A 113,373-nucleotide genomic window follows, 5' to 3' on the forward strand; every position below is an offset into this window, starting at 1 on the left:
TGGTGGCAGTCGAGGTGGTGGTGGATATGGTGGCAGTGGGGATGGCTATAACGGATTTGGTAATGATGGAAGCAACTTTGGAGGTGGTGGAAGCTATAATGATTTTGGCAACTACAACAATCAATCTTCAAATTTTGGACCCATGAAAGGAGGAAATTTTGGAGGCAGAAGCTCTGGCCCCTATGGTGGTGGAGGCCAATACTTTGCCAAACCACGAAACCAAGGTGGCGATGGTGGTTCCAGCAGCAGCAGTAGCTATGGCAGTGGCAGAAGGTTTTAATTACTGCCAGGAAACAAAGCTCAGCAGGAGAGGAGAGCCAGAGAAGTGACAGGGAAGCTACAGGTTACAACAGATTTGTGAACTCAGCCAAGCACAGTGGTGGCAGGGCGTCGCTGCTACAAAGAAGACATATTTTAGACAATACTCATGTGTATGGGCAAAAAACTTGAGGACTGTATTTGTGACTAATTGTGTAACAGGTTATTTTAGTTTCTGTTCTGTGGAAAGTGTAAGGCATTCCAACAAAGGGTTTTAATGTAGATTTTTTTTTGCACCCATGCTGTTGATTGCTAAATGTAATAGTCTGATCATGACGCTGAATAAATGTGTCTTTAAAAAAAAAAAAACTGACGGTTGATAGAGGGAGGTGGATGGGGGATGGGCTGGATGGGTGATGGGTACTAAGGAGGGCTCTTGTAATGCAGGCTGAGTGTTGTATGTAAATGGTGAATCACTGAATTCTATTCCTGAAACCAATATTGCTCTGTAGGTTGGCTAACTAAAATTTTTAAAAATAAAATAAAGAAAAAGGGAGCAGTGGGTTTACAAGACAAAAAAACAGTGTGAGCTAATAGGATTAGTCCATGTTTTTTTTCTTGCCATGCTCTGAGCACCTTAAGTAACCTTGCATCTCTGACCCTTGCCAAACCTGACCAAAGCAGACCTTCTGGGGCCTAAAGTAGTCTTGTCTGATTAGCCTCAGGCCAATGCTTGATGTCAGGGAGTACAGCTCTTCCCTGAACAACCCGGCTGGCCTTGTACACTCTAGGAACATGGCATAGCCTAGACATTACAGCTGTCGTACCATATCAAATCTTCTGGAAATTGAGTCTTGATCCAGAGCAAGCCAATATCCACCGTCTCTCTTTAAACTGCCATTTTGACTGCTGAAGAAGCCATTGTCACGGAGAAGTGAGTTCCTCTAGCCGTTGGACTCCACTCCTCCAGCTCTTCACCATTAGTTTCCACCACTACCGTCTTTGCTGAGCCAAAGATGAGCATATCCAAGATGTGAAAAGGGTTTCATTGCTGACCCCAATTTTTACCCCTACTAACAAGCAGACACTTGTCATCTCCTCACCGTGGGTGGAGTGGATTTCTCTGCCACTTGACTTTGGGCTTGGCCATGTAAATTGTTTTGGTGAATGATATCTGGTCACTGGGACAATTTTGAGCCTAGGCCTTAACAGACCGTGCATGTTTCCATTTGTTCTCTTGCACTTATAACACCGCCATAAGGTGACATGCCTAAGAATGAGCCGAGCCATCTTGACCAAAGAAGAGAAGAACACACATGGAGCTGAAGCACCCTATCCAATACAAACCCTGAAGTGAGAAAAAAGGGCCACCCTAAGTGCCCCAGACTGCAGCAGTGACATCCAGCTGAGCCCAGCCACAACTGGTAGGACTTGAGCCAAACGGCGACTGCACAAAAAGTCTTTTTGCCCACCCTGTCGCTTGTCACCACTGCTCATTAGATCTGGGTGACCACCTGATTAAAGGGAAGCAATAGGTAAATGACATGAACCAATCAAGTCATCTTCTTGAGGGTTTGGATATGGAAACAACGTGTAATCGGTAAGGGATGAAGTCAGGAAGACTTGGAAACGGAGGTGTCATTTGGAGCCCCGTATAACTTGGTGAATTAACAGAGAAGGCCAGTCTTCAGAGTGAAATAGGAAAACAGAGCACACGTTCAAAGAGTTTCGGAGACAGAGCGCCTGAGTGGCTCAGTCAATTGAGCGTCTGACTTGGGCTTAGATCATGATCTCATGGTTCGTGGGTTCGAGCGCCACATCAGGCTCTATGCTGACAGTTAGAGCCTGGAGCCTGTCTTCAGATTCTGTGTCTCCCTCTCTCTCTGACCCTCCCCTGCTCACGCCGTATCTCTCTCTCTCTCTCTCTCGCTCTCGCTCTCACTCTTGCTCCCTCTCTCTCTCAAAAATAAATAAACATTAAAAAAATGTTTTAAGACTTTCAAAGAAGAGTCCCAGAAAGACAAAGTAACAAAAAGATGATTAGAGTAAACTCCATTCCCACAGGCTCTTGGCACCAGAAGACTTGAAGCCTTGTTGGCCTGGAAGTCTTGTGTCTAAGAAGCTGTCAGTTGTGTCATCAAATCCATCTCTTACTTCCCACTCACTGTGTACACATGTCCACATGCCCACACATGTATGCACACAAAGTTTTATTTTTAGATATCTTAAATGGATTTTGTTCCTTGGAAGTAAAGAACTGGACTAAGCTAGTTTCCATAATGGAAAAAGAGGAAAGAAGAGCAACCAGCTCCATAGATGATATGCCCTCACGTGGTAGAAAGCCACCGTGACTGCCTGGGGGACTGTGTATCATGTAGCTTTCACTGTATAAGAAGGTATCTTGGGGTTTAAGAGTATAGAACAACAGGGGCACCTGCGTGGCTCAGTCAGCTGAGCATCTGATTCTTGATTTCAGCTTAGGTCATGATCCCAGGCCATGGGATCAAGCCTCATGTTGGGCTCCATGCTAAGCATGGACCCTGCTTAAGATTCTCTCTCCCTCTCCCTCTGCCCCTCTCCTCTGCTCATGCCTGTACTCTCTCTCTCTCTCTCAAAAAAAAAAGAGTGTAGAACAATAAAATATGTTGCTCACAATTTTGTGGATTGTGATGGCTGGGACATTTGGGACATTTGTGATGACACTTCTGGTCTTTTCTGGCTGCATGTTCAAGGATAGTGATTGTTAAGCTGTTTTTCTAGAAGGGCCTTACTGGCAATGACTCATCTCTCTTCCGTGGGGTCTCTCATCCTCCAACAGGCAGCCCAGGCATCTCCACATGGTGTCTGGAGGACTACCAAAGCAGAAGCAAAGAAGCAGTCACTCAAATGAGGAAGTTCATTTTAAGTCTCTGCTCATGTCATCATTACTAGTGCCCCGTAGCCAAGACAAATCTCCTGGTAGAGCGTAGACCCAGGGTGATGGAGACTGAGCAAGGGCTCAGGTACAGGAAGGAGTGAACAGTTCGGAAGTCTTTATTGCAACGACATAGCAAAACTACAATGGACAGAGATGGAGAAAGGAACACTGCCAAGAAGGGCCTGTGTGCAAGGCCCAAAGGCCAGTAGGGTGATATTTTTAAGGGAATGAGTCTAGGAAAACCTCCAGTTTGCTATAATGTGACCTGTGTACCTTTGGAAGAATACAAGATTTTATTATTATTTTTTAATGTTTGTTTATTTTTGAGGGAGAACACGTGAGCATGAGCGAGGGAGGGGCAGTGAGGGAAGGGGACAGAAGATCTGAAGCAGGCTCAGAGCTGACTGCAGCAAGCCTGACGCAGGGCTAGAACTCATGAGCATGAGATCATGATGTGGACTGCGGTCAGATGCCCAACTGACTGAGCCACCCACATGCTGCAACAGTACAAGATTGTAACTCAGTGACTTGTTACTCTTCCATCATGGACACACCTGTCTAAATAGTTATAAAATATACAATAAGCATCTGTAGTTATTTCACTCTTGCTGGAATGCCTAACCTCCCTCCCCTCCTTTAGAAAAGAAGAATTTCAGTAGAATTATCAGAGGGGAAATATCAAAAGCTTGAAAATAAAGTGTTCTTCTGGAATACAACTTACATAACAAGCTCTCTTAGACTTGATAGCAGAGAAGTCTTCCAAATAATGAACCTATTCATGCGGGGGGAACTGTTCTGTTGCAAACGCTTCCCTGGGCGTACCTCCGAAGGCACCAAGCCATTACTTGAAATGGAGCTTGTCCCTTTAAGTATTATAACCTCATAACTGTGAATCATAACTTAAAAGCGATCGCTCTATACCCTATTTCTGAACCCCTATGCCACTCTGGACATCCATATCTGTGAGGTTGGCAGAGACCGGGGACTTCCAAAGGTCGAAGCATTATGTGGTGTCATCTGTGGAATATGCAAGCATCCCAAAGTGCCTAGACATAGGCACCCGATCACAGCAAGTTCTCTTGAAGAGGCAGCACTGTCCCATCACCCCGTTAGGAAGAGGGAGTCCTCAAAGTAGAGCCACACAAATTTACACTTTCCTCTTGGTACAAATGCTAATTTACAAACACAAGCTATTTCTCCTTTGAGCATGTTCCTCTTGCTGTGTTGCCTAACTGCAAACCAACAATTGTGACATCACCATCATTTCCAGGCAGCCAGACGCAAACCACAAAGAGAAAATTTCCATTCGTAGACTGCAGTGTTATTAACCAGTGATCAGGGAAAAGGGTATGAAGGGAGGTGGAGAAGTTAAGGCATACTGTCTTTGAAAATATAAGTATAGAGTGTGGAAATTTCCAGTGGAGCCGGGATGTGGGGACCAACCTGGTTTTTTTTAAGATTTTATTTCTAAGTCATCTCCACACCCAGTATGGGGCTCAAACGTACAGCCCCAAGATTAACAGTCATGTCCTCTACTGACTGAGCCAGCCAGGCACCCCAAAGCACCAGTTGTTTTTTTTAAAGAAGGAAAAAAAAAACCTTCTGTTCTACATAAATTAGTTATTTCATGTGTGCCAATATTTTACAAAATTTTAAAATAGCCTTCTAAAAATTTGTAGGCTTATTTAAATACAACTAAAAAGAATTGTGATAAAGTCTATTTTATCAGAAGCAAGGAAATAGTCCAATGCAAGCAATGTAGTCAAAAGTAAAGAAGGTCAAGATCGAAATGGCAATGGGAGGGAAACAGGTGATTTCTCAACCAAGGTAATGAATGCCCAGTAATGTGACGTCACCCAAGGGAGAGGAATAGAGGACAGAACCTCTCAAATACGTCGAAACTATTTCTACAGGCTTTAACGGTAGACTTAATTCTTTGGAGCAGTTTTAGGGTCACAGGAAAACTGAGCAGAAAGAACAGAGATTTCCTGTATAGCCCAGCCCCCTATCCACAGCCTCCCCCATTATTAACATCCCCCACCAGAGCAGTACATTTGTTACAACCGATGAGCCTGCATTGACACATCATCACTCCGAGGCCAGAGTTTACATTAGGGTTCACTCTCAGTGTTTACATTCTCTGGGTTTAGACGAATGTATAATGACACGTACCCACCATTACAGTATCACACAGAATAATTTCATTGCGCTAAAAATCCTCTATTCACCTATTCATCCCTAACACTCCCCCCCAACACACCCAGCGACCCCTGACAAGCGCCGATCTTCTCGCTGTCTCCAAAGTTGTGCCTTTGCCAAAATGTCCTTTAGTTAGAATCATACTGGATGTAGCCTTTAGAAATTAGCTTTCTTTCACTTAGTACTATCCATTTAACTTTCCTCCATGTCTTTCCATGGTTTGATAGCTCGTTTCCTTTTAGCACTGAATAATAGTCCGTTGTCCAGATGTACGACAGTTTCTTTGTCCGTTCACCTACTGAAAGACCTCTTGCTTGCTTTCAAGAAGTTTGGCAACTATGAATAAAGTTGCTATAAGCATCTGGTGCAGGTTTTATAAGGATACAAGTTTTCAACTCCTCTGGATAAATACCAAGGAGCACAATTGCTGGATCATATAATAAGAGTGTGTTTAGTTTTGTAAGAAACTTCCAAGCTGTCATCCAGAGTGCCTGCCGCATTTTGCATTCCCACCAGCAATGGATGAGAGTTCTTTTTGCTCCACATCTTTGCCAGCGCTTGCTGTTTCTCTATAGTTTTTAATTCCCCATTCTCTAACAGAGAGAGTTCGATGATAGAGATAAAGACGTAGGTTTCAACAATGAGATACCACCTCACATCTGTCAAAATGGCTAAAATTTACATAGGAAACAACACATGTTGGCGAGGATGCAGAGAAAGGGGAAGCCTCTTTCACTGTTGGTGGGAATACAAACTGGTGCAGCTTCTGTGGAAAACAGTATGGAGGTTCCTCAAAGAGTTAAAAATAGAATGATCCAGGGGCACCCGGGTGGCTTAGTCAGTTAAACATCTGACTTTGGCTCGAATCATGATCTCACAGCTTCTGTGTTCAAGCCCCGTGTCGGACTCTGTGCTGACAGTTCAGAGCCTGGAACCTGCTTCAGATACTGTGTCTCCTTCTCTCGCTGCCCCTCCCCCTGCTTGCTAGCTCTCGCTCTCTCTCTCTCTCTCTCTCTCTCTCTCAAAAATAAATAAACACTAAAAAAAATTTTTTTTAATAGAACGATCCAGCAATTGCACTACTAGGTACTTACTCAAAGGATATAAAAATACAGATTGGAAGGGATAGATGTCCCCCAATGTTTATAGCAGCATTATCAACAATAGGTAAACTATGAGTAGAGCCCAAATGTATATCAACTGATGAATGGATAAAGAAGATGTATATACACAATGGAATATTACTCAGCCATCAAAAAGAATGAAATCTTGCCATTTGCAATGACGTGAATGAAGCTGAAGTGTATTATGCTAGGCGAAATAAGTCAGTGAGAGAAAGACAAATACCATGTGATTTCACTCAGATGTGGAATTTAAGAAACAAAACAGATGAATGTATGGGAAGGGGGAAAAAAGGAAAAAGAAGGAAGCAAACCATAAGAGACTCTTAACAATAGAGAACAAACTGAGGGTTGATGGAGCGAGGCAGGTGGGGAAATGAGCTAAATGGATGATGGATATTTAGAAGGACGCTTGTGATGATGACCCTGGAGGTAGAATGTAAGTGATGAACCACTAAATTCTACTCCTGAAACCAATATTACACTATATGTTATCTAACTACAATTTAAATAAAAATTGGGGGGAAAACTGAAATAAAAAAGAAAGAGCTAGGTTTCGTGTCCAGTGGTGAGAAATAGAGCCTTGGGAGAATAGAGTACAAAAGTATAGTAGAAAACTCTGAAAAAAGAGCACAGAGGCGCTTGGCTTGCTCAGTCGGTAGAGCATGCAACTCTTGATCTCTGGGTCATGAGTTTAAGCCCCACGTTGGGTGTAGAGCTCACTTTAAAAAATAAAATGGAAAAGACCACAGGTTTTTTTTTATGGATGGCTTGCTTAATTATTTATATATATAATGTGTATATATTTACTGTATCTTTGGGAAAAGAGCACCATTCACTCATTGTTGGTTGGCTTTTATTCCGAGTTCTTTTCTTCATGAGTAGTGATAAAATGATAAGACACACATGTGCACTTCACCCCTTGCTGACCAATGTCAAACATTTAAGTGACATCGGACAAGTAACACAGATGCTTGCCTTTATTTTCTTCCGCTCTAATAAATGGAGATGAGCTAGATGACCTGAAAAATTCTTTCGAGTCCCTTAAGAAATTACATTCATATGTTTTTTTCACAAATAAGAAATGCCCCCAAAGATGTGTGATATCAATGAAATGCTTCCAAAGGAAGGAGAGTTTTCCATTAAAACGGTAATGAATGGTGGCACCTGGATGGCTCAGTCTTGATTTCAGCTTAGGTCATGATCTCACGGTTTGTGAGATGGAGATGTCAGTTGCACTGACAGCACAGAGCCTGCTTGGGAGTTTTCTCTCCCCGTCTCTCTCTGGCCCTCCCCTGCTCACACATGCTCTCTCTCTCTTGCTCTCTCTCTGTAAGTAAATAAAGTAAAAAAAAAAAAAAACACAACACAGTGAATGTACATGAATTAAGATCATTGTTCCTCTTATGTGCCATTTACTGAATGATAAATGATATTGTTTCTTCCAAAAATTTTCCTTAATCAAGTTTAAATATGAAGCCTAAACAGGAAAACTGTAAAGTTACCTTTTCTTTTCAAAAGTGTGTTTTTTTTTAAAAAGAATCAGCAAATGTATAATTATAATCCATTGAGATTAGATAATTCCCTTCATTCAACATATATTTTGTGCCTTCTTTGTGACTTGTCAGAGAAGGCCCTAAACAAATCTTTCTTTTATGATGTGACTGTGAATGCCGCTCTTGAAAAGTCAGCATCCCATGATGATGAGTGTGACACATAATTTATAATCATGAACATAATTAAACATAATTGTGAACATAATTGTGGGGACTTTGGCTTCATTTTTGTAGGTATCCATTTTTTTTACATCTCTATATACGGTGGCAAAAAGCGAAAAATAAAAAGGAATGTTTGTCTTTGTCTCTCTTCTGTTAGCCATTGGAGACTTGAATGAAGGTGGGCACATAAAAAGGGAAAGACAGGCACACAAAAGAGAAAGCATGAAGAAAATAGGAATGTGAGACTGGAAAGCAAAATGGATGCTGAGGGAAGGCAATAAAAACAGTCAAGTTGACAGTGGTCCTATGGAAGCACAAACTTGCCCCTAATAGCTACACCCAAGACCTCAGGGCATTGGGGGTGCCAGCCCTGCCTCAGAAGCTTATCAGGAACAGGGGGACAAACTGAAAACCTGTCAACTTGCGTCTATGCCAAGTTTTCCAAACATGTTTGGAAAGTGAGAAGACTTCTGAATATTGCTTTTGGGATCTTTCCAAAAGATCCGGTGTCTGTGTTGTAACCAAATATGACCAGAAATTAGATTCTGTGAGGAATGGTGACCTCACGAACGTGTAATCATCATGTCATTCATCTGTTGCTGCATGACAAACGACTCCAAAACCAAGCGTCTGAAAACAATAACCGTTTGCTATTTGCCATGATTCCATGTACTTCCTGCGCTCAGCCAGCTTGTTTCCCTCCTCCAGGTGACATCGACTCAGGTCATCCATTCGCCTAGGTCATTCATTCAGCAGCTGCAAACAGATGGGAGCTCTCCTGGGGCCCAGATGTTCCAGATGGTTTCATTCCCATTTCTGGAAGGTGGCGTTGGTCAACTAGAGTGCATAGTTTCTCCTCTGTTAGCAGCTTAGATGGGCCTCCTTAAAGCAGGGCAACTGGGTTCCAAGAAGGAAGGGCTCACTTTTGTCCATCACCTCGCATGTCTCTGCACCACGTTTGCTGGTGTCCCATGGGCCACGCAAGTCACATGGCCCAAGCCAAATCTTCTCTGCCCTTGTGAAGGAAGAGAAGTGACCTGCACCTGTATGGGTGGATGAGACTAGAGCGGGTAGAGATGGGAATTGTTACAAAGAGATGGAAACGTGTGTAAGATAATGAGAGGGTTTTGTCTGCTTATCAGAGGACATGTTGCTGTTTTATAACAGCAGTATTAATATGGGCAGATTTGACAGAACCTATTCCAAAGGATGAGTTTATATTTTGAGATGGTGTTTACAGCTGAGACTTGTGTGCAGTGCCCTACTTGTGACAGTTGGGTGCTTTTCTTTTGTATCTGGCAGCAAAGCCTACAATAAAACTTTAAAACAATAAAAGAAATGTGGAAGGGGACCGCATAGTGACATTATTACCAGAAGGTACGATTCCACTGTTTGATTCACTCTTTCATTCACTCATTCAACAGTTGCTTATAGAACACCCAGACCCTAGTGCTAAAATAATGATCAGGACAAAATCCCTGGCATCAAGGAGCCTAGCTTGTTGCCTTCTGAGAGGTTGGGGAGGGAGAAAGTAGCAGGAATCTGCCTCTCAAACAAGTGCTCCAGGTCATTCTAACAGACTAATAATTGAGAATGTCTGCCTGAAGCCTTTCTCTACCAGTGTTCTTTTTTTTAATGTTTATTTATTTATTTTGAGAGAGAGAGTGAGCAGAGGAGGGTCAGAGACAGAGGGAGAGAGAGAATCTCAAGCAGATTCCGCGTTGGCCAGCAAGAGCCTGACACAGGGCTTGATCTGACTAACAGTGAGATCATGACCTGAGCCGAAATCAAGAGTCAGATGCTCAACGAACTGAGTTACCCAGGCGCCCCTACCAACATTCTAAGTAGATTATTTATTAGCAAAGAACTAAGATTTGGGAGAAAAGGTCATAAACACAAGTTAGAAGATTCTCTTACCACAATTTTGCCAGATTCCGGAAAAATACACATTCCAGCATCTTCATGGTCCAGTGGTTTTCTTTTTCTCTCTCTCTTTTTTTAAACATTTATTTATTTTTGGGGCGCCTGGGTGGCTCAGTTGGTTAAGCCTCCGACTTCGGCTCTGGTCAGATCTCATGTTCGTGAGTTCGAGCCCCGCGTCGGGCTCTGTGCTGACAGCTAGCTCAGAGCCTGGAGCCTGCTTCTGGTTCTGTGACTCCTTCTCTCTCTGCCCCTCCCCCTCTCATGCTCTGTCTCTCTCTGTATCAAAACTAAATAAAACACTAAAAAAAATTTAAAAAAACATTTATTTATTTTTGAGAGGCAGATCATGAGCATGGGAGGGGCAGAGAGAGAGGGACACACAGAATCGAAAGCAGGCTCCAGGCTCTGAGCTGCTAGCAGAGCCCAACGCAAGGCCTGAACCCAATAACTGTGAAATCATGACCTGAGCCAAAGTCAGACACTCAACCAGAATAGCCACCCAGGCGCCCCGGTCCAGTGGTTTTCAAAGTATGCTCCTTGTACCAGCAGTACCAGCATTGCCTGGGAACTTGTTAGAAATGCAAATTATCAGACCTCACCTACGAAACCAGAAACTCTGGGATTGGGATCCAGTGACATAGGTTTTAAAAAGTCCTGTAGGTGGTTCTGATATAAGTAGAGTTTAAGAATCATTGCCGTATCCTAATTCTATTACACTTGTGACATTGCATAGAGTGGTACATAGTTTTTAGGTAACTACACCTGGATTATTAACATGTGTGTGAGTGGATTCTCCAGTTTGTGTGGGGGGAGAGGAAGTCTCCTAATTTGGCTTTTTAAAATCAAGTATATTTAAATTCTTTTTTTTTCTTAATTTTATTAAGTCAGGCAGTAAGATATAATTTTTAAAAAACACAAATGGGGGAAATGTTATAGGCTTCTTCAGCAGACCTACAACTTGAATTAAAATGAGAAATCTTTATAAGATTACAGAATATGTGCAGTTTACAACAGATGCTAGTTTATTCCTAGATATCAGATTCTGGTGTACCAGTTTGTTGAAAAGAAGACCTTAATTCTGGGTGCCATGGCTAAGGCTTTTAAATAATCACTTGGTTGAAATAATAGCTTAAAAAGGACTATACAAAGCAAGAGAGTTCTATAAATAAGCTCGGATAATGAAGTAATGCCAGAGAATATCAGCTTATTACATGTCCTGGTGATTCACAAGGCCAGTGCCCCATCTGCTAGGGGACCCATCTCCTGGACACTGTAGTCTCCACCGTTGCCAAGGCTCGACCTTCCTTAGACCTCCTGTCTAAGGTATTCCTTTTCTCTACTTCAGACATGAGTGTTTTCTCATTTTTTGTATTTTGCTTGCTGCATTCTGATGCTTCCAGTTTTTGATATCAAATCTTTATAAATTCCCATCATAGTTGCTTTGAGTTTATTTTTCCCCCCTAGGGAGGAATTTTCTTTCTTTATTTTTAAAAAAAATTTTTTTTGTTTTTTTTTAATGTAGTTTATTGTCAAATTGGTTTCCATATAACACCCAGTGCTCTTCCCCACAAGTGCCTCCTTCATCACCACCACCTCTTTTCCCTCTCCCCCTTCAACCCTTGGTTCGTTTTCAATATTCAATAGTCTGTCAGGTTTTGCGTCCCTCTCTCTCCCCAACTCTCTTTCCCTCTTCCCCTCCCCCTCCCCCTGGTCCTTCATTAGGTTTCTCATGTTCTCCTGTTAGACCTATGAGTGCAAACATACGGTATCTGTCCTTCTCCGCCTGACTTATTTCGCTTAGCATGACACCCTCAAGGTCCATCCACTTTGCTACAAATGGCCAGATTTCATTCTTCCTCATTGCCATGTAATACTCCATTGTATATATACACCATATCTTCTTGATCCACTCATCAGGTGATGGACATTTAGGCTCTTTCCATGTTTTGGCTATTGTTGACAAATATTTAAATTCTTAATCTGTCTTTAACTCCCTCTGCTCTTGGGCAAATCACTTCTTATAGCTTCCTAAGTCATCCCAGTCCCATAAAATAAATGAATGCCTGACCTATTTATTGTAATTCTTTCCTTCAATAACTTGCCATATTATCCTTTCCATATCCATGTCCTGCCCTATCCCAGTAATCACTAGAATAGCAAGAAGAGATTAAGGAGCTAGCTTTCTAAGTAGACTAGAAAACATAAGGCAAATATGAGAAGACCAAGAAATATGATTGGACCCTCCCCACTGCCCCCCCAAAGAAGAATCTCTACCGCAAGGTAGTCTTTCTGCTTATATAACTTCTGTGTGAATTAACAACAGGAAACACCAGAGGAGGAATAATTGAAACACCAAGAGTCTCTTCAATCGGAGTTGACGTTGATTTCTTACTCTGCCAGTTGGAAATCATCACAGTGAACTTCAGATAACTCAAGCTACTTAAATCATTTGCCTGAAGGAGTTTCCCCAAGTCCTTTTTGGATTTGTTAAATTAAATTACGTGATGGATAGTCTTGAAATATCTAAATCATTTCCAAGTAAGATAAAATACTGAAACATTAATTACTAAGCATAAGCTTATTTACTTTTGACTTCCTATTACAGAGAAACTGAAGAAATTTAGGTCTATCAGTAAACATGTTTTGTGCCATAATGATAAATTTACTATAAGAAGGCTTATGTTTCTAAAAATTATGAAATGTACTCATAAATTTTCCAGTCTAAAGAATGCTGATACAGGGGCGTCTGGCTGCCTCACTTGATGGAGTATGTGACTCGTGATCTCAGGGTCATGAGTTTGAGTCCCATGTTGGGTGTAGAGATTACTTTAAAAAAAAAAGGTCTCTAAAAGTTAAGAATTTTACTAAATATAATTTAAGCTACTAGAAGTAATAAGGAAACATCTCCATATGCCAGGAAAGTAGGATGTCCTGTGTTTGGTAGGAAAGAATATTCAAAATGGAGATGTGGGGGGGTTTTGAGGGAAAAGAAAGAAGTTTTGTCCTAAAGCAAGGCCAATTATTTAAAGAGGGAAAACAGACAAAATCTGAATTTAAGAATGAACATTGTAGAAAGTTTGTGAAAAAGGAATCTGAAAAAAATTTTATGCAGGGTCAGGACTATGATTGGAATGGGTGAGTTTTAATTTCCAAGGTATAATGGTACAAGATTAGAACTGGTTTTCTCTTGCTGTTAAAACACCAAAGTTTTCTTAAATTATTGGCCTACTCATAATATAAATTATCAACAAAGGTTTTTGTCTTCAATGTAATCCAGGTAAGAAAATCAAAGTTTCTATGTTTTGTCTTTATCAGGTCTTTAATTACTTAAGGAAACTGAATCTTCTCAATATTACAAGAGCTAAGTTTTCTGACGACTTTGTAATCCTCTATATTTACCTTTAGAATCTTATTGTCACCTTGGATAATAGATAAGTATTAAGTTTTGTAATGATCTGTGATTCTATTTAGACACATGCTTTAAAAGTTTCTGATTTTTTAAAAATTTTTAATACTTATTTATTTTTAGAGAGACAGAGACAGAGTGTGAGCAGGGGAGGGGCAGAAAGAGAGGGAGACACACAGAATCTGAAACAGGCTCCAGGCTCTAAGCTGTCAGCACAGAGCCCAATGCGGGCCTCAAACCCACAAACTGTGAGATCATGACCTAAGCTGAAGTCGGCCCCTTAACCGACTGAGCCACCCAAGCACCCCAAAACTTTCTGATATTATTAACAAACTTCCCCAAATTCAAATTCTAAATGAAGCCTTTTTGACTAATTAGGATTATTTATCTGGTATATTATATTACCAAAGGAATTGTCAAATTACCAAAGCATTGTCAGGTAAGTGATGATAAACTTTCTTAGGTTATATTGTATGGGTGAATTGCTATTAATGTAATTGTTCTAGAAATAATATGACGTTCCTAAAGTTTTAATATATCCTGGTACAGTGGCATCGCTTGTAATTCTAAAGTGTTACACTTTAGAATTTCCTTTTCAACTGTATTATCATGAACCCTCATCAGATCTTTAACCATGGCCATCTTGAGTCTTTTGTCATTTGCAGTTACTATTTTAGTCTTGATGCTCTTACAAATGTGTTTCAGCTTCAAGGAGATTCATGGAAAGGACTTTTGACAAATAAATACAGGTTTCTAATAACCTTAAGATCATAAAACTGAACTGGATAAGAATTTCTGCAACTGGTAGGAAAACTAGATTCAAACAACAGGAATTAATAACTTGGACCTGAATAAACTTAGGAAGATGATTATAGTTTTTATCACTCTTGTTTGAAACACTGCTGGCTTTCTAATGTTTTCTCTACCAGATTTACAGAAACTTTCTCTTAAGCGATCTCTGGCTTACAGAAATTTGGTAATCTATTCCTTTGTAAACAGATATGAAGCACTTATCTTTTTCTCCCTATCTGATGCTCCCAGGATTTAGAAACTCTCAGTGAGTATTCCTATTTTCATGGCCATTATAGTTATTTGTATAAATATACTAAGAATCTGTTTTCCTTGTAACAGAACAGCATTGGAAACATTGATTACATTACCCAAGATTTGCCTGGAATGTCGTATTTCAGAGAGACGTGCATAGACTCAGATATGACCAGACAGCCTTAAGGAACTGAAGTTGACTTTATGGAGCCAGTGGTGCCCCTCGGAAAAACCATCCTGACACTTTGCTTACAGGGTTCCCAGCAGCCTTACCAGATAAGTAAGGGAAGTCACTTCCTGGCAGTCACAGGAACCTCAGGATATTTGGGGGACCTCAAAAAGGGAAATCCACAGCTATTAATAGCTATGGACACAGAAGTCTGATGGCAAGTATTTGGCTTGGTTCCTTAGCTTGGAGAGGCTGTAGAAAGTTCGATCTCAAATTCCGTATGAAAGAAAGGTAACAGCAAAGCAGATTTAAAAGAACCTATATAATCAATCACTATTCTTGCTACGCTTTTGAAAATAATCAGGCCAAGATGTTGAAATTGGACTTACTTTACAAATTAGTATTCATTTGGCTATCTTTGGTGGAAATGATGGTGATTTTAGAGAGTGTTAAAAAAAACCAAAATCCAACTTAGATAATCTGAAGATTTAATCAGCTTTATTAAATGATTCCTGAATCAGGCAGCATCCCATCTAGCAAGTAGAGGAAAGCTTTGAGGAACTGTACAAAATGGACCGTGTTTATAGGTCCAGGGCATGGCCAGCAGGTTATTAGTAAATGAAAAAGATTTTTGCAGGCAAGGCGACTTTCCCTTAAGAGGGAGAAGAAGGGGGTCTTATCATGTAGATTACCTCATCTTCCTTTGGGGGATAAAGAGGCCCCACATGACAGACACAGTGGGCTGATCTGGAAAATCCCTGACTGACCAGTTAAGATTACATTTCTGGGAGAGGTTGAAACTGCAATTGAATTAGGAATGAGGCTCGTTTGGGAAGTCAGCCTAAGTAACACCATTTTGGGCTTGTGGTTTTCTTTTAAAAAGAGAAAAAAAATTATTTTCGTAACACACATGTGTGGATGTTAGATTCGAGTTTTGATTAATCGTCTGACAGTTGTTGTTTCCCTACAAAACTGGGCCGTATCCTGAATTCTGGTTCCCTCAAATATCTGGCAGTGACTCCAAAAGAAGGTTTCCAACTGTCTTTCATTCTTTTGACTTGGAAAGACTGAGAACTAAAGTTGCCATTTTCCTGAAGCTTTGCAAACTGAAGCGAGACAACTTGAGATAAACTTCAGAGGAACTGCCACGGCAGCTCCTGGCTAGACAGTCCTGGTGCCTGTCGCTAGATGGGCCACTCAGAAAGATCACCAGAGATACTCAGACTGCAAACCAGGGAAATCTATCAGATGGCCTCTGCCTGCTCTCACTCCCTCTGAAGAGGCTTTGAGCCTCACATCTACAAATCTTCTCACTGACAGCACTCAGGACGCACACACTGGGTTTATAATAGGCTCCAACCATTACCATCCTTTGTTTCCGTAGAGACGCCTCTTATTAGTTACCTGATTGCTCCGCACAATATGGCCCTAATTTTTGGAACCCCCTTGCAAGACCACCTCCTGAAATGAGACACAACTGTTTAACTGAAACGACTTATTTTCTTTTTGTTTGTTTGTTTATTGAGATAGCGAGCATGAGTGGGGAGGGGCAGAGAGAGGGAGAGAAAGAATTCCAAGAAGGCTCCTCACTGGCAGCGCAGAGTCACAGGTGGGGCTCAAACTCACAAACTGTGAGATCACAACCTGAGCTAAAGTTGAGAGTCCATGCTTAACCGACTGAATCATCCACAGACCCCTGAACTGACTTATTTCAAGTGTAACACTGGTTCATGAGATATGGAGCAGACCTCTTATTTTTAAGGTCCAGAACAGAGCATTTAAACTCTGGCTACCAAGGAACAATATTGATCTGTGATCTTTTTCTTAAAAAATGTTTTGATCAAAAGGGAATTGTGGAATTGTATAAAATTTCTGGACATAAGGTTTTTCCTTTTTTTTTTAAAAGAATTTTTTAAAATTTTTTTATTTATTTTTGATACAGAGAGAGACAGAGCATGAGAGGGGGAGGGGCAGAGAAAGGAGGAGACACAGAACCGGAAGCAGGCTCCAGGCTCTGAGCTGGCTGTCAGCACAGAGCCTGACGCGGGGCTCGAACCCACGGATGTAAGATCCGACCTGAGCCGAAGCCGGAGGCTTAACCGACTGAGCCACCCAGGCGCCCCAGGTTCTTCCTTTTGAAGCTCCATTTTTCTTCTCAACTAATGAACTCTTGAATCAGACAAGAAGCCTTAATTGTTTTACAAGCAGTTGATCATAAAGTTTAAACAGAGCAACTGACATTCAGATTATATGAGGACCGCAAAGTAATTAATACTTACCAGGGACAGTTTGGATCGCACCAATAAAATAATCGATAGTAATGAGAAGTGATTCCACCGGTCAGTACCAAAGCAGTTTTTTTTCTTGTATTTAAATCATGTAATCATCCCTTCCTTCTTTCCCATAAAACCCCCTTGCTTTCCCCCATATAAGCAAGACCTTTTCTAAATCCTTCAGAATCTGGGCACCAGAACTGCAATTCTGAGCCTCCCCATAAAAGCCTTTGTTCTTTGTTTTGCCTCCTTTACTCAGTTGATAAAATGAGATGCAACAGAATAAAGCAATACAGAATGCATAGCATGGAAGGATAAATTGTTTTGGAAACATTTTTCAACAATGTAAATATATAGGAAATATATTTGTGCATATATGTATTACACATAAAATAAATTTATGCACATGTGCGCGCGGACGCACACGCACACCTGGAGTTGTAAACAATTTCTCACAGTGGGTCTTCATTCAAAGTTTGAAAAGCTCCTGAAACACAGGACTCAAAAGGATCCTGGCAAGGTAAATTCAAGGTCAAATGAAAGAGCCCCTTTCCTCTCTGCCTTTGCAATGTAGAGCAGTTAATGGAGGGAGAGGAAATGGCGTGAGAGGGAGGGGACACCAGAGTGAGGTCAAGCGAGGAGCAAGGGCGGTTCAAGATAGGGAGTTGCCGGATGCCAGATTGCCAGTTGAGGGACCAGAGGTTGATTTTGCGCCTTCCCTTAAATGCTAAACCGAAAGAACTTCCGCGTTCCTTGCCCCTGAAAAGCGTACAAAGATGAGGGATTAGCAGTGCCCCCGGAGGTCACACTACGTGGGGCCGGCTCGCTACACGGAATTCTTATCCAGGGCAAGGAGACGGGGAAGTGGGCGGGGCGTGGGAAGCGCGGGAAGGCCTGGCCGGGTCAGCCTGAGGAGCGACTCACGCCGTGTTCCGCACAGCCCACCAGGGGAACAAGCAGTCCTGCACTCTGGGACCTTTTCGCGAGAGGGAGCCGCAAAGCGCGGGCTGGGAGTTGTGCCCTTTCCAGGGGCCAAGGGCGCTCCCCGCCGAAGGGCAGCACCCGCCGCGGCCCCCGGCCCTGCGACAGGCCAGCTCAGCCTCCCGGTCGCAGGAGCCCACGTGACCTGCTGCGCGGGCCACCGCCTCCGCCGCGCCCAGGCCCCGCCCCCGTGACGTCTCAACACCCTCTGATTGTCAGAACGTTCCGCCTGTTTCCACGTTCTGTAATTGGCTGGCCCGGCAGGCAGCGCCCCCCCCCGCCACGCCCCCGGAGTCCTGGGGAACGCGGTTGGAGGCGGGGCCTGGGCCGAAGGGGCGGGGTGAGAAGGTTCCGCGCGGGTAAAGGGGCTGCCTGGAGCGCGATCCGAGCGTTCTGCCGTCGCACGCCGCTTCGCCTTCCTGGCTAGCGACCTGCCCCTCCCCCGCCCGCCGCCGTCTCCCGGGAAACGGGCCGCGATAGCCCGCTGACCCTAAGCTGGTTTCATGGCAGCCGCGAAGAAAGCAGTTTTGGGGCCACTGGTGGGGGCAGTGGACCAGGGCACCAGCTCAACGCGCTTTTTGGTGAGCCCAGGGTGACATTTGAGGAGGCGCTGAGCCGGGGCGGGAGCCCGTGGACCTAGGGGCTGGCTGTCGTGTTCCCATCTCGCGCCTTCTCCGACCCCGGGCCCCAGTCGCTAGTCAGGGGGTGGAGGCCAAGGTCCCCGGAGCGGGACCTGCCACGCTGGAGCTGCCCTGCGTGGGCCTGGGGGACCTCGGCCTCTCGCGACCCCCGCGGCCGAGTTGAGCAGCCCCGGCCTCGGTGGTGGAGCCGGATCACCTACTAATAGGGGGACTCCTCCCCCAAAGGGAGCTAGGACTCGCCGAGCATCCGTGCAGAGCCGTCCGCCTGTAGCCAGGGACAGGTGGCCACAGTGACTGCTACTGCGGTCTTCCCCAGGAGCATTTGGCCTGCGGGGCGCAGGACGTCCTTGGATGGGGCAAAAGCTGTGTCACGGCTTTGGTAGCCTAACACAGCGTCCTTTGGAGCAGTAGAACGAATAGAGTATTAGCGTGATGATGCGTTGTCATCCTCTCCCACAGAAATTGCAGGAGGTGGAATGCCGGCATGGTGGGGTGGGGGGCGGTGGTGAACACATTAGGAAAAAGTCACACTACACTGTTTTTGCCGGCATCTTTATTTAATGTCGAAGACTCGCAGATTTCGGTTCTGATACTTTGCCGGTTACAAACAGATGATTGTTTTCTCCATGCTTCACAACATACAGTGACAGGAAAATTCTGTTTCTCTTTTTATTTACTATGTATGACAGCAGTTTTATCACAACGGGGTGCTATTTAAGGGACTCTGCTGATTAATGTTTTGTGCAATTAAGAAACTTGCTCTTAAAGTGATCTAGCACTGAGTTTAGTAAGATAATTTAAAAGTAATTTAAATAAACAGTTGTTGGTTAAGAACTTATGCTGTCAGTGGACACTTGGCTAATGTGGCAGGTTGATGTAAATACTGAATGAATCTTTTTTTAATTTTTTAATGTTTATTTATTATTGAGACAGAGAGAAACAGCATGAGTAGGGGAGGGGCAGAGAAGGAGACGCAGAATCTGAAGCAGGCTCAGGCTCCGAGCTATCAGCACAGAGCCTGATGTGGGGCTCAAACCTACGAACTGTGAGATCATGACCTGAGCTGAAGTCAGATGCTCAACCGACTGAGCCACCCAGGTGCCCTGATACTGAATGATTCTTTAGCTGTCTTCACTTATTTACTTCAAATCATTTTTTCCTGCATTATTTTGTATGTATATATGTGTGTACATATACTATATGTATTTATTGTATGTATAGTATACACATTTTTTCCAAGTTCTGTTTAACTGACCACTTGGCTGAAACCTGCATTTGTGCCTTCATTTTGATACTTGTCTCTCTTGTCTAAAGTAGAAGCTTCCTGTCCAATTTTAGTTTGAATCTTATTTAATGGCTTAGCCTGGCTTGAGCTGCCAAGACGGAGTTCTACTGTCTCTTACATTGCTTATCTTTTGATCACCCCTGGCAGGTTTCACTTTGTCCTATTTTCATATAAATGTTTCTAAAGTAATCCTGAATCATAAAGGATAGTCTGCCTCACTGGATTTGATTAATATATAAAGTACACAATTACATTGCCATCTTCCCAAATTAAGAAAGACCATGAAGATATGTGTGCTGACTGACTGTGGGTTGATTTTTGAAATCACATTCAAGAATTGCTCACACAAGTCCCTGAGGGAGCCTGCCAGGTAGAAGGTGGAGAGCCGGCCCAGGCCACGGGGACAGCCTAGAGCTGCCAAGCAGCAACACAAGCCCAGCGTTGCCAGATCTTGGAATTCTTTAAGAAATGCTGATAGTCTGGAGTTTACAGTGAAATCTTGCTAATCTTGAGTGTTGGCCAATTACTTCATAAAGCATGGTGGGGGCCAAACTAAACATGGCCGCCGTTGTCAACTTTATACAGCTTCTACTTCTATGAATAAGGGTCAAGTATTTGATTTTCTTTTCATTATTATTATTTATGTCATTATATTATTCATTTCATTATTCCTTCCCTTTTAGGAGCCAGCCTTACTGTGCTTCTCTTTCTTTTGACTCTTCGCCGCTGCTGTCCATGTAGCCTGGCTGTCTTCTTTATCTACTGCAGGTTGTTCCTGATCCCTCAGATTCTGTTGCCCGAGGGGGTGCTTTCTGCATTGGTGGGGGAAGAATGAATCAACTTCATATTATCGCAGCCATTTGTTCAGTGTGTGACATGAACAACACAAGCCTGCTGACATTGGGTTCTGTTTACTGGGCTCTTGTATGGCATGATCTCATTGAGTAAGTGGAGGTGCAAATTCACAAGATTCCCATCCTGCTTATAGAGTGATGTATAAAAGTTGATCAATCAAGTTTTCCGCTTCTTGAGAAACAACTATGAGAGAATGCTTCGCGGGTCGATTAAAGACTTAGAGATGATGTGTGAAGTAGAACAAAACTCAGGAATGGTTTAACAGCCAACTTCTCCTTCAGTTACAAGGAAAGAGGTTGCTAAACCACTCCTTGCAAAATGCAGATAATAGACTTGCTGAATAAGGGCTTCAATCACAAGGTGATTCCCAAGAGTTCTAGTCCTTTTGTTCCACATTGTAATTATGACTCAAAAATAATTGCTTCCCTTCTCAGGGAAGAATACAATGAATAAGAACTGTCATAAGGAACCTTATAAAATTAAAGGTATTTGAATAATTTCCTGACCATTGTTCATTAGATTTGCATATCTCATTCAACTTTCACAAGACCAACAGGCTCTCCAAGCTTTCTTCTTCCTTTTTCTAAACTAGCAGTGTTATTAACTTTCTCCCATAATGGACACAAGATATCAATATTCATGCTCTTTCCTCCAAAGGAATCTTCTCCTCCCCTGTTCCCCAGATCTGCTTCTTGAAATTCAACTCTACCTCCAAATAGTGCCTCAGATGCCATCTCTTAGCAGGCCTTCCTCATTCACCTTTCTGTACTACTTTTCTTATACCTCTATTAATAGCTCTTATCACCTGATTTATATTATAATTATATACCTGCTATGCTTCAGAGAAGGGACCTCCTTTTAGGTCTTGTTGGTCTCCGTGTTCCTTGAAGCATCTTGGTCCCGGGACACCAGGGTGGCTCAGTCGGTTAAAAGACTGCCTCTTGACTTCGACTCAGGTCTCACGGTTCATAAGTTTGAGGCCCACATCGGGCTCCGCACTCCCAGCCTGGAGCCTACTTGGGATTCTGTCTCCCCCTCTCTCGGCCCCTCCCCCGCTTCCTCGCTGTCTCTCTCACAAAATAAATAAAAATTAAGCTTTAAAAAAAACCTTGGGGGCACCTGGGTGGCTCAGTCGGTTAAGCCTCCGGCTTCGGCTCAGGTCAGATCTCACGTTCGTGGGTTCAAGCCCCACGTCAGGCTCTGTGCTGACAGCTAGCTCAGAGCCTGGAGCCTGCTTCCAGTTCTGTGTCTCCTTCTCTCTCTGCCCGCCCCCCTCTCATGCTCTGTCTCTCTCTGTGTCAAAAATAAACATTAAAAAAAAATAAAAAGAATTCTTGGTCCACACAACAAATGAACATGTGTTTTGTCTACAGGGAGCACTTTATACATATGGATTGAATAGATTTTTATTTCTCTTTAGTAGGTCAACTGAATTTTGATTCTGGTTAGCTTTTTTACCTTGTCAAAAAAAAACCTTAAAACTTTTGGACTTGGGTGTGTTTGATTACCTAATTTCTTCTATTTTAGTAGACAGTTTGAGAACATGTTCATTTCTTCATCTAGCTGCCAAAGCATTCACCCTGGGATCCTATGTGTATGCTTTGTACTAAAGGAACTTGTCTGATAGGAAAGTGAACTGGGATTGGCACATGAATACTCAGATTACAGAATAGGAACTTCTTGGAAGGAGAATCAATGTAACAGGTTTTAAGGAGGGGCCATTTCTTTAGAAGACCAAAGTTTCAGCTGCACCACTCAACTTCCCTCTTTATTTGGTAATTTTGTTTTTCCCCATCAAGTTGCATAAAGCAAAGGCTTGGAATGTGTTAGGACTTGAAATGTGTCGGATGCTGCAGTAGAGTGTTTTTCCAGCTTTATCTCATTTAATCCACACAGCAGCCTGATGTAAGTGGTGCTGCTAAGCTCCTTTCCACAGGATTGGACTGTGCTGAGGACTGTGCCCAAGGTCACAGAGTAACCGGTGGAACTAGGATTCAAAGCCAGGTCTGTAACGCTCAGAAGCCTGCCCTAACCAGTGCCCTCAGCTCCCCGGCTGCCTGGAGCCCTGTGAAGGGAAGAGCAGAGGCTGGGGCAGGCCGCTTACCCGCTTCTCACGTGTCGGTTCTGATTATAATCACAGATGAATCTTCACCAAGGAAAACATATACACACACTGGTTTCGCAATATGCAAAAACAAAACAAAACAAAAAAACCATTGCCTTTGAATAAGTCCTGCTGGGTTTGATCACCCTGTGACTCAGATGCAGCGGGTCCTGGGCTGGGCTCAGGTGTAGTCACTGTGGATAATGGTTTCACAACCACTGTACTTGAGTAGCCAGCATCTCCAAAGAATGACTAGAATTGTAGTTTGGTGCTTGTTTTGGCAGGAACCGTTGCCTTGGCCCCAGCAGCCGCCTCATAGGGCTTAGAGACGGATTTCCACTTTCTTCCTTTCATTTGTTTATTCGACCCCTATTCATTAAGCACCTGTTAGGGGCCAGGGACTAACGAACAGTAAGTTTGGCAAAACTGATTTGGCTCTTATGTAGAACGAGGCCGCCATTGTGATAACTGCGGTTGTGTTTCTTTTGTGTTTTCTTCTTTTCCACCAAGTTGGCTTCTTTTCTTGTCCATCACCTTACACGGATGGCAAGAAGACAGTCCCCTCATGGGGCTGCCACCCTCTCAGTTTCTCACAAGCATGAAGTGTGAAGAGCTCTGCCTCCCAAAGCCTGACAGCATCTGGCCGGTGGGAGGCGCTCATTACATGACTAGGTACCTGACCCCTCCGGATGCCTTGACTAGTACTTTGGGATTGGAGGCCTAGGAAGGTTGATTCGCGGAGTCTTGGAACAGGTCTTAAGTTGGCAAATATTGGCATATTCGATATTATGTATATGCTATTTAATACGGTTTCATTTTTTAAGAAAAACAGAGTGCCCTTCGCCATGTTTTCCTCTATGGATTGTCAGAAGGTGCCGTGCCTTTCGTGGTCAGGTTTGCAGTACAGTTGTAGTTGGTACTTTTATTTTAGGTCATTTAAATTTATATCGTATTATAGAGTTCCAACGAGGGAGTTCTCATTCCTGAAAAATGTTTTATCACATAGTAAAGCTGAGTGTGGTGGGAACACGTAGGTTTGCGCGGAAGGCACGTGAGGAGGGAAATGAATGTGCACGTCTGTGATGGGCTGGCTGAGTTATAGGATGAGTGAGCAAGTGAATTCATCTTGGGACCTGGAGGGACCGTTCCTTAGGACAGCGTGTCGTCTCTCTCCCGCTCTCCTTCTTCTAAGACAGAGAAGGCATGCCTTGTTTCAGAAAGTCCTTACATATTTAAAAATAATAATTATTTCTTGTTTCTTCCGTTTTTAAACTATCCCTTTCCTCCAGAGCTGGAATTGAGTTATGAATTAGGCTTCGTGGTGAGTATAGAGCTGGTGACTTCTGATTCTACCGCTAGCAGGTAGTAGTAGTAGTAACAGTCCAGTAATAGGAAGGAGGAGGAGGAGATGCAGGAGGAGATGCAGTAGCAGCAGCAGTCATAATGGTAACATTTTGGAGACATATGCTGTGTGCCTCACTGTGCTAAATTCCTTTAGTTGTCTTTCTTTTTATTTATTTATTTATTTATTTTGAGAGAGACAGCAAGCAGAGAGGAGGGGCAGAGGGTTAGAGACAGAGAGTCTTATAAGCAGGCTCCACGCTCAGCCTAAAGCCCAACGTGGGGCTCCATCCCACAACCCTGGGATCATGACCTGAGCTGACATCAAGAGTCCGACACTCAACTGACTGAGCCCCGCAGGCGCCCCGCTAATTTCCTACATTCACTTCTTTTTTCAGCTTGTAACTGCCCTCCTCGCAAAACAGAATGTAGAACGGATGCATGATTTGGGCTTAGAGATGAATATGGCACTGGTAGCTTTGAATCCTAATTCTTGCTGGTCACTTGTGCCGGGGTCTGGTGGTGGTAGTGACAGTCATAAAAATAGCAGTCATAGCCGCGACAGCAGTCGTCACATCTTTGGGACGCACACTTGTATGCCTGCCCTGTGCGAAATACTTCCCATCAATTCTTTATTTATTTAAAACAATTTTTTTACATTTATTTATTTTTGAGAGACATAGAGTGAACAGGGGAGGGGCAGAGAGAGAGGGAGGTACAGACTCTGAAGTAGGCTCCAGGCTGTGAGCTAGCTGTCAGCACAGAGCCTGACGCAGGGCTCGAACCCATGAACCGTGAGATCATGACCTGAGCTGAAGTCGGATGCTCAACCGACTGAGCCTACCAGGTGCCCCTCAATTCTTTTATTTAATCCTTTTACAGATGGAAAAGTTGAGGCTCAGAAAAGTTAAAGTCAGGTGGTGTCTGTATTCTGTGTGGTTTCAGAGCTCTGAAGGAGGAGGGAAGGCCAGGCTCTGTCCCGTTATGTCCAAATGCTGTGTGATCACCAGCCTCATGGTCTAATAAGCCAAATGGAATTTACTGAAATTCTGCCCTTTTCTGGGCCTCTTCCAAGGGTCTACAAATCCATTATTAGTGTGGGGGCCCTGAAGTTAGCCTCGTTAAAACTACTAGGTGTTGAAGCCAGGATCTCACTCCGTTCAGAGCCCCATAGGTCTGCTATTGAGCTCTTTATGAATCCAGCCAACCAAAAGGGGACCCCTTGTCTCTTAACCCCAAATCTTTTGGGATTTGCGAGTACACCCTGGGAGCAGTGGTCATAGGAATAAAAATAATACAACTGTGGTTTCCTATTCTGCTGCATAACCATTTCTCATTTGATTTTGGTAATTTTCTCCTAATTACCTGACGGACCATAACTTTTCAGACATTTAACAAATATTTATTGAGTGTCAGCCCTCTGGCAGACACTATTCTAAGCCCTAGAGATATTCCAGCAAATAAAACGGGACAAATGAAGTGAACGTCGTAGAGGTGTGCCCTAATGCTTAGTTGTAAATCAGGGGGGTAACACTTAGGGTTCTGTGAAGTGCCTTCTATTTATGACATGTCAAGGTAACCTTTGACTTATAAGATATTTTATCTCCTCACAGGCCTTGAGAATGTATACCTTTTTGCTTCCATTCTATCTATCATTTCCTCCCCAAAGGAAGGGAGCGTGCCGGGAGAGAGAGGGCAGCAGCGGCTCCCGGTGTGTTTTCTCTTCTTACTTTCCCTTTCTTAGACTGCACTGAGCGGGTAATTTTCTCCCGCAGGAAACCCAAGCATGGAAACGCTTACCGCATTTGATGTAACTTTACCGCTGTAATTACAATGATTTCGGAAGTTGAGTTTAATTAAAATAGGAATCCTTACTCTGAAAGACTAAGTACTTTGGTACTCAAGCAGAGGTACACACGGGTGAAAATATATATGACAAGATTGCCAACGTTTTTAATGTATTGTTTTAGTGGTATGAAAATTGTGGAGGTTGTATAGCACTTCTCTGGTAGTTTTGATCCATTGGTTTTCATAGTTTGTCAACAATTCACGGCAAGTCTCTTACAGAGAGCACTCAGCCAGATGGATGCTGGGGTACACTTCTCCCCCTGTTGATACCACTCTGTTTACCTTTATAAGAGCTAGATTCTTTGGGCCACTTCCCTTCAAAGGACTTGACGCAGTGCCCTTCTGTGCCTGGCTATCTATGACTCTGTGTGTCTCCACATCCAAGATGGAAGCGGAATGGAACCTTATAGCATCACCATCAGCGTTTTGCCAGCTCTCTTTTATTGTTGGTTTTCCCATTCTCTTTTGAGATCCATACTGTTAATTGGTTGATGTGTAAAATTTCCTATATCTGGAGCCAGTTTTGTTTTTTTTTAAAGACTAAGGAATTGCCTCTTTGGCTTCGCCTTCACTAGATTTCTATTTATCATGATTCTATCTGAAGAGAAGGTAGAACATCTTCTGTGGCATTCCGTCTGATTAGACTTCCCCTGTCAGTGACTGGGGACTTTGGTTGCTGCTCAGCTTGAAGCATCTTTGCCCCCTAACATTGCAATATGTCTTTCAGGTCTTCAATTCAAAAACAGCCGAACTACTTAGTCACCATCAAGTGGAAATAAAACAAGAGTTTCCAAGAGAAGGGTATGTTTCCTGATTTAATATGTAAAGATACCTCAGTGTGTATTACTCTCTCTCACCTTACCTGCCCTGTGGCTTTGTAAAGTTAACTTGACCAAACCCCTCCTGAGGAGATCGGAGGGATAGGTTTCATTCAGTCAAGGCAGGAAACAATGTCTTGGTGGCTCAGCAAAAACAAGTGGGCGATTGATTGATGGCCTAGGGACCCAGTGACGGGAAAAGAAGGGAGAATAAGGTAGTCAGGCAGAGGAGTATTAAATATCAGAGAGTCCACATTGACCTTAAGTCCTTTAGTTCTGTGTCTCCATCACTGCCAAACCCCTGCTATGCAGATTTGCGTGGGATGGCTTTTTCCTTAAGTAAAGATACCTGTTTTTTCTCATATCTTATCTCCTGGCCAGAGTCACACATCTTGGGAATAACATACATATGTGGTAGTTCTAATTAAATAAAATGTTAAGTATATTAGTGAGCATATAATGATGTTTATGATACAACCACTTGGGAAAAACTGCGTGGCAGCTTCTTATAAAATCAGCCATATATCTGTAGCATTGCACTCATAGGAATCTATCCAAGAGAATTGAAAGCATATTGCTATAGAAAGACATACATGAGTGTTTATAGCAGCTTAATTTATAATAGCCTAAACTGGAAACAACCCAAATGTCTGTCATCAGTAGAATGAGTAACACTGAAATACCATTTAGCAATTTTTAAAAAGTGAACTGATGCATGCAACAACTTGGTTGAGTCTTACCAATACCATGAAAACTGTAAGAAGCGGGACCCCAAGGAGCACATGTACATGGCTATTTCTGAAATTTAAGAAGAGGCTAAAGTAATCTAAGATGATAGGAATCAAAAATTGGTTGCCTATGGAGTATAGATTGACTTGAAAGAGGCATGAAAGAACTCTGAAGAGTGATAGAAATATTTTATATCTTGACTGGGATATTGGTTAGATGGGTACATGTATTTGTTAAAACTCAACAAAACGCACATTTTTGATCTGTTGATTTTCCTTTAAAGTTTAATTCAATTTAAGAAAGAGAAAAACTGGTGTCTTACCAAATCTTGGTGTTTTCTTTCCATGAATCCATGAAAAACATTCTCCTCCATTTTAGAGAATTTCTTTACCAATAAAAGATATTGATATGGGACCAGCATTAGAATGACTGTCCACAGGCCTAATCCCAGTCCAGTGTGGACAGAGAGCGCCTGGGTCTTGAAGGAACAGAAGTTAGAAATATGTGGAAGGAGTTTAGGTTTTTAGAAAAAGAATTTAGAAACAAAACTCAAAGCTCAGGAAAGCCAGGCAGGCAAAGAAGAAAGGCTTTTGGAATTCCCTTGTGCTTCCAGATTGTAGGGTAGGGTTTTTAAAACTTGGGCCCTTTCTACATGTGGTTTCCTCAGTTGCCACTTATTTTTTCCACATTGCTCTTCCTTGTCATTTATTATGTGCCTTTCACCTTTCTAAGGTCCTTATTCCTTACCAAAATGGCACCAGGATTGGGTCTGAAAACTGCAATCAATCACTTGTCTACATGAAAGAATTACTGGGAGAAATTTAAATTTCTTCCCTAAATGTTAACAAAATATTTTGGAAGAAAATGGCAAAAGACATTAGTATACGTATTTGACTTTTCAGAATTTCTTTTGCTTCATAAATAAATGAGTACATACACACATAAATAAGTAAATAAGTAGATAAAATCCATCCATCCATCCATCTCAAGAATAATACGTATAAATGTGTGTGAATGTATATGTATATATCTCAGTCTACTTAGAAATAGCTAGTGAGTAGTGAAACATGAAGATAGCTTATCAAAACGTGTCAAAGCCACAGGATGTAATAAATTGGGAAACTAATTTCTTACTGGATTTGAAAAAATTATGTAAAAGTAGGTAGAATATGTGTTCTTTGTGGACTTTCATTACTTGCCTTCTTCCAAATGATTAACTGCTATATAAAGAATAATAAAAATGCAAGGGAAGTATGCTTTTGTTGACATCATTGCTTTAGAAATTGGCTGTGCTTTGCTTTGCTAATGTAATTTTCTGTGACTTATGCACCAGCCACACCCTTATAAGTGCACATTTCTAGACAAATAAATGATACTCGTATTGCTTTCTTGTGGACTAACCAAATACATTCTTTTGTTCAAAGATGGGTGGAACAAGACCCAAAGGAAATTCTGCAGTCTGTCTATGAGTGTATAGAGAAAACATGTGAGAAACTTGGAGAGCTCAATATTGATATTTCCAACATAAAAGGTATTTTTAATAGAATATTTTTCTCAATGCATGCTTATCTCCATCAAGTTCATTCATTCATTCAGTGCATGATCGAATGCCTGTGCAGTAGCAAGTATTTCTCTAAGAACTGAGGATGCAGCAATAAATGGGAAGATTAGGTCACTGTTTGCAGAAAGCTTTTATTTCGGCGGGTGTGAGACCAACAGTAAGAGCAGAGTGGTACAAGCTGATTTCAGATACATAGAAGTCTGATGCAGAAACTAAAACGGCGTGATACGGTGGGATGTGCCTAGACAGGCTTACCTTAGATTCGGTGGCTAGAGAAGGCCTCTCTGAGGAACTGACAGTTTGGCTGAGGTCTCGAAATCCAAAAGGGGGCAATCCTGCAAATACCTGGGAGAAGAAAGTTTCAGGAAAAGGAAGCCGCATGTGCAAAGGTCCTGAGGCGGGAATAAATTTGGCATATTTCTGGATATAGGAAGACACCAGCATGTCACAAGTGGAGTAAAAGAAGGGGGAGGGTGGGGGTGGCTAAGGGGCTTCAGTAGGAGCCGAAAGCAAGGAAGTAGACAGGGCACTGTCAGCCACAGGAGTGCGTGTTACTCTTCGTATCACAGGGAGGCAGCTGCGGGAAGGTTTTAAGCAAGGCAACAGGATTGTGACAGGATCTGACTTGCTGTTTAAAGACACTGTCCTGACTGCGGTGTGGCACTGTGTGTGGGGTGGATGGTAAGGGCACGCGTGTGGACACGGCCACCAGTGCTGCTGTGGAAGCACTGAGACACAGGATGGTGAGCCGCCAGTGGCAGCAGGGCAGGCGAAGGGAAGGCACCGAACTTGCTGATAGATTGGCCGTCAGGGGAGTCGGGAGGCTAGTGCTGTTGGGGGAAGTGATGGGCCAAAAACATGCTTGGGGGTTTTGCTGGAGCTCTTGGATCGTTTGGGGAACAGCTTGGGGGAGCAGTGTTTGAAATCACATTTCACTTAGAGAATCTCTCTGAAATCAGCGACCGTGGTAGATTAGTGCAGATCTCTATTAATTCCCAGTAGTGTTAACAGACCGTCTGTTGACTTTGCATCATTCGTTCTGGGAGAGAAAAATCACCCGCTTATCCACAGTTGATACGCTAGCATAAAGGGTAGAAGCATAACGTGGTAGTGGTCATCTCTCTGTAGTCTCCGTTTTTCAGGTTTATCATTCAAGAGCTGTGTTTTTCTTTTTTAGGTAATTTGACTCTAGGTAAGGGCTGCCATCAATTGGTAGTGGTGGTTTCTTGATTCACATCATCTTGGCTCTGAGATTTACCAACACTCAATTAATTAATTTACTTATTTATTCAGGTGGAGATGCTGGGGAGAAACTGATTTTTTTTTCAGACTTTCCTATATGTTTAGAAATAATACTTACTATACAAAGTCTAAACATAGGGGCACCTGGGCGGACCAGTCGGTTAAACATCTGACTCTTGATTTCTGCTCGAGTCATGATGTCACAGTCGGTTGTCAGATCGAGCCCCAGGTTCGGACTGCACTGGGCATGGAGCCTGCCTCAGATTCTCTCTCTCCCTCCGTCCCTCAGTCATTCGTGCCTGCGTGTGTGTTCTTTCTCTCTTAAAAAAAAAAAAAGGACAAAGGACTAATCATTCTCAAAACCATTGGCTCAGCAGACTCCCCTGCTAGGTGTGCCCAGGGGCAGTGCAGCAAAGATAGGGTCATGCAGCTAACAAATATCCTACCCCTCATTTTGTCCCTACATCTATGTGGAAGTGCTTCAGACTTCTTTTTTTTAATGTTTATTTTTATTTTTGAGAGAGGGAATGAACGAGAGCATGAGCAGAGAGGGAGACAGTATACAAAGTATTTTAAACATTTTATCCATCTAGAATGTATGGCCTCTTTTTTTAATGTTTATTTTTGAGAGAGAGAGAGAGAGAGAGAGAGAGAGAGATAGAGTGCAAGCAGGGGAGGTTCAGAGAGAGGGAGAGAGAATCAGAAGCAGGCTCTAGGCTCTGAGCTGTCAGCACCGAACCCGATGCGGGGCTCGAACTCATGAGCTATGAGATCACGACCTGAGCTGAAGCCAGACGCTTAACCAACTGAGCCACCTAGGCGCCCCTCACACTTCTGTTAGAGTTGGATTCACCAGGTTTTAGGTGATTTGTGTATACAAATGGTGGTTGGTTGTCTCCTTGAGTTTTTCTCACAGCTCTTACAGTGTAAACCTATGCGTGTAAGAGGCATTCAGTAGCACACCCATTATTAAAGCGCCCATTACCAAAGATGTGAAAAATCTAGGGGGCTGATGAAGCCGTGTTCAGGATGTGGATTCCAGCGTGATCAGCCTTGGTTTTGACATCATTCTACCTCCCTGATAGGTCAGGTAGGCTGCGATGTGTTGGCCTTCTGGTCCCTGAGACTCGGGTGCCATTCCTTTCCCTCTCGGTTTTGTGCTATCTGTGAAAGTGACGCACAACTCCAGTCTGAGCGACTTGTCTTCCGCTGGCCCTGATCCCTCTGTAAGAGGGCGCACGACTCTCTGTGCTGCACTCCTCTGTGGCTCACCGCTGCCCAACCCACACCTGAGCCAAAGTGACCCAGCACTTCCCTGTCAACAAGCACCGTGGGTGACCTAGGTAGATTAAGTTCCATGACCCCCACCATACCAGGCCACTTGTGCATTTTCCCCAGATAGTTCATTGAACTGCCACTACCAAGGGCCAAACTTTTGCTTGCCTATGTGGAACTCGAGGTGACAGAACGCGTGTGCTCTGAATGATCCTCTGTCACCTAAACCTAGCTACAAACAGAGGAAAGGACTTACGGGAAGTCCTATAGCTCTGTGTTAGCTGACAACATTAACACACAGCTCCCCCGTCTGCAGGGCCAATGCTCTTTCTCCTGAGCCATATTGATGATAACCTCACACACCGCTTCGCTTTTGATTTCCAGTGTGGCAAATAAATCAGCTTTTCCAGCTGCAGAGCGATTTATTTGTGGTTTTAACCTGGTTGTGGTTAAGAGTTTATCATGGCCGGTTGTATTTCTTCTGCAAACTCCGGTTTCATTGGTGTTAGCTGCCATCTGCCAGAAAGTTCGTTGATTTCAGGTCCATATGAACAATGTCTCCAAAATTAACCTTCACTTGCTAGCTGGACAGCACACCTGGTCCAGGACAAGTAAATAGGCTGCTTCTTTCCTTCTTAGGGAGTCTTAGCTCTGTTTGCCTATTCCTGGACTGAAGGAGCTCAAAGTATAAAGATTGGAAGTACCAGTTACTCATCTCCTCTTGTGAGAGAAACAAACATAGCACACGCGCCATTTCAAAGCTGAGAGCATAGGGGTGCCGGGCTAGCTCAGAGATCAGGAGTTTGATCCTCATATTGAGTATAGAGATTATTTAATATTTAAAAAAGTCTGAGAGCATAAAATTTTCAGCGATTAAATTCTCCTATATCAAAAGCAGTTGCCATACTGTTAGGGAAAGGGACCCCCGCTCCATACCTACTGCCTCACTCTGCCAGGCATAACCACACACATTTCTGTCTTCTGTCAGACTCCTAGTTTCAGGGGTCTTTTGCGGGGCTCAGAAAGGCCCCTCGGTCTCCCAGAGAGATACCCAGCTGTGGCTACATCTCATTTCCAATTGTTATGACATCCTGGATGCACACATCTTCCAGAGACTATTTTTCTTGTAAAGCTTTGTACCTCTTCCCACATGGCACTTTTAGTAGCCTTCCAACGGGGCTCTCATTTTTTGCTATGTGTCGTCTCAGGGTTTCAGGGGTTTTCCCTAAACACGTTCCAATTATAAATTATGATTTTATTTTTATTAATTTTTGTAACTGGGCTCTAGGCCAGTGGGGTTTGAACTCACGACCCCAAGACTAAGTCGCATACTCCACCGACTGAGCCAGTCACGCACCCCTGATTTTATTTTCAAATAAGGATGCTTACCAGCCATATTTCTACCTACAACAATTACTTTAACACCCGGAAGTATTTCCAAAGGCCTTTTCTAAGCATATTTTCTTAACAGTGCTTATAACTTTTCACAGGCAATGTTAAGGAGAATTAACCAGAGATTTTGAAGTTAGCAGTTAACTAGTTAATTTTACTAGCAACACTCAGAGTTGAGAAAAATCCCTCGTGAGAAAGAGCATAGAGGTGAGGCAGGAACCGCTAGGTCCAGTGCACCACAGTGACTTACGTGTGTGCCAGTGATGGTAGTATCCGTAACTAAGTGACGGCGGGGCCGGGACATCCCGTATCCTTCACGCCTGTAACTTTTATACACCCCTAAATGGGAGATAAACCAGGGTGGAGAATTCCAGGACCCGAATGTGTTATTCTGAGGAAAAGGGAATTAAGATTCAGAGAGGCACATGTGCTGGGATTAGCAGTCAGAAAAGGTTAAAAAAAAAAAAAAAGCACAGGGGTGCCCGGCTGGCTCAGTCAGTAGATCATGTGACTCTTTTAAAAAACTGTTTATTTATTATTTTTAAGAGAGAGAGAGAACAAGGAGCGGGCTGACAGCACAGAGCCCCATGCAGGGCTCAAATTCATGAACCATGAGAGGATGACCTGAGCCAAAGTCCGACACTTAACCAAACTGAGCGACTCAGGTGCCCCAGTTCATGTGACTCTTGATCTCAGGGTTGTGAGTTCAAGCCCGACATTGGGGGTGGAGATTACATTTAAAAAAAAAAAAACTTTCCTAAAGTTCCTAGAAACTTCAGGGGCGCCTGGGTGGCTCAGTCAGTTAACCGTCCAACTTTGGTTCAGGTTGTGATCTTAAAGTCTCTGAGTTTGAGCCCCACGTTGGGCTCTGTGCTGACAGCTCAGAGCCTGGAGTCTGCTTCAGATTCTGTGTCTCCCTCTCTCTCTGCCCCTCCTCCACTCATACTCTGTCTCTCAAAAATAAATAAATGTTTAAAAAAATTTAAAAACAAAACAAATCTAAAAAAAGCAGGAATTTACAGTAAAAATGACAAGAAGTTGGAACACTGAGAAAGTTCAGAGGTGCTGCCTCAGGCCTCTGTGCCCTGGGGAGAGACCGGTCACAGAGATGTGTCTATGGCTGCAAGAGAATCCTGAGAACCTATTTCAGCGGACTTGGGTTGTCTGCAAGAAAAGCAGTTTTACTTGGCACAAAGGAATCAAACTAAGATAGAAGGGAAAGAAGGAGTGGTCAGGGAGAAACCTGTAACCAATGAATCAGATAGAGGTAGCTCTAGATTTCGTTTTGAACACAAGTTAGAGTGAGCCAATGAAGAAAGAGAGCCCAAAGGGCGTACGATAGTGACCCAGAGACTGCAGCTAAACGAGCAGCCAGTCTGTTGATGGAAAACTAATGTAGTGGGGGGAGAATAGGGGATTTCACTCCAGCATGAATTCATTGTGATCCCACAGTATAAAGTTGTCACTCAAAGTGTCCTGTTGACAGTGTTGCACTTTAGCAATCCATTGCTGAGGCCCCACTGAGTCCTCTGGCCTCTCTTGTGTCCACAGTGCTGCTGGGCAATTCCTTTATGTGTCTTAATCAGCTCAGTCCCACTCTACAACCTTTCGTCTGCTCTCTCCGTAATACTGATGACAATGAACGGAGGCAGTAAGTGGCATGTGTTGAGCGGTTACTGTGTGGCAGGCACCGCTGTAATATGCATCAGTTCTGGAATTCCTCACTGTAGCCCTGTCAGGGTGGTGAAACTATTATTATCTCTGTTTTACAGAAGATAAAACTGAGATTGAGATCTAGGGTCATGCTGCTAGGAAACAGAGGGATTCAAATTTGAACCCCAACAGCCTGGCCTCAGAGCCTGAGCTGTATTAAAAAGCACCTTGAGTACTTGCTTCTACTTGTGCTTGGCCCCATTGGAGCAGATAACTTTGTGTGCTACCTCATGGGGAAAGTTGAGGCTCTGGGGCCTCAATTCCTCGTTTCCTGTTCCTGTACTTAATATCTAGAACTCATATCCATTTCCCTCCATCCCCCGGAAAACAATACCCTTCCTCCTTACTTGAGGCTCCTCCCTCCACCCGTGCATTAATCTTCTCCCCTCCTGTCACTGAATCAGAACCATGTCTCATTGTTTCGTAGCACCCCTGTGTCCCACATTCTCCTATGTCTTCCATCTTTATTCCTGCAAACATTAGTGTCTTCTACTTTAAAAAAAAAAAATCTCTTCCTTTTACCCTGTGCTTCCAAGTTTCTTAGAAGTAGACTGTTAGTCATCGTTTTGTACCTTTAGAAAAGGTGTTCCAGTAAGTAAATTTGCAATGGACAAAGGTTATTTTGATAAACTTCTAGCAGGCTCTCCAAGGTAAAAAGAAAGGGCTCAAATAAATACAATAAGAAATGAAAGAGAGGAAGTTACAGCTGATAGCAGAGAAATACAAAGCAGCATAAGAGAATGCTACTAACAATTATAGGTCAACAAATCGGACAACAGTAGAAGAAATTGATACATCCCTGGAAACATAATCCTCCTAGACTGAATCTTGGAGAAAAGGAATATCTGAATAGACCAACCATTAGCAAGGAATTTAAATCAGTAATAAAAAAAAGTAAAAATAAATGACTACATCAAACTAAAAAGCTTCTGCACAGCAAAGAAAAGCATCAACAAGATAAGCAACCTACTAAGTAGGAAAACAGATTTGCAAATCATGTATCTGATAAGGGGTTCATATCCAAAATTTTAAAGAACTCCTATAACTCAATGGCAAACAAACAGTCTAAGTAAAAAATGAGCAGACCTGGATCTTATTTTTCAAAATAAGACTTACAGATGGCCAACAGACACATGAAAAGATGCTCAACATCATTCATCAGGAAAATGTACATCAAAACCAAAATGAAATATTACCTCACAGCTGTCAGAATGGCTTCTTTCAAAAAAGAGAGTAACAACTGTTGGTGAGGATGTAGAGGAAACGAACCCTTGTGCACTGTTGGTGGGAATGCAACTGACCGGGACCACTGTGGAAAACTGTACAAAGGCTGCTCGGAACGCTAAGAGTAGAACTAACATATGACCTGGCAATTCCACTCTGGTATTTATCCAAAGAAAATGAAAACACGAATTCAAAAAGATTTGTGCACCCCTATGTACACTGCAGTTCTTAACGATAGCCAGGACATGGAAATAACCTAAGTGTTCATTCATGGAGAAAGGTATGGTGTATATACATACAGTGGAACATGATTCAGCCATAAAAAATGCAGTCTTGCCATTTGTGACAACGTGGATATGGATACACCTTGAGGGTATGCCAAAGTCAGACAGAGGAAGACAGACACTGTATGCTTTTATTTGTATGTGGAATTCAAAAAGCAACACAAATGAAACAAAACTGGTCGGAGGAGGGAAAATGGGAGAAGGGAGTTGAGGTACAAACTCCAGTCATAAAATAGATAAGTCCTAGGGATATAATGTACAGCCTGGTGACTACAGTCAACAATGTCACATTGCATATTATATAACTTCTCAGGGCACCAGGATGATACTAGATTTACTGTGGTGATCACTGTGTAGCCTGTACACATATCCAGTCGTTAGGCGGTGTGCCTGAAACTAGAACATTAGTACAACGGTATGTGTCAATTACACCTCGCTAAAAAAGTACATGTTCATTTTCTGTAGGCCAGCTTTCATTGTTCTCTATCACACATAAAATCTCCTTACCGTAAAATCAAAGTAATTACTTTTTAAAATTTAGATTTTAGTGTATTGTTTTAAAAATAAACTGTTGTTTTGAGCTTTAAAGAAAAGATTATTTAGAACAAGGGAACTGTTGGTCCCTCTCATGTGCTGGTCAGAGCATTCTTCTTGTGTTTTATTCTGGTTATACGGCCTGAACGATATGGACAGGAAGTTGTGTGTTCCTTGGAGAGTTGGTGAAGGCATTTTAAATCATGCCATGTGGAAAGGTGCTTGGATGGCTCAGTTGGTAGACCCTCTGGCTCTTGTGAGTTCGAGCCCCATGCTGGGCATAGGGATTATTTAAAATAAAGCCACAAGGAAAAGGATTTTTTTAAATACCAATGTTGTGAATATCTATCTGTCTTGAGAGAGGGAGGGAGTATTTTGTCACTAGAAGTTCTATCTGAAAGGTCACATAACAAGTGGTTCTAGGGAGGATTTAAGCAAAAGATGTGTTGTTGATTATATAGCCTTTAAAGTAGATCCTCATCTTACATTCTGGAAGAGCTCCATCCTTTCGGTCAGTCATTCAACCTGGGCTGCATAGTAGAATCACTTGGTGGGGGTGGGGGGAGTTGAAGGTAAAATACTAATATTCACCTTCTGTCCTTGTCTGTTAAATTGGAATGTGTGGGTCATGGAGTAGACACTGGTGTTTTTTCAGAAGCTCTCCAGTTGATTCTAATGTACAGCCAAGTCTGAGAACCTCTGATTTAGCCGAATCAAGCCAAATTGAATAAAATGGTATACATTAGTATTTTACTTACAATAACTTAACTATGGCTATAGCATTTGAGTTCTATGTAGGTCAGTATAATGTCAGTGCCATCCCATATTGTATTTATGCCTGATTCAAATTTGTATGTCTTCAACATATTAAAATACAGGAACAAAACAATTTCTAAAGAACCATAATATGAAGTTGCCTAGCATGAAGGATTTTATCTGTAGCTACTTTCTTAAAATGCAGGCATGTGTGTGTGCACAAACACAGAAAAACTGCTTATAGCAATTAGTAAATAAATGAATGAGGTGATTGTTGGTCTCTATAGAATAACAAATTAGGTATTGTAAATTTGGAATTGATTGCTTTCCCTTTTTATAAGGTGTTGGTCTGCGTCCATGTTGTCATGTGCTGGTCATAAAGTGGGAAGCAGCCTGCAGAAATAAAAAGAAGCACTTGACATTGGTTATTCACTTTTCCTGGAGCCACTCAAAGACAGTACATTCAATACCACTACAAAAGTGCCAAACGTTTTCTCAACCTGTTAAGTTTAGTTATGTACGTAAAAAAAAAAACAAAAAACTGGTTTTTTTAAGTGAACTATTCTCCTGAAGTAGTTTTCTACTGGTTTAACTTTCTACTCCATTCTGTTTAACTTTCCCTTTACAGCTATTGGTGTCAGTAACCAGAGGGAAACCACCGTAGTCTGGGACAAGTTAACCGGAGAGCCCCTCTACAATGCTGTGGGTAAGCTGTTGTTCGTGGATGTCAAACGCGTGGCCTTTCTCCACTTGCAGACATTGTCACACTAAAATGTCTGGCCGGAAAAGCTTGCAGTCCTGTTTCCTATACTCTGATGGGATGGGCAGAAGAGTCCTCTAGGGAATGAGTTGTTATATATTTGCAGATATTTATTCACATCTGGAATTATCTCTTTACCTTGCTTTCCCCTTTTCCTGATTACTTGTGTTATGACGAATGGAGCAGTGTTGCCAGAACGGTTTCATACACCCAAGGGAAATCTCCCCTCCTCTCATCAAAACTCCCAAATTCTACACACTCGCCGTCCTCTCTCTATAAAATACTCGTGTACTTGTTCTTCCCATTTCTAATTTTAATGGACGCATCTGAGGTTATGAAAATGAAGTCTCAAAACGTGAGCTCCTTCGGATTCACCTGGCTCTTTTGGCAGGGGTTCAAAACCTCAGAATCTCCAATGCACCAACACTGGGTATCACGTCTTATTGCAGTGTAAATGACCATACTCCTAGCACATGACACTTGCACTAAATGACACTGTCACCTGCTGTTTTGTTGTAAATATAGCCACTAAACGGTGTCATTCTGTTTCCAAATGGCAAAACACAATTTTTTGTCCATAAAATACCAGGTTTGTGGGGTGGGGACGGAGGCAGAAATTGTAAGAGATGGGATGATTTATAGGGTGAGCTATTTTTACTTTACTTTAGTGGTATAGTTCCTTTAGTACTGATTGGAAGAAAGTGATACTCAAGCAGAAAATACACTAAAAAGGTGCCTTATAAGAGTAGCATGAATCTTTTGGAAATAATCTTTATAAAACATGAAGGTATTTAATGTTACTGTGTTATTAGAAAGCATTTAGGATGTCATCTGTACTTGCGATAAAAAATTAAAGACTCAAAAAATGTCACAGAATTGTAACCACAGGTCCTGTTTCACAAACGTACACTTTTCTCATTCTCCTGAGCAAGTAATTTTGAATACCGGTAAAGCAGGATATAACAGTGTTCATTACTTATACCTAGGGGTGTTCTTTTCCAGATCACTGTTAGCCAGCTTCTTGAACTAGTTGGGGTTTTACTTCCCCCCCCCGCCTAGGGAAGAGAAGGACCTTCTCAAAGGAACCAGAAAGTTCCTGTTTCACTCTAAACTTTGAATTGTAAAAATGCAACTTTGGACTTTGAGTTGTCATTTTAAAATAATGCAACTAGGTTAGTTGAAGTTATATTTAACCAGAAATACTTTCTTTTTCTGATGTGCTTATCTACTCATTTCCTTTTCTTGTACCTGTGTCCTTCTGTGCCCCATTCTTTGGGCCTTTCAGTATTAATTTATACAACGCCTAAGGGATATGAAGAATGTTTTTCAATCCTGAGCCATGCACATGTCTTGAGAACCTCCTACGTGTTTGATGCTATCCTGGATGTGTTATAGAGGATATGAGTTACTGGCCGGTGTTGTAAGCACTTTGTCATCTAGTTTTAGGAAGAGATTAACACAGAACTAGGGAATAGTGGATGAACTATGCCGCTAAATTCAATGGGAATTAGAGCAAGTACATGTTAGTATGGATTCTGAATTCAAGGGATACCTTTGGGGGAGGTTAAACTCCATTTTAGGCCTTGAAGAACGTGTTCGTTGGATTACATTAGGAAAAGGGAACATTGGAGGCCAGTGTGAACAAGCTATGAATGTGAAAATGTGTACACATACTTCACCAAAGAGTAAAGAAACCGATGAGTTTTGAGGATAGGAGGATTTATTTATGAGTTATTATTAATAGAACTAATAGTGATAATAATGCACAATAAGTGCTAACCTTACTATGTACTAGAACTCTTTACCCATATTATTGAATCTCAATGACCCTGATGCAGGTTTTACTTGCCTTATTTACAAGTAAATTCTGGAAAAGCTCTATATAATGCTACATCACTATAAGTAGAGGTAAAACCACAGTTTGGACATAAACCCCTCCAACTCCAAAGCCTGTGTTCTCATTTGGATGAAGAGGGCTTAGTGAGGATGTAGAGGGCTCTGAAAGCCATTCACTGGATGACATGGGAGGACAAAATGAATAATAAAGGAGAACTTACCTTCCCATATGGTGGAATGGGTTGTTTCAAATGTCTGCTGAGAACAGCTCAAGAAGTTGTACAAAACAAAGCAAAACTCTGTCTGAGGGACTGGAAGGCTACCAAGGCAGTGAGGAATTGTGGGGCCACGATACAGGAGAGAAGGAAAGCCCAGAGAGATGAGCCTGGCATTCAGTGTTGCTTATTCGGTAGAGATACGTGTAGCCTCTAAAAGGAGTAGCTGGAGTTAAGCAGCATTTTCATACGTCGATGGATGTAGGGAGGTCAAAGGTAGTCAGGCGGCCTGGGCTGGAGATGAATATTGGTCATACCCAGACTTTTGATTGCAAGTGCAAAGGGCCAGCCCTAGAAGGGAGGAAAACTGGGAGCACAATAACCCTCACAGGGACTGAAGCCCGGACTGACGTAATTGAAAGCCCTGGGCGGATTATGGCGATCTAAAATTGCTAATGCTTCTAGGCTAACTTCCTTTCAGAAACAAAAATGAACCATTTCTGGGGATAAATTCTCTCTAGAGTTTTTAGTATATGACTTATAGTTTTCTATAAAATCAAGCATATGAAGCAAGACATAACTAGAAACCAACAGAAACAATCTTAGAGATAAACTCATAGGAAATCCTGATGTTAGAGTCTTCAAACTTCATTTTTTTTAGGTTTATTTATTTATTTTGAGAGGAGGGAGGGGGAGAGAATCTGAAACAAGCTGCACAATGTCAGTGCAGAGCCCTATGCAGGGCTTGATCCCACAACCCTGAGATCATGACCTGAGCCGAAATCCAGAGTCAGAGGCTTAACCAGCTAGGCCACCCCAGACAGTCCAAGAATCATCAGACTTTGAAGTAATCATGATTAACATGTTCAAGGAACTCCTTGACAAGACTAATACAACAAGAGTTGGAAATATAAAAAGAGGAATTCTAGAACTGCATTAAAAACTCAGTTGATGGGTTTTATGTCAGATTAGACACAGCTGAAGATGAATTAGTGAACTGAATGAAAGATCAGAAGTAAATATCCAGACTGAAGCACAGAGAGACAAAAGCTTCGAAAATACAGAAAATACAGGAGAAAGATGGAGTAAGGTAAGGAGGTCTGACATATTTGTAACTGGAGTGGCAGGAGAAAAGGAAAAAGAAAAAAGGTTTTTCAGATTCAGGAAGCATTGTGAGTCTCAGGCATGATAAATACACAGATAGCCATATGTAAACATATGCGGAGGCCTGAAGATAAAAAGTAAAATTTTTAAGTAACCAAAGGATATGACCTTCAAGAAAGCCACACTGAGTTGCCAGCTCCTGGATGGCTCGGTCATTGGAGCATGTGACTCTTGATCTCAGGGTGGTGAGTTTGAACCCCACATTGGGCACAGAGATTACAAATAAATCTTTAAAAAAGGGAGAGGTGGGGGAGCACCACACTGACTTTCAGTTAATTTCTCAATGGAAACAAAGTAAGTCAGAAGACCATACAATGAAATCAAGTAAACCCCCACTGGAGGAAAAACTGAGCACTGTTTTTCACGTAGAAGGAAAATGTTCTCAAGCGGAAATTTGGCAATGCAAAGTCCTAGAAAGGGTAAATGTGTAGGTCAGTGTAAAGGAATTTTGACTGCATAAAACAATAACATTATGATGTTCAAAATGTATTAAGAATTAAAATACATGGCAACATGAAAGGAATTTGGGGTAGATGAGTTTCAAGTGTTTTAAAGTCCTTATATTGTCAAGGATACATGTTTTAATAATCTCTAAGATAAACAATGAGAGTAAAATAAAGTATAATTAACCAGCTAAAAGGGGGGGAAATGGGATGATTTTTATTTAAAAAGGCAAGAAAGGGAAGAAAAAGGAATGTGAGACAGGAAGGATGGACAAATAGAAAGCATTTGCATTCAAATATGTAAGTAACTATATTCAAAAGAACAAGATTTGAGGCACCTGGGTGGCTCAGTCAGTTGAGTGTCTGACTTGTGACTTCGGCTCAGGTCATGATCGTGAGTTCAAGCCCCTCAATGGGCCGTGTTGACAGTGTGGAGCCTGCTTAGGGATTCTCTCCCTCTCTCTCTGCCCCTCCCCTACTTGTGTGGTCTCTGTCTCTCTGAAAATAAGTAAATAAACTTAAAAAAAATATTAGAAAGGACAAGATTTTGTCTCTCCATGGTAAAATCTAGCAAAGGAGTTGGAACTGCCCTTTGGTTAATGGGATTAGTGGAGAGGACAACCAGGGAGACGTTTCAGAGGAAAGACACCACCTGAGGGTCTGTAAATAGATAGAGCATAAAGGATGGGGGGGTGGGGTATGGGTGCGAACGGACAGCAAGATTTTTAGCCTGACAGAACAGAAGGAAACTAGTATTTAAAGGGTGCCAGCCTAGAAGAAAAGTAGCTTGCTTCTTTGAACAAGGCAAGTCCTGGACTTGGAATCAAAGCTCATTTCTGGGCACTTAGGTCTGTGGCTCTTTTATAAAGAGACTGTTCCAGTGTTAGATGGAGATTAAAAGTTGGTACCAGAGAGGTGATAGTGTCAGTTTTAGATGACTTCACTCTAGGAATCAGTGTACATCATTCAACAAAAGCTTCAGTGCCTTTCTGTGTCCAGGTTCTGTGATGGACCCTGGGTGTACAGTGACCAGCCGGGCAGGAGTCAGGTACCATGCTTGCCCTTGTGACTCAGAAGCATAGGGATAGGAAGTGAGAAGGAGGAAGGGGAATAGAAAAAGAGGAGAGAGAAGGAGTAATGAGCTGGGAAGAGAAGCTACTCACTCATGACAAGGGTAAAGAATCTGTTTCCAGTTGTATGTCGCCCAGAAAAACGCCAAGGCGCCCTGTCTCCATGCAAATCTCAGCTGAGACTATTAACATGATGTTAAGGCTTCAGTAGCTTTCTCTGAAAACAACATCCGGTGGGATTGATGGAAACAGTATCAGATTTTCACATATCTTTGTCCTTGAGCTTTGTCTTTGTTTATATCACAGTCTGTGGGTTTTACTCTCTCTCTCTCTCTCTCTCGCCCTCTCTTTGTCTCTTCCTCTTGTAAATCTGTCGCTCCAGGCCTGTCCTTCTCTTCATCTCTCGCTTTACTTATGTAACTCAGCAATGTAACTGATGAGCAGAATTGGTTATAGACTAGCAAATGGGAGAAGCAGTCTACACTTCTCTTTTTTAAAAATCGCTTTTTATGTGGCCTTCTTTTTTATGGGTCAGGGTCTCTTGACAAGCAGACAGCTCACTCACCCCCAGAACAGGAACAGGGGGATCTCAGGGTCGATTGGGGGACCTGAACAACGTTTAATGAAGCTGAACTCTGAGCAAGGCTATTTTCTTCTTGCTCGAGGTAAACATGTCTGTTTACTGACGTCTTTGATAACAGATACAGTTAAAAGCACAGAAAAGAAGTCTAACCTGGTCCATGGAGGCACAGCTGGCCTATTTCAGAAGTTCCAAATAGTGTTAAGAGTTCATGCGTTAATTGTGTGATGAGCGAGGCAAACATCGGTGTGGTGCCTAAAATAGAGCGGTGTCACTTAGCATTACTGCTCCACAGTCACTGTTCCGTGATGGGCCATCTGCCCTCATGGCCCCACAGGTGGATTGCAGGAGCTTTGTGGCCCTGGCTCTGGCCTCTCTAGGCTGTCTTCACTTACCCTGGCCCCTGGGCGGTGCTTTGCTCTCTCCCTATCAGCGTCCTCTTCATCAATATACTTCTCCAAAGACTTCGCTCCACCCCAGGCCTCGCCCTTTTTCTAAACCTTTTCCTTCCCAAACCACCTTTTCTTAGTGGTCCACACACCTTGGCGTTCCCCGAGTATCATTGACCAAGAAGGTTGGGCTTTACAAATACACCACAGATGAAACCGAGCATGGCTACAACTACGCCACCAAACCCCACACCACTGAAGCGCTGTGCGTGGCAAGTGGGGACAGGCTTGAATTGGGGATGTTTAGTATGTTCGTGTGCACAGTCCACAGACACTACCAGCGAGGTGTTCAGGCCTAACGAGCATGACCCACCTGCATCCCTCCTTGGGCTGGTTCTGTCCCCCTCCGGGACAGCTGCTGGATGCACTCCGGCAGCTTTCTGTGGAGGACAGTTCATGATTTAATATCAAAATATTGTTCATATTAAAGACTAATATCCAGGGAGGTGAGAGTCATTGAGTTAAGGTCTTTCTATGTTAGAGAAAACCACCGACAAAACTCATTGGTCTCCGATCCATTTTTTTCTTATTTAGGTGTTATTGCAACCATTTTGTTTTTTAAGTTGTTGGATCTAGAGTTTCCTGTGTGGTGCCTGGCTGGCTCAGACAGTGGAATGTTTGACTCTTGATCTCAGGGTTGTGAGTTCGAAGGGTGCTTGAGCCCCATGTTGGCTGTAGAGATCAGTTCAAATAAAATCTTAAAAAAACAAAAGAAGTTCCTTATGGCATGTAACTCTTTTTGCAGAGTTGCACTTTTTTTAAACACTGGTCATCCTTTGCCCTTTTTAATTTTTATGTACTGGTTAACCCTGGGTCAATGATTAAACTTGTGTAATTATCTGTTGAGATCTGAAGGAATCTTGAGCTCATTTTTTTTCCCTTAACCTTGTCTGGACCTGGATTATGTTTCAGAGTATCAGCATGAAAGAAAACCATAAATGGCCAACCACCTAAAACTTGGAAGCACAGTTGTCCTTAAACAACAGAAGTATGGTTTTGTTTTTATTGTTTTGCTTTGGAAAGGAGCAGGTTTTTTTTTACTTTTGTCAAACCTGAAATATTCAGCTTTATCAAAATCTACTTCATTTCTCCTTCAGTCCAGTTCTTTCTTACAAGGTTTTTTTGAATGCCTTCTATTTTCTTCATTTGGGGTAAAAGAAAGTAGTGCTGTTGTCATTATTAAACTCTTCAACCCTGGGCCAGTTTCAAAGGAAACTGAATTTGATTTCAACTTTGAGGTTTCTGATCTTTACTGTTTCTTTATATTCCTTTGAAGACTTTAAATTCATCCTGGCTTACGTTTGTTGTAGGGGTTTCATGCTGCATTCAGACTCTGGGTTCTAATCCTGGCTTTTCCACTTCTACCGTTCTGTGCCTTCCCTCGACAGACTAGAGAAGTGAAAAGTGTGGACTTCTGAGGGTGAGGTAAAGATCAATGAGCCAATCCATGTAGGGTACTTACAGTAGTGCCTGGCAGAAAAGAAGGCTTCAGTAAGTGTTAGCCATGGCCACTGTTTGGAATTGGCTGTAGTCTTTTTCACCCAGGAATGCCAGAGGTAATGATTGATTTATACATGACAGGTGTTCTTAGGGGACATCCAGAGCCTACCTGGATCACACATGCTTGTCGCAATCATTGGCATCCTGGCGTTTATACACCTAAGAGCCGAAATAGGTTCAGCCCCCCACATTGTGGCATATATATGTCTTAAGCCCCTCCCCCCACATTTTTCTTTTGGCCCCAGGGACTTCTGAAACTGGTCAGGGGAAGGACAGTCATCGATTACATTCTCTTCTCCTTTGCAAGTAACCTCTTTCCCAGCTTAATTAATAGCTTAACTTTTGGCCAGTGGTAACACATAGCAATTCAATCTGTTTATTCAATTTACTGATATTTATCTCTGGAGGAGACAGCCCAGTAACACTTTGTGGAACTGCCAGAAGTCCTTGCTCAGGGTGCGCTCCATAACCCAGAGCCTGCTGTCATCTCCCTCCCCGGTGGGGGTTGGGGGGCCTGTAGCTTCTTGCACCCTCGTAGTAACCACCTCAGAGATGTACTGTTTGCCTTTGCTTCTAGTCAACTGAATATAATTCACATTGTTTCTAGTTAATTTCGAAATTTTTTCTTAGGCACTTTTCCCTTCTATTACAATGACAAACTCAAACTGATGCACGCTTCTAAACATTCGGAAAGTCATCTCTTCCTCTGTGCTGTTACTGCATCCCCTGACTAACCCCGGTCCGTGGGCAGTGGGGTGACCACATTTCTCTTCACTCCGCAAACTTTGTTGTTCAGACCTGACGAAATCTAACAGACATATATTGGATGCAACTTCATTTAATACAAATGAAAGTTTATGACATCAAGCTGGGGTGGTTTTTTTAACTTATTTATTTGATGATTTGAACCATTTGAGTCAGATTTATGTGGTCTAAATAAGGGACATGCCTCATAGAAGCAGGCTCTATAGTGTTTGGGACTCCCTACGATCTATTTTCCTTCTTATTTTTTTCCCATATCACTTTGGAACTTAGCCATTCCCTGTGCCCTCCAGACATGCCTCTCCTGTTTGTGGTGGTGGGCTCCCCTCCTGCCAGCCTCCCGGGGAACTGCTTTCTTGGAGCCATGACTTCCCAAAGCAGTCTTTTCACGTCTTCCTATAGATTGACCCAACAGCGATTGTGGCTCACTCCTCAGCCTTCCTTTGTGAGGAATGATCACTCACTACATCGCACAGCCTTTCAGTTTACTGGTTGGGCAAGCAGTCAATGACCAGCTGGGCCACTTTTCTAACTAGGATGCAGACACGTGGCCAGGTAGGGAAGAGTCATCCTGAGCAAGAAGCACGTACTTACCAGGTCTTTGTCCTCATGGATGCGGTCCACCAAACCAGAGACTCTGACCGGACTGCCTTGGTTTCCCTTCTACGCCACGTCTCTTCCTTTTCCTTTTCTACGCTCACATGCATAGAAAATGTTCGTTCTGATGCACTTGCCCAAGTGGTCTACAATTTCTAAGTGGTCAGCAAGAGAACACAGACCTTGAATCTGGCCACCTCTAGCATGAACTGCCATTATTTCTCCTAATGCTCCAGCCGCTCCAGTTTCTCCTGGCCCTTCAGATCCGGGTGCCGTTTTCCCCTCTGGCTCTTCGATTCCAGCTGCTGGGACTTCCTCAGGTATTGCTGCTCTGGCTCCTGCTCCCTTCCCGGCCTTCCGACCCAGACCTGACGGGGCAAATTGACCACCGCTGCTGGACCTGGATCTGGCACTTCTTTTGATTGTTCTCAGAAATGACCTCCACAGGGGACTTAGTCCTTCAGCTTGGGGCTTTCTCTCTGGCTTTTGGTCTCTTATTCTGCCAATCTAATTCTGCCATCTTAGCTTCTTTAATGAGTTTTCTAATTTTTTTTGTTCTTAATTCAATTAATTCTGAGCATTTGTGATTTGTTTGGTAGCATATCAACCACTGACATTTTTTCTCTTTGGCACTTGTACTAATTCATTCCATGTATTCTAATTACCTTAAACTCTTGGGCTATAAAAACAAAGTGAACCTGCCAGCCTTCTGTGATCATGGAATAATGGCAGGAGAGGAACTGCAGAGACCATCGACTCCAACTGCCTTGTTTTATATTCAGGAAATCCAGGCCACAAAGGGTAACATGACTCGCTTGAGTCACGTAGCTTATTGGTGGCAAAGTCAGAAGACAAGCAACTTTGGTCTCTGATTTCAGGTCCAGTGTTTTGACTCTTTTTGGTGTGAGGCTGATTCTGGGGATTCCACTTTGGATCTTCTGAAGCTCTCAAGTGAGGAGGAAAGTGCCCAGTTACTTAAGTGCTCCTTGTCAAGGAACAAGAGAGTCACAGGGCCACTGGGCCTCAGGGCCCTGGTCGTCAATTTATCTGTTGTTTTGTTTTTGCTTGTTTTCTTAAAAAAATTTTTCTTTACATTTATTTATATTTGAGAGACAGAGAGAGACCGAGCACAAGTCGGGGAGGGGCAGAGAGCAAATGAGACACAGAATCCGAAGCAGGTTCCAGGCTCCAAGCTGTCAGCATAGAGTCCGATGCAGGGCTCAAACTCACAAACCATAAGATCATGACCTGAGCCGAAGTAAGATGCTTAACTGACTGAGCCACCCAGGCGCCCCTCTGTCGTTTTGTTTTTAGAGAAATAATTGGAACAAGTTCCATATCCTAAAGACCTGGCCCTAGAAAAGAGGCTCTCAAGTTCTAGTATAGTACTGAGTAACTTGGGGGTGTTGACAATGAAAGTACAAAGACTAGGGCCTTCCTTGTGTACATCTGCAACCAAAGAGCTTGGAATGTGTGAATTCACATTTTTCCAGATGGTTCTGATGTGCTTTCTGGGTAAGAACCACGGCTGTGGAGTCTAGCAGTGTTTTTTAAAGGAGGGGGGGAGGCATGTATTTAAAAGGCCTATTTCTGGGATCCCTCCCTGGACTTACTATCCTAGAATTTCTGGGAATGGGGTCCATCTTTAAGTTCCCCAGTGATTATTTGCATTAAATACAGAAAAGCACTCATCTAGAAGGCTCTGAGTCATTCACCAGCCTCCAACAATGACTTTCATGTGCTTCGTTCATGTCCCTTGATAAGAAATGCATTTTACATGATGATTCATCAAACTCTCATAACTAAAACAACAGTTTCACAATACCTACCTTACTGAGTTCCGTGAACTCTGCTATTTTCCGTTCTAATCCATCCTCTTTCATTTTTTGAAAGGAAGTAGGTGAAACACACTCAGTTGATTTTAAACCCCCAGCCTACTGGAGCTTGAACCACTGAGAATTGAGATGTGTCTGTGAATTCACAGACTCAAAACCTCTCTCTCGAATTCCTCTCCTTTGCCCACTTATTCCTGGGGCTGCTTGCTTCTGAGGAAGGTCAACGTTTGTCAGAGTCCTGCAGTCCCGCCGCTCTGTGAAGGGTGGGCTACCTCGGTCCCTGGACATGGCAGTTCTTGCCAGCTCCACGTGGCTGCATCCGTCACCGTGCAAGTACTGGGGAACTCAACCCAAACTAAATAAAGCTTTAAAAAGCACAAGACGTTCTTTTGCTCAGGGAACCAGCACTGCACGAGTAGCTTATTAGTTCAGGTGCTGTTTGATTCCAGACTCAGACAGTATGAGCTGGATGTCCCTCGAGCCTGTCTTCTCTTGGGACAGCTCCAGCCGTGGCCGATTCGGCTCATGCTTCATGGGGGCCGCAGGCCCGGCCACACACCGCCGAGTAGGGTTGCGGAGAAGGGACTCCAGCAGGCTGAGCACACATCTCCCTTGGGCCTCTCTGCTGAGCCAGTCCCTGGGACGTGGACGTGCTCCGAGAGCTGGGAGCACGGTCGCCTCTCAGGCAGACTGCACAGCTGAGGATGAGGGGAGACGATTTGCTAAAGAGAGTTCGAGATACTGCTCTGGGGAGCGAGAGGAAAGCATGGTGGGCAGCAGATGCAGGTGTGCCCTCTAGGCCACGTATTCCCCCCCCCCCGACCCCCGTCTTCCTCTCTGCCTCCTGTTTCCTTGGTGGTGACAAGCCTGTTCTTGCTGCTTTTCACACCCATAGAAACCAGTCTATGGTCCTGAGGTAGCCACCGGTCAAAATCAAACTCAGACAGCCCTCAGTGAGGGAAATGACACCTTAAGTGATTAGAAAGAGCAGATTAGAATTCGCCACAGAAAAGAACTGGTTTTTATCATTTTTTTCAGGGGGAGAAAAACCCTGGTTTTTATTTTTTTTTTATTTATTTTTGAGAGACAGAGAGAGACAGCACGAATAGAGGAGGGTCAGAGAGAGAGAGAGGGAGACACAGAATCTGAAGCAGGCTCCAGGTTCTCAGCTAGCTGTCAGCACAGAGCCCGATGCGGGGCTGGAACCCACGAACCATGAGATCATGACCTGAGCCGAAGCCGGACGCACAACTGACTGAGCCACCCAGGCGCCCCAAAACCGTGGTTTTTAAATGAAGAGAGAAGAATGGGCTAGTTCAGGGTGGACCAAACTATGCCACGAGTGGCCAGCCTTGGCGTGTGTCGTGGGCAAGCCTGGCTTCCCTTCCCCAGTGCCCTTTAAATACACTACAGGCCTGAGCCTTGTCACGAGGCATCTGAGCACAGTCAGTGCCTAAAAATACCAAGTGACCACTCACCAATGAAAAGTGATAGAAGTTTAAGTACGAAACTTAAATCTGACAACACTCTGCGTACCTGCATAAAGCATACCCTTCATAGTTGCCTTATGTACTATTTGATACCTTCTCTTTCTCAGGCCTTCTGTCAGGAAGCAGAACAGAAATATTTTCTCCTAGAGGGTCAGAAAGTGGACAGTAGTTATTTACTACAAATAATGTTGATCTCTGAAAATAGATTTTTTTACAATCTAGCACGGGCACGAATGGTGACCTTTAAACAATTCTTTTAATGATTCTGGCTTGTAGCCTACTTCAGAAATGGAAGAGTTTGATGTAAATAAGCATTTCATAGGTGAGAGACTGAATCTTACTTTTTCCTCCAATAAATGGTACCAGGTGCTCTACTTTGTCACAGATTGCCCCCAAGTTTTCTAAGATACCTGTTTTATATACAGTCCAGTGATCCTGAGTTGCAAATTCTGCCCTGGTGACTAGCGTGATGAGCCTTTAGATTTTCTCTGTACTCGTGTATTCTTAGAAAATGCTTATCCAAAACATTTTTTCATCGTGGTTTTTTTCTTATAAAAAGGATACACACAAAATAGGGCCCTAAGGTTTGTATTGTTCTAACTTGGTCTGTAATTTTGCATAAAACCTTTCAATTCTTCCTCATAAATTTATTCTTTTTTCTAACAATATGCCCATTCATTTCTAATTTTCTAATTTCTATCTTTTTAAAGCTCTAGCATTTTAATTACTTATGGAAACTAATCAATCTCCTATCCTTGACAGTGATTTCATTAAGATCTGATTTTTTAAATGAAGTTTTTCATATATATTATTATATTTTGGTCTATAGTGTGGCTTGATCTAAGAACCCAGTCTACCGTTGAGAATCTTAGTAAAAGAATTCCAGGAAATAATAACTTTGTCAAGGTAAGAGATGTCTTCAAAAGTATACTGTAAGAATGCGTGTTTAAAAAAAGGGTTTAGAGATTTCACCTGAACGCCTATTCAGGCCCTACATCCTATCACACAGTAGTTATTTAATACATTTTATAGACAACCTGCAGATAATTGAAGGCAACTCATATTTAACTTTCTGTCTTCTTGCCCTGTGGTGGATTAGAGGTTTCATATTCCGAGGGTGATAGGCTGAAGGGGATTATAAAGTGTCCTAGTGACTTACACCACATTTCCAAAGGTGTGCTTCTTCCTAGAATTCAACCCTGCTTTCTAAATCTGTCCTTCTTGGTTTCTGCTGTCTGTCAAAGAAAGTTCTGGATGCTTCAGAGTTAGGCATCTGGATTCAGAGAGACAAAGTAAAAGTCACTCCAACTCCTCACCGAACTCCTCTTCCACTTTCTTCGCATAAAGGAAGCTTTTAAAAATTGCCTAAATTTCAGTCCGTATATAGAGCTCTCTTCAGATAAATGAAGGGAGAGAGAATTTTTTCAAGCCATCAAGGTATTTGCCTTAGCAAGGTCAAGGCCAACTTCTCCTAGCCTCCAAAAGAAGTTCTGTTGTTGTCGTTGTTGTTGTTTTGGTTTATCCCCTTTATATTTATTTGTCAGTGGGACTCTTAGGACAGTAGTTCTTGGTTCTGAAACTAGCGTTCAGATCCCATTAATTGTAGCAATTGAACAGACCATTCCCTACCCTCACCCGCCCGAGTAACTTCAGGCTGGTCCTGAATATACCCTTACCCATTTCCTATTCTGTTCCTCTTTGTCACCCTGCCCAGCCCTCACCCCTACCTCCAGTTACTTTGCTTCAAGGGATGCATGTTTTTCTCTTCAGTGCCATTTTAGGCAACTTTTATACTTCCTACCAAAGTCAAAACAATGAAATATTATGGACTACCTCACTGTTGGCTTTGTGGGATGATCCTTGGTCCTTCAAAGAGAAATAATCCCATAAATTATTTCCTTTCGTTATTTTTGAGCATTGATTTTTTTTTTCCTAGGAAAGCTAGAAAACCATGAGTGAAGAGTCTTAACTTACGGGGTGCATCAAAGTAGTAAATGGTTTGGATTGAATTTTCTGTACTTAGGTGATAAATGAGGAGACCAAGGATTAGGGGAGGGGCAAGATAGTTGCATTATTTTGACGTACATATCTTCTTTACCACTTTCACTAGCCATTATAAATAAGTCTGGTATTTAATATGCTAACAAAAACAGGTGTTGGACTGATCCATTCTAAAGGAATACTGATAAGCCAGTATGTCCACTGCATTTACCCTTTATCCTTTACTCAGTCCACCGTGTCTGTCCAGTGTACTCGCTGAGTTGAGGCAACTACTTTCTTCTAGAACAACTCAGTGTTGCTTTCATCTGGCATGTCCTTTGAGCTCTACTTTATTCTCCACTTACTTTATGTTATGTTATTTGACTATGTATATATGTGTGTGTAAATATATATTTGTTCATAATATATATTTTTACACACATAAGTATATTGTTGTTAAGTCTTCTATGTTTTAAAACAATTTTCTGGTGTGGTCATTAGTTTATGATCTGATGTAGTCTCTGATATTTAATAGTTTAAAATGTCAAAGTGAAATGCCGAATTTTGGACTAGGTTCTGCATATAGTACTCATCACAAAAGCTAACATCTACGTGTTCATTATCTAGATTACAGGGTATTGTGTCATTTAATTTTCTCTTTACCTTGCAACGTGGATGCTCTTTGAACTGCAAACATATCACACTGATCTTTGTTCGTGAACACACTTTCCCATGCCACAGCTAGGAAAAGTATTTTTATCCATAATACCCTGGGCTCGGCTTTAGCGCCATTGATTATTTTGTGATTTGTTGAGCTTTTTGGGGTTTGGTGTCTTGTTTTAAACTGTTAGGGATTGACTTTGCTAGCTGAACCTCATACCTGTTTTTAGTCCAAGACAGGCCTTCCACTTAGCACTTACTTCAGTGCTGTGAAACTTCGTTGGCTCCTTGACAATGTGAGAAAAGTTCAAAAGGCTGTTGAAGAAGATAGAGCTCTTTTTGGGACCATTGACTCCTGGCTCATTTGGGTATGTTTAAGTATGATGTATGTATGAAGAAAGCTCATCAGAAATTTTTTAGACTGTGTGTGTTCTATTAAGAAGAGTTCAAACATTTTAGTTGGCAGAATTAACATTTCAGCCTCCATTTAAGAGGCATTTTTCCTTACTTCCTCCTCATTTTTTCTCGCTTCATTTCAGTAAAGATGGAGGATGATCACCAAAGACATGTCTCATGTCTATTATCTTTAGGAAAAGTAATTTAAGTAATTAGTAACTAGCAATTTAGGTAGTCTTTTTCTCTTGCCTGTCATATATTCTTTTCCACTGGTCATTTCCTTATTTTTATTTCAGAGAGACGGAGAGAGAGAGTGCGTGGGTGTGCACTCGCATGAGTGTGGGGAGGGACGGAGGGAGAGAGAGAGGGAGAGTCTCAAGCAGGCCCCATGCTCAGCACGGAGCCTGACACAGGGCTCAATCCCACAACTGTGAGAGCATGACCTGAGCTCAGATCAAGAGTCAGACGCTCAACCTGCTGAGCCCCCCAGGCACCCCTCCGCTGGTCATTCTTCAAAGAAGCAACTATTTAACATGATAAACATCTGTGTGACTTTTATCGTTTGCTTTCAGCATCACACAGCTCTCTCTTATTCAAGCCATAATATAAAAAATCATAGTGGAAACTTTAGCGTATAATCTTTTTACCTGAGCTGAACACAGAGGAGTAGAAACTAACATTTTAGACATTTCCCAGATTTATCTTAAAACGACATGTTCTCTCCCTTTCTGTCTTTTGTACTCTTGTTATTTTTATTGTGGGCATTTTCAAATACATACTCCCCAAAGCAGAGGGAATAGCGTGATGAACCCCTACAACAGCAGGCCAGTAACAGCAGTCAACTCCGGCCAGTCTTGTTTCAGCTACACTCACATACTCTTTCTCCCCACAGATCATTTTTTTTTTTTAATGTTTTTTTATTTATTTTTGAGAGACAGCGTGAGCAGAGGAGGATCAGAGAGAGAGGGAGACACAGAATCTGAAACAGGCTCCAGGTTTTGAGCTAGCCACCAGCACAGAGCCCGACTTGGGGCTCGAACCCACGAACCATGAGATCATGACCTGAGCCGAAGTCGGACGCTTAACCGACTGAGCCACCCAGGCGCACCCCCGCCCCCCGCCACAGATCATTTTAAAGCAAATCCCACACATATACTTTTATTTGTAATTACTTCAGTAAGCGTGTGACTATCTTTTTCAGCATCCTAGAGAGCTAGTGTTATCCCTATTCTCATTGGCCACAACCACCAAGCAGATGTTCCAGAACCAGTCCCAGGAAGCAGCGCCTTCTCCGCCCCTCACCCTGCTTGGCCAGGGCCCACCGTTTTCACACACCTGTCGCACTTGACACAGTTCTGACAGTCAGTTGCCTGGAACCAGAGTAAGGCAGGCTGTGGCAACTGCGAGCTGCCGGGAACAAGGGAGTGCATTTTGCTGCAGGGCCGAGGAGCACCTGCTCATGGGATGTCGAGATGCCTTTTCTCCACTCTGTTCCTGCCTCCCGTCTTACGGCTCACACACAAAAGAAAGCGGTCCTCCTTTCAGCTCAGCTCTGAGGGTATGGACACTAGAGAATTTAAACTTCTGCCTTTGGGATACATGCTTGGGTCGGCGCAGCCCAATGAGAATTGTTATTCTCAAAAAACAAAGACAAAAACAAAGAGCAACACAGAGTTCTGGATGATGTTGAAGAGGCAGACATGTCTGGGTGCCTGGGTGGCTCAGTCTGTTAAGCCTCCGACTTCGGCTCAGGTCAGATCTCCCATTCGTGGGTTCGAGCCCCACGTCAGGCTCTGGGCTGACAGCTAGCTCGGAGCCTGGAGCCTGCTTCTGGTTCTGTGTCTCCTTCTCTCTCTGCCCCTCCCCCTCTCATGCTCTGTCTCTTTCTGTATCAAAAACAAATAAAAACATTTAAAAAATAAATAAATAAAAATGAAGAGGCAGACATGTCAATATATTACATTTGACCAAATCTGATAAGACAGCATTTTCCAAAGATAACAGATGAAAGCAAAACTGGTTTTTTGTCTAACCGCCAACTGACTAGAGCTCTGTGAATATGGTGGCCGCTTAGCTATGTTTGGGCTCTGAGAACTTCAGATCTGGCTAGTCTGAATCAACATGTGCTATGAGTGTAACATATATACTATATTTAAATAGGTAAAATGTTGGTGCACCTGGCTGGCTCAGTCACTAGGGTGTGCAACTCTTGATCTGGGGGTTGTAAGTGTGATCCCCACCTTGGGCCTAGAGATTACTTAAAAACAAAATCCAAAATCCAATCAATAGGTAAAATATCTCAAAGAATTTTTTATTCTAATATAGTAGGATATAATATCTAAATATCCAAAGGATATTTTGGAGATACTGGGTGAAATAAAATATATGGTATCGTTAAAATTAATTTTACTTGCTTCTCTATACTTTTTAAACGCAGCTACTAGAAAATGTAAAATTACAAATGTAGCTCGCATTGTAATTCTGTGAGACGCTGCCAGAAACCTGAACATTCAACAGTTGGAACGTTCTAGTCTCCTGCTTTCTGCACTCTGCTCCTGATTACACCCCTTGACGACATGTAATTTAAGTTGCAAATTAGTGCAGATTTAACATGTCCTGTTTATTCTGTCTAGAGTTTGACAGGAGGGGCCAATGGAGGTGTCCATTGTACGGATGTAACCAATGCAAGTAGGACGATGCTTTTCAACATTCATTCTCTGGAGTGGGATAAAGAGCTCTGCGAGTAAGTTGGGTTTTGCCCTGAGAAGTACTTGCCAGATACGTTACCTATTTATTACGTAAATCTTACTCTTTTCTGACGTCGGTAGAGCACCAAACTTTCATTGTTGGTACTTCAACATTCAGCATGCAAGTCTCTACTGTGTATTCGAACAAGAGACTGTTGTTGTTGCATATATAACAGACAGGCCAGATTAAGTGTCTGGATTAGGAAGGTTAGGTTTCTTTAGAAAAGTACTTTGTGTGTTGTGCGCTGTTTATTTTTTATCGATTTGTTTGTATCAAGTTAGAATGTCAAAGAGCCGCACGTTCTACTGGCTTATTATTTAACTCTGTACTCCAATACATCCATTTTCTAATAATTATTTACATTTTTGCTTCTAAATATATACAAATGCTCCCAGGTATTTAAAATAGTGTTAAATATCTAGTGTTTAATTGTTTTTCAGATTTTTTGAAATTCCAATGAAAGTTCTTCCAAATGTTCGGAGTTCTTCTGAGATCTATGGCTTAATGGTAAAAAAAAAAAGTTCTTTCAATTTCATTTTTTAAAAAGCTTAACCATTCAGAATTCAAAAGTCAGTTGTGTTACGTTTCCTAGTTTGAGAGTTGTGACTTTTCCGTAAGTGTTGGTAGCATGTAAAATGAGACTGTAGCACTGTTTAAATAGTTTAATAACTTAGAAATTTTAGAAGCCTTCTTACCAGTTTATTTTACATTTTATAGACTGTAATTGGCTTTTCTTTGAGTATTCTACTTTTAAAGTATTACTGCAATAATCTAAGTATAGTGGGTGGCATGGGAATGTTTGAGCTGGTTTATTCTTTTAATTGAAAAAAAGTGTTTAGTCCTTGTGGTGTTGGCTTATAATTAATGGGAGGGAGTCCTCACATTTTAGTGTTCTTTTTCCTGTTGAATTTCTTTTAATAGCCAAACCATGTTTTCTATATTAGATTCTTTGTCAGCCCCCTCCCCCAAAAAACTGTAGCAAAGAAACTGAAAGCAAAGGGTCTGTTTCTGATTTGTGATTGCTAACTAAACAGGTTTCCATATTGCACATTTTACTGTCGATTTCACTGAAACCAAGAGAAAAAGTCATTTTAGCAAAAAGTGTGCTTATTATCACTGAGTATCTCTGACTACACATCAGGGGTGAAAAACCTCCAGGAGGATTTGAACTGGTGTTTGAGCACAAAAATCTAGAATTGATGATAAAAGTCAAAAATAGGTCTAAGATAAATTGCAAAAAAATATTGTTTAGACATTTCATGACAAATATGAGAAACTCTTATAGAGTTAATAAAAATTGAGTCAAATACTCAATGCTCTGGATAAAGCATGAGCAGACTTCTTAAATATTTCGTTTATAACAAAGCCTTCTAAGGTACCGTGGAATTTGTTTAAGGGAAGCATTGCTCATCTATACTGAAAGTGCTTCGATGATTTCCTAGCTGTCTACACCCTGACTTGGGTCAGAGAAAAGAACTTACTCTTGAGAAACAGTTTTAGAGAACAGTTGAAAAAGCATTTACTGGCCTAGTGTTTTCTCTTGCATTTAAAATATTATGCTTCTGTCCCCCTTTTTCCCCCTTGCTGACTGTAGAAAATCTCTCATAGCCTGGTGAGTAGGTTGCCCACCAATTATGCTACCCATTCATTTGGAAAAGATACAGTGCATTTCCATTTAGTTTTAGACAAATTGAAGTCCATTTACTAAACAGATTCTTCTAGAATCTCCGTGACACTCCAAATTACTCTAAACTCTAGGCAAGCTTTAGGTTTTCTTTAAACTCATTCAAATCTATTTGTTTTTAAGTTTCCCCTAAGACTGAAAGAGGTGTTTCAAAATAAACAACTAAGGTAACTTCCCCACGTGACAAATTCTGATGTTCCCCCGTGACAAAGTACAGTTGTGATGTGCTTTGGGCTTTAGCGTAACGGGGAAATGAGATGTAGTTTTTAAATGTCCGAAATGCCTGTCTTAAACGAAACTTGACCAGCCTTTCAGACTAGTTAGTTGGAAATGCACTGTCACTTTTTCTGCATGCTTCACCAGAGGACCTTCCCGGGAATCCTCCGGAGAGCCCTCCCGAAGAAGAAAAAAGAGCGCTTTATGTGCCTGAATGCACATTAGTAGATCCTGCTGGTAGTTTGATAATAACTTCCGATAGTATAAGCAAAGGCTTCCTCTAGTATCTTAGTATATATTAAGATACATAGCCTCTAGGTTTCCTACAGATTGACTTTGTGTTCTTCATCAAATTTACACTTATTGTCCAGGTCCAGATTTTCTAAGAATGTATGCAGTACATAAAAATGGCAGGTCTTGAATTAAGCAGAAAATGTGAAAGAAAGAAAATAATATCCACCATCTAGAAGATGTTTTCTATCTTGTAAAGCATAAAAATATATGCTACTATTTCCTTATCACTGGTGCCGTGTGAGGCGGCTTCTGTTCTTACCCTCGTTCGAACAGATAGGGAAGCGTAAGCTCCGGGGCGGGGAGAACTGGCTCACAAATGGCAGACTAAGGGGTCAGTCAGTCTGGAGCTTTTGTTTGGCCCTCTTCCCAGTACATCACACTGCTTCAGGGATCCCGTTCCTTTCCCCTGATTCCTTAACCAGTACAAATTACTTTGTATTTGAATATTTTTTAAAATAAGTTCTGTAAAATACACAGCCACTTAAATCTCATTTTTTGTTCCAGAATGCTGGCCATATTTGATCAAAATAAAAACTGTTCTTCGTAACCTAAATTTAACTCTTGCTTATCTAAACTTGAAGAATATAGCTATATTAACAAATAATACCCAATACCCCAAAGTGCTCGTGTTTCTTACTTATCTCGAGTAGTTTGGGTAGGAAGGGTAGGTGGTAAAATACAGCCTTCCAAAATGAGAACATTCCATTCCGGTTTGATAGCTCTTTATATGTTCATTTTAAAGGATGCTTTCATTTTCCTTACTAACAGCAGTAATAGGAAAGAGCTATCGGACCTAGACTTTCTTGTTCCCTAGATTCCATTTTGTAGATCAAAAAATTGAGGCAAAGAGTAGTTCCAGCGGCCTGCTCAGTGCCTTAACACTGACTAACCAAGAGTAGAGCCCGCATCTCCTGAGTCCCAGTCCGGTGTGTGACATCCATTCTCCAAAGCCATGTCTCTTCTTGTCATTCTAGAAATACATCTAGTATCTGTCTCTGAAGCACATATGTAGTTGAACCACGTGCTTTGTCTTGTCCGCCCACATGCTCTGGCATGTTGCTATTCGTGTTCATTCCTGTTGCAGTTATGTTAGTAGAGACGATAGTTTGGATTATTCATGATACTTTTTTAAAATTTTATTAGAAAGCTGGGGCCTTGGAAGGTGTGCCAATATCTGGGGTAAGTTTCATCTTCCTGCTACCTCCCCAACCTTAGTCCCCTTCCATGTCATGGGTTTCTTCCTATATCTGAATCAGTCTCCCCCTTCCTAAACTATGGAAAACAAGTAAAAGTCACAAAATTGGCTGATTCCTATTCTTTCGTGACATTATGAGCCATTGAGAATCTTTTGACTAAATTCTAACTCTTCCTTCCCATACCTACTATCTTATAGGGGTTTTAAGAAATGGGAAAATGGGAGCACCTGGGTGGCTCAGTTGGTTAAGTGTCCAGCTTTGGCTCAGGTCATGATCTCACAGTTCGTGGGTCTGAGCCCCGCATTGAGCTCTGTGCTGACAGCTCGCAGCCTGGAGCCTGCTTCAGATTCTGTGTCTCCCTCTTCTTTCTGCCCCTCCCCCACTCTTGCTCTGTCTCTCTCTCTCAAAAAAATAAAATAAAATAAACATTTAAATAAATTCAAAGAAAAAGAAATGGAAAAATTACCAAATAGAAGCAATGTAAAAATTAAGACAATTCTTTGATAAAAAGAGGAAAAATAAATCCTATGGCTGTTCTAAAAGAAAAATTAATAACATTGTCTTAGTGTTCTTTATTGTCACTTGTACCTTCAGTGTTTGGGGGACCAGTCTGCTGCATTGGTGGGACAGATGTGCTTCCAGGATGGACAAGCCAAAAATACGTGAGTTTAAGAAACAAATAAAAAAACCAATGGTGTTTTGTTTGTTTCTCTCTTTGGTGCTTTGAATGAGGAAAATCTGTTGAAGTTCATCCAGGCTGCAAATCAATAGCTTAAGAGTTCCCTTAAGATTTTGCCATTTGGGGGCACCTGGGTGACTCAGTCGGTTAAGCCTCCGACTTCGGCTCAGGTCAGATCTCACGTTCGTGGGTTCGAGCCCCGCGTTGGGCTCTGTGCTGACATCTAGCTCAGAGCTTGGACCCTGCTTCAGATTCTGTGTCTCCCTTTCTCTGCCCTTCCTCCTCTCATGCTCTGTCTCTGTATCAAAAATAAATAAAACATTAAAAAAAAAAGATTTTGCCATTTGGGGGGCAGCTGGATGGCTCAGTCAGTTGAGTGTCCAACTTTAGTTCAGGTCATGATCTCACAGTTTGTGGGCTCCAGCCCCGCATCGGCCTCTGTGCTGAACACTTGCTCAGAGCCTAGAGCCTGCTTCAGATTCTGTGTCTCTTCTCTCTGCCCCTCCTCTGCTCACACTCTGTCTCTCAAAAATAAATAAATGTAAAAAAAAAATTTTTTTAAAGATTTTGCCATTTGTTTTTCTTTATCTCCTTCAAATAAAATACGTTATGCCATATATAAACACAGTGGTAAGGATTGTAAAGACCTCAATTTATAAAATTTGAATACATTTTCCATTCAGAAACTAAGTTTTGGATTAAAGTATTCATGGCGGAGAGGAGAGGAGGATGGAGCCATGACTTAATCTATATTTTTTAAGGGCACCTGGCTGTCTCACTTGGTGGAGCATGTGACTTTTGATCTCGGGGTCATGAGTTTGAGCCCCATGTTGGGTATAGAGATTACGTAAAAAAAATTTTTTTAGTTAAGAATATTTTTAAATAAACGATATTTTTCAACAGACTGTTCCTATCTTAGACTTTCTCACTATAACTATAAACTTATACTTTTGTTGGATTTTCCGTGCTGTTTTCTTAGCATTGTGTTTTTTTCCCCACTTCAGTACTTGGGAGTTTCTCATTCGACAAGCAGCAGAAGCAATGATGGAAGTAGAGATTTGGTGCATGTTTTTCCTAACCTTATCTCCTTAGAGAATGACCTGATTCTCTCAACCGTGTTAACCTCAGTGGTTATGTTCTTTTTTGTGAATAATGGAGTCTCTAGCGTTTTTAATTAAATTTTTGGTAGCCTAGCAGGGTCAGCAGTCCCCATGTGAGAGTGTGACATTATTTGTGTGAGAGTGTTTCTTGGAGGGGAGAGAGGAGATATGAAAAAACCTTTGCAGGTCATGGTGTCCTGAAGGTCTGACCAAGAGAGCTGGAATGAGCGTGGGGCTGGGAGCATGCTCTGCATCCTCGCTTCCGGGCAGCTGCATCCAGAGCCAAGAGAAGTGGTGGAAAACTAGGCTCTTTCTCCCTCCACCTTCCCCCTCTGCCAGGTGCACTAATGCTGGTAAATCGGATGCACTCTATTTATCAGGTGCCTAACTGAGTGTGGAGCACATGGGAGGCACCCAAGAAAACTGTCTGCTTTTCCTCCTGTCTCCTCCGTTCCCACGTCAACCTTAATCAGCCAAGCCCCGAAATGATGGATTTGGGGGGCGGGGGCGCTTTTCAAGTTCCTCTACAGCTACTGCAGGTTGAAGGCAGGAAATAGCAAATTGTCAGATCTCTGGGCCCATATGTATCTTCCTGAGGGGGAAGAACAGAAATACACAGTTCATCATATTACATTTCAGAAACTTCAAAAGGGGCGCCTGGGTGGCTCAGTGGGTTGAGCGTCCGACTTTGGCTCAGGTCATGATCTCACGGTTGGTTGGTGGGTTCGAGCGCTGCATCAGGCTCTGTGCTGACAGCTAGCTCAGAGCCTGGAGCTTGTCTTCAGATTCTGGGTCTCCTTTTCTCTCTGACCCTTCCCTCTTCATACTGTTTTTCTCTCTCTCTCTAAAATAAATAAAAACCGTAAAAAAAAAAAAACTTCGAAAGCCTGCTGTTGGGTTTCAAAGGAAGGGGAGAAAAATCACAAAAGACTGTGTTAATAATGAGGTGTTTTGAAGAACAAGCTATATTGGCAAGCGCACAGAACACTGAACAGATAGGCAAAGAGCGAAATGGAAGACTTCGTTTAGAGGATGTAGTGAGCATTGAGGTAGGTCAGTGGTAGAAAATAAGGCTAGGATCGTGTCGTGATGCCCTAAATTTCAAACTGAGCAGTTTTTTCCTGATTGGGCAGTGGGACACTTCTGAAGGTTTATGAGCTGGGTTTCAGAGTGACTAGAGCCATTCATTAATACCATCGAAGTTCTTGACCAAAGTGTGGAGTCTAAAGGCAAAGAGGCCATGTAGGCATCCTGATAACGAAAAAGGTTGGGGACAGAGAAGGAGGCTGTAGGCGATATCTGTAGCACTGTAGAGGGACAAGAGACAGGAAATACGCCTTGAGTCTAGTCACGTGGGTCTGAGGAGTATACTTTCTGTTTGTGACATGTCTGTGGTACATTGCACACACCTGTAAATACGGAATGAGTTCAGTATCATGATATTCTAAATCTCCCCTATTTAGAGGCAATTTTTGAAGTAGTAGAAGGAGGTATACCAAGAACAAGTATACAGGTAGAGGAAATACTTGGGACATGTAAGAAACACAGGGATGGGACATTCATAAAAATGGAATGCAATGATTCTTTAATATGGAAATGCAGTGTAGAGATACTTAAGAGGGGAGCCTGGTCAGCGGTAACAAAATACTACAGAAAGGTCATGGAGACTAAGGATGAGAAGCGACCATTGTACATAGAAAGTAGATCTTCCATGGTGACTTTTAAGCATGAAGCATCAGTAGAATGCTCACGATGAAAGCGAGGTTGCGCAGGGCCAAAAGAGGCGTGGGTAGGTGGAAAGTAGGAACAGCCAGACAGAATAAACTTTGCAAAAATGACCATCCAGACATGGCGAGCAGAGTAGGCTGTTGGTTAACTCAGAAGACCAGGGCAAGTTTGGGGCGTTTTGTTTGTTTGTGCTTTTAAGTTCGAGCAAGACCAGAGAATGTTTCTTTGGAATCTGAGTAGAGAGCAGGTGGGATTTGTAAAATAAATGAGAGATAAGTGATGGGCAGAATGGAGTCCTGAGGTCAGAGGCGTGCAATTGAGGACTGAGTCTGTCTCTTCAAACCTCAGCAGGGAGCCGATGACAGCCGGCTCAGAATTCGGTGGGAAGCCCGTGTCTGTTTTGATGTGGAGGAGCAGATGATGGGTGATTGTAGTTTTCTTTCAGCTTTTCCAAATTTTCTAATTTTTCTTAAATGAACAGGGATTGTTTGAACATTAAACTTTGTTTTTCAGGACAAAAGCCTAAGATAGAGGCCCTCTCTCCCCAGAGACATCAAGTAGTCTGGAGGAGGCCTTTTACCTCCTTTATAGCCTCGCCCAGGGCCCTCCCTGCCTCCTGGGTGCCATCTCTGAGAGGGACAGCGGGCAACCTTCTCGGTCACAGAACGCCAGAAAAGTCGGCCCTCTTTCTGGGCTGCTCAGACACAGTACAGCCTTCAGAAAGGATAGGCATACCACGTAAATACGGAAAGCTCTATATATGTTTAGTGACTGGGAAGAAAAAATAATGAAATTTAAGAAAAATATTTGCCTTTGTACTGCTTTGAATGCTGAATCTCTTCATACACTGATAATGTTCATTAATTACTTACTAAGTATACTAACTTAATAGTTCACTTCTAGTAAGTACCTTGAGTCTTTGCAGCCATTTGGTACTTTAACATTTGTACACTACTGTCTGCTATACCGAGTATTTATATCGGAGCCAAACTGGTACAGATTTCTTCTTTAAAAAGCATGAAACTGGTCATTAACTTCCATTTTTCAGAGTATTTATTAAAGGAAATTAATTTAAAATGTATAGCTTTTTCAGCATTGTGGAAGAAAATTATTATTGCCTGTTAGTTGACTGGTGTCTTGAAAAATGTGGATAACCGTTGGGGCGCCTGGCTGCCTCACTTGGTAGAAGCCTGTGACTCTTGATCTTGGGGCTGTGAGTTTGAGCTCCATGTTGAATGTAGAGATTACTTTAAAACAGAATCTTTAAAAATTTTTTATTTAAAAAAATATTTTAATGTTTGTTTATTTTTGAGACAGAGAGAGGGTCTGTGAGTGGGAAAGGGGCAAAAAGAACAGAAACCTAGAATCTGAAGCAGGCTCCAGGCTCTGAGCTGTCAGCACAGAGCCTGTTGTGGGGCTCAAACCCATGAACTGTGAGATCATGACCTGAGCCAAAGTCAGATGCTTAACCGACTGAGCCACCCAGGTGCCCTTAAAACTTTTTTAATTTGAGAGAGAGAGAGAGAGAGAGAGAGAATGCATGAGTCGGGGAGAGGGGCAGAGGGAGAGAGCGAGAGAGAATCTTAAGCAGGCTCCGCATTCAGTGTGAATCCCAATGCAGGGCTCTATCCCACAACCCTGGGATCATGACCTGAGCTGAAATCAAGAGTCGGAAGCTTAACAGATCTAGCCACCCAGGCACCCCAATGAAATCTTTCTTCTAATATAGATATTCATTAATCACGTGCTCCCTGAACGTGTTAGCTGTGCACGTACAGGCAGAGGATATATTTGAGTGAAAAGAGATAGGTCTTGGGTTAATTCTTATTCATGACCGTGGTGCCTGGAAAAATGTGTTTTGGAAAAAATTGCCCTCAGTTTCTATTTGCTCCACACAACAACCGCAGCTGATAAGGTCTGCTGACTAGTGGTGACTGGTCGTAGCTTCTGCTGGAATCCCTCTGCCCACCCCTGAACTGCATACTCCCCCTTCTCCCCGCTGCTGGAACGTCCAAGAACCTGGCAGCCAGGTCCTGTTGCCCGTGGGGAGGGAATCCCAGGCTTGGGCAGGACTGTTGGTGAAGAGCCAGGGTTGACAGTCGCAGCCAACTGTTTCCCTGTGACCCCTACTGGGATCAGTTTGGATTATTTCTCTCCCTGGCACAAGTCATAACTACTCACTCATGTTCGGTGCCACCCTTGTCGCAGAGTCCAGAAGCTTATACTAATAAGGCTGCCATAAAATAAACTCCGTTTTTCCATGTCAGCGGTGTTCCATTCTGGCTCCATCTCTCCCACCTGTTTGGAATGCCCTGTCCTGCAGAGGATATGTGTGCCTCTGTGCCACTCCTGTCGCCGAGGTCCAGCGATGCTTCCCCGCACGTTGGACCTAGCTTCCCCTCCATGCCAGGAGATGGCGCTGTTTCTCCCGTCCTGACAGTACAGTGAGGCAGCTAAGCAGCCAGCTTAGGGAAACGCTTCCTTCCACGTGGGTTAGTAGCAGCGTAACTGTGACTGGACATAGAATTTGTTGGAATCGGGTGATATTTTATAAACACAGTCCCCGGCCAAGACTAAGCACTAAATACCATGTTTGCATTTTTCCAATAGGATCTCACTGAGTACATTTTCTTCTAGACTTATCTTTAAAACATTATTCCAAGAGGAGTGCATAATGCTCGTTAACTTTTGGAACTTTTCTTTTTTTTAATGTTGTTATTTTTAGTTTTGAGAGAGAAAGAGACAGCGTGAGTAGGGGAAGGTCAGAGAGAGAGGGAGACACAGAATCTGAAGCAGGGTCCAGGCTCTGAGCTAGCTGTCAGCACAGAGCCTGATGCAGGGCCCGAACCCACGAACCATGAGATCATGACCTAGGCCGAGGCCAGATGTTTAAACGACTGAGCCACCCAGGCGCCCTAGAACTTTTCTAAAACTAAGATAATGACTTTTATCATGCTAAGCTAAATGTCATTTTAAGTGATTTGTATTATTGTTTCATGATTTGTTTTTAATAAACTTGTCACACTCTTCATTCTTCCCCTGACTATAGGTATGGGACAGGCTGCTTCTTACTGTGTAACACAGGCCGTAAGGTTGGTTTTTTACCATTAAAAGATTACTGAAGGTTTTCTTTAACTTCATGTATATAGTGCTTGAGCATAATTTGCTGTTAAGTTACTTAGGATTCCATAGATTTTATTTAATCTTTATTAGGGTTTAATGTAGAGCTGAATAAAAATGATGAGAATCACTAAGTTTAAGTGGCTCTAGTAAGAATCATTTTGGGTTCTTTGAATTTTATATGTGTGTCTTTAATTGCTGGTGGGATAGCTACACTCGGACCTTGTCAGATTCTTAATACAAATCTAACCTGGAGCAAGGGATAAACTTTCTATACTGTTTTAAGTGTCCCGCCATTAACACTGGTAATTTTAACTGTCAAGATTAATTTTTTATTTGTTACATATTTATTGAATTATGTTGTACCTGGGTCATCTTAGCTTTTAAAAATATTCTTCTGCCAACCTTTTAATTTCCTGGCCGCTGAAGTATTTTTCTGTGTCCTACAGTGTGTGTTTTCTGAACACGGCCTTCTGACCACAGTGGCTTACAAGCTGGGCAGAGACAAACCGGTGTATTATGCGTTGGAAGTAAGTACGTCTCCGTCAATGTGGGTAATGTGGCGAGCAGTCAAAGCCAGTGAAAGTACAGTGCTTTCTAACAGCTTTTCTGGTAAATGTTCATAGATAAGAGTGATAAACTCAGTTTCTCTCTGGGCGTTTGGTTGGGTGGAAGGAACCTGGCAGCGAGCTGGCAGCAGGACCCCCAGGAGATCTGGAAGATAGCGGGCTCCTGGATGTCTTGCCTGTCACTGGAGGCGCCTCGTAGCCGCGTGGCGCAGTGTGAGATTCTCTGTCGGGACGTTCAGTGCAGGTGTTCGCTTGGTCTCCCTGTTTCTGTCAGCTGGAAAACGCTGTGGTTTTGTAACTACAGTGCCCCGCTGTTCTAAGCAGCACCACTGGGGCTGAATGAATTCCCTTCATGGGTCTCCCCATAAAAATAAATGTTGTCTCACATTCTGATGTGGAAAAGAAAGTGAGGAGAAAGTGGGAAAGAAAGGAAATGCTCTCAGTGGAAGCATTTGTTTCAATCACTTTTGCAAATTCTAGTAGGAATATATCAGTCTAGTGTGGAGGGCATGGGGAGTTTCTATTAGGAGCATTAGTAACTTTTATAGATAAGGTCAAAGAAGCAGTACTCTCTTTATAAAATCAGATACACTCCTTTTTAAATATCTTATTTATTTATTTTTTAAGATTTATTTATTTTGGGAAGAGTGCAAGCGGGGGAGAGGCAGAGAGAGGGGGACAGAGGACCTGAAGTGAGCTCTGCGCAGACAGGCTGACCACAGCGAACCCGACGCGGGGCTCGAACTCACGTACTGCAAGATCATGACCTGAGCTGAAGTTGGATGCTCAGTCTACTGAGCCACTCAGGTGCCCCTAAAGATTTTTATTTTTTAAGTACTCTCCGCACTCAATGTGGGGCTCAAATTCACAACCCCAAAACCAAGAGTCACGTGTTCTGCTGACTGAGCCAGCCAGGCACCACCCCCCCTTTTTTTTCTTTTTGAGTATAGTTGACACACAATGTTACATTAGTTTCACGTGTACAACTTAGTGATTTCACAGCTTATATATTTCACTGTGTTCACAAGGGTAGTATACATCACTATGACAGTGTCATTAACTGTATTTCTTATGCTGTGCCTATTATTCCATAACCGGAAGCCCATGTTTCCTTTGCCCCTTCACCCATTTTGCCCACCCAGTCCACACCCTCTCCTGTTAGATAGATTTCTCAAAAGCGTTCCTTCACAATTCATTTTCAGTGGCTCCCTTGTAATGTACAAATATACAATTGATCTGAAGACTTACTGAGCCTGCTTTCCTAAAGGATCTGATAGTAATTAGGTCACAAATGTTAGACTTCTGTTTCTACTTCAAACACTGTGTTAGTTGCTATGCCTAAAGCACAAAGAATTTGCGGGGTTTTTTTCTTGCCCACTCCCTACATAAGCACTATGCTTTCTTCCCCAACCCCTTTTCTATGGATAATAGATACATTTGGAAATAATAACGGTATCCTATCACTTCTCAAAAGTTAAATTCCTACAAACCCTATACTGCTCTGTTTCCCCCTGTGGAATGTGCTTATTAGCACAGCGCTGGGCACATTGGATATGTACCATCTGCTAAGTGTTACCCTGTAGCAATTTAGTAAGCTGAGAGTCTCTAAAGAGTATTTTTTTCTTATAATGGAGATAATCATTTAGAATTATTGATGCCTTAGACCTGGAAAGGGACTCTGGGATAGGGCTTACTTGGTTTTATCTTCCCTCCCAATATGAAGACTCTTACCTTCTTTTCTTCACCGACAGCCTTCCGACCTCTGTTTGAAGATAGCACCCACAAATGCTTCTTCCTAGCACCCCTACCTCTAGACCTAGTTCAGCTGTCAAGGGCCTTCAAATACTAGCAGGCAGCCGTCAGTTTTTCTGGGTCTTCTTGCTCCAGAATAAACTCCTTCAGTGCCCTGATGGATGCTTTCTAGTTCTGGACTCCCTTCATTAGATGCATTCCAAGTTGTCAGAATCTTCCAGAATGGAATAGAATGTTCTACATGTAATCTGACCTACATGTGTGATTTGTTCCTGCTTCTGCTACTCTAACCTGAGAGTTCATTAATTTAGTGTAATTACCCCATCATATCATTGGCTCTGGGAGCAGACATTAAAATATCTGGCTGTTTGTCAAATGACTCATTACCAGCCCAGTCCCCTCCGTTCTGTATTTGTGCAGATCTTTCTTGTTTCCTTAAGTAATCTCTATACACACTGCGAGGCTTGAACTCACACCCCAAGATCGAGTCCCATGCTCTAATGACTGAGCCAGCCGGGCATCCCTGCAGATCTTTTGCTAATCCGAATTCAGGTCTTCGCTTCTTCCTGTTAAATTTCGTGATAGTGATTTCAGCCTATTGTGACAGTGTGGATTCTTTTTTCACTCTTTATTATTTTTCCAGTTTTGCCTCATCTGGAGACTTAATAGGCATATGCTTTATCAGTTTGTTTCATGTAATTTTTTAAAAGAATCATAAGAGTTTTAAAGCCAAGAGGTACAGTGGACCAGGTGACAATCGGCTTCTCTACCCCCCTCACAAGGAATTTGAGAGTAGGAGGTGAAATTGGAGTCACATGGCCAAGGTGACTTTTGAAAGCTAGTAAGTAGCAGAACCAGGATGCAAATTCAGGTTACTGGACATCCAAATCTAGCCACCTAGGCCACCATTGGGCCGTCTCCCGTCTCCTGAGTTCCATGTTGTTTTCCCTGCACCTCAGCTCACTTTCGTCTCCTAACCTAGCAGTCCGAGCCACGGCATATAATTACACACACACGTTAACGGTAGGAGCTTAGGGCTTTTTTTGTCCTGTATCTTCTTTCTTTTCAATTAACAGATGTGTAAAAAATTGAACCAAACAAAAAAGGGGGAGCAAAGGAGAAAGCTCCTTTGGTAAAAGTAAATTCCAGTTCCGTTTTTTGTAAGTGCTGCCAGAGTAGATATTTGACCAGATTGTCATTAGGCTTGGCAATCTGCGGTATTGAAATTGAACTTTGGTTTTTTTAAAAACTGAAATTATAGCTGTGTCTCTCAAGCCTTTCAGTCTTCCATTCTCCCCCCGCTGCTCTGGAGGCAACATAATGCATTTCTTTGTGCTATTGTTGTTGTTTTGGGTTTCATTTCTTTGGGGGGCACCCTTACATTTTTTTTTATTTTTAATTTTTGAGAGAGAGACAGAGCGCGAGCTGAGGAGGAACAGAGAGAGAGGGAGGCCAAAGATCTAAAGCGGACTCTGATTTGAAGCTCAAACTTGACCTGAGCCAAAGTCAGATGCTCAACTGACTGAGCCATCCAGATGCCCCAGCGCCTTTAAATTTTTAAGATATTATTTAACTATATATTTTCCTAATCGTGTTTGTAGTTGTTTAGTATTTATTTGAACATCCCACCCATGATGATGACCTCGCATGCTTTTTCTCTGTCATCTCCAACGCAGTCATTGAGCTTAATAAAGTTTTCGTTTCCCCTTTTTCTTAAACATGGAGAAATAAGTTCTGTTTTCTTTCCACTCAATCGCATTTCATACTTATTGGCTTATTTTATCGTTTTCTGTGTCCGCTGTCATTTGTTTGGCATGAAACCTTTCATGACCCTACCCCCGTTTCTCTTTGCAGAGGGCCGACCTTTTATAGTTCTCTTACTCAGAATCTGGGGGAGTAACCCTAGTTCTTTGAGCTTTGCCCTTTTTTTTAGTGTTTATTTTTGAGAGAGCAAGTGTGTACACGAGCAGCGGAGGGGCAGAGAGAGAAGGGGACAGAGGATCTGAAGCAGGCTCTGTGCTCACAGCCCCAGGCACAGCTCAAGCCCATGAACCACGGGATCAGGACCTGAGCTGAAGTCAGACACTTTAACAAGTGAGCTACCCAGGTGCTCTGTCTTTTTTTTTTTAATATTTATTTTGAGGGAGAGAGAAAAAACGTGAGTGGGAGAAGGGTTAAGAAAGAGAATCTGAAGCAAGCTCCATGCTCAGTGCAGGAGCCAACCTGGGGCTTGATCTTAGGACTTTGAGATCATGACCTGAGATGAAATCAAGAGTTGGACGCTTAACTGACTGAGCGCCCCGAGGTGTCCCAAGTTTATCTTTCTCTTGCCCTCCCTCTGGAGTGGGTATAAAATCTTAGAGGAAACACTTGTCTCTCTGACCTCCTTCTGGCCATTTTTTATGCTAATGAGAGTCCTGTGTTCTCAGTGTGGTTCCTCTTATAGATAACCTGGCTTATTTTCGGAGAGTTTTTAACATCTCCTTATCATTGAAGTTCTACAGTTTTCCTCTGATGTGCCTGGGTTTGGATTTGATTTCACTGATCCTGTTAGATAAATTGGATACAAGTGTGTCTTCAGGTCTGGGAAATCTTCAGTTATCTCTTTGAACCCTGCTCCGCTGCTACCATTGCTGCCGTAAGAACCCTTCAGTCCAGCCTCCGTGTCTCTGAACTGCTCTTTTATGTAGTTTTCATCCTTTTGCTTCTCTGCGCTGCGCCTGCAGTGAGTTACTCACTGTATATACCTTACATTCCAAATTCTCTCTTTAAAAGAAAACAAAAACTTTTTTTATTGTGAAATATGAAACACATACAGAAAGATACATAAAATACCAGTGTACAGTTTGAGAAATGATGATAAAGAGCATACCCGGGTCTGGGGAACACCGCCCCCAGCAGGAACCCCTGTGCACCCCGCCTCCCAGCCCCCCACGGCCTCTCCCTCTCCCCTCGGGTATCCAATACCCTGACTTTTATCTTCTCTTTTCTTTTGATTCATCATGTAATGGCTGTTTTTTTAAATGGAAATCATGCCTTAATTTGTCTCTTTGAATACGTTCAGCAGTTATACTAAAGTCTTTGTCAGATTGGAGTGCATTCTTTTCCAGCTGTTGGGAGTGTTGTTTGCTGATTTCTTGGTAACAGATTTAAGATTTATTCGAGCCTCTTGTAACTTTTACTTCCAGTCTCAGGTATTGACGCCACAGCCTTGTGGGCACTAGTTCTCCCTACGCAAGCAGGAGAGCGCCACCTAGCCGCTGGCGTCAGGCACTGAAGCCATTTGGGACCCCTTTCCTCTGGGGGAGCCAGGCGGCCAGCACTGCTGCCTCCGGACACAGACAGCAAGACTAAGCAGAAGCTTGCGGTCTCCAGCCCTGCTCGGTCGGGCGTTTCTGTTTCTGTCTATATCTGAGTCAGCACGTGTTGTTCTGGTGTTCGTTCCCTTTTTACATTTTGCCCTGTTATCCTCTGTGTCTAGAACAGAGAGAGGGGATTTTTTTTAAAGTGCAAACTCACCATTTCGGATGTGGACATCACCAAGAGAATTCTTTTTATTTCTCCCTGCTCCCTGGCATGTGATGCATCTAGGCCTGATGTGTTACCATCTCTATTCCTATTTTCATTATCGGTGAAAAGGAATCAGGGCACATGATCCTTGAGTTGTTCCCAGACTTTCAACTCCTATTAAACGGCATAAATGTGTCCAACCCTTTCACTAGAACTTTTTCTTTTTTTAAAAGATTTTAGTTCTTTTATTTAAAAAAATTTGTTTAAGGTTTATTTATAATTGAGACAGAGAGAAGCAGAGCATGAGTGAGGGAAGGGCAGAGAGAGAGGGAGACACAGAATCTGAGCTGTCAGCACAGAGCCAGATGCAGGGCTGGAACCCACGAACTGTGAGATCATGACCTAAGCCGAAGTCGGATGCTTAACTGACTGAGCCACCCAAGTGCCCTGAAGATTTTTTATTTTTAAGCAATCTCTACACCCAACGTGGGCGGAACTGCTCACAGGACACCACCTTCTGTAAGACACGCTTCTCCCTTTCCTTGTTTATCTTTTCCCAAGTATTACTTCACAAAATGAAAATCCTTTTGGGGGCCTTGAATATTTCTGAAGTTGACCTTGCCTAGGATCTGAGACTTCGTGTCCTGTACTCTGTCACTCTGTCACTGGGATGCCAGCTCCCTGAGGCCGTGGTGCTGTCTGGCTCACCATCTCTTGGACGGGGCTGCCATGTAGCAGATACTTAATAAGTATTCTTTATATACCAAATCTCATGCCACTTCTTCTCCATTTAAATATGACCTTCAGGGGCACCTGGGTAGCTTGGTCGGTTGAGTGTCCAACTCTTGATTTCGGCTCAGGTCATGATGTCACATTCATGGGATGGAGACCCATATCGGGCTCCATGCCGAGCATAAAAACTCTCTCTCTCCCTCTGCCGCTCCCTGTGCTTTCTCAAACTAAATAAATAAATCTTAAAAAAGTAATAGGAGCTTCAGAAAAGGCTATGTCCCCTCAATTTCTTTTAACATCCCCTGTGCCATCTCCTTGCTATGATTCACGATCATAGTGTTGAGATTCCCGCTTGAGTTTTTCATCCTTCTTAAACCAGATACTCATTTTTGTTATAAGCCTATGTTATTAGTTACCTGTGGCTGCAGAACAGCTTTATCACAAATGTAACTGGCTTACAACTGCATGCATTTGTCTCACAAGGCTGCAGTCAGGGTGTCGGCTGAGGCTGGGATCTCATCCAGCACTCCGTCTCCTACGCCCACTCGCTCAGACCATCAGCCGAATTCAGGTCCTGTGGCTGTAGGGCTGAGGGCTTCAGCTTCTTGGGAGCTATCAGCCTCGCTCTTAGAGGCCGCCTGCCGTTCCTTCTCGGGGGAAGACCCGACACAGGACCCCCGCTGCTTTCTCAGTGCCAGCGAGGAAAGGAGAGAGTCCAGAAAACAGCCCTGATCATCTTATTTGGCTTAATCACGTGCACTTCACCACATGCGCGCCATCACCTTGGACGTGCGCTGTTGGTCGGAAGCGTGTCCTAAGCCCCACCAGGCTCAAGGAGCGAGGCTCCCCAGGAGCGTGACCTCCAGGAGGTGGGGACTGTGGCGGCCACCTTAATTAGGAATCTGTCCGCCACGGCCTCTAAACATTGATTATGGACTTAAATAGTGTACTTTGTGGGAAGTATACTTTCTGAGCTGTAAATTCTTTTTATCTTAATTCCCTAACTTGTTACTGAACTATTAATAATGTAGATCACATTTTAAAAATAAAAGTCTCCCATTTTAACTCTAGGTTCCCGTTCTCTCTTCTGTGCAATTAAAAATGCTGTGCACTTAGATTTTGCATTTGTAATCTGATACAAATTAGTACTTTATAAATTATATATGTAGAGATGCATGTTACTTTCACATACAGAAAGCAATGTTCACTGTGCCTAATGGATAATTTTAAGAAATTTATGGATAATCTTAATTTTACATAATTTTTCTCCATACCCTCTGATTTTAGCCATAACTGCCTCACATCCTCAAGTGTGCCCTTTATACGGATGCTGTTCGTGGCTATGGCATTTTAAGTTTAGTTCTTTTTTTTTTTTTTTTTTTTTGAGAATGAGAGAACACATGTGAGCTGGGGGGAGGGAATTTTAAGCAGGCCCCACACTCAGTACGGAAGCCTGATGCAGGGCTCCATCCCATGACCCTACGATCATGACCTGAGCCAAAATTAGGAGTCAGACGGTCAACTGGCCACCCAGGCACCCCTACTTCATTGTTTTAAATCACTCTTCCCATAGCCTGTTTCTTAACCTTCCACTTGCCAGGCTATGTATCTATCTAGTTTTTAAGTGACTTATTCCTCTTGTCCTGTTCACCATTTCATTTTTTTAATGTTTATTTGTTTATTTATTGAGGAGAGAGAGAGAGAGAGAGAGGGAGAGTGAGCATGAGTGGGGGCAGGTTAGAGAGAGAGGGAGACACAATCCGAAGCAGGCTCCAGACTCAGCTGTCAGCACAGAGCCTGACATGGGGCTTGAACTCATGAACTGTGAGGTCATGACCTGAGCCGAAGTCGGACACTTAACCACCTGAGCCACCCAGGCGCCCCTCATTTATTTTTCTTTATACCCCTCATCTCTGCTATGTCGTTCTTAGGGTACAACCATTTGCCTTAAGTTCACCTTTCCCATAGGTCGAGTCTTAGAGTGCGTTCATATCTGTAGATGATGCACTGAAGTATTGGATCTTTATATTTAGGACGTGACTAGCTGTAACTTATTTGATAGCAAGTAGACAGTCACATTCTATCATGTTAGCTTTCTGTTCCTGTACTCTTTTTCCCCACCCATCTTGAAAACATTATACCATTTTCCACTTTATCCCCTGCCTCCAAATTCCGAAGACCACATCTTTTGTGAATTTGGAGGTTTCTCTCATTTTTCATTAATTTTTTAGAAGGCTAGCTAATACCATGTTTTATATCCTGATACCAAAGTTATAGTCTCCTTTCAGATAAGTATTTTTAACCTACCTTTTATTTTCTTATAGTGCATTTGTTTTTCACTTACAGCTAAACACTCCTGTACATTCCTGATGACCAGACTTAAATTAATTTTCTTCTGGAGCTTTGATGGTATTCTTTTTTCCTTTTGTTTGAATCTAAATAATACCGTCTGGTTCACAACCAATTACTTTTCATGAAAACCTTGATATTCCTTTTCCTAAAACCATAGTGCTTCCTCTCAAAAAAAAAAAAACCTAAGCGTCGAACATCCTGCCTTTTCAATGGAAATGAGGTACATCAGCATTTGGATTCCCAAAGTATGAATTTCTACTAGCAAACAGCCACAGAACCACTCCGCTAGACTTGTAGCACAGTAGTTGTTTAAAAGTCATAGTTTACTCACTAACACTATTGAAAATATATGCATTTCTTGGTTAGATATGATTTATGGCCAGTGTCTTTTGAGGGTATAAGTAGGGACACCTGTGTTTTCAATTGGATGTAGAATTGTGCTGTCCGGTCTGGTGGTAGCCACTAGGAACATGTGGCCACAGAGCACTTGACAGATGGCTAGTCCAAATTGAGATGTCATGTAAGTGTAAAATATATACCTGATTTCAAAGACTTTGTGCAAAAAAAATCAAATACCTCAACGATTTTTATACTGATTACATGTTGCAATCATCATATTTTAATACACTGGGTTAAATATATTACAATCAAGTTAACCTGTTTCATTTTATTTTTTTTTAATATGGTAACTACAAACTTAAATTACACATGTGGTTCACATTATATTTCTGCTGCACAGCGCTGGTCTGGAAAATCTTATCCATTTATTTGTCTTTAGCAACTACTATCTGACTTTTGCTTCTGAAAGAAATTTGAGAGTAAAATTCTAAAGTCTCTCTGAGCATAAAAATTTACTTAGTTTTACTTAATGGTTCCACGAAGGACCTAAATATATAACATATCAAAGTTACCAAGTGTATTGAAAACTTTGCCAGAAGGAGACGGTAGGTTAGAGTCTCTCCGACCTTACGTACCTCGGTATGTGTGGAATTTTTTCCCCGTATTCACAACCTGGTTAAGTTTGCACAGCAATGTCATATTTCTCCCTCAGTCATTTTTCATAGCTACAAAGCCAGTGTATAAAGAGGACAGTCGCAGTGTTCCGCAGTTTTGCAGTAACATATAGTGACTTGTCCTAGAAGCTATGAATGACAGAATGAATCAACATATTGTACGTCTAGTTTGTTTACATCCTGGAAACTGACAGCAAGACGGGTTGACCATTTGTAATTCACTTAACTGAACTGGAGACAGGGAGGTAGGCAACAGATAAAACCATTCTGCTTCCAGCACTTAATATCACCTGATATTTGGGTTTGGGGTAACTCTGGAAGGAATTTACATTAATAATCTGAATGAAGTGAAACATCAGAACCAAAGAACTTTTTTAGGAATTTCTAATGTTTTTTGCTGGTAAATTTTTGTGCCCCTCAAGATCTTTTTATAATAGCTTTATTGAGATATAAGTCACCTATCACATGATTCACCCTTTTAAAGCATAAAGTTCGGTGGTTTTAAGCATATTCAGTCAGGCAGCCATCACCACAATCTAACATTAGAACGTTTTCCTCACCCCAAAGAATAAACCCATAACCCCAACCCCTCAGCAACCACTTATCTACTCTTTGTCTCTTTGGATTTGCTTATTCTGGACATTTCATAAAAATGGATCACACACAGTCTTTTGTGACTGGTTCCTTTCACTTAGCAGAATCATTTTGAGCTTCATGTTATAGAACCTCATTCCTTCTTATGCGAGCAAATAATATTCCATTGTATGGATACACTATATTTTATTTGTCCATTCACCAGTCAGCGGAATTTGGATTATACTTTTTTTTAACACATAAACACCTGGTGAAGGTAATATTTACATTTGGTACTAACCTTACCCTGAATTCTCCTTTCAATCCTCATAGTAGTTTAAGTAGGTGTTGTTATTGTCGCCATCGTTTTTTTAGGTGACAGAACGGAGGCTCACTAAGCCTAATTTGCCTAAGATCGCATGGCGGTCTAGAACTAGAACTTGGACCCAAAGCCTGTTCATCTGGCTCCAAACCATGTTTTCTTCCTTCTTTGTTGCCACAGCCCCGTCTCCCTCCCCCCACCCTGCTCCGTGCCTTAGTGGTTTTGTTGAATAATTACTTTGTGGTTAGTTTCTTTGCTACCTTTGTTGTTGTTACTTGATTTAATATACTGTTAGATACAGCAAATGGACTTGAAAACCCCCTTTGATGTGGCCTCTCCTGATAACTCGGTGGATAAGGTGGGAATGTTTTCTGGGTGATAATATACCTCGGAGTTTAGCAACAGTACATAGAACAACAGATTGTACAGGCCCAAGGGTGTGCTAGAGGGCTTAGTTCTTTTCCCTAGCTCATGCAAAAATGTGTATAATGACCTATATAAAACCATGTTTGCATTAATAGACCTAGTTTATGATATTTGTAAAAGCCCCAACGTTGAAACTTTTAAATTATATCCATCTTGTAGTGTCATACATAGGGAAATGCTTAATAAAATCTTTTTATAGTGAAAATATAAATTTTTTTCTCGCATTCCTTTTCTTTCTCAGGGCTCTGTAGCTATAGCTGGTGCTGTTATTCGCTGGCTAAGAGATAATCTTGGAATTATAAAGAGCTCAGAGGAAATCGGTGAGTATGTTATATCAAAGAGTTAGAATCTAAATAATGAACATTTTTACCTTTGCTTTCTGTCAATACTTGTGATTTGAGCCATATGTGACATTAAATTAAATGGATGCCTATTATGAGTTTGATTTATACATAAAAGACCATTTTGTGAAGATTTATAAAACAACAAACTGACATAAATAGTGGCAGTTATTCATAAACTGGCAAGGCAGGGCATAAAAATTACCCAAGTGTAAAACCCAACAGCAAAGATTGCCAGAGTCTGTAGGTAAAGTGGTCCAGTTACATTTATCTGATGAGAAGGCGTTTTACCTCTTATATCAAAGTGAGCATTAAAACTCTAGCACCCATCACTTAAGTAGTGAAATGGCAATTTTCCATCTATGGATAATTATTTGATCTCATTTACCCGCTCTTTCCTCTACTCGTTTACTTCAGCCTGAAGGGGAGATCATCAGAAATACATTCTGGACTGCGGGGCACCCTGGAGGCCACTTTTTCATCTTCTGGTCAACAACCATAAAAATAGTGGAAATGAGTTACCATCACATAATGAAAGCGATCCAGTCCCTTCACTTCCAGCCGGGGGTCCACTGTAGTGGCGGTATCCGGCCCGGGGCAATTGGTTCTCGCCCGTCCCCGCTTAGTGCTACACATAGCCCTAACCTAACTTTTTCTACAGCTGTGTTTATTGAATAAAATAATAGAATATATTAGAGTGATTTTTGTTTTTCTCTCTTTTTTTAATGTTAGAAAAACTTGCTAAAGAAGTAGGCACTTCTTATGGCTGCTATTTCGTCCCTGCGTTTTCAGGGCTGTATGCCCCTTACTGGGAGCCCAGTGCCAGAGGGTAAGAGCTGCATGCGAGGGATGCTTTTGTGGGTCTTGATTTATTTCCTAAAGTCGCTAATGACTTCTTAGTTCTTAGTTTCCTATCTTCAATGATTTTAAAGTGTCGAGGAAAGAGGAAACCTGGTCTATTTGGAGAGCGTAACTTCAGAACCTTTAAGTTCCAAGAAGTTACAAATCATCTGACAGTAAGGCCCTACCTGTCATGTCCATGTTTGTGTCAGTGTCGTGATCCTTTATCTTCAAGGCATCTGTAATTTATGCACAAGGGACATCTTCCAGATGAATTCTGATTTGGTGCTACGTTATTGTCATCTGTTCATTTGGATCCTGGACTTTTTCCTAAGTGCATGCAGGATTGCGGACGAAATGACTTTCCCAAGCTGCTTCGCGTTTATGTCCAGTTTTTTCATGTGCATTTTTTTCCCTGAACATCTGTATCTACCAAGGTCAACCTTTCCATATTCAGGACATTTCAGATTGATGACTCATTTACTCCACTCTAATCTTACAGATCTTTTTTTAATCTTACAATTCTTTGTGTGTGTTTTTAGGATCATCTGTGGGCTCACTCAGTTCACCAATAAATGCCATATTGCTTTCGCTGCATTAGAAGCTGTTTGTTTCCAAACCCGGGAGGTAATAATATGTGCCTTTTTCTTGTGCTTAACGTGGTTTTATCACTTTTAAACAAATTATATATTAATGCTGAACATTTATTAAATGCATCATAACTGTATTAAATACCAAGGGGCGCCTGGATGGCTCAGTCGGTTTAAGCATCTGACTCTTGATTTCTGCTTAGGTCATGATCTCACAGTTTGTTGAGATTGAGCCCCACGTCGGGCTCTGCACTGACCCTGAAGAGCCTGCTCGAGATTCTCTCTCTCTCTCTGCTCCTCCCCTGCTCACAAATGTTGTCCACTTTTCTTAGCTGTCATTACCTTTTTTTAAAATGTTTATTATTTTTAAGAGAGAGAGAGAGAGAGAGCCTGCAAGTGGGAGAGGGGCAGAGAGCAAGGGAGAGAGAAGATCCAAAGCAGGCTCTCTGCTGACAGTGGAGAGCCCAATGCAAGACTTGAACAACCGAGCCACCCAGGCGCCCTGCTGTCATTACCTTCTGAGTTCCTGTTATCCACCAGGTGCTGGATGTTTTATACTTGGGGGGGAGATGCTGAGTGGTACATGTTAGTCAAAGGAAATGAATAGCACAAACATAGGCATCGAGGCAGGAAACCAGGGTGTAAAATTGAGGTGTTTGGCATGGCCGGCCCTAAGGGTGAGGGCAGAGGTGGAGTGAGAGAAAAGATTGGTGTGTCTAGATGAAGGAAGGCTTGGAAGAGCAGAATAAGAAATCTAAATTTTCTTGACATATATATAATTTATTGTCAAGCTGGCTAACATACAGTGTATACAGTGTGCTCTTGGTTTTGGGGGTAGATTCCCGAGATTCATCGCTTACATACGACACCCAGTGCTCATCCCAACAGGTGCCCTCCTCCATGCCCATCACCCATTTTCCCCTCTCCACCCCTCCCCATCAACCCTCAGCTTGTCCTCTGTATTTAAGAGTCTCTTATGGTTTGCCTTCCTCTCTCTCTGTTTGAAACTGTTTTTTCCCGTTCACTTCCCCCATGGTCTTCTGTTAAGTGTCTCAAGTTCCACATATGAGTGAAAACACATGATATCTGTCCTTCTCTGACAGGAAATCCAAATTTTTTTCTGTAGACTCTGGGAAGCTCTTGAGCAGAAGACTGCCATTTGCAGAGATGTTCCTATGAAGTAGTAGTTTAGTTATGTTCTCTGCATTGGTTTCTTTAAGATTTTGGATGCCATGAACCGCGACTGTGGGATTCCGCTCAGTCATTTGCAGGTCGACGGAGGAATGACCAACAACAAAATTCTTATGCAGCTCCAAGCGGACATTCTGTATATCCCAGTAGGTCAGTAAGCTTTCATTCCTTGAAATTCCAAAAGTAATATTTCTTTTGGAAGAAGTGAGTTTTTAGGCATATGTCACTGCAGAGATGCTGAAAGCTGTTGGTGTTGCCCTCCTCCCTCAGTGAAGCCCTCGATGCCGGAAACGACTGCCCTGGGAGCCGCCATGGCAGCAGGGGCCGCAGAAGGGGTTGGTGTTTGGAGTCTCGAGCCCGAGGATTTGTCAGCGGTTACGATGGAGCGGTTTGAACCCCAGATCAATGCTGAGGGTATGTTTACAAAATGAAAAGTTAGGGGCACTTGGCTGGCTCAGGCAGTCGAGCGTGCGACTCTTGCTCTTGTGGTCGTGAGTTCGAGCTCCCACGTTGGCTGTAAAGATTACTTAAAAATAAATTAAAAAAAAAATAAAAATATAGTGGTATACTGTGGAGAGGACCTCAGTGAGAGAGAGTTTGCCTTTCCGTTTAGTTGTAAGTTAAGACACTGAATGAAGTAGCAAATGCTACTATTTTTGATTGCCACCAAGCATATTGGGGTACACTTAGTATTACTGAGAAGAAAAGTTCCTTATATTTTTAAAATGTTTACTTATTTGTTCATTTTGAGATAGAGGGAGCAAGGGAGAAAGAGAATGCCAAGCAGGCTCCATGCTTCATGCGGGGCCCGTCACCAGGCTCAGTCTCCCGAACTGTGAGTTTATGACATGAGCCAAAATCATGAGTCAGACGTTCAACTGACTGAGCCACCCTAGCACCCCAAAAGTTCCTTATATTTAAAAAAAACCTTCCCAAATCCCTTTTTTTTTTTTTTTGCCATTCACTTCTACTTAGAATCTTTTCATACAAAAGGATAACAACAGCCAGACCCTCACTTCTAACTTCCTAACTCCCTTTTTTAAAAGTAAGAAGGGAGATCAATCAGTCACTGCACCCGTCGTCTTTGGGGCCAGTGGCCTAGTTTTAGGACCTGATTAGCTGGGCTCAGGGACATTCTGATAACAATTAAGCACAGCAGGCCTACTGTGACAAAAGTAGCGAAAATGTAAATACACGAGCCTTAAATACCTGATTCACTCTAACAAACCAAGCTCTGACCGACACCTTTATTAAAATATAGTTGTGCATCTCTTAAATTGAAATAAATATGAGTATAAAAATAAGTTTTTTTTATATATTGTGATAGGGTCCCCTCCCTAAGGAATGAAAAAAAAGATTCTCAAGGCAACTTGGCTCCACACATACGTGACAACATCCCTCACGACCTGGTAACGTGAGATCACTTAATCAGACTGCGTGTTTGTGTGTTTCCATCTATGGGAGACAGAGAAGTAAAAAATACATTAAACTCCGCCACGTGCCCTCCGGGGCTCAGTGCTTCGGGTACGAACCCAGCTGAGCGGTGCCAGCACGCATCAAGTTGCTTCCCGGAAAGAAAAGCCTCGGTGTCACGCCTCTGCGAGAATCCTGCTACAATATTGAATTTGGTTTTATAAGTTTTTTAAAAACTTACGTGTAAAATAGCATCCAAGTGGCTTTTACACTACTGGGAAATAAGCTTCCAAACGCATTTGTGTTTAATTTTCTGGAAGACTAAGCCAGCGCTTCTTATTTTATTCCTTTCCACAGAAGAGAAAATGGATTGTAACAGTAATAATTTTCTAGGCAGACGGTACACCGTGTTACTTGATGCAGAAACGTGTTTCACAGTCTGATATTCTGTCTGTAATTTTTAACTTTTAATGTTGCATGAAATGTGGAGTTCAAAAAATTTTTCCACTTCTGACAAAAATCCGTTCCTTAATAAACAGTCTTCAGAGTGAGTATATGGTCTCTCGATGCTAATCCCACTCTTGAGCAAGGAAAGTTTTGTACAAAGAGTTTCCTGTTTTCTGAAGAGAGCCTTCCTCACTGTTTTTTTTTTTTTAAATGAAGCTTGGGCACAAAGACTTTGGAGTCTTTTTTTTTATGCTTTATTTATTTTTGATACAGAGAGAGACAGAGCATGAGAGGAGGAGGGGCAGAGACAGAAGGAGACACAGAGCCAGAAGCAGGCTCCACGCTCCGAGCTAGCTGTCAGCACAGAGCCCGACGCGGGGCTCGAACCCACAAACGTGAGCTCTGACCTGAGCCAAAGCCGGAGGCTCAACCAACTGAGCCACCCAGGCGCCCCTCCTCACTGTTTTTTAAGACCTGAGCCCAGAGTTGGCCAGTTACGTCAGCTCCGACCCCTCTCCCCACAACACACGTGTGCACACACGCACATCGCATGATGGCCATCTACATGTAAACAGTTCATGCTCCAGAAAAACTTTGTTTAGAGCTGAGTACAGGCCAGAAATTGGCCCGACGTGCGGCTGCAGAGCTGAACAAGACCAGGTCTTCGCCCTGCAGGAGAGGCAGGCAAAGCCGAGCCGGCCGACTGTGGTAGCTGACAGCCCGAGCTGTGAGGGGCTGTGGGAAGACAGAGGAGGGGCGTAGCGGGGTCCTGGAAAGCTGTCTGAAACAAGTGATACTTGAGCAGTGTCACCCATGTGTCACAGGCTTCAGGTGCTGCAGAAAGGCTGGGCGGCCTGACAGGGACATCTTCACGCCCGGTCCCTGTTAGGGGTGCAGCGTGGGTGGACACACCAGGGGCCATTTTTGTTTACTCCTCTTATCGTGCATTTCCTCAAAGAAATCCTGTCTCACAGGAATGTAATTTGAATCTTGTGAGAAATCAATACTTGGTCAGTCCTTTGGCTAGGCCAAAAATAATTCTTCTAGTCTTTCCATATTACAGTATACCATGTATCCCAGATCTCTCCACCGAAACCCCCAGATAAAGAGAAAAGGCATCAAATAGTATTTCCCTTTCTAATTCATCTACTTGTTTGTGAGTGGCCTGTGTCCCAGTCTCCCTTTACGTGTACACCATGCTGAATTGCCCCTTCACCTTCCAGGCAGGTGTCTTTCCAAGTCCCTGGCCGGTACCAGCGCCCGTGCTCTCCATGCAAGAGGCTTCCTTTAATACATGTAACAAGTGTGTTCAAAACCCTGAGTGAACATAAGTATGGTGCGTAGAATATCTCAGTAAACTCGTTTTCAGACGTATGTTTTTCTCACCTTCTATTTCTAGAAAGTGAAATTCGTTACTCTACATGGAAGAAAGCTGTGATGAAGTCAGTGGGTTGGGTTACAACTCAGTCTTCAGAAAGTGGTAAAAATGTTTTTATTATTCTTGCCGCTTTGCCTTAGTATGTTAAATAGCTTGTTTAAGTATTAACCATTTACACTTAGCAAGGCTGCTATGAAGAAAAGCAGTGTCTTCTGTCCAGAGTGTCTAACATTTTGAGAACACTTTAAAGATGTAGGTTATCAGGTTGATATATACGAACTTAATTCTGTCCTGCCTTTCCCCCCTTATTAAGCGTATTCCTGGAACTTCAATGGATAACTTAGTTTTCTAAAAGTAAAATTATTTCTTTCTTCTCAATGAAAAAGAAAATCAAATAGATTCTTCTTTTTATTTTATTTTTTTTTCACTTAGTGTCTTCTTTTATCTTTTTGGGGGGCTGTCTTCAGGACCTGAACCAACCCAAACTTATGTTAATTTCTCAATGTATTTCACTACTTCCTAGGCTGATTCCAAGTTCTTAGTGAATGTACATTGGCTCAGAGAAGAAGAAATGTACCAAACAGTAAATAAGAAGTGTCATAATAGATTGGGAAATACTCTTGGCAGAAAATAGAGGACCAGTTTTCTCAATCACTTAAGTAGGCAGGTGTTGGGCTGAAGTAAACCGTTTAGTTGTAAACAGCCTTAAGCTGAGGTTACTATTTACTTGATAATTAAACGGCCTTGAACATGCCTTTAATATGCCATAGTATTTTAATCTGTTTGCTAAATGCAAGATTTAGAACATAATGAATACAATGATGTCCAATAATATATTGAAGCACACACTTGAGTAGAGAAGAGTTTATAAATGAACTATTACCTGCCTTCTGACCCCAAAAGTGAGTGTAGAACCACTTTTGGAGATGCTTGCTGGAACCATCTGTATTTCCGGTCCTGGGCTCCCCCACCTGAAGCTTTTGGTTTTTGTCCTAAAGAAGCTTCATATCCTTTTTAAGTCTTTTGTTCTTAGACACACTTTCCTTTCCAAGATGGTGGGGAAGCTTTTGTAACTACACCTTTTGCAATTTTGAGACCTTTTATAATGAAACCTCTCAGTCATAAGTGTTTTTCTAGCACAGTGCTAGCTGCTGTGCAGGATACAATTGACATGCGCCCTGATTTATTTTATTTCCCAGATGTCCTTTCTCAGGGGCTAATGAGAAGTTGAGTCTTATGATTTCTTTGACTCATTGTATTTTATTTTATTTTTTAATGTTTATTTTTGAGAGCCAGAGAGAGAGAGACAGTGAGCAGGGGAGGCACAGAGAGAGAGGGAGACACAGAATGTGAAGCAGGCTCCAGGCTCTGAGCTGTCGGTACAGAGCCTGGCATGGGGTTCGAGCCCACAAGCCATGAAATCATAACCTGAGCCGAAGTCGGACATTTGACTGAGCCACTCAGGTGCCCTGTTTTTTTTTTAATAGGACAATCATCCTCTGTACCTGCCCGCACCAGACTGTGGCACACACAGACCCCCCCCACACACACACACATACACTCTCCTTACTAGCAGCTGAAGATAAAATTTTAATTGCAAAATTCCCACAAAACCAGTTGATCACTTTCACTTTGTTTGCATACCTTAGTGTCAGTAAATTTAAAGTGAAAGAAAAAGTTGATGAAAGAAAATTACATGATTTCTTTAGTTCTGCTATTAGCATTGATCATAAAAGTAATTTGATTTTTTTGAAAGTTTTAGATTTTTCACTTTTTATTTGTTCCAGTTAGACTGCAGTGATTTTAAGCCAGAGTTTGGAAATGTTTTTAGTAGATTTATGAAGAACACTCTAATGTATATAATAGGTTTAGTCTTTAAGCTGTATATTAAATCAGAATAATAATATTCAATCAATGACACACTAATAATATTTCTTTAAGCAGTATAAGCTGTATAACTATGTATCAATAACCTTTATAATAGTAACAGTACAGGGGCACCTAGGTGGCTCAGTCAGTTAGGCGTCCAACTTCAGCTCAGGTCATGATCTCTCGGTTTGTGGGTTCGAGCCCCACATCAGGCTCTATGCTGACAGCTCAGAGCCTGGAGCCTGCTTTGAATTCTGTGTCTCGCCTTCTCTCTGGCCTTCCCCTGCTCATGCTCTATCTCTCTCTGTTTCTCATTAATAAACAAATGTTAAAAAGAAATTAAGAAAAATACTAACAGTACAGATAGAACCCTATTTTAATATATTGAAAGGATATTAGAATTACTACCTGGTCTCTTATCCTCTTTAAGTTGCTTTCATTTATGGAAAAAATAGTATGTTCTCTTAATTTCTAATGCAGTTTGCACAGCTATCAAATAATCACTGTGTTTGGAGCTATGTATCAGTCACCCAAAAGGATGTATTTTCGTTAAATCGGCTCCACCAGAATTGGTAAGGAGTTGTGAGTGCAAGAAGTGCCCAGGGCCTTCTTCACAGACTAGGACTCACTGTAGCCGTGCCAGGAAGTCAGTTCTCAGAACTAAGTGTTAACTAACCAAACACGAAAGGGAAAAAAAGCAACACCTGACGTAACTGATGGCTTGCTCGACAAGAACTAGACTATCCCTTCCCTTTCCTCAAATCCAATGGAAATGTGGTCTCCACAAGTGTGGAAACAAAAAGAAGCCTTGTTTTTATCTGAAAAATAACATGAGCAACGGTAAAATGAGGAAGAATGGCTTATATCCCTCTTTAATCTACCTTCTAAGGGGAAAGAAATACAAGGTGAAGGGAAAACAACCCTCTCCCAAAAAGACAAAGAAAAGCCGATCCAGTGGTTGTATATTCTTAACACTTAGAGGTTAATTTTGAATATGCTTTTTTTTATAAAGAGCATTAACTATTATAGATACATAATGTTTAAATTCAAGAAAACCATATGTGTATAAAGAATATTCTTTAACGGAAGGGGTTTTGAGAGAATTCAGGTTAAGAAATATCAAAACAACCATATTCTCAGGCAATTTTAATTTTGAGAGAAAGCACACATGAGTGTAACGGAGGGGCAGAGGGAGACTGAGAATCCCAAGCAGGCTCCGTGCTGTCAGTGCAAAGCCAGACACGGGGCTGGATCCCATGAACCCGGAGATGATGACCTGAGCCAAAATCAAGAGTCAGACACTTAAACTACTAAGCCCCCCAGGCATCCACAGGCAGTATTTTAAATTTTTTTTTTTTGATTTTTAAAGTTTATTTATTTTGGAAGAGAGAGACACCATGAGTAGGGGAGGGACGGAGAGTGGGGGAGAGCGAGAATCTCGTGCTGGCTTCACACCATCGGCGCACAGCCCGATGTGGGGCTCCAACTCACGAAACCGCGAGATCACGGCTTGAGCCGAAACCAAGAGTCAGCCGCTTAACCAACTGAGACCCCCAGGGGCCCTAGCAGTTTTTTTTAAATGTCGACTCACAGGGCACCTGGCTGGCTAGGTCGGTAGAGCCTGTGACTCTTGATCTTAGAGTCATCAGTTTGAGCCCCATGTTGAGTGTAGAGTTTACTATAAAAAGATAGACCAATAGATAGATTGATCCGTTCATACAATTTAGTGTATAATTACAGTAATATTAATTGTCAGGTACATTTGCTTACACAGCAAGTTCTATTTATAAAAGAAAACAAAACTACCAAATCTTTTTCCTGAAATCATTACTACACTATATGTTACCTAACTTGGATTAAGATAAGATAAAAATGAATATTTTAGCAAAAATAGGGTTTGACGTTCATTTTCACCAGAGCAATAGAACTCTTCTGGAATAGCTTACAGGATCTCCGAATCTTGGGGGAATTGGATTGCACACTTAGTATCTGTGGGTGAAGAATCGAGAAAGCTAAAATCAACAGCCTCCCAAAAAGCTCTCCATCACCTCTCTGTGGCTTTGCCAGTGAAGGCTTACGTGGGTCTCTATGTATTACGTTCTTGGCTACTTGCGGCACGCTATCTGAATTGTTTGTTAACTGTCATAAGCCTTCGATATTGATTATATTTTTGATTTAAAGTAATAACTCTTTGCTAGCTTTTATGAATATACTATTTTTATAACTTATTTTGTTTTGCTGTCATGTGATTCTTAACACAAATATTGTAATTATGTGTCTCTCTTTTGGTTTGCTTGACTGGAATCCCCTCCTACTTGGATGACCACAGGTGACCCTAGTATCTTCTGTAGTCTGCCCTTGGGCTTTTTTATAGTGAGTAGCATGGTAATGTTAATCGGAGCAAGGTACATCTCAGGTCAGTTACTCTTTAAATTAGACCATTTTATTAGTTAGCGCTTATGTATTTGTGTATAACTCAGCAGAAAATGTTCAGTGTTTTTCATTCTCCCTGTGCTTAGGAACCTGGAAATTCCATGAAAGGTCTAATTAGTTAGACCACTTAATCTTTGGGGCAGTCAGAATTGAAGACTGTGACCCTGCTTAATTCTCTTTAGTAAACAACAATTTCTTTGAGGGGCTACCTTCTGCTGGCGGCAGCAGCACTAAGCCGGCCTCAAAGTAGTCTTGTGAATGCTTACATGAGAGAACTTTCCAGAGTGACAGATGACCATTAAAGTATACTTCTGACATTCCTTGCATTGGCTTTCAAACGTCCAGAAGTTGGTCACGCTTCCGAAAGTTTGCTCTGCGCGTCTTAATATTTCAGTTCTGGTAAGACTTTCAGCCAGAGTATGTCTGAGCAGAGTCTCTGGAAAACTCTAGAAGTGGGGAAACCCAATAGTCACTTTTATTTTAGTTGCAAGACTGTATTTTGTGAACTGGAGCTTTAAAAATGATTGCTAAAGTAAATTGGAGTTGAAATTAAAACTGAATTATTTTTTTGCACATTAACTTCTGGAATATTCTTATAAATGTAAAATTGCTCAGCATGTTGTAAAATACATTGCATAACCTGTGTAATTTGAATATAATATTTTTAGAAGCTATTCCTGATAGTAGCTGGATTTTTCTTCAAGTAGAAGGGCTTAAATGACAATGACTTCTTCCATATGTTACCAAGAAAGTTATATGTCTCTTAAAGTGTCATAATGCGGGAAAGACTTAAATTATTTCTCTTAATTAATCAGATGGTGGCCTGGGTTTAACATACAAAATGTAAAGTTATTTGATATGGAGGAAACACCTGACTTGTAGAAACCAGACAAGCCTGAACCTCACGGACATCACTGGTTTAGAGCTGTATGTAAATATGAAATGAAAATTATTGACCTCAGCAGAACATTAGGTTTTCTTTTAATGATGCACTATGGGTTCCTTGCATGAGAACTTAAAACTAGATTACCTTTTTCCATATTTTTCCTACTCAGGATAAATGTGTTCAAATCTGCTTCCATAAAAACAATACCTCATACAGGTATTAGCTCTTGACACCTTGCAGCGGGCTTCAGTTTACATAAGCCTGTACGGAAGTAGTAGGTGTCCATTTTCTTTCTGCTTCTTGGGAATGTTTGGTGGAAAAGTCTAAATATTTCTAGAACTATTATTTAGATTTATAAAGAAATTTAGATGCTGTTTTAGGGAAGGCTCTATTATTTTTTCATTATCCTCCGTGTTTCTGGCTGCCTAATGATGATTTGGAAAAGGGAAAAAGATCTCGCAAATGAATGGTTTACTGATTTTTTTTCCTCCTATTTTCGTCTTGGTACCATGACAGGACAAAAAGGCCTGCTCTCTATGAAAACTGAGGCATATAGCCTATCTCTAAGCTTAGGGGTACGTTACTTGTCCAAATTCCCAGGCTTCCAAATAGTAAGGTTGCCACCTTTAGGTTCTTTCTTGGTAACATATGCTGAGATTTGAGAACTGTGGGAGTTGTTTGCCTGGGTAAACAATTAGCAGTAGTGTTAATATTTGCTAATTTTGGAATTGGCCTACTTATGTTTGTTGCATTTTAACTCTGAAGCAGTATTTAGAAATCATGTGGAATTGCTAGCTCCATAAATGATTGAATAGTCTTCATTGCCTTAATTCTTGAATTGCATGTATGTTGTTACTGATATGTATGGTTTTTGTCCCCCATTTCAGGTATCCCATAAATAATACCAACTCATGGATTCCAAAGATGCGAGCTCTTTGCCTAATGAGAGAATCCAACAATTGTCTCTTAATGTGATGACACTATTCATAGACTCTGATTTTATTTATAAGCCACTTGCTGCATGACCCTCCAAGTAGACCTGTGGCTTGAAATAAAGAAAATGCAGCAGAAAGAATGCTTTAGAAACATTTGGTGTGTTTTTTAACTTCAAGAGTTAAGATTGGACCAGCCACCTTTGGGGCTGACCCCTCCTTTGCCATCACGTCCTGCCCCATTCCCTCTGAGATCTAGGAAGAATTCAGATCATTCATTGGAGTCTTTCATCAAACATAGTCAAACGCTGAGGTCTGGGATGATTCTGTGCACCACACACACTTGATTAAGAGGTGATTACCAAGCAGCTACAAATGATTGGCTTTTTGGTTGTTTCTTTTTGACAGACCCTAAAAGTCCTCCTTTCTGCACAGTAAGGAGACCACAACACCTTCACTGAATGCCTAAATGGAAACGTCTCCTAAATCCTTAAAACGGAAATTTAGTACTCTCATAGCTTAGCTGTTCTGCGGAAAGGTATTGCCAAAAACTGAAACTCTTAAGACATTTTACGTGGTCTTGCTAATTCACTGAATTGCTGTCTGGATCTTACAGGGAAGGACCCTTTTTTCTTTCTTTTTTCATCTCTCCTTTTTATATTCCTTACTTTGTATGTATCTCATACATGCCTGTCTATTTTATATACTGAGAGTAGCCCATTTATAAATTACGAGTACATTTTACATGATCTCACTAACTACACTGAATCTCTGTCTGGATCTTATAGGGAAGAACACTTTTTTCTTTCCATCTCCTTTTTCTACTTCTTACTTTGTATGTGTAACATACATGCCTTTATATTTTATATACAGAGGGTAGCCCATTTATAAATTAAGAGCACATTGTATCCAGTAGGTTATAATGGGGCTGGTCTTAAGTGGACCACTATGTGTACAAATATTTTGGGGAAAACACTGTGTACATTTTTGGGCAACGGTTATGCATATTTACCAGGAGAAACTTTTTCTTAAAGAGCCAGCATTTAAAGTTGAAGTATATGTTCTATGTCAATAAAAGAAAATGTACTTTATTATGATTTCACCTATGTTTCTTAGACCTTACCTTTTTATTTCATCGTTTTAGCTGGGTATATGTTTTTTAAAAAGGAAAAAAGAAAAAAGCTATGGAATGCTACAGTAAACCTTGTATTCCAACACGAGCTCTAGTCCATATAATTTTCCTTTGACATAATTTGAGACATATTTGGGATTCTTTTGAGGGGATATCAAAAAAGGTTAAACACTTAAGTAGACAAAACCTTTAGGAATAAAGCCAAGGGTCTCTTTCTATCCAAATATGTTATTCATTGCTGGTAAGCAATCATCATTTCTATTTGAGATCCCAGGGAAATGGCCACCCACTGTCCTGTTCCACCCAAAGCACGATTTGCAATTAGAGACGGCTGCCACTGAAACCAAGAATTTCTCAAAATATTTAGCATTGCACGTTATAAAAACCAACGTAATCTAGCCTCTTAATGTCAGGTTTTTAAATCTTAAAAGTAATTTCTGTTTACCACAAATAAGAAAATACTGGCTCCTGATTATTTTCCTCAGTGCTGAAAATGGGGAAATATTTATATATTGGCATAGCAGGCGTTTGAATGAAGGGCAGCTTTCTGACGGCGCTGTTGCTAAGTCGGTGCATCTCCTTGGGTTCCATTGATGCAGCCAGCGCTTTAGTGACAAAGTGTTACAGAAAGGTACCGTGAAATCATTCCTGGGTGGTGAGGGCACTTTTACACGTAATTCTGTTTCTACAAAAGTAGGTTGAGTTAACTGTAAATAATTCTGAAATCACTGTTGAAATTTTAAGATGACATCAATTTTCTATAAATGGCAGTATTTATAAGTGTTTGGAGTTGTGCACCTTGATATTTCATGGTAAGCTGACTTAAAATAATTGAACCCCTCATTCTTACTTGCATCTCTCATTTGTAGACTAGAACTCAAATCGAAGTTAAATCGAGAAAGGTGTTTCAGGAAACCTGACAGTCTACTGTTAGCACTTGATCAGGCACACTCTGAAGAATTAATCAAGAGCCTATGAAGTAGTTTCCCGACTGAAGGGCACCTTAATCATTCTGTTGGAGAAGACTGCACTGTTTCATTCATTCTGTGCTTCCGGTTCTCTCTGCCTGGGTTGGCCAGTTGAGTCAAGTATGCCATTGTTCTTTCAGCCTGACAGCCGGTACCTCAATCTTTTGTTCTCTTCGTTAATCAGTAAGACAAGTCATGCACCTGTGCTTCTATAATGCTATCTTAGCATTCTTCGTGTTTCTTTTGTAGTGCCCAAACTCAGTTCTTTGGCTTTTGAGCGTTTTGTATCATATGGGAATGAGAAATAATAGCTATTTATGAAAAACCAACAAACAAAAGATGTCCTAGCACAGAAACCAACAGCGTCGACAGTGGAGTAGGTAGCATTTAACTCATAGTGTCTACCTCATAGTAAGTACAAAAATTATTTTTCACAGCTTTAATGAGGTGTAATTTACCTACAGAACACTGCACATCTCTAATGTACACAGTTTAAGGAGTTTGGACATGTGCAAATACCCTTTATACCATCACCACCATCATAGTAATAAACATCCATCCGTTCCAAACGTTCACTTTGCTTTTTTTTGTGTGTGTGGTTAAGAATGCTTAATGTAACATCTACCCTCTTAACAGTGTATTAAATACACGATATTGTGTTCTTAACTATAGACAGTACATTATACACCAGATCCCTTGAACTTCCTTTTCTTATAAAAAAATTGTTTATTTATTTATTTATCTTGAGAAATAAATCTCGAGTAGGCGAGGGAGAGAGAGAGGGAATCCCAAGCAGGCTCCACACTGTCAGCATGGAGCCGTAGGTGGGGCTTGACATGAACCATGAGCTCATGACCTGAGCCAAAGCCAAGAATCGAATGCCTAACCAACTGAGGCACCCAGGCTCCCCTGAGCTTATTCTTCTTGTATAACTGTAACTATATCCCTACGGGACAGCGGCTCCCCGCCTCGTCCCCCAGGAATCACCAGTCTTCTCCATTACTGTGAGTTTGATGTTTTTATTTCCTTTTTAGATTCCACATATAAGTGAGACCATGTAGTATTTGTCTTTCTGTGTCTGGGTTACTTCACCTAGCATAACGTCTTCCAGTGATGTTGCAAATGGTAGGCTTTCCTTATTTTTGAGGCTAAATGATAATTCATTGTGGGTATGTACCACATTTTCTCTATCCATTCATCTGTCAATGGACTTTTGGGTTGTTTCCATGTCTTGGTGGTTGTGACTCCTGCTACAGTGAACGTGGGGCTGTAGATATTCCTTCAAGATCCTGATTTCCATTCTTGTGTATAAATATCCTGAAATGGGATTGCTGGATCAAATGGTAATTCTATTTTTAATTTTTTTAGGATTCTCCCTACTGTTTTTTATAATGGATGCACCATTTTACATTGCTACCACCAGTGTACAGGGGCTCCAAAAATTATTTTTAACTAAATTTTTAATATTTTATTTAAATAACAATGTCTACTTGATCCATTGTTTTGCAGCCTAACAACTTTTGTAAGGTCACATGATAGAAAACTGAGTGAGTTTTGGGGCACCTAGCTGGGTCCGTCAGTGGACCATATGACTCTTGGTCTCGGGGTTGTGAGTTCAAGCCCCATGTTAGGTATAGAGATTACTTACAATCTAAAATCTTTAAAAAAAACAAAACAAAACAAAACAAAAAACCGTTGTTCAACTAGACCAATGTCTTTATTTGCCAGTTTCCATCCTAGTTCAGATAATTAGATCTACCTAACAGCGTAATAGCTGAGAGCATGAAGATATTTTTATTCTTTTTTTTTTCTGTCAATAAGTAACGTCTACACACAACATGGGGTTCAAACTCACAACCCCAATATCAAGAATCACACTCTGTGGACTGAGCCAGCCAGGGCACCCCAAAAATACTTGGTTTTAAAAAGTAGCCTCGGGCCTTTTTCCTTTCCTGTTTAGTGTTACAATGAAGTAGCTTTTTAAATTCCTCATTATTAAACCTGATATTTTTCTCATTGGTTGCTTATTGTCTAAGTAGTTTACAGGTAAATTTCATAAGTATCCAATCATTTCATTCATCAACAGAACATGTGTAGCTTTAGAAAAGAAACATGGCAACCTATCCCAGAAGACTGAAAGGGCAAGGGGCAAAGGAGTACATAGGTGTGCTCTTTTTCTGGTTTTTTTTTAAATGTTTATTTATTATTGAAAGACAGAGCATGAGCATGAGCAGGGGAGGGTCAAAGAGAGAGGGAGACACAGATTCAGAAGCAGGCTCCAGGCTCTGAGCTGTCAGCATAGAGCCCGATACGGGGCTCGAACCCACAAACTGGGAGATCATGACCTGAGCCGAAGTCAGACACTTATCCAACTGAGCCAACGAGGCGCCCCACTTTTTCTGTTTTAAAAAAAGGAAAAACTTGGAGGCTTGCCCATGCTGCGAGGACACCTAAGAAATTGTTGATCATGTTTACTTACTGGGACAGAAAGCAGTGATAACTGGTCAGGGAAGAGACCAAGGTGAGAAAAAACTTTTCACTGTGTGTGTGAACAATTAACATAGTTCAAATATATAAAGTTGTTTGTATGTGTAAGATTGAACCAAGTTTATGTATTAACTATACAAATCTAAAATATTTTAACTTAAATTCAGAGGTCATTGTACATGAATATTTATGGCAGTACTTTTCATAGTAGCTAAAAAGAGGAAACAATTCAAATGTCTATCCGTTGGTGAATGGACACACAGAAGGTGGTATATACATACCATGAAATACTAGTCAGCTGTAAACAGGAATAAAGCACTAATACATTCATGTTGTAACACGGATGAACCTTGAAAACTATGCAAAGGGAAAGAAACGCTTTAAAAGCCACATATGGGGCACCTGGTGGCACAGCTGGTTGAGCTCTGACTTTGGCTCGGGTCATGATCTCGCAGTTTGCGATTTCGAGTTCCACATTGGGCTCACTGCTGTCAGCACAGAGCCTACTCTAGATCCTGTGTCCGTCCCCAGCTTGAGTGTGTTCTCTCTCTCTCTCTCTCCCCCCCCTCCTTCCCCCCTTCTGTCAAAAATTAACATTACAGGGGCGCCTGGGTAGCTCAGTTGGTTAAGCCTCCGACTTCGGCTCAGGTCAGATCTCACGTTCTTGGGTTCGAGCCCTGCGTCAGGCTCTGTGCTGACAGCTAGCTCAGAGCCTGGAGCCTGCTTCCGGTTCTCTCTCTGCCCCTTCCCCTCTCATGCTCTATCTCTCTCTGTATCAAAAATAAATAAAACATTTAAAAAAATTTTTTTAAAAATAAAAAATAAAAAAAATAAACATTACAAAAGCCACATATTGTATGTTTCCATTTATATGAAATGTCCAGAGTAGACAGAGAAAGTGGGTTAGTAGTTGCCAGAGTCTGGAAGGAGGTAAAATGTGAATTAACTCTAGTGGGAACAGGGTTTTTTGGGAGTTGATGAAAATGTTCTGGAATTAGATCATGGTGTTGGTTGCACACTTTTGTGAATATACTAAAAATCACTGAATTTACACTTTAAAGGTGTGTTTATGGCATGCGTTCTATCTCAATAAAATAGATAACTTTATAAATTCAGATGTCATAAGTTAGTGACCCACAGGCCAAATTCAGCCCGCAGGCATGTTTAAAACAATTATTTTTCATTTGCATTTATGTAAAATCAGCATACGACCAGTCGCTGATGGCACGTGAGTTTGTAATCTCTGAAATGAGCCCTCGGAAGGAAGGTTCCTTGGAAAAATAGAGGTTAATCAATATAATTCCTTTTTCTTCCACTTTCATTAACTTTCTCAAGCTTCTAATATTGAACCTAAGGAAAACACTTTGGTTACGAACACATAAAAGATTGGCCTTGAAACAAAAGATCTGCCCTTCCATTCGCCTTCCCAGGGGTTTCCATGGTCTTACCGCCACATTTTCTCCACTCCAGATGTTATAGGAAGCAGTCATCGGTCTGTTTGTAATCCACCTCCAGTTAACTGTAAATCTAATTCAAAGGACAGTGGATATTAGCCAGGTTATAGTTTATATAACTGGTTTCTCAGCCAGGAAGCTCTTTTGTTGTTGTTGTTAATAAACTCTGTGACCCCCAAGATCAAGAGTCGTACCTCTGAGCCAGCCAGGCACCCCCCAGGGAGCTCCTTGTAAAATGACCATTCCTTGGGGCACCCAGCTGATTCAGTCAGTGCAGCATGTGACTTGATTCCTGGGTCCTGAGTTCAAGCTCCAAGTTGAGCCTAGTGCTTGCTTACTTAAAACAAAACAAAACAAAACAAAAAACCCAGATGCCTGGGTGGAGCAACTGACTCTGATTTCAGCTCAGGCTGGGATCCTGAGGTCGTGGGATCAAGCCCCAGAGAGTGCTTGGTGCTGAGTGCGGAGTCTGCTTAGGATTCTCTCTCCCTCTGGCGCTCTCCCTTGTGCTCGTCACTCTCTCTTTCTCTCTCTCAAATTAAGAAAAATTTTAAACAAAAAAAACCTGAGCATTCCTATCCTTTTTTTGGGGGGGATCAACTAGGTTTTTGGAAATTGAAAAATTGGAAAATAGATTAGAAACAAGAGTAGAAAATAATCCATAATCCTAAAATGATGCCTATGGTTATTTTTATTTTTGTTGCAAACCTTCAGGGAATGTTTTCATAGATCTTGAATGTTCATAAACTTTATGTAACAGTGTTAACACACAAAACAACAGGACGTGTCATGTGTATGGACACATACAGGTGAACCAGAGTATAAAAGTTGCACAGGGATGGTAAGTACCAAGCTTTAGTTGTTGGTTACCTCTGGAAGAGAGACTTGATTCCTCCGGAATCGGTGAACGTGAAAAGTTGTGTTTCTTTTAAAAAGTAAGAGAGCTAAAGGTGATATAGCAAATGCTTAAGGTCTGACACTTGGGACACATGTATTTACTATCTACTCTTCTGTATGCTTGAAATATTTCATAATAGAGAGATAAGGCATATTGCTGTCTGAATTGCATGTGCCTACGCCCATCCCTCTCTATCCATTAGTGCAATTTTGTTTAGCCTGACAGCCTTCCAAGTTAAAAGGGTTGAAGTTTTATTGATCTTCTGGCACAACTCTTTCAAGCTCTTTTCCTCCCTCTCGGAGAAAGGCAGAAACGCACCCCAGGCCCGGACAGGGCTACGCACACAGAACACGGGGTTTCGTATGCCCTGAAGCCTGTTGCTGCTTATTACTGCTTCCTCATTAACTGCAGTGACTCTGTTTGGCCATTTGAACTGCACTTCCTGGTAACTGCACGGGCGTCCCAGAAAGGAGGTTGCCTTTCAAAACCAAGGAAAGAAAATCCTCTCTTCACACACACGTTCTTTGGTCGAGCCAAGTGACTGTTTAGTTCAAGCCACAGATGTGTTTCCCACAGCCGGAAGAACTGGTGAAGCTACAAGTGTTAACGTAGATTTCTTCACCTGATCAGAGTAGACAGGATTTCAAATATAGTGGGGTTTTTTCTTGAGTTTGATTTTAGACACCATAATGCCAACAGTAAGTGATTATAACATGTACATTTCTGCTGAAATGTCTCAAACACCCAGTCACAACTTATGAATCGCGTGTACCATATCAGCTTCCCCTATCTTTTCCAGGTCCATGACTTGTAGTCAAACCTTCTATCAGGTTGTTAAAGCCATGTGGAACAGGATCCGGTGACCTGCTTATTATCTATTGTAAAGCTGGGCCTGTTTCTTGTTAGAAATAAATTTGACCCCTAGGTGGCGCTGCTGTCCACAGTCCGGCTTCCCTGTCTTCCCAGGCATCTTTCCCATCAGCTGTAAGGTACTGCACGAGCTGGTGGGGCACGCACTGCTCGGAAGCCTAGTTAGATGACAGCATTGTGGTGACCACGGGAGAGGTCCGTGATGCTTCCCTGCGAGGATCACAGAAACCAAAGGCTTAAAGGAAATCATCAATCCATTGATATTTCCCTGCAGCTTTGATTTTCCTTAGTCTTTCCAGGTCATCATAAAGGTAGATTTGTAATTCCCTTCACAATCTATAATTTAACATTTGTCAATTATTTAAAAACTGGAGTATCTCGTAATTACACATGATCTGCTTTTGCTAAGTTTCTTCAGACAGATCTTAGTCACAGCCTATTTTCTTAAAAGCTATTTTTAAACATGTTCATAATTGACTTTGGGCTTGACATGGTAGAATCAACCAATTCCAAGGCAAAATTGTGCGCCCGTTTTCCCAATACCAACCCAACTACTTTTCATTTTGATTCTACTGTTTTTGTTGTATACCTGTTGGGTTCTGGAAAATTACAAAGAAATAATCTCCTAACAGTCCACAAAGTTGATCAAATCAAGACAAGAGGTTGTTAATTGACCATATGTTGATATGATTATTGCCTCAATGCCAAACAAATCTTTATTAACTCTGATGGTGTCATTAACTTTTAACATAACAAGCTTTACAAAGTTAGTAAGAAAATATTCTTTGTCACTGCAATCCATCGCATTTAGATCATTTGTTCTAAGCACCATAAGCACGTTGGCATCCAACTAAAATAAAACTTAACTAATTTAGAAAATGGTAAAAAATCTAATTTATAGCATAATTTGTAGCAAAAAAAAAACCCTTCCACAGTTGCATGAGGCAAAGGGTTTACTTTGAAAAAAACAATCACACGCTAGATTCATATCAATGTTAATCAGCTACAAAGAGAATTAAAGTCCTTTAATCACAAAACAGTTATTGAGCCAACAATTCAACATCCTAATTCCTTGGCATCTTCTGAGAAAACTGTATTTTTTTTGTTTTGTTTTAAATTTTATTTAAGTCCTCTCTGCACTCAATGTGAGGCTCAAACTCACGGCCCTGAGATCAAGTCATGTGTTCCACTGACTGAGCTACCCAGGGGCACTGGAGAAAGTATATTTTAAACTGAATTCTTTTTAGATAAGATATTAGGTAAGATATTTTTGAAAGAAATTTCTTCGTATAAACTACTCTAAGAAGAATCATACACAACTTTGGAAGTGCACAATTGGAATTAATTTTTAGCTCAGGGAAGTAATGGTATTTTGCTTTACGTGTGCTATTAGCCATCTAGTTGTGTGTGTATTGATGCTAAAAATATATAAGCAGGAAAACATAGTGAAAGACTTGCTCCCAGCACTCTTTTTGGAGCTCTGCCATAGAAAGACATTAAAAAGGCTTTGGGAGCACCTGGCTCAGTTGGTTAAGTGTCCGACTTCAGCTCAGGTCATGATCTCATGGCTTGTGGGTTCGAGCCCCACATCAGGCTCTGTGCTGACAGCTCAGGGCCTGGAGCCTGTTTCAGATTCTGTGTCTCCTTCCTTCTCTGCCCTTCTCCCACTTGTGCTCTGTGTCTCTCTGTCTCTCAAAAATAAATAACTGTAAAAAAATTTTTAAAGGTTTTTATCCAAAACAGGTGAGTAGGATGTTAATTTGAAATAAAGTGAAAGGCCTATGCCTTTGTCTGCACACAAGTTTTTAGGTTAAGGAATAATGAGTTTTGTTTCTAAAATTGCTTTTAGCAGAGCCCATTGTAGTCCCCTTGGGGAAGAGGTTCGGAGGAAGGCAGGCGTGGATCTTCCTACCATGCTTTAGTGATCATTGACTTTAGAATATCCAAATGAACTTGGCCATTCTAACCACGTATGCTTAAAGATTTTTCTGAAATCAAAGGGAAAAAAATTTAAATCCCATTCTGCCATTAAATATTTGATTCCTAAAGTGATATATACTTAGATTATTACCAAACTGTCCATGAACACCTTCTCAAAATGATGAATAAGAAAAAATTAAGTTAGCGATGCTTGCAACTTGGACATTTCCGTTAGGGTAGTTGTGTTTTCGGTCGTGAGCTCGGTCTAGCAGTTCTCTATTGCTGCCTGAGAGACAAAGAGGAACCCCAAAAGGCTATACTCTCTTTTTTAGAGGAGCATCTATAGGTGGAGAAACTGTTAAAAATGCGTGCGCATGATTAACAGAGAAGCCAGAACAGGGGCTTGTAGTTGGGCAGAGTCTCAGTTCATTCAGGCCGATACAACAAAAATACCATAGACTAGTGACTCCAACCACAAACATTTATTTCTCACACTTCAGGAGGCCCGAAAGTCTGAGATCAAGGCGCTCACCGGCAGAGCAGGGGTCTGGAGAGGGCCTGCTCCTGGTTCGTAGACACTTCCCACTGTGGCTTCCCAAGGCAGAAGGCCCAAGGGATCTCCGGGATCTCTTGTATCAGGGCGCGAATCCTATTCATGAAGGCTTCACGCTCCTGACCGAAAGTCCCACCTCCAAACACCATTGGGCAGGCGATCAGGCTCCCGCGTGCGAATTTAGGAGGGACACAAACATCCGGTGAGCGGCAGTCACTGTCGTGTGGGAAGCTTATGCGATGGTGGCCATGCTAGGTCACGACCAGAGTGCTCCGTACACGGTGGTGAGGACACAGTATGTGTTTTGGTAAATGACTTCGTCACCTAATTTCCCTTACCTTCATTTGGAATGTATTTTTTATGAACACTGGAATTGTTTTTGGATTTATTTTTTTAATCCTTCGATGTTACATGCTGAATATATATGTGTTGAATCAATGAATGAATGAGTAGCATTCTGAGAATTAACCTTTAGCTACAAGAGAGAGTATTGTTCTGCGGGGTGGGGAATGGCCGTTTTAAAATGCCACTTTATGAATGATGAGCCTCCTGTTGGCTTAGGTAATGATTTTTCATCACGTATCTGGTGATCAGTCACTGGAGTGTTGGGCTTCCCACGGAGCTTGGTGTGAAGGAAGGCCCATGGGCCATTCTGGCTCCTAGGGGATTGCCTCTGCTGTCATTTTTTTTGCGTATGCATTTTCCTTAAAGGTTGAGGTAAAGTGAGAAAGGTTAAAAGAAATCGTCGGAACTTAGAGCAGGTCTGAGCATAGTTCCTGCGTATTACACTCATCCTATTGTAATCTCCATGATACTGATTTTCTCCTGCTCTCGCCGTGTGATGTCAGAGAATACTACTGAGCTTCGTAAGAAAGGTCTACAAGACACTAGTACCAGGGCTTTCCTGGTAGACCCTGGGGACGGGGACTTTTCACTTCTGTGTATACAAATGTATTGTTCAAGCTCTTAAAAGGTTTAGTAAGGAATTACAAGCACAGAGAACAACTTGAAAGCAAATCACAATTTGCAGGAATCTTCAAGAAAAGTAACACATTCTGAAAACATCAGAGGAAAGCATGGGGGAAAGGGCGTGGTTGTTAAGATCTTGGGCTCTCTGCTTCCGTGGGACCCACACTAACTAGTCATGTGACCTTCGACTAATTGTTTCACTTGTTTGAATCGCTCCCTCATCTAGAAAATAATAACAATCCTCGCTTCTTAGAGTTATGAGGATTCAATTAAATAATACATACACATCGCTTAGAACAAGGGGCTTCACAGAACAACTGCTCAATAAATGTTAACTCCTTAGCATGTAACAGGTAGGAAAAATAGTAAAGATAAGGTATGATAGAAAGGAAGAGAGCCTACAAAGGAAGACGGTCCCTGCATGCCCTGTGCCCATGGCAAAATGGCAAATGCCTGCAGAGTCCAGACAAAAACAGTAGACAGGGAGGCACCGGGTGCTGTAGAAAAAGAGACTACATACGCTGCGTGCATGGGGGTTGTGGCCAAGGGGGGAGTGTTGGCTCCTGTTGCAATATCTTAATTAGCACAATTCTCCTCATATAAAGTAGACTTTGGGGACCTAAGAATAGACTCATTAAATTCAGAAGCTCTTGGGACATAGGTTACCAAAGCCTGAAAAATATCGCATGTCCTTAAAACAGAAGAGTCAGAATTTGATTCTAGATCTGTCTTACTGTAAGACAAAATGCCTAAGAGGTTTAATATAAAGTATTGAGCTTCTAGTTAATAAAATGCTGTTCACATGGGATGATGATGATAGGTAAGTAATAATAATCATAATAATTCTTATTACTGAATTGTAACTGTATATCCAGCTTAGGTGCTTCACATACTTTATCGCATTTAATGCTCATAAATACCCTTTAAATTAGTTACTACTACTACTTCCATTCTCCGAGATAATTTATTCAGCTATTAGAGTGTTTGCTCCCTGCTGTATGCTTTTTTCCTTTTTTAAAAAAAATTTCTAAGCTTATTTATTTTGATAATTTTTTCTTTAATGCTTTTTATTTATTTATTTATTTATTTTTGAGAGACAGAGAGAGACAGTGTGAGCAGGGGAGGGCCAGGGAGAGAGGGAGATTTAGAATCTGAAGCAGGCTCCAGGCTCTGAGCTAGCAGTCAGCACAGAGCCCGATGCGGGGCTCGAACCCATGAACTGTGAAATCATGACCTGAGCCGAAGCCAACCGCTTAACCGATTGAGTCACCCAGGTGCCTCATAAGTTTGTTTATTTTGAGAGAGAGAGAAAGAGAGAGAGCAAGCAGGGACAAGGCAGAGAAAGAGGGAGAGAGAGAGAATCCCAAGCAGGCTCCATACTGTCAGCTCATTGTCTGACACAGGGCTTGATCTCACGAACTATCAGAACATGACCTGAGCCAAAATCAAGATGCTCACTGGACTTAGGTACCCAGGTACCCCTATATGCTTTTTTCCTTTTAATGATTGGAGAGCTTTGTGCTTGAGAGAAGGAAACGGATATAAATGCTTCTAAGGCTAGGGAGGAAAGCAAGGAAACAAAAGGGCCAAGCCTCAAGTTTCCACAAGAGGGGAGACACGGGTTCTCGCCCCTACCAAGACCTGGGGAAGGAACGTCAGAGGCCTTGTAGGTGGACAGGCGTGGCGAGGAGCAGGTAGTGAGGTGGTGCTCAGGAAGGCTGATGGTAGAACCTTCCCTAGGACGAGACAAGCACCTCAAACCCCTAGAGGCAGCCAGAGAACCTGAATGATTTGCTCAAGGTCAAAGAGCAAATGGATAACAGAACTGAGATTCAAGCTCAAGTGTGGCAGACTCCAAAGCCAAACCTCTTCACCGCCCTACCAAACTTTTTAGCATCACTGAGTCTTCTGATCATGACTATTTTCCTGCCGTATGCACTTCTGGGTCCCAAATGTATATATTGAGAAATGTTACCAAGAAATGGCAGTGGGACAGGTGATGGTCATGTGCAATTCTGCTGTCTGCTCTGAAATTCTACTGGGTTCACTCTGATTCCACATTCCGGTCTACGACACAGGCTTGCTTCTCGGAAATGTGGCCCACTTTCACTCCATAAAGCTGCCATGATGAATATTTGCAAGTGTATTTACTAGCAAGCCTTTATTTTCTGCTTCAGTAACCTCTGCCATTAATATTTATTATTAATCCATAAAGCATACATAATTGTACCTAAGTAGGCGATCCTAAATTAGCAACTTTCTATCCCATCAGCTGAAGAAGATTTAAGGGTTCCAGGAGTTAATTCAGTTTTTTATCACTGATTCTCTGGGGGAGTTTCAGAATTTCTCTTCATGGCCATTGCTTCTCAGATAACTGGCAAAATAGCCTGAGCAGCCTTTGAAAGTGCTGGATATTTGATAAATGTCTAGAACTTTCATTTAAAGTTAAGGACAGAAGGTGATCATTCCTCTGTGAATAATAATACCTGAAAAGGAAAGAATGTCTTGATACACTTGTGATAAAAAGGGCACAGTGAATGATACACTTGATAATTTAGTTTAGCGAACAAATTTCTTACCCACCAGTTACTACATAGCAACAGCTGCCTGATGCAATCATTGTGTCTGTTAGAAAGGACATTTTTATTTTATTTTATTTTTTCTGTTTCTAGCACTTCTGATTTTCATATAATTTCAAACCTTCAGAGAAGTCCACTAATTGTTTATATTTGCCCCACTTGCTTTGTCGTTTCTCTCCAAATACAGTACTGATATAAAATAATAGTTTTCGGAACCATTTGGAAGTAAGTTGGAAATATTAGGCCCTTTGGCTTTTAAGAAAGAACATTTTTAAATGCAAAGCTTACATAAGCAAATGGATAGTGATCCATGAAACCGCTTCAGTCAAATACAAGGTAATGGAGACCAAAAAAAAAAAAACCATTCCAAGCATCTGCATAAGAAGCACTTATCTGCAAGAAGCCATAGTGCGGAGGCTGGAGAGCCTGCTAAGGAATCCATGCATCAGAGCCGCGGTGATCCAGGACAGCTAGCATATGGGAAAGGCAGAGACCAACTCTATGCTCTGGACTTAACTACTAAGCACATGCATCACATCCGCGCAGCTTGACAGCAGGTCAAGAACAGCAGGTCACCCAGTGGTTGTGCCTAGATAATAAGGAATCGACTCTGTCTAAATGTCAATACATCCTTGAGATCACAGGAAATCCACCCACAAGTTCTGAAGTCACTTTTACTTAAGTCAGTAAAATTGTAGAGGCAAGGGTGTGCCATCCCAAGATGGGCCATACTGGTTATTTTATTTTTTATGTTTATTTATTTTTGAGAGAGAGACAGTGTGAGTCGGGGAGAGGTAGACACAGAATGTGAAGCAGGCTCCAGGCTCTGAGCTGGCAGCACAGAGCCTGATGTGGGGCTTGAACTCATGAACCATGAGATCATGACCTGAGTCGAAGTTGGATGCTTAACCCACCCAGGCGCCCCATGATTATTTTAAATAAATGAAAGTTACTTAAGACGGGGTGCCTGGGTGGCTCAGTGGGTTGAGCATTGGACTCATGATTTCAGCTGAGGCCATGATCCTCAGGGCCATCACATCGAGTTCCACATCAGCCTCTGTGCTAAGTGTGGAGCCTGCCTAAGATTCTCTCTCTCTCTCTGTCTCTTTGTCTCTCTCTCCCAGCGCCAGAGTGGCCTCAGGCAGTTAGTTGAGCATCAGACTTTGGCTCAGGTCACCGTCTCACGGTTCATGAGTTCAAGCCCTGCATTGGGCTGCATGCTGGCAGCTCGGAGCCTGGAGCCTGCTTTGGTTTCTGTGTCTCCCTCTCTCTCTTCATCTCATCCCCCACTTACTCTCTGTCTCTCTCAAAAATAAATTAACATTAAAAAATTTTTTTTAAGTTTCTCTTTCTCTCAGGGCACCTGAGTGGCTCAGTCGGTTGAGCCATCTGACTCTTGGTTTCAGGTCAAGTCATGACCTCTCATTTGCTGGGTTCGAGCCCCATGACTGTCTGGAGCCTGCTTGGGATTCTCTCTCTGCCTCTCTCCCATTCGCTGTCTCTCTAAATGAATAAATAAACTTAAAAAATTTTAATAAAAAAGTATTGTTTCTCTCCAAAAAAAAGTTACTTAAGAGACAGCTTATAAAAGAAGGACATTAAGGACCCTCCTCTGTAAAGAGGCATCCTTATCACCAGAGATGGGAAATTTAGAGCCCAGAAGACTGTGTATACAATCCTGATTTCCTTTTTACCAATTTACTACCACAGTCCAAATTCTGTTTGGAATTCTTGGCTAATCGAAATTCCCAAAGTTAAGTTTTCTTCGTTCTGTCAATTCCTCACAGATTTATTGTGTCTTTCTCTAAAAAAGTATAAAAATTGCCTGCCTCGGTCATTTCTTCAGGTCTCCATTTCGTCATTGGTCCTCCGTGCCCACAGTACAACTTTGGGTTTTTTCTACTGGTAATAGTGTCCCGTAAATTTAATCCTTAGTCCAGCTGGAAGACTTGGAGGGCAGAGAAAGAATTTCTCATCCCCTACAAAATCACATGTGGTTGGCTGTTTCTGTGATTGTTGCCAACTTGATCACAGCTCCCTACATCCCAGGCCCTGAGTGATCCTCTTGGACGGGGACTCTGGGCTTGATGATGTAACTTCTTGTATCCATGGGACAACAGTAAATGGGGTGGCAGCCAAAGCTGGAAAAAGCGATAGCGCTTGGGGACGTCTTCTCTTGTTATTCCCTGGAGCCTCGAGATTCCCAGGTCTACAGCAAGCCAGGTGCGCCGACGCCAGAAGACATCACGGAAACAGGAAGTCCCGTGGGCCAAGGGGACTGCAGTCACAAGCGACAGCGCAGGGGCCAGTGTCAGAGGAGCCACCAATGTGAGCGTAGCCCAGACTGCCAAACCTCAGAACTGTCCGTCCATAAGTGACAGCTGCTGTAAGCCATTACATCGGAGGGGAGGGGTTATGCCACCGGAAAAGTAACTGACGCACCACGTGAAGGACCTCCTGGATTGCCGGCGCAAGTCTTCTCCAAAAGAAAGCGTGTCGTGTATCCATGCCAACAAGGCTGTGGTGTGTGTGGTGTTATGCTTTGTAGTAAGAAATACATGCGGTTCCAGGAACACAGCTCCTAACACCTTTCGAATTTCCTGTGAGGAGAGTAAAGGTGTCTTTTATTATGTTAACGAGGTGATTTTTGGGAAAACACTTAAAGCCTGGGTTGCCAATGAACCAATCATGTGCATACAGGGCTGGAACGTCCAGTCCCACCCCCGACCTCCGGGGAGGGAGAGGCACTGGAGATGCGGCTCAATCACCAAGGGCCAGTGATTTCATCAATCCCACCTGGATCCTGAAGCCTCCATAAAACCCCTGAAGGCAGGCGTTCCGAGGTCGCCAGTTCTTAGAGGAGCAGTGAGCGGGGGCCCGCTCCGAGGGCTCAGGAGCCCTCTGCCCTTTCCCAGCTGGCTTCTCCTGCAGGTTTGTAACGTAGGGCTGTCCCTGAGTCACCTCCTCTTAAGCTTCACCAGCGATCGGGTAAGTAAATCGTTTCTGTGTGTTTTGTGAGCCGCTGTAGCAAATTAATTGAACCTGAGGAGGGGATTTTAGAACCTTCTGACCTATAGCTGGTCGGTGAGAAGCTCGACGACAATTTGGATTTGTGAGTGGCATCTGAAAGTGGGGGGGGGGTGAGCCCTTAACCTGGAAGATACTATTCCGTCTCTAGGTAGACGGTTTTCAGAAAGGAGTTGAACTGTAGGACGCCCAGCTGGCCGGAGAATTGGTTAGTAGTGTGGGGGAGGGGGAACCCCACTCTTGGGAATTGGGTATCAGGGAACCACTGGGGATCTGTGCATCTGCTCTGCGGCCTTCCTGTCCCTCAGCCAGTCCATATCCATCGCCAAAGGCTCTTGTTTTTATTTGCTGGAAATCGGAAATGCATCCCCCATTCTGGTTCTGCATTTACAAAGGCACCACCCTAGTCCGGGTTCGCCCTGAGGGTGAACAGGGACTTCTCCTCTTCTGCCTGCCCCTGGCCCCACTCTGTTCTGCTGTCCAGGGTGACAGAACCACCGTTTCAAGCAAATGTAACAATGACCCCCACCCCCACCCCTTACAGTTAAACTCCTTCAGCTGAACTCATTTACCTTAATGTAAAAGTCCATGTTTTTTCCTTGACCTACAGCCTTTGTTAGCAGGAGCCGCCACCCCACCCCCCACCCCCGCCGCTGCCTCTGGCGTCCCCTCCCGGTCTTCCTTCAGTTGGGCTATTGGGCTAGTGTGGCTCCTGCCACAGAGCCTTTTGTGGTCTGCTGCCTTTTTACCATGTTTTCTGTTCTTCTTGCCCTTACTGACTTTTCCCAACCTTCTCCTTTCCCCTTCAGCCTCGCTTACTTAGGGAAGCGTTTTTGGGTGCCCTAAAGCAGCTGATACTCTTCCCTTTGATTGGACTGACCTCCTCTCTCATTGGGCAGTTGAGCGTACTCAACGTTCGGGCCGTGTGGAAGGTTAATGTCTCTATTTCCAACTGCACTATAAACTCCAGAAAGTAAAAAATGCTGAACTTGGATCACCATTGGCGCCCTGATGTCTTAGCATAGTGCCTGCCCTATAACTGATGGTGCAAATCTATTTGTCGATTGGATGAGTTGGACAGAGTTCTCATTGCGCTTGGCGTCCGGCCTCTACTCAGTGCGTACTTGAGCCCTTGAGTGAAGGGCTGCTGAGTGAGTAAGCCTGGACAGGGAGGGCGTGGTAAATGGGAAAATCCTGCCTTCCATGCGTTGCAGGTGTTTGCACGTAAGAAGCTAAACAACTCTTAGAATGAATGAGAATCTAATTAGAGGATTTGGAAGGGATAAATACAAATATGGACAGAAAGAACAAGAATGTTTCCTTTATCCTTGAAATAATCAGTTATGTGGTTTCCTTTATGTAGCTGGGGAACTAATTTGTAAACAAATTTAAACGCGTATTTCTGTGAATGTGGATCTGTAAACAGTGGTGAAGTTCTCTGGGTTAATACCTGGTGATCAGAATTCCTGAACATCTCTCTCCACTCTGCAGAAAGAATTCTCTTTGTTTGTGTAACCCTAAACTCTTACCAGGGCAAACATGAGCATGAACTGAAGTCCTCTTTTCTTAAATATAAGTAGACATCCAACCCGAAGATAAATACTATTTGTTCCTTGATCATTCTCCTTATTAACCTAGTTGAAAGCGTCATCTCTCAAATGTGTTCGAGTCTTAAAAAAAGAGGAGCGAGAGGATGGGGGGCGCCTGGGTAGCAGAGTCAGTTAAGCATCCGACTTCTGCTCAGGTCATGATCTCATGGTTCCTGAGTTCGAGCCCTGCATTGGGACTTCTGCTGTTAGCACAGAGCCTGCTTTGGATCCTCTGTCTCTCTCTGCCTTCCCTTGCTCTCACTGTCTCTCAAAAATAAAATGAAACATTAAAAAGGGAAAAAAACTACGTGTTAAGAAAAATCATAGGGGTCATAGAAGGCCCACAAGCGTGGGAATAATTCACAGATGAAACCAGCCTTCTGCCGTGTGTCACTGCAGGAATGATCCCTGACGGTCCCCAACGCGCTCACACCGTTCTGTATCCACAGCTTTCGTCCCCATGTGCACTGAGTGCATGGCCATGTGACTTGTCTTGTGTACCGAATCATGAACACAAAATGATTACATATTTAAGTCTGTGTTAGGGGGTTATCTGTTTACACAGCCAAAGCTACCAGGCCCCATCTTGCCGCCCTGTTTTTCTAAACATGATCCTGATGGGTTAGTCCACTACATATAGTCCTTCAAGACTCAGTAGTGGCCTTGACAAAGGAGCCCTCAACTCTGAGGGGTCAGGCACTGGGTGATGAGGGTTTCAGAAGAAAAACTGAGATTCATTCACGATTGGGTGTGTGTGTGTCTATGTCTATCTATGTCCGTCTTTGCCTTTGGGTCCGAGAAAGGCCCAGTGCCCATGAAATAACATACATATTGGTATAGTCTAATACAGCAACAACTTCGTGTGTTTCTAAATGTCAAAAACTCTAAGGAATCCTGGATGGGGGATTTTTTTTCCTGCCACACATGGCCCTCCCACAGAGTTCGGAGTCCTAGGGAAGCGGACAGGTCAGCACTCATTTCGAGTTGAATTTCCTTTTGGCACTTAGCATCTTCGCGCAGCCCCGTTCACATTGTTAAACAGTGATGGATAGGTCCAGATGCTTTACTTTAAAAGGACATTTTAGTTAATGTTCCTTGAGGAGAAGCAATACTAACCAATGTTGCCATTTGTCTGGTCATTTTGGGCTCCAGATGGCCTCCTCAGCGCTTGAGGAAATAGGAATGTTTTATTGAGCTGGAGGATTAAATAATATGTGCTGAGCCGCTTGGACCACTTTGGGAGGGGTTTTAAGCGGAAGCCGCAGGCATTTCTGGTGGAAGGCACACCAAGTGTAACCAAGGAATCAAAACTGCTCTCCTTTGCAACAGGATGAGGGAGCTATGACTGTCTTTGCCACAAACAACAGTTGATACAACTGTCCCTAGCAGAAAAGCACTTGGGAGCATTACTGACGAAACTTAAAAAAACAAACAAAAAAACTGAGGACGATGTACCTCTAGGTCACCAAGATGATTACATATCAAAATTTTGAAAATGGGATTATTCCGATAAAATGCCGGTAGGGGTGGCTTTGAAGTCACTGCGGGTTTCTCTATTTGAAATACACTTCTTGCAAAATTGCCTGATGAGTGACGTGATAGTTATGTCAATGAGATCAGAGTGGAAACATTATTCCACAGTAACCCTTGGGAACAATTCACGTCTCTGGGTAGTTGATCACAAGTGATGGCCAGGAACCCAGTTAGGTTGCTGGAAAAGTCTGAACTAGCTATGGTAGGTGGCGAACACGGTCCAAACCTTTTCCTTCCTTCACAGGGTGTAATATATCTGCCCTCGAGCCTGGGTTGGCCATGTGACTTGCCTTGGACAATGGGACCCTAAAAATGTGATGCAGACACAGGTTTGAAAAGTTTTGGCACAGTTTGGGTTTGCCCTGTTTTTTTTTTTTTTATGTTGACTTATTTTTGAGAGACAGAGAGACTGTGCAAGCAGGGGAGGTTCAGAGAGAGTGAGACACAGAATCTGAAGCAGGCTCCAGGCTCTGAGCTGTCAGCACAGGGTTTGCCCTCTCTTGCACCTCACCTGTGAATGCCACGTGAGGAAGCCCCGGCAGCCCTGGGGAAGGCGAGGAACCATGTGGCATGGTGACTAACCTAGCCTCCCCAGCCAATCAACTGTCCTCCACCTGCTGGACCTAAGCGGGTCCTTCTAGATCATCCAGCTGACCGCATCAGTGGTCCATGCGTGAAAGCAGGTGAAACCAACAAAGGTAGCCCAGCCCAGAATCCTCCAGCTGACCCACAGTCCCGCGAGCTAAATCAGTGCTGGCTCAAAGCTGCTGACTTTGTGGTAGTTAAGCAGTAAAAGCTAACTGCCAAGTAGCTTCAGCCAAAACTGATACATTGGAAGACTCCTGTGTGTTTTGAGGCTGAAGGAAGTGGAGGAAAGAACAAGATAAACTTGAGCCTTAGGAACAACTAGTACCAAGGACTTGAGTGTCAGCATGAAATAAAATTTCCTTTGAGCACGAAGATAACTTTGAAAGGGGCATGTAGCTGGTAAGCAATAGTAATATACAGCCCTCCAATGTTTACCCAAATAGAACTCCAAATCCACTTTTGAAAATATGCCCTGCCTGGTGCGCCTGGGTGGCTCAGTCAGTTAAGCGTCCTACTCCTAAATTCGGCCCAGGTCATGATCCCAGGGTTGTGGAATCGAGACCCACCTCCTCGGGCTCAGTGCTCAGCGTCCAGCCTGCTTAAGATGCTCACTCCTTCCCTTCGTCTGCACCTTTCCCCCTGCCATGTACACCCTCAAGCAAACCATTAGAACCTTGACCACCCTGGGGTCCTGAGGCTGGCTTGAGTTTTCATCAAAGAATCTGTTGGGCCCATCAGACTCTTTGCTTTGGGTCTTCATTAGTAAATACGAGTCACTGCATGGGCCCCATAGGCTTAAAAAATGCACTATGCTCTCAGACACTGCCTCAGAATGCAAAAATAAAACTTGTATTGGTAATGCACACTAATGAATAAAAGTGAATGTTGTGAAGAGTGGGGGGCTTCTGGAATTTTTAATCTATTTGGGTTGACATACAATTGACCTATAGCATGGTCCGTCTGAGGTACACAACTTGTTGATTCATACATTTATAGCAATATGATTAACAACATAGTATAGCACCTTGATCATGTCACATCATTCTTTTTTGTGGTGGGAACGATGAAGAGCTAGTCTTGTAGCAATTTATTTTTTTTTAATTTTTTTGTTTTATTTATTTCTGATACAGAAGAGATAGAGCATGAGAGGGGGAGGGTCAGAGAGAGGGAGACACAGAATCTGAAACAGGCTCCAGGCTCTGAGCTAGCTGTCAGCACAGAGCCCGACGCGGGGCTCGAACCCACGAACGTGAGATCTGACCCGAGCCAAAGTCGGAGGCTTAACCGACTGAGCCACCCAGGCGCCCTTTGTATCAATTTAGAGGCGCGTAATGTGATCTGGCTGACGGTAATCCCTATGTTGTGCCTGGGACTGACCTGTCTACCAATTGCATTTGTCCCCCGAAACACCATCTCCCCCATTTCTATCCGCCTCCACTCCTCGGAAACACTATTCTGCTCTGATTTTACAAATTTCTCTCTTTTAGATTTCTTAGACAAGTGATCCCTTATATCCTTGGTCTTTATCTGATTTCCCTCTGTATGATGCCCTTAAGATACATCCATGTTGTCTTAAATGGTAGGATTTCTTGATTTGTCATGGCTGAATAATCTGTGTGTGTGTGTGTGTGTGTGTGTGTGTGTGTGTGTGTGTATTACATCACCTGAACATTATCCCATTCATCCCTTTGTAGAAAGGTAAGGTGTTTTCATACCTTGGTGATCTTGAATAGTGCTGCAATGAGTATGGGACTGCAGATAACTCTTAGATACTGTTTTCTTTCTTTTATTTTTTTTAAAGAAAAAGTATATTTACTTTCATTTGGAATGCTTTTTTTTTTTTTCTTTATGTAAGCTCTGTGCCCAAAATGGAGCTCGAACTCGGGACTCTGAGATCGAGAGTTGCACGCCTTCCTGACTCGGGCAGCCAAGCACCCCTCCAACGATCCTCTTTTTTTTTAATGTTTTTAAATTTAAATTTTAGTTAACACACAGTGCAGTATTTGTTGCAGTTGCAGGAGTAGAATGCAGTGATTGATCGCATCCATACAACACCCAGCGCTCATCACAGATGCCTTCCTTACTACCCATCACCCATCCAGTCCACCCTCCACCTCCCTTGATCAACTCTGTTTGCTCTCTTTGCTCTCTAGGAGTCTCTTGGGGTTTGTTTCCCTCTTTTTCTTTCCCTTCCCATATGTTGATCGATTTTTGTTTCTTAAATTCCACTTATGAGTGAAATCATAGGGCATTTGTCTTTTTCTGATGGACTTATTTCCCTTGGCAAATACATTCTAGCTCCATCCCTGTCTTTGGAAATGACCAGATTTCCTTCTTTTTGATAGCTGAGTAGTATTGCAGTGTGTGTGTGTGTGTGTGTACACACCACATCTTTAACATTGATTTTTTTTTAGAGGGGGGGAGGGCAGTATGAGAAGAAGACCCAGGATCTGACCGAGGCTCAGTGCTGACAGCAGAGACCCCAATGCAGGTCTCCAAGTCGTGAATTGTGAGATCATGACCTAAAATGAAGTCAGACGCTTAACTGACTGAGCCAGGCATCCCTACACCACATCTTTTTGATCCATTCATCAATCGCTGGACATCTGGGCTGTCTCCATAGTTGTGCTATTGTTGATAATGCTGTTATACATATTGGGGTGCATGTACCACCTTCAAATCTGTATTTGTGTATCCTTGGTGTAAATAACTAATGTTATTGCTGGGTCATAGTGTAGTTCTATTTTTAGGTTTTCAGGGTTTTCTTGAATATTTTTGACATACAATGTGTAAATCTTATTTGCCTTACATGTTAATTTCATATATTTTTATATTGTAAATAACGTTAATTGTAACAATAACATGCATCACTTTATATAATGACTTTTTCATTTTAGTTGTCAGAACAGTGAAGTTCTAGTGTCTTAGCAAAATGTTTAGATTTTCTCTGGGTATTTACCCAGGAGTGAGATTGCTGGATCATGTGTTAGCTGTGCTTTTAACTTTTTGAGGAAACTCCATATGGCTTTCTGCAGTGGTTACGCCAATTTACGTTTTCTAGGAACTCTGTGAAAGGCTTCCCTTTTCTCCAAATGTTTGCCAGCATTTATTTGTTCTTGATGAT

General features: G+C 42.2%; 1 protein-coding gene, 1 long non-coding RNA gene and 1 pseudogene across 7 annotated transcripts in view; 2 read left to right on the forward strand and 1 right to left on the reverse strand.

Annotated features, from left to right (window-relative positions):
* LOC115283891 overlaps positions 1–443 on the forward strand; it is a 1,070-nt pseudogene extending 627 nt beyond the window's left edge.
* The window catches only part of LOC115283892, a 22,665-nt gene extending 18,516 nt beyond the window's left edge, over positions 1–4,149 (reverse strand). The window contains exons 1-2 of the long non-coding RNA XR_003905086.1: positions 3,897–4,149; positions 3,030–3,110 (exon numbers count right to left, since the gene is read on the reverse strand). This is a non-coding gene — a long non-coding RNA (uncharacterized LOC115283892). The remainder of the gene's footprint in view (positions 1–3,029; positions 3,111–3,896) is intronic.
* Positions 4,150–18,376: 14,227 nt separating this feature from the next.
* On the forward strand, positions 18,377–90,773 carry GK (glycerol kinase). 6 transcript variants are annotated; one of them, XM_029930047.1, is made up of 22 exons: positions 18,377–18,590; positions 26,811–26,884; positions 29,055–29,161; positions 38,240–38,317; positions 47,224–47,307; positions 51,142–51,218; positions 53,183–53,320; positions 55,982–56,091; positions 56,537–56,603; positions 57,691–57,708; positions 59,434–59,469; positions 60,081–60,148; positions 66,043–66,085; positions 66,563–66,643; positions 77,604–77,682; positions 78,436–78,532; positions 79,086–79,170; positions 80,354–80,474; positions 80,595–80,738; positions 83,584–83,664; positions 87,761–87,847; positions 89,638–90,773. In XM_029930047.1, the coding sequence occupies exons 1-22, from the start codon at positions 18,513–18,515 to the stop codon at positions 89,646–89,648; spliced, it is 1,764 nt and encodes a 587-aa protein (XP_029785907.1). In that variant the 5' UTR covers positions 18,377–18,512; the 3' UTR covers positions 89,649–90,773. The 6 variants fall into 6 exon arrangements, with proteins under 6 accessions (XP_029785907.1, XP_029785908.1, XP_029785913.1 ...); XM_029930048.1 differs by lacking the exon at positions 57,691–57,708; XM_029930051.1 differs by lacking the exon at positions 87,761–87,847 and having other exon boundaries at positions 18,378–18,590.
* The last annotated feature ends 22,600 nt before the right edge of the window (positions 90,774–113,373 follow it).

Source organism: Suricata suricatta, chromosome X (assembly GCF_006229205.1).
Source record: "Suricata suricatta isolate VVHF042 chromosome X, meerkat_22Aug2017_6uvM2_HiC, whole genome shotgun sequence".
NCBI classification, from domain to species: Eukaryota; Metazoa; Chordata; class Mammalia; order Carnivora; family Herpestidae; genus Suricata; species Suricata suricatta.

What these genes read in the sequence shown, in the direction of transcription:
- GK (XM_029930047.1), top strand. Translation starts at nt 18,513, where the DNA reads ATGGCAGCCGCGAAGAAAGCAGTTTTGGGGCCACTGGTGGGGGCAGTG. An exon ending in TGGGATAAAGAGCTCTGCGA is followed by an intron (nt 56,092 to 56,536) that starts GTAAGTTGGGTT and finishes ATTGTTTTTCAG; the next exon opens with ATTTTTTGAAATTCCAATGA. An exon ending in AAAGAGCTCAGAGGAAATCG is followed by an intron (nt 77,683 to 78,435) that starts GTGAGTATGTTA and finishes TTTTAATGTTAG; the next exon opens with AAAAACTTGCTAAAGAAGTA.